This window comes from Phasianus colchicus, chromosome 1 (genome assembly GCF_987193195.1).
Source record: "Phasianus colchicus chromosome 1, bPhaCol1.hap1.1, whole genome shotgun sequence".
Taxonomy (NCBI): domain Eukaryota; kingdom Metazoa; phylum Chordata; class Aves; order Galliformes; family Phasianidae; genus Phasianus; species Phasianus colchicus.
Genome location: NC_143436.1, coordinates 42,401,570 through 42,524,113, shown reverse-complemented (window position 1 = coordinate 42,524,113; position 122,544 = coordinate 42,401,570). Strand labels below are relative to the sequence as shown.

The window sequence follows — 122,544 nt, the reverse complement described above, 5'->3', positions numbered from 1 at the left end:
CCCTTTTTTTCGCAGTAGATTAGCTCGGGACAAAGTTAAAGCAAAATGCAGCAAGAAATGCGCGTCCCCCTGCCCATTGTTAGGTCTCAGCAGTGTCTGTCCCTCCCCACGGGGCCGAAAGAAGGCGCAAAAGGTCCCTCCAGGGCTTCTCCCGAACCTCCCGAGTATCCCCTGGGAGCTGCAGCAACCACAAGTCGCAGATTCACAACCTCGGCTGAGTCCGAATTGTCCAGACATCCTGTTTGTGTGAAGGAACCACGTGAAGTATAATTTATTACCGTGAGCAAAAAAGGAGCAATATATTTCAGTGCATACTGATACAAGCTGGGTTTGGAGAGGTTTCTTTTGTTGTTGTTGTTGTTTTTTAAAGTGAACATCGTCATTCCGATGTTTAAAAGCAAAGATTGTCCTTCGTACCTCGGCAGCCAAGCTGCAAAAAGGGCCACATCCAGGTCCCGCTTAACGAACTTTCTTTCTAAAGGGCACTTTTTGTTCACCTAAGAAAACAAAATTCCGTTCTAGTCCAGTAGGGCGGTTTTACAGTTGTTGGTTTTTTTTTGTTTTGTTTTTTTGGTTTTTGGTTTTTTTTTTTTTTTTTTTTTTTTTTTTTTTTTTTCCGCTCGGAGGGGAAGTGTTTCATTGACTTTGTTTGGAGGGACGTTACCCAAAGCCTGGAGCTTCACACATCACTCAGAGCAAAGGAGCAAATGGGTTCCTCGTTTGTCGGGCAATCCGATGCCGATGCTGCGTGAGCAGAGGGGGACCACTCATGCCCGGCACTGCGCGGGCCGCTCCTCGTTCCGCCGGGCCCGAGCCCGGAGCATTTCCCAGGTTCGAGGTTCAGAAGCTCCCAGGTATTGCCCACAACCCAGCCCAAACGCGGTGACAGCGGACCTTTCATAGTTCTTGCAGTTCGGTGCTTTGACAATCCTTCAGCTCTTCGGGGTGTTCCTTGTAACACACCTGCACAGACAAAAATGAAGATTTCAGGGGAAACGGACGTAACTGGTGCACGGGAAGCTTCCGCCGTCCCGCTCCCCGCGTTAACAAGGCGGGGTTGCTGTCGGAGCTGCACCGACTTCGACACTTCTTGCAATACGTAGTGGCTCTCCTTAAGCCATCTAACATTTCTTTCAACACAAAATGGAACGAGATAATGCTGTGTGTGTGGGTTTAATCTCAGCGCCATAGGAAATTTCAGCAGAGATGCTCTGTAAACGCAGGTCAATCTCTTATCTTGATCTAGTTCAAATTATAATGAAGCCTACTTACATATGCGCTATGAAAACAAATTCGACAGCAGTTTTATCTATGTGCGGCAGCCGTTACAGCTCTTTATCAAGGTTAGAAAGAATTTGAACTTTGGGCCGTGGGACTCACTGCAGCTTGGCACTAAACAGAAGGAAGTTGTTCCTAAAGTTGCTCCTCGGATCTGACTCTTGCTCAACACTTTCCGTAAGGGGAGCACTCTGCTTCTCACTTGGGGCCACAGAAAAGAGCCGCGGTGTCTCCCTGTCCTCAGCACGGACGGGGCCGGGGGAGGCGGCTGTCACACTGCTTTCGCAGGGCAGCGCTGCCGGTTGCAGCTCGTGCTGCAGCACTGGTAGTGCTCCCCGAGACCCAGATCCCGTCCCTCCCCCCTCCATCTCCAGCACACAGAGATACGCGCGGTGTGAAATGCAAACTGCGTCCTTCACACGGCTTAGGAGCAAAATTCATACGTGGAAAAGAAACGCAGCAGTACGTTAAAGCAGAAAATTCCTGCTTTTAGCATCCTCCTCCTCCTGGGAACTGATTTCCTATGTGATTTATTCCATTTGCTTGTTTGTTTGCTTCTCCCAAATGAGCTCAGTGTAATTTTTAAGTGTAGGAGACATCTAAGGAACGACAGATGACTTTTTTCTTTCTTTTTCTATTTTTTTTTTCGTCCTACAACTCCTCTCGGTCTCCCACAGCGCACTCGCTCAGCTCCGACAGCAGAGCACTGAGCACTGCTGCACCTTTGCAAACGAGCAAAGCAGAAGCAGAGCTCTCCCCTGAGAGCAGCGCGGTGTTCCCTGCTGGATCCCGGTTGGCAGCTTGATTAATACTGGGACAGTTCCGAAAATATACGGGCCAGATTGCCGCAGAAACCCCGAGGCTCCGACTGTACCGAGGGGCCTGGAGAGTGCGTTCCCTGTCATCCCAGATGAATTGATTTCTTTTAGGGCATGAAATATGGGTCGACATTCTGGTTTCCAAGCACGAAGCTGAAGGAAGGTGTGAGACAGAAGGGACAGGGGTTAAGAAATAGATCCCTGTTCACGTCAGAGGCACCAACAAACGGATGCATTGAGCTGCTTTGACAAGGACTGCTGGTTTTTAAGACTAGTTCGCTTGAAAGAACCGTTACTATTTTTTTTTTTTCTTCAATGCGATGTGTGCTAGATCCGATTAAAGAACGTGTAATTCAGCGATGCTAAAAGCCGCAGAGCAATTTTGTTCCCGTCTTTCAGCTCTGGGCTCTGTACAGTCTCAGCCTTATTTTGTCCTTCGCTGAGAGCAGCCTGTATCTTTGGGAACGTTCGTCTGCATTAAGGAGCATCTATCCCCGAGCCTTCAGCCCTCCTCCCTTCTCACCAGAAACGTCCAGATGAATACAAAAAAGGACTTAGTGGTTAACCGATATGCTGCTAATATTTCATCCACGGGCCTCCCCCTCCTCCCCTCTTATAACTCCAGCTCTTGGAAAAACAACATATTTTAAGCTTTCCACATAAATATTGGTATTGGCAAATAAGGTCGGCCCCCAGTCTATGCTTAGAGACAGTCTTCTTTTTGTTTCTACTCGGGCAATCAAAATTAATCCACTGTATTACAAATTGCTGCGGTGTATTTCACTTTTCCTGACAAAACCTGTACCTGGGATATATCACCGCCAGGGACCTTTTCCACGTCTGTGCGGTGCTCGTTTCCAGGGGGGTACCAAGGAGCAACGGGCGTAGGGGGGTGCTCATCAAGTGATGAGGCGGCGTGAGCGCCGTGCCTCACTTCTCCTGCTCGCAGAGCCTCGGCTACCTGCCAGGATGAAGCCCAGCACCTCGCAGCGCCCCGCAGGCAGCGCATCCTCCCGCTCCGGCATGGCCACTCGCCTCGGCGCTCGGCCCAAGCACTCAGCGGCCCCCGAGGTGCTACCTGCAGATAAGAGCGAACGAAAAGGACACGAGCATGCAGAGCTTGCTGAAAAAGCAGCTCTCCGCTATTGGCTTTTGTTCAAGCAAAAGTCGCGTCGAAATCAATGGGACCGAGCTCGCAACGGAGAATGAACCCGCTGCTAGTAAAATGGAAAAAGATTTATTGAAGGAAGTCAGTGCACAAACACAGATTCCTCTGTGCACTCTCGGGCTGGTGCTTAGCGCTTAGGCTTCGGGCGACTGACACTGCAAGATGCACTCGGTCGCATAAAGGTAATTGTCACAGGAGTTGCAAATTAAGAATAAGCGGTGGTAGAAAGAAAAAGTCACCAGCAAATACCGCTTAGCTTAGACTGCACGGTCTAAGTATTCGCATTTCCCATCGCCAGAAAAAAACCTCATGCTTTCTGTGGCAAGCCTTCTTTTCTCACATGAAGGAGATGGCTGTTCAAAGGAGAACAGCTGGAAAACTGAATTAAATCGTGCGGATTACAAAGTATTGGCCAAATCAGAGTCAAATTTACGGCTTACTTGGGTTCTTGCAATGAATAACCTCTCGAATCCCTTACACATGGTGATGGTGGCAGAAAACATGAGATTTTGAATGGACAGCACTCACTTAATGACAGGAATTTAGCAGGAAAGTAAAGATTACTATTATTATTATTTTAAAAGTTATGCTTTTCAGAGAATGTCTCACAAGAACAGCAAATTTGAGCTGACTTGAAATGGAAGAATTTATTCTTTATTAGAAATTTACTATGGAAATTTACTATAGAAATAGCTATAGCAATCTCTCCTGGTTTTGTACAGACACCTCCAGATAAGAAGGTCGGGAACATTACCCATGGCATGGCTAATTGGAAGTGCTTGTTTGTGTTCAAGTTTGAAGTAATGTCACAGATAAATAACTAATTAATAACAGTCAACCAACCCTTCTAACCTCTGATTTATTTGTCTAAGAGTAATTTACCAAATAAATGAATTAGGAATAAAGAAAATACAACCTTCAGCCATTAACAGACATTTCTGATCATATCTTGACTTTGTCAAATCATCATTGGTAGTAAACTATATAAATACTTTTGGCTGTATCTTTTATTAAGGAGATATAGCAACTGCATTTCAGCCAGAGGTTGTTTCATATCTACCTGGGTATTTGGGCTTCTTCGGTATTTGGATTATAAAAGAAACAAGCTACATAAATAGCAATGAATAAGTTACAAAACTAAGAAAAGCTTCCTACTCAAAACAAGTCTATCAGTCATTCAAGTGAAGGGAAGGAGAGGAACAAAGCCTAGCAGGTAGGTACATCCTAACCCACTGCATCATCAGCAATGTCATTAGAATAATGGATACAGTTTATCAGAGCTCAAGAACAATCAATTTGTCCATCTACTCTCCAAATAACAATATAGTTCATAAAGTCACTCATTCCAACTTCCAGTCTTCAGAAGGATGATCAGTCTGAGGCAATTACACAATATTTCTTCTAAAATCTTTTCCAAAAGATTTTCCCAGTCTTTGCCCACTGGCCATGATGGAACTTTATAAACCAATCAACTTTCAGCTCAGCTTGGCATCTTGAACATGGATTCAAGCTGTTGTCAGCACTTTTCTGCCCATCATCTAACTCGAGAACAAGTTCTTCTCTAGAGATAATAGAATCACAGAATCATAGAATTGCTTAGGTTGGAAAAGACCTTAAAGATCAAGTCCAATAGCAACCTGATCATACTACCTTAAAGCTAGTACCCACTAGCTACTTTAAACTATTTAGACTATATTGTTACATTGTTATATGAAGGCCATACTTGTGTTTCTTTTCTCTGCACATTTTTCTGCCTCTCTGTAAGAAGAAAGTGGTCCCCTGCTCCTTCTTAACCATGGATACACGCATGAACAGGTATCTCACTTTCACACATCTCATACAAGGTCTTAGAAGGAATACAGATAAAAACGTGGACCAAGATTTGCTTTCCCTAATATCTCATACAGCAATGAAATCAGGAGTGATAGTAATTTGTCTTCTTCCAACAGACTAACAGCCAAAGCTACAAAGCTCCTATGATGGGGTAATATTTTCTACAAATCCTAAAAAAAAAAAAAAAATGAAATTAGATTTTTTTTTTTTTTTACTTATGACTGTAAGAAGAAATAAACCAAAACAAGAGAGCTTGTTTTCTTTTTTCTTTTTCTTTTTCTTTTTCTTTTTCTTTTTCTTTTTCTTTTTCTTTTTCTTTTTCTTTTTCTTTTTCTTTTTCTTTTTCTTTTTCTTTTTCTTTTTCTTTTTCTTTTTCTTTTTCTTTTTCCTTTTCCTTTTTCTTTCTTTTTCTTTTTCTTTTTCTTTTTCTTTTTCTTTTTCTTTTTCTTTTTCTTTTTCTTTTTCTTTTTCTTTTTCTTTTTCTTTTTCTTTTTCTTTTTCTTTTTCTTTTTCTTTTTTTTTCCTTTTCCTTTTTCTTTTTCTTTTTCTTTTTCTTTTCCTTTTTCTTTTCCTTTTTCTTTTTCTTTTTCTTTTTCTTTTTCTTTTTCTTTTTCTTTTTCTTTTTCTTTTTTCTTTCTTTCTTTCTTTTTTTTTTTTTTAATTTATTTCTTCATCCTCTCCCTCTCCCCAGTTACTACTGTTAAGTACAAACAGCTTTGATCTCAGGCATGAAATCAGGCTACTGAGTCTCTTACATGACTTTTTGGAGCCATTCGGTAATAACTGCTTTTCAAGTGTGTTTTTCTCACCTCATAGAATAGCATATTAAGGTGTCACAGTGTCCCAGAATATAGCTCGGTTTTCATTAATGCTAACAGGATTAACTTCACTGTATATTAGAGAAAGGCTGTGCCTACAGAAAAATAAATTTCTGTAATCTTTTTGACACTAAAATAATAAGGATATTAATCTTTCTGTGAATATAATTGTGGTAGGAAGTCAAGTCACCATTTTGCACCATGTCAGGTGAGAATTGGATGGCACCTGTGGCCCCTGTGGCCCCTGTGGCATGTTTTTGGAATGATGCAAACATTCTATACGCAGACCCACATTTAATGAATGCATGATTGAATGCATAGATTATTAGCACTTAATAATTATGATTTACTAAGTCAAAATTTAACATCAACTCATCCTGCACTGAAGCAATGTCTATCCTATGAGTATACTGGTTCCCTGCTTTTTAAAGATCTCTTAAAACCAGAAATCAATTTGACCAATAGTCATTTGAGTAAGGACGGCTATTTTAGAAAAGTCTCTGAAGATGCCATCGAGGAAATCATCCTATTATCCATTGAGAAACATTTCATCATGCTGTTTTCTCATTCAAATGTGGGCCATCTCTGAGTGCCATTAACACCCCATTCTGATTCATACTATACGTTTTGCGAACACTTTTTTTTATGTTGCACCCTTCAATCACTTAAGTATTTAAAGAAGATATGCTCTTGGTCAGAACTCCTGTACAGAAGTAAATGTAAATCGTATAGGGAAACCCACTTCAGTGATCAGTACTGAGCTTACAAAAAGCTTTTCGATTTGATGTGGTGAATTATACCCATTAGAGATTAAACGATTAAACACACTTTGGTTCTCTCAGTTCTTGATTTAAATGAATTCTACATTTCCAAAGTTTGATCTTCATTAACTCAAGGATGATATTTTTCTAAAGTGCTTTTGACATAAAGTCCCTGCCTTTCATATAAAGGATCTATGGTAAAAGAGAAAAAAAGTTCAGAGGAGATTACACTAGTGAACTGTGAAGAGGTCTGGGGCATCACAAAGGCAGTAGCACATATAGAAGCATGCAGTTATAGGAATTTGTGGTCCACATTTTGCTGAGCGTTTACAGGAATTTGCACCCAGCTTCAGTTCCAGCCCTCTGCTCACACACACAGTGACACATCAAGAATACCTTCTGGTCCTAAATGGGAATTTCTAAATTGCTGTATTTCAACAGAGGGGAAAAAAGGGGAAAAAAATTGCAAAAAACAAAACAACTAAAAAAAAAAAAAAAGAGAGAGAGAGAGAGGGCGCAACAAGAACAAAACCCGAAGAAGACAAAAGGAAGGCATAAAACAGCTCTCTGTGCAGGATAGAGCTTGAAATAGTCATGTCAGAAATAAGCCACAAGATGTAGCATTCATGTTATGTCTGACCTTTCATTCTGTAAAGTGTGACTAAGAGCATCAGATATTCACTCAGATTTAGAGGTGCCTCACCTTAGTCCTGGGAACAATAAACGCTTTTCAGCTAGTTTAAACTGAAATTATTCCTCATGTGCATGAGCAATATCAGCAAATCTTGTGTCTACAATTTGTAATTTAGTAAATTGTACGTTATAAAGCTACTACTTTTTCTTTACAAAACAATAATTAAAGAACCAATAATAATAATAACAATAAATAACCAAAATAAAATGCCTTAAAATTTGTTGACAAAACAGCTTAGGTGTGGAGGGATTTCTCACTCAGAAAGCAAAAGAGATCAGATATGACGACTTGTACAAAGCAGATTTTTATTGTAGTATCTAACATTTATGAAATGTGAATGAAAAACTCCTTTATTTACAGTTGCAGTAATATGCAGTATATTATGCACAGACTAGATAAATAGATGGAACAATCCACAAGAATGTTGAACTATGAATTGTTTCATTTTGCATTTTGATCTCCAGTTAGCATGTGTTATAGCAGTCAATTTACTTACCACACTAGCACATAAAATGGCAAACATTTCAAAGTAATGAAGTCTTTCCTTCAAAACTGATATCCCACTGACCTTTCAGTATTAAAGTGATACTAAAAACAGCACACTGAAGAATTTTAAGATGGAGGGCAACAAAAGACTAGAAGGTATGACTAATGAGGAGCCACTGATTCATGATTTGTTCAGCTTAGAGGAGATTGAGAGGTGACCTGATTGTGAAGGGGAGTGCAAAGTGCTGATCTCTTGTCTCAGATGACCAGTGATAGGATGCAAGGAAATGGCTTAAATATGCATTATGGGAAGTTTAGATTGGATATCAAGAAAAACTTCATTAATGAAAATGAGGAAGTTACTACTGGAACAGGAAAGTTGTCAGGGCACCAAGACTGCCAGAGTTCAAGAAGCATTTGGACAATGCTCTCAGAAATAAGGTTTAATTCTTTTTATATTGCCTGATGTAGAATCAGGAGTTGGATTCAATGGTCTTGATGGGCCAGATCAAGATATTCTATGAGTCTATGACTCAAACTGATTTAAATGAGCAAGGTTATTGAAAGATATTAACTGCAAACTGGAGGTTCTCCACTGTATCAGCCATTACTGAATGTGAAAATCATAGAATCATAGAATCACTCAGATTGGAAAAGACTTCCAAGATCATCCAGTCAAGCCACTCACATATCACCAATATTTCCCACTAAACCATGTCCCTCAGTACAACACCTAAACTGACCAACAAGATCTCTGACTCCGTCATCTCCTGGGCAGCTGATTCCAGCACCTGACCACTCCTTAGGTGAAGGCATTTTTCCTAACATACAATCTGAATCTCCCCTGGCACAATGAAGTCACTCTCTCTAGTCCAATCGCTAGTTATATGGGAGAAGAGGCTGATCCCCACCTCACCACAACCTCCCTTCAGATAGTTGTAGAGACTGATAATGTCTCTCCTGAGTCTCCTCCAGACTGAACAATCCCAGCTTCTTCAGCTGCTCCTCACAAGGTTTGCACTCCAGACCGTTCACCAGCTTCACTGCCCTTCTCTGAACACGCTCCAGGGCCTCAATGTCTTTCCTGTAGTGAGGGGCCCAAAACTGAACACAGTTAAGTACTCGAGGTGCAGCCTCACCAGTGCTGAGTACAGAGGGATGATCACTTCCCTGCTCCTGTTGGCATCACTATTTCTGATACAACCTAGGATGCCATTGGCCTTCTTGGCCACCTTGGCACACTGCTGGCTCATGTTCAGCCAAGTGTCAACCAATATCCCTGGGCCCATTTCCTTTACGCAGTCTTCCAGTCACTTTTCCTCAAGCCTGTAGTGTTGCTTGGGGTGGTTGTGGCCAAAATGCAGGGGTCAGCACTTGGTCATGTTAAACTTCATCCCATTGGCCTCAGACCAAGATCCTTGACAGGGATCTCTTGGAAAGAGTCCAGCAGAGGGCCACAAAGATGGTGAACAGCCTGGAGCATCTCCCCTATGAAGAAAGGCTAAGTGAACTGGGTCTGTTTAGCCTTGAGAAAAGAAGACTGAGAGGAGACCTGATCCAGGTCTATAAATATCTAAGATGTGGGGGGCAGAGTGACAAGGCCAGACTGTTTTCAGCAGTGTGTGGAGATAGGACAAGGGGAAATGGCCAGAAACTGGAGCATAGGAAGTTCCACACAAATGTGCGCAAGAACTTCTTTACGGTGAGGGTGACGGAGCTCTGGAACAGGCTGCCCAGGGAGGTTGTGGAGTCTCCTTCTCTGGAGATATTCAAGACCTGCCTGGACACCTACTTGTGTGACCTGGTGTAGGGAACCTGCTTTGGCAGGAAAGTTGGACTCAATGATCTCTGGAGGTCCCTTCGAAACCCCTACAATTCTGTGATTCTGTGACCAGCGATCCAGCCTACTCAGATCTTCCTGCAGGACCTTCCTTCCCCCATACAGATCAATACTTCCTGCCAACCATATGAGCATTCACAAAAATGGAGATAACTACTTTCAATCCACAGTCACATATGCATGTTAGCATATAAAAGCACCTCCCAAAATAATGCCATATGAAATTTAAGTACATTTTAAAAACAGATACAATATATGATTTTATCTTCTTTACTGACTGAATTTTCAAGCCCCATTACCCTCTCCACCTCTCTCACTCTGTAAGGGATTGAGGCTTTACAATACTGGAGAAAAACAGATGAAGAAATCCAAAAGCAGACTCCTCTAGATCCAATTAGCAATTTCAACCCCCAGAGTGGAAAACATTAAAATAATTTTAGGCTTTGAAACCGAAGAACCTCTTCTGCCTAGTTTGACAATGAGAAAAAAATTCAGGAGAAGTAATGAGTTACATATCCGCTTCAGGGTTTCTACTTTGCAGTAGTATGAATAGTTTAAATATAATATATTTTGTTTCTTTCTATAGATATCAGGCTTTTTTTACATGGGTTTGAAGGAATCTGGCTGCATGAAAAAACAGAGTTGGGTTAACAGCATATTGTAGATGTAGTAGTACACTAGACCAGCACAAAACAAGAGGTTAGTAAATGTACTTATTTATTTACATATTTATTTAATAATCTAGGAAATTTAGAATGTTAGAAATGTTAGAAATATTTTAAATTATGAAATTTTAATAGGTTGCTTTATCATATTATTACAATATGCTAGGGTAAAACTCAAGAGCATTTCTCATAATGCTGTATAAAAGAAAAAAAAAGATACATTCTCACTATTTGCACATTTCTAATATGCTGTGAATTTTTGCTGCTTTGGTAAAACATTTTCAACAGACATTTTAAAGAATGACGTTGGTTGTTACAGTCTAAAACATGGTTTATAAGCATGTACTTTATTTGTGAGAAAATGAGAATTTACAGTTTTTATATATGGCATGTATCATATGGGCATGAAATATTGATACATCTCCACATCCTGACCAGTTTTTGTAAGCAAGCCTTAACTTACTTGTTGAACAACAATTCTTCTTGAGCTAATTGATTCTGCACCCTACACCACATAAACATACAAGCAATTGAAATGACAAACTAAGATAATCTACTGACAGCTACAAAACAATTTGACCTGAAAAAAATCCAAACCACTGTAACCATGTATAATAAAATAAGTCATATTTAGTTAACTGAAACTGCTTATAAACTAAAATATAAACGTATATATATTCACAGTCTTAAAAGAAAACAGTTCTCCATATGTTTTGGGAACCAAAAATTTGATTGAATCATTTAGTTAAATAATCTTCAATATTCAGCTAATATTTTTAACCTTTTGCCTCTTTTTGCCTGTTCCCCATCCTCCACTGAACTGCAATGGATGGTCTCGAAATGATATCCGTTCTCTACAGGATGGACCCAAATGTGATCTTTCTGGAGAAGATATATTCTTTCCTAAGAAACAAACAGATACATGAAATTAAAACAAACAAGCAAATAAACATAAATTTCACTGTATCATGTTGTTTTTAGTACAATAAAATATATCCATATGTCCAATTTGATAGCACGCTTTTTATAATTATGTATTCTTTCCTGAATTAAAAGTCATACAGGTATTTTTCACAAGGCAGTAGTTTTTGAAAAACAAACAAGCAAACTCAAAGACCTTATGAAAGCAAACAGAAAAATTACTACACAAATTACCATATTTTTAGTGGGCTTGTTTACTCTCTCTATAAATGTAGTAAATTCATTTTTTTCTTTGGATATACTCAAGTATAAGTCTATTTGTAAAAGGATTTAAGTGCTAGAGTCATGCCTTTGCAGTATTCCTCATTTCCTTATCTTTAGATCCTTTTAACACCTCAAATAGTAGCAGATATCTCTAGTGCGGAAAGGCTTTTATTAAAAAACAAAGTAGCTGTTTAATCAAGCCGTATACATTCTATTAATTCTTTTGACCATAATACTTTAACTGAAAACTGAGATCTTCGAATTAGTAAATTAGCTGCTCAATGAAACTTGAAGAAAAAAATAATACTATTAAAAATATTGTGCCTCTTGCTTAAAGATTTTTTTTTCTGTAGTTGGAAAAGTTTTCAAACAACAAAAAGATTGTACAATAAACTGCTGTTGAACATCTCTCCCCATAAAAAAAAAAGCCTAAAAAAAAAAAAAAAAAAGGAGATAGAGAAAGAAAAAAAAAAGGAAAAGGAAAATAAAAGGAAGTATCTATTACATGTTTAGACTGAAAAAATGCTCTGGGCAAGTATATGATGAAGATAGACTCTCCTATATACTCATCTTTAAGATTCTATCAATGATAAAGATAAATGAGGCATACCAGTTACTTATGTATTTTGATGAAAGAAATATTTTTATTATTTAATTCTGAAAATTGAATAAACAGAAATGTCAGAACAAACCCAACAATAATAAATTTGAAAATTAGTTTAAAAGTGATACAGTCCAATGCAGCAAAACAGGAAGTTGACCACATTCTGCTTGCCTAACCTGAATTATTTCTGGACTAACAACTTCACTTGTTTATGAACCTATCTATACTGCTAAGTATTATTTTCATGATGGACTTTAGAAATCTGTATACGTAGATTTCTTGGGTTTCCACTTAATATTGTACACAATTCTTTGGAAGTGATATATAGCCTTACCATTACTATGAAAGGTATATTATTATTCCATTAAAAAATCCCTAAAGACTTGCTGTAGTTTGCTACAAGATACTTGTGAAAAGTCCTTATGAGTTAGTAATATATGCTTTTATTGTGGCATGAAGACAGCTGTATCTGTCATAGCATGAATTATGCTTGTCTAAACTACAGGGTCAATAGTTTACAAATTATTATTTTTTAAATTTTTAATTGCAAGTGATTGATACATTGCTTAGAGGGTATTGTTGCAAAATATTTTGTAAGTATAACATAACATCTTATTAATTTTGAGTGCATATAATCTGATAAAACAACTTTCTATGTGAGAATCATAGCTCAGAATTTGTTGACCTTGTGGTCTCAGTAATAGGGCAGGATAACTTCTCAGCCTGAAGGTATTTTTTCAAAATCTCAAATACTCTCTGTTTCCTTGAATCCAGGTTTAACAAACCACAGGATATCTCAAAGTCTGGTTGTCATGGCTCTCTTTTCCTTTATGCAGCCTGAAGCGCTGGTTAGATTTCCTAAGGTCTGCTTTAGTCGTTACCTACAGTAGTGATCTAGACAGTGTTTATCAAAGCATAGACTACTCTGTATCCTTTCCACCCTTCACATGGTGGAAGGATGGAAGGCACTTTCAGCCAAATAAAATAAAATAATTATAGGGAATGATCAACTAATTTAGAATGAAAATATTCCTTGAAAATAGAATGGAAAAGTACACACCCTGCAAATTATAGAACTATGGAATCATTTAGGTTGTAAAAGACCTTTTAGATCATCAAGTTCATCCATTCACCTAACAATACAAGTCTACTGCTAAATTATTTCCATAGGCACCACATCTACGTGGAGAGTGGAACTCAATCACAGGAAGTATGTTTCAGTGCCTAACCACCTCTTCTGAGAAGACATTCTTCCTGAGATTTGATCTAAGCTTCCCCTTGTGTAATGTGAGGCCACTGCCTTGCATTCTATCACTTGTCATCTGAGAAAAGAGACTAACAGCTTCCTCACTGCAAGCTCCTTTCAGTAGTTAATGAAAGCAATGAAGTCTCCCCTCAGCATCCTTTTCTACAGATTAAACAGCCCCAGTTCCCTCATTTGCTCCCTTTCTATGTTCCACCTTCCCATCTTTGAAGTGGATATAGTCATGCTTCTCTTCTGAGAATGTATTTGTGATATGAGCTCAATAATATTAAGAGATGGGTATTATTATCAGCATTGCTGTTCTAGTTGTTGGTCTAGCTGGAGTGATGAAAAACAGAACTGGCATGGGGAATGAACAAACAGTACCCTACAGAAGAATTCTCAGAAATATGAGTGAGACTGATACAGAAGCATAACAGTTTGCTTACTCCTATTCATGTTATAATTAATTCTCAGACATTATATTCACAGAATTGCTAGTGACTTAGATATTAATTATGATTGAAAGTTGTAGGCAAAGAAACAGTTCATTTATGTTGAAGGTATTAGCCAACTCTGAGAAAGAATTTTCTTGCATTTCCTTCTCATAGAGTTTAATGGAAGAAGGAACATTGAAAATATACAAATGGAATGCACTGCAAATATAGGACTAAAATGATGTACATGTACACGTACCCCTAAGGTTACATGCTTATTTTTAATTCATGTCCTTTGCAGTTTCATCAAGAATTCAGGCAGGGACACTTTTGTGACAAACCTTTGAGGAATACCTGTACGCAAATTTAAAGCAAGCACCTAAGTAGAGTCCTGTGAGAAATAAAAACATCTTGTTTAAATTAAAATTAACTTAGCTCAATTACTGTCAATGTTGACAAAAGGTCTTCTAATTCTACATTTTTAAAGCAGGCAATTTTTTCCTTCAGAAATATTTGATAAAAACTAGTTCACATCAGAAGGCTAGAAATTTGTCTAGATTGAGAGAATGAAGGAAAGAGACACCGACACCATTGACACCATTTTGAATTAAGAGATTTCATCTACAAGTGATTCTCACAAATATAGCTGAATTTATTTATTTATTTATTTATTTAGTAACATGTTTTAAGAAATCATATTTAAATTAATAATAGATAACTGAAATCTTTCATATTTTTTAATGTGTTTATATTTGTTGTGTTTATTTATACTTCTTGGGCTTTTTGATTTATCTCCTTGGAGATAAATGTGTTTATACCTGCTCAGGGGAAGTTTTCCCCTGATTTTATTGATTTATGAGATTTTTTTTTTTAATTTAAGAAAAGGTGAGAAAATAACAAAAAGTGGGGAGGATGCTTGGTTCAGTGTATGGAAGAATAAAGAAAGGATTCACTAAAAAACTATTGCAAATGAAAACATTTTGTTGTTCCACACATATGTCTAAAATGCTGCAAGGTCAGATATTCAGGCATAATTAAAATATCTAAAAATGGTGAGATACTTTACATGCTTTTTCAGAATGTACTCTATTTGAAAGTTTTACTTTACATCTCAGTACCATTTTTTTTCTCCAGGGAGCTTTTAACTTTGTCCTGTAGAGTTACTAAAAGCAATACAATGGACAGTTTTTACAGAAAAGTTATATTTACAATACCTCAGTTTTTCCCTAGTCTACAATGTGTGTCTTGCAAACAAGCACTTCAGGTGTTAGCATAAATGAGTGAATAAAATGAGTATTATCAGAAATTTTTGATTGGAAAAATAAAATGTACAGTTTGATTTTTCTGTATAGCAATTTATAAGGCATAGCTTTCGAGTGTGCACAGGTATGCACACCCAGGTTTCTGGCTTATGAATAATTTTAATCATGACAATAATATTTTTTTCCATGTTATCTTCCACGAGTGTATTTGTAAGAGGACTAAATAAAAGGCAACAGAAAGTTTCACATCCTTTCAAGCCCATAAATGTCTTTACTAAATAGAAACTAGAAGTAATATATTCGTTTTAGTCTGTAAAATATCAGTACTTTTGACATCCATAGTAATAATAATTATTATCAATATAATAATATAATAACAACAATGGCAGCAATACTTAACGTTTAGGGTTACTAGAGTTAAATAGGACCAGATAAGTGTATTAAGTGTAATTTAACATGATATATAGTTATTCTAATACCCCCTCATATGGGAACAAAATCATAGCCAAAAAAGCAATTTAATTTCTCCTATGCCAAAGTGGGCTTCAGGAGATTAAGGCTGTAACAGTAATGTACTATACTTTCAATTAATTGTAACTTTCAACTGTAGGAGTCTCCACTATATCCTGAGATACATTCAGATGCCTGTATATATCAAATAACCATTTCCTTTGACTACGTGCTGAAAGCTTGTCATGGGCCTGGTTAACATGCTTCTATTTCTAAGCAGTCACTTTTCTGTTGTTTAATCTGTTTTCTGCTATTGATTTGTTCTGGTCTTTTTTGGTTAAAGCCTGGGTCTTTTAACAAATGTCAAGGTTTACATATCCTCTGTTTTGATAAGTAATGCAATATGTAAAATGCTTTGAATAAAATACTTGGTGTTCAAGAAGAAAAGCTTGGTTAAACAGGTTATGATAGAAATTTTATGATGCATAGTAGACGTCATAGGATATTTATCGATCCACCTAACATTGTGTGTCTGGAGAGATAATTTCAAAGTCCTTACCATATTGTATTACTTAAGAGCAAATACAGCATAAGAATGCATGGAAGAAAAATTCAACATCTTAATGAAAGTGACCAGAACGAATCTTTAGCAGCAAAGCATTTACATCAATTTGAGCTCTGGAAAGAAGTTAGGTTCAGCAGGTCTATGACAAAGGTGAATGCTAAAATCTCAGATGAGTTGCTTTTTTAATATTGTTATTTATGGCTATATTGAAGTCAGATCACAAAATATTAGTTCCCCCTTTTATTTATTTTCTTTAGTTGACTTATTAACCTTAAAACAAAAATAAGCATGTATTTATTGCATTTTAAATTTACATAATGTATTTATATTTCAGACTTATATTTGAATAGTATCAAGAAGACTCAAGAGCATCTTACATGAAATCCCACATAATATGTAAAGATGTATGGCCCTTCTCTGTGGAGATTTGAATATAAAATGTAATCATTTTTGGATGAGGGTTTGGGGGGAAGGAGAGAGGTGAAAAGTATTAATTTTGTTTCTAGGTGTCTCTGACTTCAAGTTTGTAGGACTGGAGACTAATCTTAGTATTTTATAGAAATAATGAATTTAAACAGTTTTTTGTTAAATCATACATTGATGCTATTCTAATCAGATCATACTGGAAATTACATACTTGAATAATCTAAACTCTCAATGTGAAACTCACACACATAAAGGAATTCCTACAGAAACTATTTACAAAAATATTGACATAAGTTACAAATATTTATTAATCATTTTCTACACATGAAAACAAAATAACACAAAAACTATAAGAACCTAAACATATTCCTGCAAAATACAACATAATCCTAACTACACAGGTTGCTCCAGAATTAATGTCTCCTGTTTATTTCCATGGAAATCACAACAGATACAGAGCTCACTAACACTACTTGATAGAGTAAATTACAGCTATAAAATTCTATTTTTCAACACAGTCACCACCACCAGCTATGCATCTTTCCCAGCAATGACAAAGAGCCTACATGCTGTACTTGCAACAATCTGCACCACTGGAGGTGACCTATTGTCTCTGTCAGCACTGCTGAAATGAAAACCAACATCCCACTGCACTCAGATCCACTGTTTGGTCTCCATAAACATTCAGCAAGTGTCGATGAACATCAGTGGGTGCCATTTCTTCCACCAGGAGCATTTCAGTGACACACCTTTGATTTCAATGACATGCCTTTGCTCCGTAAGCATTTCCATGTCAGATGCCATTTTGACAGACCCTGCTGCTGTCATCTGTCACACAGCATCAAAATGTAATGGAATTTTGATGAAGATTCAACCTTTACTGCTATCCACCAACATCTGCCTCTGATGTCATGGGCCAAGATAATAAAATAGGAGGCACTAGTTTCAGAGTGGCCTTCACATAAACAGGACTTCTAGCATCACTGGCTATTAAAGTTCAATAACTCCTTTCTACTCCAGTTCCTTACCTATTTCCAAAGTTTGGTAATTTAGGACAAAAACTGCAGATTGAGTAACTGCCTTTGGCTGAAGTTTTCTGAAAGGCTGGTCACTTCTAAGCAAAAAACGTGAGATATTTATGTTGTCCTCTGTAGAAATGAGTTGAAATCTGCCAACTTGCAGATCTTTGCTTTTAGAATCTGTCCAAATTTGATCAAGTATATACAAATTAAAGTTTCTCTGCAATTGGAGGGAATGTTCTTGATTTTTTTTGGCTATCTTCCCTAAAACATCAGTCAACAAGGAAATATGCTTTACTGTGATGTTACATGGAGCTAATCAAGACTATTCCTAAAAATAGTGTTGAAAGTCATGTTAGGTCAGGGAACTAAACAGCCTGCTTGTTATATGCCCTCTATTATATGCTCTCAGATTCTAGCTACAGTAACTGCAAAGATGAGGATAAGAAGCTCTTATAGGAAAAAAAAAATGGAAGAATGAGCAGAGAGTTGGGGTAAAAATCTGAGAAAGAAATGAAATAAAGGCTAGAAGTGCGCTGAAACAATTCCCTGATATAGGTGGCAGAAGACACAGACTGACCTTGGGAGAAGAGAGAAACTGTGGGGAAGAAAGGCACTGTGAACTGGCAAGGGCAGATTAAGAAAGAATGAAGAAGGCACTACAGGCACTAAATTGGCCCTAACTCCCTTAAATTATCCAGAGTAGTGGATATATATAGGTAGTGATAATAAAAGATGTTGAGAATAAGTAGATTAAGAGTCTGCTATTTAGTGCCTAAATAGTACACTAAGACACGGCAAATAAACTTGGAGATTTAAAGTAGGAGATACTAAATTTTAGGAATATTAGCTAGCTAGGTAGTATAGAGATTAGAGAGAGGGGAAAGCAAGTAATCAGACAAGGATCTGTGGAAACAGACTTAATTCACTGATGGAAAAGAAAGCTAAGAACGGATCGGAGAGAAAGCTTATGCTAGAACAAGGCAGAAATAAGAACTGATCATATTTGAAGGAGTTACAGTTAGAGAGCAAAGGTAAAGTTAGCAATGAAAAAGAGAATAAGGAAAGAAAATAAAGATTGCATTGGGGAAAAAAAAATGCTGCCATCTACTGCAACAACCTTATAGAACTGTACGTCTTCCTGTGCACTGATTTGCGAAATATTTTTGAAGCTATATGTCAAATCTTTCACATCAAAGAGAACCTAAAACTGCTACTATTTACTCTTACATGGCAGAAATCCTTGCGGTAGGACTAATAGTCCCAAGATTTCAAGTGAGTATCTAAACTACATGGATGTCAGTGTCACTGTATGGATTTTATCTCTTTTTTAATTTCCATTATACTGAAACTATGTTCAAAACAATAAGCAACAAAACCTAGTAAATTTTAACTACTTCAGAACTGTGCAACTCTTTTTCATCCATTTTATTTATTCATTGTCTGAGCAGAAAAATATTCAGAATACTGAATTGTCTCATCATCTTGTACTGGACAAAATGCATGTCCTAACATTTATGTGATCATACTACCAGATGTGGCTTACAGAAGAGATGGCTTTATTCCTAATATAGTTGTGGTTTTGGTAGACTGAGTGCAGAATTTTACTGTGGAAAAGTAATAAGTACTATAAATATCTTCATATGTTTACAGCATTTCTACGTATTTCTAAGGAGAAAGCAAAAACTTCACTATTATCTTCAAGGAATTGTACTAAATAGGTAAATGGCAAAAAAATTGAAAGGACTGCTAAATAAGTATCTCTATATTTGATCCCATGATTTGAAAACGTTTCTTAGTTTCTGTAACTTCTATGACAAACTTCTAATTTGCAATGGAGACTAAGAACAAAACAAAACAGACAAACAAAAAAAGACATCTCACAACCTTCTTGAATAAAGGAATAAAGAGAAAATTTAAAAATGACATGTTTTCTGCAGACAAAGAGTTTACAAATCCTAAATGAAAGACAGTATTTATGGAACTGGGATATACAGACAATACTAATAGGAGAGGAGTAGAAAAGCAGAATTTTTTTAAGAAGTAAAGCTGCATCATGCACAGCTTACGACAAAGGTGAACATTTTCTCAGGGATTCTGGTTCATCAAAAGAAAGGAAGGCAATAAAAAAAATCAGGGGTTCTTTCAAAAGGAAGAATAATAATTGGAATATGTAAAAAGGAATGTCAAATAAAAAATACTGCAGAAGTTTGTCAGTTTTTGTTTTCCATTCAGTTGAAAGAACAGTAAGTACATTATTAATAAATTTCATTAATTTAATTTAATTTTGCAGACTAAGAAAGTGGTAGAGTTAGAATTTATCTAAGAAATGATAAACGTTTTGCAGTGGACACTATATTTAAAGTCTATCTTTAGCATAGGGGTGATTAAGGAATGAAAAAAATGGGCCCCAAATTTTGTTTCTTCTTCTCTTTCTGGTTTTGTTTTGTTTCCTGAAAAACATTGTTTTACTGAAATCAGAAAGACAAAAATTCAGGGGAGAGAAGAATTAAGAATACCAGGTAGTATTTTAAATAACAATTAGAAGCCCCCACCACGTTCTGCTTACAAATTCTAGTTATTTCGTAAATTCCAGGCAAAAGATTGAATCTCACAAGATAAGATGGAAAAGAAAATTAAGACTATTTTAGAGCAAAGAAAATAATGAGGTGGACAATGCAGATATATAGGAGAGTAAATGTGCAACACTGGTTGCATAGACGTAGAATGGACTGATAGAATAGAACTGATGATTGTCAAAACCCACTCAAGAACTGTTTATTAGTATAAAAATTACTATCTAGCTAGTTATCAAAAAATAATTACTTAATTTCTATGTCTATCTTATAACTTAGTGTCAACTACATTACCAGTGTTCAGGAAAGTACTCACAAACAGATTTTATAACCACAAATTCATGACAATATTCATGGAGTTAAGAAAACTACTGACAAGTGTAGGGCTAAGATTCGATTCTTACATAACTGTGTAAGCTACTAATCATTACAGCTCATGTGTATGTATTACAGAGAAGGTACCCATCAGGAAAGTCTTTCTTTTCTGCTTTTCTTCTTGCTTTTACAAAAGCAAGGTGAGTTTATGTAAAATTGAAACGTAGAAAATGAAGTCATCAAAAGGTCATTTTAACATACTGCCTTTTGTAACTCACTGGCACAAGGTATCATGGAGATCAAGATCAGTGGAGAGACAAGTATGGACAAAAAATAACAAACAAAAGAAATCAAAACAAAACAATCTCCCCTAAAATCTCAAGAAACAGAAAAAAAAAAAAAATCCATTATCAGTGAGCAGAAAGAAAGAAATAACTATAATTTCTAGAACTAAGGACCATGCAGGGTCCTCAAATAGATAGATAACTAATTAGCCTCACTGGACACTTTCTACTCTTTCTTGAGTTTATCTTTCTACTCTTCCTTTATTTATTTGTTTGTTTGTTTGTTTGTTTACCTTTTTCCCCATTCTTTTTAATAATATAAATTTAACACATAAAAGTGGATTTTTCCTTTGAAGATATTGCACAGAAGCACATGCTATACATAGATGCTTTTCTTGAACTGGGATACATAATGTCCACAGAATTATTTAACTCTTCAATTATTTCTGTGTTAAGGAAGAGAATAAAGATAGTTTAGAATTAATTTATTCCATCCAATTCTTTCAGAAACACCTATTAATTTTGGATGTAACAATGTTAAAATTCCTTTCCGGATTTAACTTTAGAAATGATGTGAACTCACCCCCAAATAAGTCTGCAAAAAGTACGTTGAAGTTGAGTAGTTTTCCAGAAACTCCAAATTAAAACATGCAAGTAATGCATGTTGTATCTTTATAAAAACATGATCAGTCATGTTGTATTATATAAAATGCATTTTTTTTTTCAGTACTGCACATATTTGAGGTTCTTTTTTATTTGAGTAAATGTAAGTCAAAATAACTTCTCATTTTTAGATGTCCCTTTAGAGCCTGAAGGATCTGAAAAATTTATTGATGCAGTTACTGAATTAATTTATATTAATTAAATTATATTTATGAAACATACATAATATCCCTCCCTAACATGTCTGATATACACGAACATCTCTGCCATATGGCATTTACTTCTGAGGACATCCTATCAATAATTAAAAAGAACTCTGAATACCAACAAGCATTATGGTTGTTGTAAGATAAATTTAGGACCATTTTATTGATTATGACTTGCCAGATCTCTGAGGTCAAATTATCCTGAAAAAGAAAACTGTGTGAAGACTTGATTTAACAATTAATTCAAATGCAAGAACCTCCATGGACACAGGATTTTTAAAAATCTCTTTGGCAATATTAATTCAGTGCTAGTTGAAAAGGAATACATTTAATAAACCACTAGAATACTTTCCAGGCTTCTTAATTACATATTTCAGAATGACAAATTAAGATGATTGAGAATACACAAGAAAATATGTTATAATGAATATGTTTCTCATATAAAAAAGATTGGCAAACATCTAGTGTTTTCATATGAAGGTTACTACAGAGCTAATAATTAATTGTAAGTTACTGAAGAGCAACAGTCTTTTGCAAATTGAACTAATATAATAAATGTTTATTCACGGCAGATGAATTGTATAAAGATAGAAGTATTGTCTGGTTTAATAAATAGTATGCATTTCAATGTAATGTATCATCACTGTTTAGTTTTCTCAAATCCATGATGACAAAAATTATAGATGCAGAAACATAAATAGAAAAAATTAAGACCTGGGCTGTTTTTTCCTTAATTCCTTGACTATGGAAAGGAGAATGAATATGGGAAAGAGAATGAACATGCTAAAGTATCTGTGTTTTTTGTGAAAATATAAATATATTACCAGACACAGTAAACCGTTTCTCTCCCTCTCACACTTTTGACTCTGCCAGTTGGATTGTTTTTCCCTGCTCCTCTACCAGTCTCTTCAAAAGGAATAGCATTTTTTTCTTTACCAAAGTTCCTGACTTCTACATGGCAGTTCTGTGTTGATTCTTACTTTTTTTTTCTAGATGGCAATATAGCGTAGGTTACAATCTAGACAGCAGTTATACATTAATATGAATATAGAGCATAATACTTAATTATTCCCGAAAAGTGAGCATTCTATTCTGAACATATGAATGAAAATTATGATAATTTTACCACTGACATTTGCAGCACAGCCAATAAATTCAGGGTTATAGTAGTGAGGAATCTCATCTAATTTAAATGGTGGTGCTTCACCAGCAGCCAATGTAAGAAACAGGAAAATTCAGAATGCAATTAGAACTTTTTGAATATGGCAGACAGACAAAGAACTTTTTTCTTTCTCAATGGCTGCACTTAATCGAGCCTAGGATGCTAATTTAAATCAAATCCAATTTTAGGAATGTAAATCTAGGAAATAAGCACAGACAAATTGTACTCTTATTTTTTGCCTTTGGTGCATTAATACAATGTAAATAGATCTTTAATCCAAATCCTTTTCAAAAAAATAGACAGAAAATATTTCACATGCTTTTCTTGAATTTTCTTTTAATTTTCCTTTAAAGTGAAAAGTCAGCTTAAATTAATAATAATAATAATAATAATAATTAGAAAATTGACAATTATATACAATTTATGAAGCAATCTAATTTATACTTATGACAAAACTTATCAAGGAACTTCATTATTTAGATAGTTTTAGAAATGTCAATAATTTTGCTACAGTTATTTAATATTGCTTATATTTTCTACAACATTTTTGTGGCTTTTAAGTTTTATTTATTTTGAAATGTCACATTGTACACAAATGATAAAACATAGTATTTCACATTAGAAATTTTCTTCTGCTGCATTATACAAAATAAAACATGAATCTGAAAATTCTAGCATTTTACAATTTTTTTTTAACTTTCAAATTCAGATTCTTCTGGTAATTTGTACAATATTGAAGATTGATTAAAAAATACAGGGATTCTCTGTCAATGATCTACAGTAAGTTCTGTAGGATGTATATATTACAGCACAGTTGGTAATCAACACGAAAGAAATCTGTGGCTTGATTATGATCAGTGTTATGATGAAGCTGTATTTTCCATTTTGGAAGAAAAAGAAAAAGAAAAGAAAAAGAAAAAGAAAAAGAAAAAGAAAAAGAAAAAGAAAAAGAAAAAGAAAAAGAAAAAGAAAAAGAAAAAGAAAAAGAAAAAGAAAAAGAAAAAGAAAAAGAAAAAGAAAAAGAAAAAGAAAAAGAAAAAGAAAAAGAAAAAGAAAAGAAAAAGAAAAAGAAAAAGAAAAAGAAAAAGAAAAAGAAAAGAAAAAGAAAAAGAAAAAGAAAAAGAAAAAGAAAAAGAAAAAGAAAAAGAAAAAGAAAAAGAAAAAGAAAAAAAAGAAAAAGAAAAAGAAAAAGAAAAAGAAAAAGAAAAAGAAAAAGAAAAAGAAAAAGAAAAAGAAAAAAAGAAAGAGAAAGAAAGAGAAAGAAAGAAACAAAGAAACAAAGAAAGAAAGAAACAAAGAAAGAAAGACAAAGAAAGAAAGAAAGAAAGAAAGAAAGAAAGAAAGAAAGAAAGAAAGAAAGAAAGAAAGAAAAGGAAAATATAGAAAAATATTACTTTTAGGATAAAATATTTTTCTGCTCTGTAATATAAATAAAAAATAACAACTTGGTCATCAGTAGACCTAGCATACGTCACAGGTGACTGTGGGTTAAAATTACAAGAAAGGCCATTGATACTAATGATGCAGCTTTTAAACAGAACTGTAGAAAATATATGAGAATATTTCAGGTAAGAAAGTAACAGAAAGATAATTACCATGCAATATTAATGTTTCTAAGCATGCTCAGTTCCCCCAAAGCCTTTTAAAGTGATATTTAAAACTGATAATGAAAAAATCTATAACTTACTTGAAGATCTTGAGTGCCTGTGTGGCTGCTTGTTTTTTTCTCTCTTCACAGTCAAAGCACTTCCACTGGCCAGAGAAACAAGGTCTAACTCTGTGTCTTCTCTGCTTACAGGGCTTGCCTGGAAGCAGTGGGAGAGAATGTACACAATCATGAAATAAAATGTAACATTTTCTGAATGCAGCTCACATTACCCCAAATAAACAAACAGGGTCTGTCAAACAACCTTCTTCAAAATGATACCACAATCCTTTATTGTTGCCTAGGCTGAACAAATGCACTATGTCAAAGCATTTTTGTAAATAGGAGCCGATTTTAAAATTGTGGTTTTGATCTGAGTCAGTGCGGCAACGAAAGAAAACATTTTAGTACAGTAATTTTGAAGAAAATCAATCTTGCAGATGGCTGATGAAACCTTAAACAGCTTAAGATCATTTACTGACCAGTCTATAATTTAAGTTATAGCTGAATGTCAGGGATGTCATATTGGATTATTTTCTGCAATATTTATGTTTTATCCAGGACATGTATCACTTCAGTCAATCAAAGACCCAGTAAGTAATCTAATCTTGTAGTTTTTTGCTAAGAAATCATATCCATCAGTCAGCATTTAAATCATACTTTAGGTAACAGTGTTTTATTAATTATCAACTTCTACTTTTTGAAATGAGGCATGTTACTTGCACCTCAGTATGGCAAAATAGAAATGAAAATAATCTTTCAGCTTAGTCAGAGGTCCTTGTTATGGCAACACGTAGGATAAAGGTTAAAAATACTGACCTGAAAGATAACACACACTGAAAATGGTAGATAGTAACGTTTTTTTCCCTAGAAATTAATTCATATTTATTCAACAATAAGGATCTTTCCTTGAAATAAAAAGCTATTCAACGTCAAAAGCAGTTAGCTAACAATACTAGTAACCAGATATTGAGGGCCAGCAGCACTGACATGGAAAAGACATTGGAGAAGAGTGAGCTACAAAATTCCCAGTGCAGAACTAGTTGGCTGGAATTACTGACCATAGGGTACATTTAAATTTTCTAGTTTCTAGCACTTCAGAAGTGGAGCCCAGGATGCAAATTAAGTCCTTCTCTATCTAGGCTGAAAAGATCCAATTCCTTTCAGAATCCTTTCGGAAAGAAAGTGCTGGTGGTAATGTTACCAAAGTTTTGCACAATACACTAGTATCTTCCAGACTGCTGGATCAGGCCTTGAGAGATTGAGTCTCAGTTTCTTCCTGAGGTGGTTGAGTCCTGCAGATCCTTGCTCTGAGGAAAAAATGCCATGACTGTAAACGTAGGTTATTCTGGAGGAGACAATCTCCAGACTTCCTGTTCAAACCAGCTCACTGTACCAAAAGAAGCATTTCTCCAATGCAGACAAACTTTGTAGTCCAGTCTAACTCAGTCGAAATAGAGACCTGTTTTATTTCTTTGTCTTTATCCAGGCACTGTTTAATGTAAAATTCATTAAAAAACTTCATGTAATTTTCAAACCAGCAACTCCAAAGATACAGATATTTTTTTGCTCTTCCTTAGTGACTGCATACCCTTGATACCACAGAAAGTTTATTCCTTGCTTCCTGATGTCTGTCTGTTATATGTTTAATGATCATGACTTTACAAAGCTTTATTTTGTGCAGGTAGCAGGCTGCATTATTGTTGCTAACGTCACACTTTTATTTTCAAGAACAGTATTAAGAATCTTTCAAAAGAATCCTGGCAACTCTCTACATTTTTGGCCTTCCTACTTACAGTCCTCATAAGTTTGTAATCTCCGTGTGTTCAAAATCTTTAGAAAACTTTTACTTCCTCTTAAAATGAAATAATGCAATTAACATGATTAACATGATTTAAAACAATGCAATTGATCATTCTTATTTCCATTTAACCTGTTTCAACCCACAGCAGAAATTTTCTCATTTCCCTGTTTCCAAAAACCCCGAAGGCTGTAGTATTCTAAGCAACTAATCTTTCCATGGAATTATTATCCAGTTTATACCAACATAAAGGCTGAGGTGTCATAATCTTGTAGACAACATTATTCAGGGTTATATGCGAGATTTTAATAGGGCTGTCTCTCATGCAAAATTTATGCTACATTCTTTCAAACAAAGACAAGTGTTTTTACACAAGTACAATCAAAGTAATTTTTAAAGCTGCATTAATCTCTGAAGCAAACTTAATTTCAGGTTTGTAAAGAATCTCATTAAAAGTCCTCTGAAGATAATTAAAACCTTGCCATTTACTTCTATAGCTTAAAGCCAAAATTTAGTAGAAATTTAAGATACTGGTACACTTTTTCACAAAGTACTGTGTTGGACTTCAGACTATACTGGTCACTGCATTTAATTTTAACTTTTTCCAATTAGTTAGAAATTAATTTTTGTCAGGAGGAATATTTGCCTTTAGAACAGTTCTACACCTGAATATTTCCCTATTCCTATGTTAAATTATTTATTTATTCTTTAATCTTCTGAGATAAAAAGTACTGTTTAAATTCAAGCTATATCTTAATCATTTTGGATGTTGAACAATAGTTTAACCATGTGGGTAACTTAAATATGTAACAAAAATTACTGGAAAAGTCTATTCTACTGCAATCCAGGAAAACTGTTTAATTTAAAGTGCCTAGTATAAAGTGTAAGTCAGTATGCCTTTCTATGCACATACATGGTTGTATTATGTAAAATTATCAGTTTGAACTTTAAAAGATTGACAAAATGTACATATACTTTTAAAGCAAAATTCTACAGACATCTAAGCAAACAAACCATATAATTATTTCAATGCCTAAACAATGCTGTTTTCTATATTAGATATAGATATAGATTAGATATACATTTTAGTCCTTTTTCTATTTTTCGACCTGTTGCATTCTTCTCAACATTTCATTCACGTGGAATAGATGTATAATATGGCTCAGGATGTGACAATCCCATAACATTTCTAGTTATGTGGGTACAACACATAATATTGTTGTGGGATTGCTGTAGACTTTTGTGGACAGACATGTTTACTGCAAACAGGAAATATTCTACCTATATGTACGTATGTTTACTGATAATTATCTAATGTGCAATTTAGATAACGTTATTAGATTAAGATTTCTTCAAATTAATGACTGCTTTAGACATTACCTAGAAAATAACTATTAGTGCTACTGCAGCTAAAACTCATCACACATTATCCAGATCATGATTTAAGCCACTGAACTTTCAAAAAACCTAAGAATTGCATTTTTTCAACCTTGAATTTTATAAAAGTTTATAGAAGCATTTCTAAAACACAGCACGGCATAGGTGCTGAAATTGGACCACAGATGTTGGAAAAGGCCAAAATTGTCCCAAGTACAGAATGAGGTATGTAATCTTAGCAGCATACCACACATAATGTAACTAGTGGAAACTTTTTTTATGTAACATCTTCCATTTTACATGAGGTCTGCTCTGAAAATAATACCTCCCATTTTATTACTTTGGCCCATGATGTCAGAGTCAGATGTTGGTGGTATGGCAGTGGAGGCTGAAACTTCCCGCCAACGTTCTGTTATATTTTGCTGCCATGTGGCAGATGGCAGCAGAAGGGCAGTCTGACAGAATGGCATCTGGCATGGAGGTGTGTATGAAGCACATGGAAAACATTGCACTCATTGACATTCATTGATGCTTACTGAATGTTTATGGAGACCAAATGGTGAAGTGGTGGGTGGTGCATTTCGGCAGCAATACCAACACAGCAGCTTTGAACCAGTGGGTCACTTCTGCTTGTGTAAATTTTTAAAAATACAGTGTGCAGGCTCTTGTTTACTGCTGATGAAAATGCATAAATAATGTTGGTAAGTTGAAAAATAATGTTTTGTAACTGAGAACTTGCTCCATCAAATGATGTTATCGCATTCTTTGTATCTGCTGAAGTTTTCAAGAAAAAAAAATGTGAGGCATTACTTTTTGGAGTGACCTATGTATGTGAATATGACATAGTTCTTGTAAATTTAACACTGAATCAATTTGGAAACAGCTCTGTACTTAATAGTAAATCATATATGATATTAGACTGACTTAGATGCTTGACTTACAGAATTTAAGAACATCTAAGCTTGTCTGATTTACAAAAATACATGTTTTCAGTCAACAGTTGGTGCTGAACCATATTTATTTTTTAAAGCATTTTGAAGGTTGATTTAGAAACTTTAAATCATAGAATAAAGAATCACATAATGGCTTAGTTGGAAGGGACCTTAAAGACCCATGGGCAGAGTTGCCACCCATTAGGTCAGGCTGCTCCAGGTCCCATTCAACCTCATCTCTAACACCTTGGGGGATGGGGCATACATTACTTCTCTAGACAGTCTGTTCCAGTGTCTCACCAGAAACCAGAATTCTATGTACACATACTTGTTTCCATGTCTGAAGCTGGTCTCCATCAATGGTTAACTTGATTGTGAAACAGAGACAACATTAAAGAATCATACTCAATCAAAAAAAACCCTCCTGTTTGTTTTTATACCAAATACACATTTGAAAATGCCATCAAAGGCCTAGCTGAATTCAGCAAAATTTCACATGGAAACAAGTTCTTACCACAAGTTGTACTTGTCCACTGTTGCAGATCACATGATTCAACTCAGGCAAAAAAAAACAGCTAGGAAAAATGTAGAATGGAAATTTTAATAAATATCACCGTAATGGGTTCATTAAAATACCTATGTAGAATCTTTTCAAAGAAACATTCCAGTTCAAATCTAGCAAATTAGCAATTATGGCATTTAAAACAATTTCAAGGTTAAAATACATGTTAAAATATCAGAGAAAATAATATTATAATTAATAGTGCCTAGTATTAAAATTAAGAATTTGCTGTTTATTCGATCATAAAACACTAATTTCAAATTGTAGACATCAATAAATACAACATATGACTGCATGTACATGCACTGACATAAATGGTAACTATATTAGTTTTCATCTTCTATAAGAATAAAATAGTTTTCAGTTGCATAAATGTATCAGCTGTTCTAAACGGTTTATCAGTGATGTTCCGCTGAAGTTTTGCTACATTCAGAAAAGGTATACTAAATACCATAATATTTAAAATGACAGTACAAAGATTAGTGTATAGCGTCCACTTGCAGAGGTAAAACAATAACATTAGCAACCAACCAATCAACCAAAAACCTTTTTAACTTTCTACATCTCATTTCAAACATCATTACATGTTCTGCTCCGTGTTTTCAGGACAGCTATTTTAAACAAGTTCTTGGATTCTCACTACTATGGAATACGACTGACATTTTCTGAAGAATATCTGCTACATGTATTTCCTTGACTCTTCAACAGTTTAGAAATGTGGAATATTTTTCCATATAAAACATAATAATATGTAGTCAATTTCATTAATAATCAAATAACTTTTTAAATGAAAATTGAGTTAAAATTCTTGCCTACTTACGATCTTGTTTAGTTCTATTAGAGATGCCTGACAGTGTGTCCATTAATGACTTCACAGAGATATCAATGGTTTATATTGTATTTATATACTTACATATGTCTTAATGATAATTTAGGGGAAAAAATTAATCTTTTCTTTAACGGTATCGATATTATACATGTTTAATAACAAAAATTAAGTAGAGAGTATGTTTATAATATGTTATTAATATACAGCATAAATATGTAAAAGAAGGTTTGATGTTTGGTGACAAAATATTAATACACAGTATTTGGTTAAAAAGTGGGTGTTTTACTTCCTTAATTAAATCAGTCAAGATAGGTAATGTTACATTTGATCTAATTACATAAAAACATAATACATACCATTAAAGTTGTATGGTATATGAAGTTCTCCTTCCTATACTACTTACAATACAAAACCAACTGCACTGCTGAAGTAAACCTACAATTATAGTTTATCATAAGGTTCTGTGTATCATTTCATCATCACTGTGGAAGAAGTATCTACTCAATGACTAAAACATTCCTAAAAAGTACCAGGTTTGGAAACTAGAAACACGGTGTAGGATCTGCTAACTACATAGTTACGTTTGTTTCATTACTATTAACCCAGGTTACAGTTTACAAAATAAATTTACAATTATAAAAAATTTAATTTAAAGGCAATGATCTCACTTCTCCACATTTTTTGAACTTGCTGTTTCATAATCCGAATGCTGTGCATGAAGCCATTGGTATGTAAAGTCTTTTTTCCTTTGTAGTTTCTCATCTAAAGTAGTATCCAGCTGAGTAAATTCTTCTTTTTCACCTAGGGAGGAAAGAAGATATCCTTGTCTTTCACTATTATTTTAAAATATGAGCTTGTAAAAGATTCTCCAGAAAAACCATGAGCATACTGCACTTCACTAAAGAAAAAAGGCATGTTACATACTGCAGAATTCAACTAGATTTTGTTTTTAGATATATACAATAAATATTTTTAAATTTGTCTTGAATGAAATGATTTATTTTCTCCTTTAGAATTAAATAAAAACCTTCTGAATAAATTTGTTTTCATTGGGAAATAAAATTTTCCTTTACTCTAAAAGGTATATAGAAAAATACATTACAGATAAATTCCTTGTCAAAGCATCTGTGTACACTGCTTATTGTGCTATCTCTATGTTTAAAAATACACATTCATTTATATTTACAATTCTATTTTACCAATTCATAAGGTTAAATCTCACAATTAAATTTAAGAGTGGAGCCATGACAACACTTTGTCTCTGATCTTTCAGTAGTACTTTAATGAAATCTTCTGATATTTGATTTCAAAGCAAATTGCATACCTTATTAATACATATACTTTGACGCAAGAAAGAGAATAAGGTAGCAACATTACAACCAAAAATTGTATGACCCTTCCATTTCGGGGAACATTCTGATAGATAGCAGACATGTTTTGAAGCATAATGAAAAGGAAGAGGGTGCCATAGTTGGAAGAACCTGCAGACAGAGATCAGTATTGCCTCTGAGGTGAATGGTTTCCTCATACTCTTTATTTTAAGCCTCAAATGGCATTCATGTTTTGACAATATAATCTGCAGTTACAGACTGTTCACAAGTACAGCTTTGTGAGAGAGTTGTTACATTATCTGTAGTATTTTTTACCCTTTTCCTGGAATAAAAATTATAATTTTCTTTGCATGAGCAGAAAATTGTAGTTTCTCAATTCCATTTTATCTGGCACTGCAGTGGGGCCACTGCTTTCATCCTTTAGCTCTAAGGAAATATTGTCAAAGTACTGTAACCTATATCATAGCTTGAAATAAAATTTATAAATTTATAAAATTTATAAAATATAATTTTTTTGGTTGTATTCTCCATTTATATCAGTATAGGGAATGTTTATTCAAACAAATCCACTCCTGAGGCTGAACCTGTTGAACTGCCTTATCCATAATATGAAGTCATATATGTCTTGATAGTGATCATCAGCCTAGTAATTAGGTGAAAAAAATTACCCTTAGCTGTTATAAAGAATGTACGTCCTTGCTATTGCATGCATTCTCAGGAAGACAAAATTAAAATCTTGGATGAAGTGTCACAGGATCTACCAAAATGAAGATATGACATCATTCTAAAAAGATCAAGCACTGTCACTTCCAAATATTAAAATAGAAAAAAGTTATAATAACAGACTTCTTCATCTTCCTTGAATAAAGCAAAAGCCACTTCTTTCCTAGGTTTATAATATTCATTTTTGGTGTTCCTAGTTCTGGAGTAAAGCTTTCTGACATTTTGAACATTTGTACATTCCAAGTTTGCTCTTACACTGTTATGCTTATATCTCTTCAGACGAAAAAAAATCTGATTTTAACAGGAGTAAGAAACATTTTACGTGACTTCATAAGAGCAGTCTTGGAGATAGTCTCCTGTTATATTGGCACACATTCTCCAGTGAGGAATAATAAGCTTAAACAGTAATTAATTCTAGGTTCCTTGTTATCTGCATTTACAGAAAAGTTTGGCTCAGTATTACCTATCGTTCTCAGGAGCATTACTTCTTCCTAGTAAAATAACCAGTATTAACTATGCATTTACTAACGCCCTTGTATCCTTTTCCTCCTTTACAAGGGAAATCTATATAGGGATTTAAAACCAGCATTACAAATTTGTGCCTGAGTCTGAGAGTTAGTGATAAAAGACAATATACATACAATAAGCTATGACAAAACCTATAAAAAGTGTATTTTTGAGTTAGCAAGTTTCTTTTTCCTCCCGAAATGATTGTTAATAATGCACCTTATTTTCAGTTTGAATTTCTGACTTAATTCTGTTTGAAACACAGTCTTATTTACTAAAATTGCATCATATACACATTCATACTAGAATTATTGAAATATTATTGAAATGAGAAAGTGATCAAAATAAAAGTCCCCAAAAGTGCAGACATTAATTTATATTTTATTTTGAAACATATCCAGTCAAATTCAAATATCCACCTCTCTCTCTATAATTCTTATGAAAATACTATACTATGAATTAAAACACAGCATTATCACTTTCCTATTCCACTTATGAACACCATGTGTTTCAGAATCTCATGTATCATTATCATTAACATGCATTTGCCTGATAGCTCTCTTAAATTAGGGCTCTGGCTTTTTTAAAACCTGGACCTGATTTCATAGAAGTACTAACACTCACAAATTCCACAGAAGTTCATAAGACCTTCGTAAGCATTCTGCAACTTTGAAATGGATCAGATCTATAATCTTTAATTGTTAAAGCCAGACAACTCTTAGAATATCAAAGAAGAAAGGAACACATCAAAGACGGTAAAACTCTGTCAAGAAACAAATTCATCTCAGAAGTATTTAAAGTACTGTACACTCATTAGATTATCATTTCTAAGCTTTCAATCTTTTGGATATTTTTTTTACAACACACATGGTAATAATTTACCATTGGAATAGACTTACAGTTGACATTAGTACAGTAATGATTTTTAGGTGTTACAAATTAATAATCTCTACACATTCTACACACTCAGGCCTGAATCAGGGGCGCCTTTTGCCATTTTTCTGAAGAATTTGAGCATCTAACTAGAGAGCGCTTACTCAGGAGAATCTGGGCAACTGCAATGTCCGTAGAACTGAACATTATTGGAAAAGAAGAGATTGTTTTCTAGGTCTTCAAATCAACATGCTAATCCATAAAAACCTTAATTTTAGGATAAATTTAGGATTTCTGTTTGCGGAGTGTGCTCTGAGACAGCATAACTATTGTCCAGTTTAAAATATGGTGCTTTTTATATATTTAACATTAGACTATATCTGGATAATCTCTTGTTAGTTATAGGAGAAGGCCTAAGAATCTATGAACTATTGGTGAAGTACCCTAAGTTCTAGATAATATTTTTTTCTCCCAGGTCTTTCTTCAAGATTGAGGCACCTTGTGCTGTAGCATTCAGCTTTAAAAAGGAGACTGAAACATACCCCAGAATTACAGCTTAGGATGTAGAATCCTGAGACAAATCAAGCTAAGGAGTACTACAACTGCATGTTTTCCACAGCCTCAGAAGTATCTCATACGCAAGATCCTCATTGCAGGCACATGTGTTAAGAGAAAGCCAGTACACAAAAGAAGAAAGATGATTACACAATATCTACATTCAGAGCAATCTTTCAGATTTGCATTTTTATTTTTAGATTTTATGCCCAGAGAACACAGTCTGACTGATCTGAAATCATGTTAGCAACTGAACTCTTTGCCAAATTTTATGCAAAGTGGTGCTGAGGAATCTGACTCAGTGCAGTTTGTTTAAATCTATTTTGGTTGATTATGGGAAGACAGAAGTTTTAGCTTTAATGTGATAAACATTTATTGAAACAGAACTGTGTGAAGTCTGCACTGTGTTCAAACATATATGGTTAAATTTTGAGTTTAGAGGGCTATTTAATTCACTTCAAAACTCACTTCATACTGAGTACAATACAAATAAAGTTACAGACTAAGAAAACTGAGATCTACAGAAGGGCTCCGAATTTATTCAACATTCTGAATTTTCCTCCCTTAATATAAAAAATCTGTGACCAGAGTTAATTTTCTCAATATGTAATCTGGAAATGGTTCTTTTAATAAGGGAATTAAGTAGCTGAGTTGGGTATAACATTCATGTCAGTGCTATTAAGACATTGACATTTTTCTTATCTGTCAGTATTCTGGTACAGATTACCATTCAGCAATATGTATCCTGAGAGCGCATATGTATGAGTTTGTGTGAAAGTGTATCAAATCTATAAAAAGATAAATATGAATAAAAATTAAAATTATATATATCCCCCCCAGTTTCAAAGGATTTTCATAATATTTCAGGCCTTCCATAAAGTTATGTTATAATAAACACCAGTAAAAGAATCTAAAAATACTGAACTTAAAATCTAACATTTTATTTCATCTTCTCCATACTTAAAGGCAACCGAAAAGGACATTACTTCATTGTTACAATCTGTATAATAGCTTCAGAACAGAAAGCAAGAACAACGTAAGTAATAACATTGATATCAAGGTAAAAACCTGTTAACAAACCAGAAAATAATTAAAAGGCCAAATAACAAAACTTAATGCTAAAGCATAGGAGAAATGAGGATTTCTTCTCCTGTAGCAAGTTTGACACATTTGTTGCAAGTCCACTTTGTCAAAAGTTACTAGATTCTCTTAAGTATTAAAGAGCAATCACTACATGACTATAATTTTGGTTTTTCAAAAAAGAATGATATTTGGAGTGGTCTTTAGCCTATTCACAGGTATTCAGTGTATACGTTACCAATATTCCTAAAATTTCGAGACAGTTGGTAGCACCGTGTGTCAGTAACTGATGCAAAGTTTTCTTCACTTAAAATTATAATATCCCCAGATCATCTTTCTTCATCTACAACTCAGAATTTTCAGATAATGAAACACATTTCTACCTTAAAATATATATAAACTTGTTTGTGACACAGAAAGACTGGATAGTTATACTTTTTCATTTGAGTAACTTTGAAGAAATAAATTTGCATATCGGGGGCCAGAATGAATGAAATATAGAGATATTTTTATAGCAGCATTGGAGTGCACAGATGAATAAAAGATGCAACAGATGTTTTTTAAAAGAATACATCAAGTAATGGTCTGCAAAATTTTTTGATGCTTTCACACGTATTATAAATTACATCACAAGAAGTTGTGAATATAGGAATGCTGACTAACCCACAGGAGGACGTGCTTCAAAAATTATAAGAACAAAGAAAAGAAAAAAATACAATTATTTCTCAGTGTTTGTATTCCTGAAACTTTTGCTATTTTTCTCTTTTTAAACAGATATTTCAGATTCATTTCAATAAAAAATAAAGTCTACTACATCATTCTTCCTCCTGTGAACATTCTTCTCTCTACATTCTTCATCTGCTATTGCAATTATCTCCTTTTCACCATGTAACTGTTCTTGACCTCAACCTCAAATTCATTCTTCCTTCCTGGAATTCAGGTATTTACCACTCTTAGTCATGAGTAAAATGCCTTAAGACTATAGTTTTTTTTTTTTTTTTTTTTTTTTGGCTTCCCTTCTCCCTATTTTCTTCCCTACTTTTTGTCTTCTACATTATGATCTATTTCAGGGTAATTCACATCACTAATAAAACTTCACCTTAGTTTGTTCTGTGTCAATAGTTGACATATTTCAACCTCTCCCATATGTGTTATCTTTCTGAACTCTTATTATTAGATTATGCAAAAGCTGAATCTTTTCACCGAGTTTCCTAAACCACTGAAATTGTACACATTTCAGCTTCTGAATTCAAGGAAAACAAAATTTTGTATTTGGTGCTTCACAAATATTCTTTTCTCTTTCACTGCATGTTCCTGCCTCTGTAGCACCACGACTGTTGGTCAGTAGCAATCAGTACTGATACATAGTCTATTGGTTATTCTTGATTTGTTCGGTACCCCACCTTGAAACAAATTCAGGTCTTACTTTATATTCAATGACACACTTTTAAGACACTTTATTGAAAGCTAATTCTCTCTATTTATATTGCAATATTCCCAATTAATTCTTCATTCAGCATTTTCTGATTATTTAATATATTTCACTACAACTGTCTGATAATACAGATATACTGCAAATTACAAAATTTTATTCTACATAAAATTGCTTAGATCTTTTACTCTTTCTGTGGACATAGTACATTCCCCCCCTTTTTTTTTTTTTTTTCATAAGCTTTACTTTCCTGGCACTGACTTCAAGATAGCTTTAAACTGTTCCTCATGGTCCATCCAACTTGCATGATTTTATGGGCAGTTAGTACTTTGCCCACTCCATTATTTATGTTAAATGCAATTTCTCATTTGTCTTCCATAATTTCATTGTTAACAATATCAGCTTCATTTCATGCCATTTTTTAAGACCTGCACCATCTTTCTGATGAAATGTTTAATATGGGGCATGTATCAGAAGCTCTCCTACTTATTATTACTGATTTTATTATTACTGATTTTTTTTCTGATTTTTGACTATTCTGAACTGATTCAGGCAGTGACTCTTGTGAAAGGACTTGAAGATCTAATTGGGAAAAAGATTGAGATTAAATCGTTGAAGACTGTAATAACTATAATAATATAAGAATAGCTTACTTGGGTCAATTAAAAGCTAGTGATAGAGGAAGAAATTAATAAAAAGGTAGTGCAGTGGTTTAATGGTGGCAATCTGCTACTCATGGACAGACTTTTAATATATTAATAGCTTCATGTTTCCCAAACTAAGTTGGTTCCTGCTTAAGAATATAAAACAGTTCTAAAAAAAAAAACAAACTACTGGGGTGATATCCTAGCCATATATACATAAGGAGGCAAATTCCTGATACAAACTGCTGCCTCCTGCAAGCAGCACTCTTCAAGATCCACTCAGGTTTTTACAAGTCTTTTACAGGAAGTATATACTAAGCCTTACAGCACTACATTGTCCTTTCACATTATTCCCATGCGTAGAAGAGGATGTTCTGTAGACTATGTACTAACCACTTCAGCAACTCAGCATAAGCAAATTTCATCAACAGGGCTGCCAAAAGAGTAAACTGAGAGTAAAGCTAAGAGATACTCAAAAATCGTTGGATAGTCAAGGCCCTTGATGAATTAAAGAAAATAAAAAGTAAAAAATTACTATAAAATGGTTTGTTCAGTGTTTCCATGTTTAGTTATCTAGGAGAAAAGGAGTAAGGAGTAAAGTAAGTGGAATCAGACTGATCCTATTATGTTTATCCTTACTGCCTACATTCACATTCTTTATCATTCCCAAAATCTGCCTAGTACAGACTCCATCTCCCGTTTTTCTCATATTCCATGGCAATTATTAAACTCCCTAAGGATGGAAGCTCCCTACAAAAAATGGAAACAGAGTTCATACTGCTCAAGAGAAAATGAATAATTCTATAACTTTTTTTAGTAGATCTTTAGATATACATCATTTTATACATTCCCAGTTCTTAAGATTAGTATATACAATCAAGAAGTAGTCAAGAACATGCTTAGTTACTCATTAATGAGGCAGCACTTTCAAGTGATAAAAAATAACCACTTTGTATTGAGGCCTAGTAAGATAAATATCTTTCTTTACATTTAGTAAAGCAATCAAAATGAATTAAGACACCAGATCTTCCACAGAAATTCTTTAAAAAGAAAAAAAATTCCACAACATACTGTAAGACTGCAGGTAGTTGTAACTACTATGTTGCTCACTATGAAGTAAGAAAAAATACAAAGAAAGAGTAAATTTTATTGAGTGTGATAACCATCAAGGTAAGTTTTGCTTATACTGAAGGGCTTAAAAGTAAAAGACAGGGACAGAAAAGTCCAAACATGACCAAAAAATAATTTGAGACTGCTTTGTCTTAAGAAGGCATCTTTGCCAAAAATTAATAAATAAATAAACCATTAAGTAGGAGCAATATGAAGTTAGTAAAGCTGACTTATTCCATATTACCTCATAAGCAGGAAATTAAAATATGTAATGTTGTATCACAGCTGGGGAATGTACATTTAAAAAAGTCTTAATTATGTTTATTCCTGATAATAAATATATTCTCTAGATAGTTATCTGAATAATATATGAACTTATTTTTAAGAACTTACATTCTTCAACACTTCTGATATTCACAAGGATCATACATGATTGATACTTACCAATGCAGAATAACATTGAAAATAAAACAATGAAATTTTTGTATTAATGTGAATATGTAGTTCAATTATGAATACTTATAAATTGCTCATCTACTCTATTTACTATGTATACATATTTTCAGTTTAAAGCTATTTATTCCATGTGGGTGAAACTACTTCTGGCTTACATTCTGATGCTCTTGGCGTCTGATGAAGCTACCAGGACAACAATTCCTAGTTTTGTCAGTGCAGTAATGCATAACAGTAGAACAACTTCACATTCTCAAATACGTACAAAAAATCTATGCAGATTAAGTCCAAGGCTGCTGTTTAATCTACTTTTTAGTAAGACCCAGAGGTACCACTGAAGATCAGGTCTGCCATTATGTCAAACACTGTATAAACAAGGCTTGATTTAATGCTTATTGAACTGAATGGAAAAAAAGTCTCAGATAGACTCTACATTTAAAGAGGGGCAAAGCCCAACTGGGTAAATTTCTTATATATTTATCTTCATCTTAAAAATAACTATAAATACAAGAGACTTAAAAGGAAAAAAATAAATAAATACAGACATCAAATACCAATTCTTAATAAGTTACATTTAATTGGTTGATACATCGTGGAAGAAAATAAATAATCTGAAATTCCACTGTTTCATGGATTTATTCATAAAAGGGAATTTCAATTGTAAAAAAGGACAGGTAGAGGGAAAAAAAGTAAAACAAACAAACAAACAAAAAACAAACCATGATTTGCTAGAATCTTGCCCCAGGTTAATTCTTAATTGATGTGGCTCAAAGAGCTTACCAGTTTTACAGAGTTCTTTACTAACTGGATTGAAATTTTCAGCTTGTAAACACATGAAAAGTGCAATAACTTAAACACAATATATATAATTTTAGTTAAATAACATACACTCAAGAGTATTTGGCCCTATAGGAATGTAACTTGATTATATTGATTTTGAAGCAGTTATTGTTACAATGGCATCATTATCTATGCAAGGAGGTTTCAATAATTCACCTCACTGAATGAAGAAAAAGGAATAAATTCCTTTTCTGTTCCATTAGTGACTTTTATTTTGATCTTCATTTAAATCATTTTTAATGAGAAAACAAACAAGCAACCACTCCAGTTTTACTACTGAACATAATTTCATTATCCCTAAGCTTGATTGGTAATATTTCACTCCTAAAGTAGGTGTTTATATTAGTCTCTTTCTTTCTAAATTTCCAAGCTAAATTGCTCACCAAACTCTACCTCACTGACATATAAATAAGTTCAATAGCATGATGATTCTGAATGACTAAATTTCCCTCATGTTTGTACTTGATAAAACTGTTAAGACAGCCATAATTAATAAACCTGAAAGTATCATTTGTTTTGTCAGTTGTTCAATTTTGCTTACTTGCAGCTATTTACCTAAGCACTTGAAATTAGCACAGGGTCCAAAAAAGAGTGAAAGCCCATGAAGTCCAATTAAGTAGTGAACTTATACTTGATATATTAAAGAACTTCAGTAGTTAACCTTATAAAATTTACTATAGAATAAGGCAACAGATAATCAAAGGTTTCACAATTTTGTAAACTAAACAAGATGATTACAATTATATTAACTTACACAAGAATTCTTACAAAAGATACATAAATCAAAGCAAAACAAAATACAAAGCAAAATGAAACAATTAAAAAAGATTTACTTGACCAAAGTAGGTAGGATTCGTAATGTCCACTGTTACAAAGAATGAAAAGCATTTCATTAGGAAGTCTGAATGTAAAAAGACAATGCCTTATATTGGAAAACATATTTTGTAAGAAAGATTCTAATATAGTTTCCATTCTTCATACATGACATATCAATTGTAAAACAAAAGAATCTGAGTAGAAAGGTAAATAGAATTTTTTAAAACAATTGAAATGGAGAAATATAAAAAAGTATTTACAGAAATTCCCTTAATGTAACCATAAAAGTGGGCAAGTATTCTATTGCCGTAGCAAGACTTTTCTGCTTCTCTTGTGTGGAAACCTAAATACTGTACATTAGAGATACTGATATAGAGGCTTGAAAAAAGTACACGAAATAGGAATGAGAATACAAAAAATATACTTTAGTAAACAGATAAACTTCTGCCACTTGTAACACAGTTCTTAAACTTTCTTTCAAATCTTTGAACTTCTCCATAGTCTGCTTCAGTGAATGCATCAAGGTATACTAAAACTGAAGCAACGTCTGAACAGCATCACCATCCTCAAGGCAGCTGGGTCTCTGAACAGAGTCTCCTTCACGATTCTGGTTAGAAGAGAAGGAAAACAGGAGAAAGGAATACAATGAGGTAGCAAAATAGTCACAAAAACTAGCAATTTTCAATGATACTTAGGAAGTTTTGATTTTACTTACCTTCATCCAAATTCAATCAGATTCTTCAGTTTTCACCTGACTTGTCCTGAATAATTACATCAAATAATGCTCAACGTGCTTGTCTGTACTGTCTCATTGTGCAACTGTATTAATTATGCAACAAAAAAAGGGAATTCACCTCAAACACTTCTACAATGAACAAATGCATTACTGATTGGAAGTCATAGAAACATATAATGTTCTCACAGGGGAAATAAATTTCAAAGAAAGAAATTAGCATGACACATACATAACATGCATGCTTAGTAAAACAGTGAAATAGTAGTAACTATTTGCAAAGGAATATATATATAAAATACAGAGCAGTTTTAATGATACATAAATAAATTATTAAAATTTATTCCAAATATTTTTTATAAATATTTCCATTCGCAATAAATGAAATATCTTTGAAAGAGAATGTTGAATACAGTGCACACAACTCACACAGTATGATGACAGCCTATGCAATGTTTTAGCATATGCTTGTACTCTGGTCTACAGAGTCTGACAAAACCTAAGAAGGCAGACCTGGCTAAGAGTCAGGAGTCACGCTTATTAAATTGAACTCTCAGGGGTATCATGCAATCAGAGGTCACAATCGAGGCAACAGAAGCAATGTCACGATATCAGAGAAAGGGCCAATTCAGACCTGCTCCCTTACAGGCAATGAGGTCAGGGCTCGCGGCAAATAACTGTATTAAAGGGGAATATTCTCTGCACACTTTTAGAACTGTCATCTGAACAAACAAAGCAAGGTCATTGGTAGGTTAAATCAGAACTTTATGCCTTAGTAGCACATAGCTTCTTTTCTTTTTAATATTCTCTACTAATTTCTCAGTTACAAAATATACACCATCAGATACTGAAGCAAATTCTCAGTGAATTTAACTTTCAAATTTTTAAAAATTAAATTCTATTTTTTACAAAGAGATCTCTGTTATTTTCATAATTTGAAAAATTACTGAGCTTGCTTCATATGAAAAAATAAAAAGCATGAAAGTGCTTTAGGGAAATGACTTTCCACAGTCAATTTTAGTGAGCTTGATAATCAATTTGCTCTTAGAAACCATTTATAAAACTTAAGGTAAATCATATTCTCCTTCCTTAATGACAGTTGTGAAATACAATATTTGAATTACTTACAAGCACTCCTATGATTCCTTGAAAAATCATCTAACCTACATACCGTCTATTTTTATAGATTACATGAAACATGTAATCTGTAGGTGTAGGAATTTGCTCTTAGAGTTAGACTTGAATGGCATAATTTTTTTTAATAACTGGATTTCAATTTTAAAATAATTTTAATGTTTTGCTTGAAAAATGTTGCGTATTACCAAAATAAATTATCTGTCTGATTCACAACATCATTAGTTATAAAAAAAAGAAAATATTAAGATGTGTGTCAATATTAAATGCATTGTTGTATGAAAAGTAGCCTTATTGGAATACTGTAGATCTCTGACCTTACAAATACTACCAGTTCTCCTTAGCACTCCTATAAAATAAGAATTTCTACATAAGAAAACTGAAAAAATATATTCTCAAATTGATGAAATATTCCAGAATAAAGGCTGCCTAAGTACACTTCTGAAAAGTTTACAGAGACATTGCTATTAAACATAGCATCATACTGTGCAACTGAAACAAAATTTGTACCTATAACTGACTCTAATATATTATATTCTTTGTTCATAGCTCCACATAAAATGCAAGTTCTTTTGCAAGATGAACTTTTGTTTGACGCAACAGCCGTGATATTTCTATGGACACAGAGCATACACTTTTTGTGGTCTATGTTAAAATATAATTCACTTACCAAGATCAATTTAATGCTTGAAATATTTACGCCAGAAAATGCTTGGGATATACCTGAAAATACCTTCAAATGATATCTTCATTAGCAATTTTTTTTTTTTTCGGTGTAAAAAGAATTGCTTGCATTTGGATATTTTTTAATAAAAGCAAAACAAACAAACAAACAAAAAATTTCAATATTGATCGCTGTCTCCAGACATCCAAACAAATGGCAATAAATTCAATAATTGTTTTCAATGAGGCTTACTAAATCCAAGTGCTTTAACACTTTATTTTAGAGGAATTTAGCCAAATTTTCTCTCCCTTACCCCCTCCAACCAAATCCATTTGGATTTAACTTGTTTCTAAAATTATCTGTCTTTTGCACTATAAGACCTGGGTCACAACCTTACTCAGGGACAGGAAATAGTTATCAGGTCACTGAATGGTCAAATGGAAAAGGATTTGAAATGCTTCAGTACTCAGGGGTCTTTTCATCCAAAATGATTGCCTTGTGTAGAATAAAATGCTGTGGATCTGAATATGGAGTCAACTTATTTATGTATATACTGTCTGAGCAGATAGCTATATTACCTAGCTTTTGCACACACAGTTCAAGGAAGATAGAAAAAGAAGTGCAAAAAACTCAGAAGATAAAAATAAAACTATCCAAACTATTGAGCTACCTTATTCAACAGTGACATAAAGCAGTTATCAACCTCTGATGACATTTTGAGTGAAATCTCATTCCTTCTGAACTCTTCACTGGGTAGTCATTAGCAAAATAGAGGTAGTACTTTTTCTTCCCCTTAATGTGAAGTTCCTTTTAGTTAAAGGTTGGTAAACTACTATGGTGGGAAAGCAAAGGTGACAGAGCTTATATATTGTAAAAAAATCTAAATAAGTTTGTTGGAACAAATAATCTCTCCAGGTCAGAGAATATACACCACTACAAATCACAAGTCTGCAAAACAGTAGAAACAGGAACAAAGAGCTAACACACATGCAGGTGAAATATGTGGTCAAAATCAGAAACCCATAATATTAGAACAGTGGAACACTAAAGATTAGAAACACAGTGAGAGTTTATAATAGTAAGTATCTATGGTCAAAACTTTCTATTGAAGAATTTCAGGCAAAGATAAAATCTTATTATCTCTCTTAAAAAAAAAAAAAAGTTAAAAAAATCATTGAATGTTAAAAGTAAAAATATTAATTAAAATATCATATGTTTATATAATTTATAAGTATTCAGATGCTGAACTTTACTGACTGAATGTACATAAATGACATTTTATGCATTCATTTTTAAACCTACACTATAATTTCAGGATTGCTTCATTCCATGAATAGTGAAAAAAATGTACATTATTATTGATGGACAGGAGTCTGGAAAATTAGGCCCAGATTTTATTTTTTTATTTTTGTTTTATAATAAGAAACTGGACCACTGAAACTATGTAACTGAAGCTTGAGTGCGTGCACTGTAAGGCCCCTGCAGTCCTTTACAACTTTTCAGCGTACCGCTGTTGTGAACTAGGTTTGCACTCTGCCAGCAGAGCAGCTCTGACCCATGGAGAGCACTCCTTCAGATCAACACTGCCTCAGGCTTTACTGCTTTCTCCAAGAAGTCTTACATTTCAGGCATCAAGTTGAATTTCTTCTGGAGATGATTAACCCAAACCCATGACAGATTTTTTCCAAGATATCCAACTCCTTATGTTTATTTTATCCTGGCTCTTTTTGGATGTACTGGACATAAGTAACCTACTCATTTTACATGTTAAAGGGTTGGTGGAGAGCCATTAATTCCTTAAAATGAGAAAATATTTCAATGTGAGAGTTCTGTTGTGTGAGCTCACACTAAATAATAAGAAACAAAGCCAGAGAATTCTGATTTTAAAAGATAGATTCTCTTCCACACTACTTGTTTCTGTAACGTATTTTCATCACATTTCATCACACAGACCTTAGATTCTTTAGAAATGTGTAATTCTGTCAATTTTGTCAGTGCCACATGGTTTAAGAAACTGCTTCCCTAATCTGGCATACAAATTTGAAACCCAGGAGATATGTAATATATGTATCTTACTGTAAACAGGGAAATTCAGATAGTAGGACTGCAGAACATCAGATTTAGAATGTAGTTAATAATCCCTTTCAGACCACAGATAAATTAATGATGATTTCATTTAGAAATGGATGTTTACAAAAAACATAAAATTTACAAACTGCCTTCTGGGTGCTGATGCTATTTTATTTTTTTTTTCCAATGAAAATAACTAAATTATAAAAGATGAAAACAGCCAACAAAGAACTATTAGCTACAGTTCAGTGTACTTTTAATTGCCTTTAAATAACTTTACTTAACTCTAGTTACTTAACTTACTTAAGTATACCTAAAGTTTAATATTAGCATTCTACTCTCAGTGCTTCCTCTTAACTTTCACACAGATATTTAAAAGCACCACTGATCCAAATCAGTTTAAATTCTATTTAAAACATACATTTTTTTCTTCAATGCTGCTAATATAGAGTATCTAAGAAATTGTTTATCATTTCTCTCGTGTAACTGGTGATAGGACTAGAGGGAATGGTTTCAAGCTGCGCCAGGGAAGATTCAGGCTGGATATTAGGAAATACTACTTCTCTGAAAGGGTGGTCAGGCACTGGAATGGGCTGCCCAGGGAGGTGGTGGAGTCCCCTTCCCTGGAGGTGTTCAAGGAACGTTTGGATGTTGTGTTGAGGGATATGGTTTAGCAAGAACCATTGATGACAGGTGGATGGTTGGACTGGATGAACTTACAGGTCTTTTCCAACCTTAGTGATTCTTTGATTCTGTGATTATGTTGAAATATTTTAATAAACCCCTATAATTAACTCAAAGGAGATCTTACAATTACCACGTTCCAAAGTCTCAAGTTCTATTTTCCAATTAGCATGAGTAATAACAAACTATAAGAATGCTCTGCTACATATTTTCACTTGGAATGACAATGAGTTTCATAATTGTGAAATATGAGAAAGATGAAAGCTAGAAAATATTAAATAGGTTTCTGATATTTAGATTTCAGTAATAAGACATAACTACAAGACCATGTCTTACTCTTGTTCAGGTACTAAGTATTTTTTCTACTTGCAATTTGAAGGGAAATGGATAAATATTTCCATAATAAAAAACAACCTGTCAAAGGATGTTTTAATAATATACCTACTTTTTACTTTTTACTGATTAGCCTCCAATGAGCATAAAATGAAAGGAAATATAGTACTAGCAATTGGAAGTACAAGTTCCCAAGTTGCAGTATCCTGACAACACATTCCAATGCCTTTTTAATATAACTAAACTTCCTGGCAATGGTCATCGTATGCATTCCAGGGTGAAGCCAAGTTATATTCTTTCCACTTATTTGAACTGTATGGTACACATATCAGTGATGGCTATGACAAAATATGACAAAAACAAAACAAAACAAACAAACAAAAAAAACCAAACCAAAAACCATACGCTTTAATAAATTACTTAATCTAATAAATCAATGAGAAAATAATATAAGAAATTCTGAGAAACACAGCACTCATTTAGATGAATCATATGCAAACAATAAACACTTAGATAATTTGACTGGACTGTCCTATGTGATCTGCATTCTCTCAACTTGCTCTACAAACTGGAATCCAGGTTTTCATTCATCTGAATTGAACAGAAACTATTTGGATAATCCAGCAAAACTGTTGAGGTACCCAGATTAAAGAGGACTCCAAAATATGTATACTGTTTCCAAAGACTGTAGCAAAACAATGTGCTAGGCAAGGAGCCTCCTCTGTATTTTTGTACTACTGCACCAGGACAAAGCAGTCACACTGGTGGCTGGTAAAAGTAGACATCCTTCCTTTGTACAAATGGAATTACACACCCTGTAATTATCAACCCATGGCTGGTAGAAATGCTCTATTACACATTCAGTCAAGACTAATTGCCCAAGAAAAGAATAGTCAAAGACAGATTCTTCCTTCAATTTCTGATCTATTTTGTCCAAAATCATTTAGGGTATTTTATAGTATATTAATGACTGAAACAGCTTTCAGATAACAAGAGAAGCCAGCAGTAAAACTTCCTAAAAACACACTTTGCCACAAAATAGGACATGATGGACTTTTTTTTTCATGTTCTTTATAACTTTTTCAAGATTTTGAAACCATTCAAATCATTCGTATCACTGTCTACAAAACATATCACACATGTTTTATCAGCTAGCTTGTGCTAAATGAAACTCAACAACTTGTCTGGAAGCATAACCCAATGACACCAGAAGAAGCAGTATTCCATAATATTCCACACATAATTCCAGGAAATGTCCACTCAAACAAAAGATGTGAGGCTTTCCAGATAACAAGTCAGAGTTGTAGATAAAACCAGTCTCTTAAGAGAAGCAGTAGAGCACACTAGCATTCTCTGTGGCCTAGAAGCTAATATCACAGTATATGACCACAGCCCAAAAATACTACTACTATGTTTCAACAAACCTATATGACTGCAAGCATTAAACTAATTTCAAAGAAACTAAAACAGATTGACAGGCAGCATTCATACTATAAAATGCACAAACTACAAATGACTCTAAAGAGTAAATGTTCATAATTTATTTCAAAGCAAATGGGAAAGCATAGAAAGACTATGCTATTTAACTCATATCAATTTATAGTCAGAGTATATGCATAAATGTGTGTATGCACACATGTATATACGTGCATACACACACATATACATATACAATACTAACACACATTTAATTGCATTCCCATGCCTTTATACGTTGCTTGTATTTTTAAATGGTATGCTCTTGTCTGTAGGAATAATGCTTCTTTATGTGTTAATGAAGCATGTAATACAAGGGAATTTGCTTATGACTACCTTGTGTGCTATCATGATAAGATGTGAAAAAAAAGGTTCTCTTCAGAGATTATTATAACATTGCTGAACAAAAGATGATGACTCATATTAACAAAAACATGTCACTCAAATTTTAACAGGTATTTTCACATATATCTCCTCAATCTCATTATTTTTCTATAATGTGTATATAAAATTAGAAATGCATCAATTGTTTTATAGGATCAAAGATTTCCACAAGTTTTAAAAATTGGATATTAACATTTATTTTCCCTATCACTTCCTCCTGTTTGGAAACAAGATAATCTTAAAATTCATTCCTTTTATAATACTTTAAACAAATAAGTCTCATAGCCTGCCTATATTTCCATTGTCTAGTAACTGTATACCATTCAATAATCTCTGAAACAATAAACAGTGGAAAATCATGTCTGTACAAATAAAACAATATTTTTATTTAGAGCTGACATTTTAATTACTTACATACTCAAAACAAACTATACAAAAAAAATATATATTAAGGCATAAAGATGCTTTATGTGAGAGATACTAAGCTCATTCCTTTCCACACTTTATTTTATAGCTCTTATTTTTAATTCTTTTTTTCTATTTGTATTGTTAAACACAAGCTAAAGACACAGTGAAGACAAAAGACATTCATCCCACCCTTTAACTAGATTACCTCCTAAATATTCATTACCATGATGTGTTCCAGTTTGAAAATCTAAAACTGGTCTAATTGTTTCACTTCCGAAGGCATCTCCTTTCAAAAGTAGTGATTCTGTTATTTAACAGATAACATATGTGTACTTACTATTGATGCTAAAGTTTCTTCCCTCATTTCCCACTTTAAAGAAATAAAGTGGGAATGTATAGAACACAGTTTTTTTCCTTTTCTTTGAGATATATTTACTAATTTATGCAGGAGATTGACTGGAGCTCACATTCTCTGCCAAAGCATTGACTACCAGTCTGTGAAGGTAAAAGGGATTAAACAGTTACATCTAGGAAGTTTATTTTCACCGCAAAATGAATTGGACTGTATTCTCTCTTGATTTAGAACATAGTGTCCACAAGTTTTATGGATAAAGAATGAAGTAATTCCAACTTCTTGTTACAGAAATAATTTGTATTGCAGAACAGACCCAAATAAATTTATTCCAGGAAAAAGAGGAAGGAATGGTTAAAAAGTAAGAGAGGTGAAATAGGAATCAAATTTTTCTGTGAGTGAGGGCAGAAATGACTGGATACATAACTCTGAAATCATCAAGCAAGTGCTTTGATTTGAAGTAGATAATATGTAAGATGTTATCCAAATTCTAACTTTAAAAGATCTGAATTCTGACTGAGAGGTATATGCCAGTTAATGCTCTGTACTGCACTTTAGATTCAGATAAATATCCTAGTGTTTTCTGACCATGCTATCTGTAGTAGTAACGTCTCAGGTAAAAGGACAATTTCATATTTTGGTCAAACAGAACAGCTTGTCTTCTTGAAGCTCACCAGATAGCATGTAAACATCTGATATAAAGTTGATGAAAGAAGTCATGCTTATTAGCTGTCCAAAGAAGTATAATCATTCTTGAAATGAAAGACAAAGTTCAAGATTACCAGTGCAGCACTTGCCTTTTGATATCTAATCTGCCACAGTGCCTTTTCTCCATGTATTTAAAAAATAATTTCTATAATATTTAGTGTATATATATATATATATTTATATATATTGGCTTTCCACAATGAAGAAAAGGTTTACAGGCAGGAATAAATAAACCAGAGGCAGGAAAGCTAGGCTAAAGACAGGTTCTTAGCCTGTGATCAAATTTCTCTCTTTGGTACAGCTTTGAACAGTCATGCTACTGGTTGAAAGGACACAAAAGCAGTTTGCATGTCCATGGTCAGCATACGATGATTTCAGTAAGTGGTGGCATATAAACATATGCCACTGGAACAGATGAAACACAGTGGAAATTGGTCAGCTGGTTCTAGTAGGTGGCAGAGGAGTTGAACTATATAATCTCTTAGCATCCTTCCAACCCAGCCCTTCTGTGATTCTGACTTAGTCTATGAAATGGTAAATTAGGCCTCTCATACACAGACTCCATATTTTATGTAAATTCATGCCTGAATGCAAGGAAAACAGAATGCAAACACATTTTTCCTTTCAGAATTTCACAAGAATTGTTTCCAGCTAAATCTGAGCGTGGACTCATGAATGTGAGACAAATTTGGCCCTTCATATGACTAATTTCATTGACAGAATTCATTTAAGATATACCCAGCTCGGTTGCATACCTGTCTCAGGTTTAACTTCTACTAATCAGTAAATGTGAATTATCTTCTTTTTCTTTTGCTTTATAGAATTGGGAATAAGTAAGGTATTGTATGGTTATGTAAAAAAAAAAAAAAAAAAAAAAGGCAAAGGTGACAGTTTTCTGAATACAGAATTGAGTTGCACAAGGAATGAAAATAGCAAAAAAAAAGAGCTCTACAAATGTTCATATTCTCAACAGAAGGGTATTTTAAATTTTCACCTCTATTAAAACCAAGGAGAGCTTTATCAGTAATCTCATAAGTTAATGAACTAAATTAGCATTTATGGATTTTTGAAAAGCAAATTATTTTTGTTTGTTGAGATAAACACATTTGCATGTTCAAGCTTTTTTTTTTTTTTTTTTTTTTTTTGTCTTCTGTCAAATGTTGGATTTTTAGAGAACATTTGTCAAAGTAACTGCTTTTAAAAAATGTTATCAATCATCAGGAATTAATGGCTAGCTTGAGAAAAGATGACTATGAAATGAAAAATTTGAGGTGATATTTCATTTACAAAATTAGCTACTTTATTCCTTTGTGGCATGCTTTTATGTCCTTGAAAGTAAATTAGTACTAATAATAAATAAATAAAAAGTATACCAGTTCATTACAAATTAATATCTCAGAACACACTCCCTCAAATGAATTGAAATTGAAATTATTCGCTTCTGTAACTTGAAACATTGAGGAATCAATAAGGACCTTAAAATCCTGCCTTCTTCAATTTCTTCATACTGTTGTATATTTCAAGTAGACTTGTTTAAAAGACATTAGGGAACATATATGCTTATATGCATACAGACAAAGTGAAATTCTTGCTCATACCTTCAAAGTAACCAGCATTTACAGACTGTATCTTTGGTGGTTTCACACGGAGATGTTTATTTTCATTTTTTTTGAACAACGCCAGGCGCACAGCTGGGTCTAGACGAAAAGAACAGGTTAAAATCAAAGGTCAGTCTTGGCTCATTCATTCCTTCAAGCAGTTTTTCACCTTTTAGACACTTAATAATTGAAAAGACCTTTAAGTGTTGGTTTTATATTCACAGAAGGTTACATTTTCTAAAAAAAAGCTACGTAAATACATGTGTAACTGAGAATCAAGCTCACTATTCTACCAGAATTTAACACCATTGATCCCTACTTAGCTAGCTTATCTCAGAATTGAAAATAAATTCTAAAGTGTAAATCTGCACAAAATATTTCAAAATTCTGTTTTTAAAGCTTGAAACTCAATTGGAAATATTAACAATATATGACAAGTACTATTTCAAAAATCTTTGGTCCATAAGTATTCAGTGGTCTAAATCAAGTTATTTGCACCTAAAGAATGTTAACAGGGGACAGTTTATTAGTTATTTTTTGAGGCTAAACATGCAGACAATAAGATAATCATCTTCCAATCCTTACAGAATTAAAGACATCGAAAGTCTATAGGCAATTCCAAATACTACCATATAACATCTTAATTTCAAACCTTTCAATTAGAAAACTTCACAAAGTAGCAAAGATGAGTACAATTCTGTACATAAATCTACATAAATACAATCTTAAACTGTAAAAACTTTAAAGCTGAACTAATGCAAAATAGCACATATCAGGGAAGGCAATTTTCATGGATTTCTTATCAGAAGGAAGAATTGTTTGCTTGACATCAGAAGAAAGTAGGAGTTTAAAGGAAACTGTGGGCTAGCAAGAACAAGTAAATTCTCTGGGCAGAATAGATTAGTCAGTTTCAATTAAAAAAGTAAAAAAAGGAAAGAGAAGAAAAGCAGATACATAATGAGGAGAAAAAGTATGTAAGGTTCTGTAAGTATGACATTGAGCATGAAGACATGAGAGACAAAAAAGTCAAAGGAAACAAAACCAAAATGTTTCAAACAGTTAAAAGATCATAGCATAAGCAGTCAAATACACTCTATAATAACTGAGAAAAAATATGGCAGAAGAGGTTTGGCTAAAAGTGACAGCAAAGAAATTAATAGCAAAGAGAGAACAGTTTAGCAATAGAATAAAGAAAGAAATTAGGCATGGAATGGATTTAAATGTTCACAACCAACGCAAGCATCGCAAAAGTGAATATGTGAGACTGCCAGAAGACAGCAAGAAAGCAAAGAAGATAGACTGAAAAAGCATTCAGAAAGAATAAATTTGCATAAGTAATTATGTCTGATGCTTCATTTTGAGGCTATTACTTGGGTGACCTTGTAGCAGGTCATACATATTTACTGAGAGAGGTTACAAGAGCCTTAGATATATAGATAGATATATATGGAACAAACTGTAACACTGCAGCCAAGTAAATAGCCTCTTGTTGTTGTCATTTCCCTATTTATGAAAACAAGTATCGTGATGGTCTGTTAAGTAAGAGTAACTAAGGCAATTAATTGGCAGCAACATAGAAAGTTGGTTTTGAACAGATATTTATATGTGCAGTAGACATTTAAGTTACAAAGTAATGCAACATAAAGAGATACTAAGAATACCACTTTCTTCCTCAGAGAATTGTTCTCTTGACACAAAATAACAAAGATGCAGACTCCCGACAGATTTACCTTGTAACTCTCCTACAGACTTCTAATGGCTTATGGACTCTGTAAGTGATAAGGCATTGAAAAAACACATTTAAAAAAAAAAAAAAAAGATAATTCTCAGTCCATAAGTCCACAGCGCAGCAGTTTTTGTTTAACTGTGTGTTCTCAAGGTGCTAACTTCTCACAAAGCAGCAAAGCAGACTAACTAGAGCATCGTGGAAAATATCGATGAAAGTAATTTAGTCCATGCCTACTTCCCAAGGCAGAATCAGTGACATCTTAGACTTTTTTTTTTTTTAATCTCCAGTTGTCTAGGTGAAAGTTTATCTTCTTGTTGGGTGATGTTTATAGCTCCCAAATTAATTCAGAAGATGTCAGATTTGGAGTCATTTTACCCCACTTATACAAACCACATCAGGTAGACTCAATGAAATGACTGAAAGAGTACAGTAAATAAGGTTAAGCTCGATTAATTTTAAGGTGAGAATATTAAGATCATTTATAACTGGTTTAGTAGCTTTGTAGATATATTCATTTTGCACATAAGGACTAATTACATCTGTTTTGTCATTCATCTCAAATAAAAAAATAAATCTGTAGTAAGTTTGTGATCTTCAGAGTAGCAAATGTTTGGGACAATAGATCAAAGTAAGATTTTGAAAAAAAAGTATTAAAATAATAATATGCTATATTTTAAAAGTTCTGTCTGATCTTTTAAATGACAGAAGCTATGAAAATATTGTAAGTGAATTATAAATTAATATTTTCATACATGTAATATAGATGGCCATATGAGTACTACACATGGATTAAAGAGTACAAAATGTTTGGAAGCACTGTTGATAAGATACAGAGTTGACAAAAGGACTTCTAAGTTACAAAGCTAGTTGCACTAAAATGAAAGGCAGTGTCTTACTTCCACAGGCAATCAAATACAAAGTGTCAAAATTGACTAAAATATCTTAAGACATAATCAATAATTGAGCATTGCCAAACCATTTTCAAGTAAAAAAGCAATTTCTACAATAGCATACTGTTTTCCTATGATGGTCTACTGAAGTTGCTCCAATACATTTTTAAAATGTCATTTTCCCTTAATCTAGCTTACCATTCAATTCTGAAAAATCCAACCAGTACAAAATTAGCCTATACCAAGGACTTCCAAATGAAGTCACGTGAAGTTGTTAGAATTATTCTAGTTTTCTCAAATATTTACTTGTGCACAAAGACATCAGCAATACATGAACTGAGAACAGAGGGGAATGATGGAAATTGTTTTGCTAGGGGATTTCTATCAGAAGATTTATCTCTGAGTCTTTGTGAAATAATCTTTAGGGATTTAACTCAGTGCCAGACTACTGAATTTGTACCTACCTGGATCATCTCATCCATTGCCTACAGCTCTTTTGTTATTAAAAATGAGCCTTTTTCTTTATCTAGTCCCAAATGTAGGCAATATTACAAAGATTAGTTTATAATACTAGTGCTTTTCAGCCTCTGAGAGAGATGGGGAAATGAACTGTATGTATGCTTTGATGACAAGCAATCAAATGTTTTAGATTTTACACAGAGAACTGTTAAAGTGTACAATAGTTCAAAATCATATAAACATATTCCTGGATTCTCGCATAGTCATTTAAATGTGGCTTATTAGACAATGATCTGTGTGGGCAAGCTAAAAACCAAGGACATAATTTAACACACATTGCCTGGCAGATTCCAAATATAGAAGATTAGTTGGACAAATCCAAGAAATATTATAGAAACAGTATGGAAAGAATAGTTACTGCCTGATCTGTCACATTTACTAAACAACATCATGATAATATGTGAAACTGAAAAAATTCAAAGCTTGCCATAAAACATAGACAAACATTAGCATTTATCTTTACCAACTTTAAAGAGCTGACAAAGCAGAGTAGCATTGTGACAGATGAGCAACTAACAGAAAATTCAATTTGTAAATTCATATGTAAGAAAGTCAGCATTTTGTTCTATAATTGAACAGCAATTAGAACCATGGGATTCTCATCCATGGTTTGAATTCCCAGATTATACTGCTACATGGAATTCATAGCAACAATACCAGTAGCTTCTCATTTCTGCTACTAGAGAAATATAGATTAATGGTCATTTACTTAATGTGTAATAAGAAATAATATAGTCCCCCAGGTTTTTATTTTGACTGTTGTTAATTTAACAAATGATATTGTATAGTGAGATCATCTGTTCTGGGGTTCTGGGTTTTATGTTTCTGTGGTTGTTGGTCTTATTTGTTGTTTTGTGTGCTTCTTTTGTATTGCTCTGTTGTCTTAAATTCTAAACTCAAAGTAAAAATTATTTGCTGACCCCTATGAAATATCTTAATCATTTTCCTTTAGTTCTAGGAGTCAAGGTCCACTCCAGCTGATTTGTGCCTTTTTTAATACTCTTATGGTAGCAATAATTACCATCTCATGCTGTCAGTCACTGGTAAGAGAGTTTTCCTTTGGAGAGGAAGAGCATAAACACGAAGTAATACAGTAGTGTAGTAGAGACCAGCTGAAAGCCAGACAAGGCTTCCAGATATCTTAAAAGGAAAAAAAGTTCACTTTCAGAGTCTAATATAAAATCCACATAACCTAAGAAATTCAAAGTTAAGTAAGAAGTTCTGTATTGCTGTGCTAACGCATCTTCAGGAAACTAGAATTGTTACAAATTATAGACAGTTTTTAAGCACAGCAAGGTGTAGTAATGCTTGCTCTGTTTAGAATTTTAATTAGAATTTCTAAACAATATTATGCACCCATGATAAGCAGAAATATTTCCAACATTATATCAGTTATACCTGGCTATTTTTTTGGCCAGAAGTTCTTGCACAATCAAACAAGCTTGTTATGGAGATATGAATAATACTACACAAATTTTATTCTAAGGACAACATTTTAATCATAGGAAATAAATCCAAAATTAACCTGAGTAAGTAAATAATTTTAACTTGATTCTATCAAAAGAAAAAAATATAAGAACTACAAATTCTAGAAGATACATATATATAAAGAAAAGAGAAGAAAGACAAAGTCTGTTTAATACAGCTGTAAAATACTCATTTTTATCATAATTTATTAAAAAAAAAAAAGAGTAATTTATCCTTGAAAGAAAATGATGTCTTTATGGACATTTAAAGTGTGACCTGTCTTCATTAAGCCACATTCCCCTTTATTCAAGTTAATGTTTAAAGTTGCGCAAACAACCTTTTTAAAAGAGATGCTCTATTTTGAGATTTAAGAATAGAAATATCTAATTACTACAATCGCTATTTACATTGACTTACCCACATTTTTATTACTGTATTTTCTGGGCTTCATTTTATGGGCCCTCTTCAGCATTAGTTGTGCAGTACAAATATCTTTAAAACCCCTATGGGAAGGAAATAACATACTATACACTTCACATATATTACATTAGATCATCTGCACAGCACTTCATAATGCACTTTTCAAAAAGAGTGTAAGTTTTTAGTAATTCTTATGCATTGTAAGAAATATGATGAATTATACAGACTCCTGCAATGCTTATCTTAAAATTATAATGTATAAAACTGGTTTCTCAGACACTTTTAAAAGAAACAATAACTTTTACTTTGGTAGAAAATGGATTCTTCAAAACCGGAACATAAAATAAGCAAGGTATAACAGCCAAATATACTGCACCTATTTCCTACCAGATCTCTTACCAGAAGGAAATAACAACAACAACAACAAAAAGATACAGAAGTTTAACATACCATTCTTCTGAAATTTTCTCTTCTTTATCAGACCTGAATGAAAACTTTTTTTCTTTTAAGTCAGAGTTCTGTGACATTGTTCCCTTCTCTGAACTGAAAGCAAATTATAGGAGCAATATTTAAAGGTTGACATATAAGAAAGGGTCTTGTGTGACTATTTTGCAGCTTTTATTATTCTGTATGTTGTTTGTGCCTTTGGAAGCTTAAAAATAATACAAAATATATGTATTTTAATACTCTAGGAAAGCTTTATCTCAGAGACTAATAAAAGTCTGCTGTTAATTTGAAATGTTTACATTTCAATTAATCAAAGCATATTTCAGTCCTTTCTCTCCAAAAGAATACAGCTGCATAAGAAATCTCTTTTAATCTTAATCTAGTCTTAGAAATATCTATTTCAACATCTACATATTATTATATGAAACTCTTTTTTTGGGGAATTATAGTCAAACACATACATAAAATGTATGTGTATAGCCACATATGCTTAATTAATGAAAAATTATAATTACACTTAAGATACCTAGTTTTTAAGGTAACATTAAAAAACAAAGCATCAGAAAACAGTCTCAATTTCTCTTCCCTTATGATGTCTGAAAAATAAAAATCAACTAAGCAGAATGGGATTAAAAAAAAAAACCTTCCCCCTTCCCCCACCTTCAATTACTTTACTTACCTTCTATGATAGTGGGTATTTTCTGTTGAGTATGAATGTGGTCTGTCAATACACTGCCAAGCTGCCTGTGGTGACAACTGCCAATTATCTGAATGTTCACTGGAATCTGAAGGCCTAGCATGCTTCTCAGTAAGAAAAATAAAAAAAAAAACCTGCAGTTGGTAACTCCTGCAATTTGTCACAAGTCACGAAAATAATTATTCAAAAAACAAAAGTTATCCATGTGAACAGACTTCTGAGCATGACTGAGACACACATCTAGGATGTAAAGGTAAATCTGAAAGAGTTTGCAATCTATTGCTGCAATCTATTCTGCAATCCCTACTGCAGAAGGGATTCTTAGTAGTGCAATGACCACTGGAAACTTTACCTTCAACTAAATAAACAGGGCAAAAAGGTGACTTCAGTTATATTTAAAGCCCTAAAATATAATGAATTATACATTTATAAGACTTCTTTATTTTAACTGTAGGAGATAAAACATTAGTAATAGTATGCTTGAACAAGGAAAAAAAAAGCCCTAAGAAAACAAAAAGTTAAAACTGCAAAATTTATCAACTAGTAGACATTACAGCTCAATGACCTTTAGCTGCTCTGAAAACATTCAGCTGTTGTCATATAATGCATATGTTAGTATTTTTAAAGTACTGTGTCAACTAGCAATTTTTAATCTACTGCCAAATGTACAGATGAAGAATATAATCTTTTTTTTTTTTTCCTGCTACCGTGAAGTAAAGTCTTGAAATAAATCCAAAATAAAGAAAAACTTAAACAGATGAAAGAAAATTTGAAAGAAAAATCACATTTGGGGATGAGGAGGAAGTCTGAGACTTCTAAAAGTAATTGTGTCTTTTTCATGTCAATAGATTTTCATATTAATCAACGCAGAATAGCATACCCTTAGGAATGAATAAAGACTGAAGACCATATTCCTAAGAAATGAATAAAGGCTGACAAGTAAGAAGTTTAGTGACGTTACCTTTGTCCAGTGCAGCTGGTTTGAGATCAGAAGTGTTTTTGAAGGGAAACGGGTAGAATCTGGAGTTAGCCATTCATTCCCTATTGCAGCCTGTACAAATGAGTAAAGTCAAATAGTGCACTGATAAGATCAGTTTAGTTTTGATAACTTTTACAAAGTCTCTTTTCAACTGTCTTGTGTACTGTTTCAAGTGTTTTCACGTCATATATCAGAATTGCCACCTTCAGAGCAATCACGCTCAAAACACTCTTGAAGATTCTATGCTGTACTCTTTGATTTAAAACAAATCAGATTTTTATTTTATTTTTTGTTGTTGTTAAAATGCATCTCCTATATCTCAAATTCTTGAAATTTAATCTCAACATTGTTAGTAAACATGATTTATTAAAAATGACTGCCAAACTCTGAAAAAATATAGACATGAGATACGTAAAGGCCTAAATACTACAAGTCAATTGCTCATTTTTGAGCAGCTGGGTATTTTATACCTAGATACAGGTGCCTGATCCTGCCAAACTTATTTTGCCTGATTAAATGGAACTCCTGAATAGTGTTCATTGAAATCTAGGGTTAAAAAAGTAAAGTCTGGTGAATAATAAGGCCTTCCAAGCCCCTTGAAATTGTAAGAGAAAGAAGGATGATATTTCAGTTATTTTGAAAAATTTAATTCAGGCAGTGGTCATATATAATTTGGGGATTCTAAAAGCAATGCTCTTATTTACAAGGTCAGTGAGTACTGGTGAACCAGTATTCTTCTTCCATTCTGACCTAGGTTCATTGGATACATTTTCAATTTGCCAATTTAGATTTTAATTTAAAATTTTTAAATTTGAATAAAAATTTGAATTTTTATTTTCAAGCACTAAAAATGATTCATTCTTGCATGTTTGATTCCTTGGTTCTGGAATTCACTGTTCCTTGATTACAGTATTTGGATTTTTATCATTTTATTTACAAAATCCAGACTGATTCTATGTTGTCATCAGAAATTGCCTTCTTTGAATTTACTCTTTAATTGCATTAAGTCATACTTCTAGCTTTTCAGGTAATAGTTTCAGATTTATTTTTTAAGCATAGGCATGCAATCCAATTGCAAGTAAACTCAAGGTCTGCGAGGCCATAGAATCACAGAATATTCTGAGTTGGATGGGACTCTTAATGATCTTTGAGTCCAACTTCTGGTTCCACACAGGACAACCTAAAAATCAGACCATGTGTCTCAACTGGATGGTCCACAGGCTTCTTGAACTCCAGCAAGCTCTCCAAGGAACCTGTTCTGGTGCCCAACCACCCTCTCAATGAAGAACATTTTCCCAATACTCAGCCTGAACCTTTTCTGTCACAGATTCATGCAATTTCCTCAAATTATATTTCTGCCACCAAAGAGTCAGCATCTGCCTCTCTGCTCCCCTTCATGAGGATGCTATTGGCCACAGTCCCCCCTCAGTCTCCTCCTCCCTAGGCTAAATGAAGTAAGGGACTTCAGCTGCCTCATACGTTTTCTCCTCTAGATCCTTCACCAAATTCGCAGCCCTTTTCTAGACACTCTCTGATAGTTTTACATCCTTTTTGTACTTTGGCAAACAAAAATGCATGCAGTACTCAAGGTGAAACTGCACCAGTGCAGTGTAAAGCAGGATAATCATTTCTCTCACCCAGCTAGTAGTGCTGAGTCTGATGCACCCTAAGGCATGGGTGGCCTTCCAGACTGCCTGCAAAACTGTTGACTCGTTCAAATTACTGTTGACCATGAGCCTCAGATCCCTTTCAAAAGGACTGCTCACAAATTTCTCATCCTCCTAGTAGTCTGTATGCATAGCCGAGTGTCCCTTTGACCCAACTGCCAATTGCTTATCCATCACATTATGTTTATGTGCTCTGCTGGACATTTTGTCCAGAAGGATACTGTGAGAAACAGAATTGTGTTTGTGATCATAATTTGTGATTGTGACCTTCCCCTCATGAACCTATGTTGGCTGTGACCAAAGACCACATTGCCCTTCAGGTGTTTTTCAGTAACTCCCAGCATAATATTTTCCATAACTTTACCAGGCACTGAAGTGAGACTGACAGGCCTGTAATTACCAGGGTCTTCGTTCTTGTCCTGCTTGAAAATTGGAACAATGTTTGCCAGCTTCCAATCAGCTGGGACTTTTCCAGATAACCAAGATTGTTGAAAAATAATTGACAGATATCTCTGTGACATCAGCAAGCTCTCTGAGCACTCAGGGATAGATCCCATGGAGCCCCATGGACTTCTATGTACTCAGGTGAAGCAGCAAATCCCACACAAGTTTGGGGTTGATTGGGACTTGATTGTTACCACAGTCACTGTGACTTCATCTATATTGAGGTACACGAAAATGGCAATTTTCTTAAATATTTTTCTCCTCCTCTCTTTGTACAAGAACCAATGGAGCTGCAAAGAGGCAGATTCCTACTTCGTGTAAATATCAATCAAATTAATTTTGTTGTAAAATGATGTGTCCAAGAATGACTTAGGTATTTGTATGTCTTACATTAAAAGTGAATATGATTCAAGACTGACTGTCAGATTTCAGGTCAAGCTCAAACCCTAGCTATCTGAATTTCTGTCACTCCAATTTGTTTCAATGCATTTGTTACTGATAGAAATCAATAAAGTCATGAAACATGAGAAGTAATATTCTGCAGTTCTAGTCAATTTCAGGGAAAAGAAATCACTTAAGTAGCGCACAGATCAAATATTTTTGTTTTATACGCTTGCACCATAATTCAGTTAAAATTCTTTTCAAATTCAGGTTAAAACTTTTCTCACAAATACTTTCTTAGCTCAGTGTTTGACAGTTAATAATTTAATATTCTCCACTGTGTTTCTGTTTCTTACATTGTCTATAAAATGTCTTTCAGTGTTCTAAGCGCTGAAAAGAAATATCAATGAAAATAGAAAAACAAGATGCAAGAGTAGAAATATGCTAGACCAAAACAAAACAAAAAAACCCAAACTGATTTATCACTAAGATTATATCAACTGATAAGAAGCATCTTTGGCACTAGAATAAGCATGTAGCATATTATAAAAATATAGCACACTGTCATCTGCTCTGGCCAACAAAAATAAACACATAATTGATTTTTAAACGTATTATCTTTCACTGTGTTTATGCCCAGAGAGATAGCACTAAGTTCAAGAAACTCCTGTCCATATCTTTCCCATAAACACTGTCCTAAATTATAACTAATGCAAAGTTTATTTGCCAAAAACTAAGGCTAAAAATTAGATCAATTTCTACTGAGATAGACAAAGAAAAAAATGCAGCCTGAGATGAATTACAAAACAAATAAAATGATATTGTTTGATTGCATGTTCTATGTAAGCAGGCGTTTACTACTATATTCATGTTTATTTCTGAAGTCAAAGAAGTAGTTTAACTCTGAAAAGTCTATATGGGTCTGAAACTACCCCATGTTTCCAAACATGGTAGGCCTCAAAATCACAAGATAATGATCCGACAAAACTGTGAAACTACTTTTTAGAATTAGGGAGAATTTGATCTTTATGCCTCTTTACTTTCATTTTCATGTTATCTCATTCTCTGCTTTCAAGATAGTAATAGTTTAGCCAGAGTAATTGTCCAATTTATATTTACCTAGGGATTTTATTCATATGGTATTTTAAAATAAAATTGAAAATGTAGTCAATGGAATATTTTTGCAAAGAGAGGAGATTAATACACAAAACTCACTCTGAACTGAGTCATGACTGGTCCCAGAAAATGACAATAAATATTGAGAATGGGAGGGATAAAGAAAACAGTTTTATTTTCAAAAATGTTTCTACATTACTATTCCACATAGATAGGGTATAGAATTCTTTCAATTTACAAAATATTCACCCTGCACATCATCTGCCTGGTTTTGCCTAATTCGTTTCTCTGGATTTTTGCTTCGCTTGGTGAGGAAGGCCATTTGTAATATTCTTGGTCTTTAACATCAAATAATAGCTTTATTCCAACCAGATTTTGCAAAGTATCTGCCTTCTCTGCATTCCAAATAGTTTTGAAGAACAAAACAATAGGCAATAAGAGTTAATAAATACATAAAAAACTCAGAATGAATCTTTCCACTAGTTTTCTTTATAGAATACAAGCATAAAGTTTTTCATAGTCGAAATGTCTTTGCTTTCTACTTTGTTATCTTCTGATGAATATATTTGATATATAAATCAACCTGTTGAAACAGAAAGACAAATGAAAAGCTACTTTAACCCAAGGTAGAATTTTAAACAGCATTCTATGACTATTTGAAAAAAGATTACAAAATCCATTTTTGAGCAACGCACATGACATGAAGAAATACTTTTCCCAGTATTAGAAATACTATAAGTTAAATGAATGCTCTGGGATTTGGGGCAGCAAGTGTGAGTGGTGAGGAAGAAGGCATCATATACTGAATGTTAACCCTGTGGATATTCACAGTAGAAAAGGGCAAACTAGAACAAGCCATACTGGACTGTCTCTCATCTTGCAGAAAGCTGTTAACTTTTTCTTTTGATTCCTGGCAAACATATTTTGTGGTGCATTTCAGTCAAACTCAGTGCTAATCAAGCACAAAATATTTCACTTAATATTCACTGGACTTCATTTCTGCCAAAGCCTAAGTATTCCTTGCTAAAAATGTATTCTCTAAAATATAATACATTTTTGAAAACTTGCTAGGAAATCACAAATTTTTAGCTCTTATAGAAGCTGCAGAAGGACCAAACAAGTTTTCTATGCTTATTTAAAAGTGTTGACAGATTGTGATCAAGAACTGCCTGAAGTTTGAATTTAGCCTTTTCTAGTTTTTCTAAGAAACTTGAGTTCATAAGTAAAGCTCAGTTCAACATTCAGAAGTTGATTGTTAGTTCAGAGCATGACTTTCTAAAAAAATTTCCAAAGCTAAGAGAGTATCAAAGATCATCCTCTACTTTGTTAAACTATTTTTCCATTTCCAGTATGCCACAAATGCAGCTAAACTTCTGCCATTCCAAAACTGTGTGTAAGTGCATTGATCTGACCAACTATATATATAAAAAAAAAAACACAACTGTATAGATTTTTTTTTTTTTTTTTTTTTTTTTTAGCGGGACACATAGGTCATTTTATAGAGAACAAATCTCTGAACTGTGAGCAATAGCAAAAGTAGCCTTTTTCTCTGCAGTTCTTTCATGCATTTTCATGTATGTTGTATTTGGTGAAGATAAAATAAAGTAGCACTCTAATAAGGGTTATTTTAACTCCTGGAATGCTTTTTCAAATCTGCCTCTACGTAGGTAGGCAATGCTGGGCATGCTTTCATTCTCATGATTGCTAAAACCAGTGCTGTAAGCCAAAAAAGTAACACGTCATACATATCCCTAAGAAACATCACAATAATGAACTGAGCCCAAAAGCTTTTTAAAATTTCAGAGAACTTGTTAATAGAGTAAATTCTTGCAGGAAATTTAGAACAGCTTAGTGGTGTAGTTGCCTAATTTTAAGAATGATGTATTAGGATTTACTCAAAAAAAAAAAAAAATCACTCTTCAAAGAAAAACATTTCAGAATATATTATTAGGGAATATCTTCTCCAAAGCTATTTTTTTTCCAAAATTATTAGTAAAGTCAAAAAATTGACTGTTCTTTCGAAATCATTTAATATATGTACAGATGTGATTTTTCTAAATACCTATGACTAAAACAACAAAAATAATTTTGGCAACTAACAAAATAAGTGAATAATGAAAATTTCAGGGACCCACAAATCCTTCTTTCACAAAAAATGTTGATTGAGTACATACATACTTAACTCTCCACAAGTCTGAAACCCACTGTAATTTATCAAAGTCTTTCATTACCTACATGACCCACATGTTTTTCAGAAAAGCAGTTCTGCTTTAAGCCTGACAGTTTTCAAAGGATTCACAGAATCACAGAATTGCCAGGGTTGGAAGGGACCTCAAGGATCATGGATCTCCAACCCCCCTGCCACTTGCAGGGCCACCAACCTTCCCACCTAATGCTATACCAGGCTGCCCAGGGCCCCATCCAATCTGGCCTTGAACACCTCCAGGGATGAGGCATGTACCACCTCTCTGGGCAGCCTGTTCCAGTACCTCACCACTCTCTCTGTAAAGAATTTCCCCCTGACGTCCAACCTAAATCTCCCCTCCCTCAACTTAAAACCATTTCCCTTCGTCCTGCAGTTATCTACCCTTTCAAAGAGTTGATTCCCCTCCTGTTTATAGGCTCCCTTTAGGTACTGAAAGGCTGTAATGAGGTCACCCCGCAGCCTTCTTTTCTCCAGGATGAACAAGCCCTGCTCCTTCAGCCTGTCCTCATAGGGGAGGTGCTCCAGTCCCCTGATCATCTTCGTGGCCCTCCTCTGGACCCTCTCCAACAGTTCCCTGTCTTTTTTGTACTGGGGGCTCCAGACTTGGACGCAGTACTCCAGATGGGGCCTCACAAGAGCAGAGTAGAGGGGAACAATCACCTCCCTGTCCAACCTCACTAAGCTCCTGTCTCATTTAGCCCGCCCCTGAAACTACTCTAAGATCTCAAATGCACTCTTCCCTGAAAAGGGAGAACTGGCCTCCTCATACATAGAGAAAGCTGAGGCACTTAAAGAGTTATTTGCCTTGGTCTTCAAGGCTAGTCAGGCTTCTCACACTTCTTGTGTCCCAGAACATCCAAGCAGGGATTGAGGGTGCAAAATCCCCCCCGATGTTAAGAGCAGAGCAAGTCTGAGACCACCTCATGAGGCTGAACATGTACAAGCCTATGGAGCCAGATGACATGCACTCCAGGGTTCTGAAGGAACTGGCTGATGTGGTTGTCCAGCCATGTATTTTGCCTATGAACTTTCCTAGAGAGTCCAAAACTTGGGCTGAGTAATGAGTCTAAAACTACACAGAATTGAGGACTTTTTTTTTTTACTTTTCTACATTTTTTTTCCTGGTTTTGGCCTGTTTATTCAATTGTGACACTTAACCATTTTTAGAGAAACAAGAAAGAGAAGCATAATTAATTATATAATTGTACTTTTCTATGTTATACTATATATATTAGAAGCGTTTCAGTGGCATTATAGAACTGAGACCACATGATGCAAAGCCAGAAAGCAATCAGAGTGCATTCTGCATAAGCTGTGAAGGTCACAACTTCTAGTGCCTGTGTTTCTGTTTATCAGATATTGACTCTGCAAAAACCTACCTCTAGGGCTAGGATATCTACTTACTAGATAACAAGATTTCAGCATTTTAGATAAGAATAACTGATAAAAAAATAGAAAAGAAAATCTACCTACCTGACCATAGACTAACATACCATATGAAGAATCATATGAAGATATTACTCATACACATTTATTTAAAAGACTGAGCTCCCAGTAGGTTACCTGAACCTTTTTCTTTTTTCAAAGAAAAGGATGAATCTGAGGAAATTTTCATCAGAGACTCTTTTGCTTTTCCATTTACACTGTAACTTCATAACAAATTTGATTTAAAAAAGGAATTGTGTTCTTTGCAGCACAAAACATACAAAAGTTTGATTCTGATCTGACATTTACAGGCGTGCTGTTGTAATTGCTTAAGTGTCAAGATCGGTCAAGTTATGGAGACCCTCTAACCTATAGGATATTTTCCTGGCATAAGCTAGAAATCAAGAATCACTGTCACAAGCTCACAATCTGGGACAAACCACATCATGCAGTGTTATCTCAAAAAGAAACAAAACACTGTGTGTGTCTAGTGTTGACAAGTGGTAAGTCTGCAAAAGGTGAGAGATATTAAGAAAAAAATGTATTCCATGTGTTTACTTTTCAAGAGTTAAAATATGCTCTAGCTTTTATTCCTCCTCCACTTTAAAAACAAAAAGGAAGCAAAACAAAACAAACAAACAAACAAACAACAACAACAACAAAAAAAAAACAAAGAAAAAAACAACAAAAGAAAAGAAGAATGATCTCCCAAGGACAAGTCAGAGCTAGACTAAGTTCTAAGTCAAAAATACAGTACTCGTGTATACTGTACTTCAGAGGCTGATTTCATAGACTAGAATTTGTTATTATTTACCTGAAAAATGATAGAAATTCACCTCAGCTCATCTCAAACTTAGGTGACTAAGTTGTTTAGAAGCTCTCCAAGCAGTCAGACAGCCTGAACAAGAATTTGCAATGTTGCAGTGCAACAGGTCATTGCCTTATACAAATGCCTTACAAAGGTATCTATATGCTCCTATATACTCTAGGAACATGGGTAATTGTTACCCAGCTGCTCTGGAGAGGGGAAAAAAAAGAAAAAAAAAAGTTTGTCTGTCTGATTGTGATTACGTAAAAAATGTGAAAAAAACTAGTCAAGAACTTTAAAAGCTATCAAACAGTGTGGTTTAAAAATTCAATTCAAGTAAGATCAGAAGCAGAACACTTTGTCTCAGAACTTCCTTTTGATGAAGGAAGTTGTAATGATTTTTTTTTTTTTTTAATTTGGCTGAAACTTAGAAAACGTTATTTTCTTTTTGAAAAAGTATGACTAGATATCCATAATTTAAACAAAACTCAAACCTAGTTTTGCAAAAATACAGTACTCTCTGTGCCATATTACCATCAATATTGGTAGTTGATAGAAGTAAGATATTTGACTGTATGTTGACCTAGTGTAGAACAACAGTAGTTGGCTCAATGACCACAGTTCTCAGAAGATGATTGTCATAAAAAGAGATTGTAGTCAATTAGTTCAACTTACTGACAGTGACATTTTGCATTTGACTCACACCATATTTTCATAATGAAAATAACAATGCTTATAGTTGCATGATACAGAAAGTAAGAGCTATGTCAAGCAAATGTATTGCCGGCTATCATCCATCAGAGATAAAGAACTCTGCCTTGTAGAGCTCAACATTTGCTACATGGATGGACTGCTGATGAAAGATTTTCCTAAGATCAACCTTCTGGAGCATATTGGCTGGAATTCTCCAAAGTCCACATGAAAGACATGAAAATATCACCAAATACCAGCCTCATACTTTCAGAGACATCTGCTGGCCAGATCTTTCATCTCATCTGGGATAGCCTGTTTGACACTGCACAACAAACGGACATAAAACAGTAATGCCATCAATTGCCTCTGAATGCCTTTGGCAATTTATTGGAGCAGAGATGAATACAAGAAGTTAGCAGTAATTGTAAAGGTGAAATGATTACTATTCATGTTATTGTGAGCAAGATGAAGATCTTTCCTCCAGTTCAATAACATGCAATCAATTTCTCACATGATATGGAGCCAGAGATTTGTACTAATAATATATCTCTGCTCAACATGCATAAGTGGATAAAATAGATCTTTGGAAAAGACTGCAGTTTTAAGACTTCTGTTAAGACTTCAGCAGTCTTAAGACTGCTGTTTTAAGACTTCAACTTCCACAAAGCATTAGACGCACTGAGTTTACAATTAAGATATTAAAAAGTTATTCAATGAAGACTGGTACCTAATGAGTGACTTACTGCACCATTATGTTTGCAACTTATTTAAATAGAAGCTTGCACACTAGTGACTTTGTGAATTGCTAGATAATACAGAATGAAATCACTGTAACTGAAATCTTACATAATATGGATATAAAAATAATGATCATACCACAAAACGGTGAACTATGATTTAGTAGACATGATTTGACATTTTTGTATTAGGTTGTAATTAGGAAAGGTTATTGTCTCACTGCATTCACTCTAACCAACAGTAAAATCCGCAGTACAAAACGGCATCCAGATCTTTTTTTGTTCTTCCTTCACACTCCAGCATATGGGATCTCTTAGCCCAGCAATACATACTCCTCCCTATACACTTTTTTGAGACCCAACAGATAGCCACTAATGTAATGTGTCATTATTTGGCTCTGCTTCAGCACTTTGCTATAAAAACACCGAGGCCAGAAAGAAGGGATATAGAAGCAAAGACTTCTCCAGACTTCTTGTTTCAGCTAAAGTAAAAAGTCCATGTGATTTCTTTATATTGCACACAGTTAATAATATGACACAACTGTATCAATCATCACTATTTCACACAAACTTTTCAGTAGGTCAGTCATAACACTACTACATATTTTGTACAATCTAGTGAACACAATATGCTTGAAACAAACAGAAGAAAAAATATGATAAACATCACAGGGTATGAGAAATTTCTGAATTCCACTTACAGTCAATCTTGAACTCTGAAATATTTAATCACTGATATCCTTTCTAAGCTTAAACATTTTAAATTTACCACATTCAGAACTTGGAAGAAAATAGGTATTATATTTTTCATCACAACAAGCTAAGGGATTGAATAATTTATTCAACATTAATTTCCAGTTCAGCCTTTGAGTGATGCACAAATTAAAATGTTAGTTTGGTGATTTTGGAAAAAAGAAAATGATGTATGGCAACATCAGAAAGTGATACAGTGCAAGACTCACTGAAATCATCTGGCGTTTATTTTCCTAACTCCTCCACTCCTTTCTTTTCTCGTTGGCTTCAGGAGCACCTGTACAGATGTGATTACCTTGCTGACAGATGGAACAAAATTGCCCACGTAATTTTCAGTTAAGCAAACACAAACAAACCAAACAAGATTATTTGGGCAGGAGAGTGAAGCAAGCCTGGCTCAATCAACTTAAAGTATATGAGATTCTGAACTACAGGCTGAATAATTCAAAACAGGGCATTTTCCTTGTTTTCTACAGATGAACACATGCTTTCTTCTGGTGAAAAAAAGTAAATCTTTTCACTTTCTGCTTTTTATTACTCTAGAAAGAAGGCAGGGGTCAGAGAATGTCAGTTAATGAGACTGTTCTTTTTTTATATATATTTTAAAACAAATATTAAAAAAAAAACAAAACCCTAAAATTTAAGCTAGATCTCTGTTTAAACACACACATTTCCTGTCTACCAAATGATTCTTGGTAATACTACCTCAAACTTTTTACATGTTCTAATATAGCAATTCTGAAAATCTTTAGATAGATGCTGAAAGAGGGAAGAAAAAAATTGCCCCAGTCATCAAGTCACCAGAAATTATTTATAAAGTCTGACTACTTTCTAATGGGATATAAGATGGATGACACTCAGATGATCAAAGACTGATGAACTGCACACTTAACGATACATCTACTTTTCTATGACCCCCACAAGCATGTGAGAGAACATTGCTTCAGACAAGTAAATATGTGAATAGGTAATTAACAACTGCCTCATCATGCATACTGAGACTAGAACCAATGCAGAATATGTCTTTTGAGGCACAAAATTTATATTGCTTACTCGATGACAATGTTGATCCTGTGGAAATTTCTTTTTTTCTTTAATTTAATTACTGATAGAATTTTGACAGCAATATTCCATAATTTGAAGCTTGCTTTTCACGGAATCACAAAATCATAGAATCACTAAGGTTGGAAAATACCTCCAAGATCATCCAGTCCAATAGTCCACCTTTTATTCTTTTTTTCTTTTGTTGCCTTTATTTTGTGAAAGCAAAACTTCTGGCCCAATTTCAACATTATGAAACTTGAAGGCCATTATTAACTCTACATAATTTGCAAAAGAACAACCAAAAGAAAACAAAATCTGTACTAGCAAACATTTCTGGATTTATTTATTTTCCTACAGAAGAAGTATAGAATATTATTTTTTTCCTGATTTATCTGTATTTTGTTCATTATCTTTAGCACTTTACCTATGGGATAAATGTAGAGCTAATAAGCCTGCTTCACCTCTGTTACTGGTGAGGTGTTTCCTTTTACTGGATTCCTGTAACACTGAATTAATATATTTTCTATATTTTCAGATGTATTATTGTTGTCAGCCTCTCATGAAAATGAATAAAATGTACATTTTTATACACCTTATAATCAGTTACTAGGATACTAAAAAACTAAGGACTTTTAAAGAAAAATAGTTGTTTCCTTATTCTCATGTGTTCTTTAACTACAGAAATATATGGGGATCTATGGTGTGTTTGAAATTAATAGCAGAATAACTACCAGAAAATCTCAAAGAGAAGAAAGCAATTAATCCATGACCGATACATTTAAATGAGTTATACATATCAAAGACTTCTTCATTTCTGGACATTGAACATTCTAGCCCTGATAGTCCTTTCAATTTCTTTTAATTTCAACACTTACACGATCATTTTAGAATAAGCATACCTTATACTTGACATGAAATTTTTATGCTAATGGATATGCTTACTTCACGAGATACAAAATCATCCACATTTATTTCTTCATAGTTATCATCCACTTCATCACTTTTAACAGCTGCTAGTGCACTGGCCAATTTTCTTCGCAAAAGAAAGCCCTTCCAAGATGCCTAAACAAAAAATTTAAAGCATGTTATACAAAGTCATAGATCAAACCCAAATCCAGATTCTCTATGTTATCCCATTAGGAAGATAAAACATCTTGGGTCCTGGTTTAATAGCTCAATGATCTGTTTTTTGAACTTTATGTGACATTTAAAACTACAAGACAAATTAAATGCCAGCATATGTCTAAAGCTAAGAGTACTCAAGAGGCTCTCCACAAGTAAGCAGAAAGGAATCCTGCAACTCCCTCAACTATAAACATGAGTCAACTAATTAATTATTTGACAATTCCTTGAGGGACTACTATAAACTGAAAGGAAAGACTACATAAGAAAAAGCTGCGTGTTAACTTCCAAATCACTGAGAATAAAAATACACTTGTACTAAATGCCTTTTAGTTTATAAGTAGCTATTCTTGGAGACTTCTCATGCAATTGACCTAGGTCAGATATTCTCTCTTAACTGTCTAAGATCTTTATTTAAAAATAATACCAGTAGGAATATTACAACAAAGAAGCACTTCAGAAATTAGATGCTAGAAATAGTAGCAAAATATTATGAACACATATCAACCTACAGAATCAGATCCAGAGATCATAATGAAATAGATGGAAATAGCAAAACTAATTTCAAGACAGCAACTCTCTCCCAAATCACTGACATAATGAGAGTCGAAGATACCCTAAACATTTAAAATGCTATGCAAAAAAACCATCTCTCTTGAAAAGCGAAGTGTTGTCAGCATTTAACAGCTTTACAATGAAGGCACTAAAACATGAAGGATAAATCTTATATTCTGGTTTAGCAATTAGCTTGGTAATTTTTCTTAAATGATTGTCATTTCAATAGCTTCATAAAATGCTTAAAATATTACTGGTTTAAGAGACACAGTTCCTCACTGTTATAAAAATGATTAAATATATTAGATCTGCTTTCTTATCATTTCATTGGTGATTTTTTTTTTTCCTACTGATCTTCATAAACAGCCAGATAGAACAATACTGAGGGATCAAGCGAAAAATATATTTCATTCAAAGAAAACATTAGTTTTTATAAATGCAATGGAGGAAAAAAAGAAAACATTCTTAATAGTCTTACAGTTTATCCTTCTGTATGTACATCTGTTAACACAGATCTATGAATGCAGATCAGCACTCAATTGAGATCAAAAAGACAAATTATATTATAGCAGTTTTAAAGAAATGAGACAGTAAACTGCCTTACCGTATAAATTCGTGATGTACTTACCTTTGGAATGCAGTTCTAGTTACTCCTTTAAAAAAAGGATACATCAGAATAAAGGTTCATAGAGAGAGAAAAAGATAAGTACAGTGTAGTGTGAAGAGACCAAGTAGACTGAACTCATTAAGGAAAGAGTGAATATAAGGATGGATATGAAAGACATACAGATACTTAAAATACAGAGAAAAGTCTACATACTTCCACGTTAACTTTGAAACTCATCAAGTTTGGGACAAAGAAAAATGGATTAAATAAATTTGTGCAGATAACTCTTAGCATACTAGCTACACACTATACTCAAGAAACAAATTGAGCAATAGTGGAAAACTTGGCCTAAATATGTAGAAAAATCCATGGACCCTGGCAACATGGCATATAGATTCAGTATCTCTTTAGAAAACTAAAGAGAGCCAAGGCATGGACTTGAATTCATGCACATAGTTAACTTCTAGCCCAGTATCTAGCATAGAACAGCTTAAGCCTTGGTGAGCTGCCAATGGCAGTATGAATGAGGGAATACCTTATTTTGGGAGATGAGGAAACAATGTAAGGCATGAATAAGTAGAATGGAAGATATGGATTGAATGCTTAATTGTATAGATATGAGACATGTTCTATCACTTATACAGCATTTGCCAGTTAAATAGCATAGACATACACATCAGTAAGAGCTTGAGCACAATATGTCTTAAACTTAATGCTAGAACTAAAAAAAAATAATAATAGTTAATTCAGGGAAACAGTGAATAAAGTGAAAGTATTTTTATGCTTTTACAAAACATTTTGTAAAGAAGGCTGTCTATTAGAAATATTAAGCTTACAATTTTGAATAATAAAAAAAAACTTTAACAACAAATCTATTGATAAGATCACAAATAAAAATATATGAGATATAAAGTACACAAAATAAGTAAGATATTTTTCTTACTAAATCTGAAAATTGGCAAACAGAATGTAAACAAACCTGGATTACTGTGGCAGCTGCATGTTTCTGTCTTGACACCTGTCCCAAATGATCATTCCTTGTTTTGGTGCAGTCGGCCTTCCTTCTGGTATGGTACTTCCTCCAGTGAGACTGGATCACTGATGCTGCCACACGTAACCTAGTAATGAAAATAAATACCTTCATGAATGATATAACCTCATCAGCAAACTTGGGTTATCATAGTTGCCCAGCCATAAAACCACTGAAAGAACAGCACTATGTATTGGAAGGCTCTGACATTAAACTATAAATTACCACCTGGATGCAGTATAAATGTTCAGAAACACAGTTGCATATTCACTCCATATAGCTTTGGAAAGATTTCTATTCACAACGTTAATTAGATTCTACATTCACTGGAGAGAAAGTGTCCTCAAAGCAAAGATTAGGAGCAGAAATAGTTTAATAATAACTAAGTAATCTGTCAGAGGAGGGGGGGGGGGGAAGAAGAGAGGCATTTATCTTCCATACTGAAAAATATTAGAGGTGGCTAAGTTGCATACTGAAAACTGCATGATATAAATATCTCCAGTGGAGCAGAAACAAAAAACTGACAAAGCGCCATTTAACCTTTTGCCTCCGGTTTAACACTACTGGCCACTAATTATGTGTGTACATTTTCTAAGTTGGCTATTGCTTAAAAAGCACCGATTGGAGGCTACTTAGGCTTGTTCAGTGTCTGAGCTTTCTAAATATGTAGTCAATTTTTTGAGGGAGAAGAAGTTTAATGCGTTCTGCATTAGCATGTTACTAACTTGGAATCCTCCACAAAATTCACATTACAGTTCACCAGTGAGTTTAAGAAAATATAACTAAATTTCTCCCAGTATTTACATATCTTCTTTCTTTGTATAGTGCATTTATTTAAATAATGAAGTACTTTTAGCAAAAAAGATGTTCCACCACAAGTCACAGCATACTTCAGAGGCTAAGCAAGAAGAAAGAAGTGCACAAAGTATTTCTTCTTAAAATATGTTTATTAAGTTTACCCATCAATGTGTATTTTTGAAAACAAATTATAATGAATTCATAACTGAATTTTTGGGTCCTTAGAGAAAAAAACTTCAGCTTTTGTTTTCTCTGACTGCAAAACCAGAACCATACACCAGCAGCAAATACATTCCCAAGAGGTAATAAACAATTTATTTTATGCAAGAGAATATTTGGGGGGCACAGAACAAGTTGAACCAGCCCTTCATAGAAGTAGAGGCAGAGGTGAAGTGAGTTGAGGCATGTTGTAGGAGTATCAAGGGCAGGGCAGATTAGCTCCTCAGTCATCATAACAGCAGGAGACTGGCCTAAGGTCAAGGGAGTAGGATGGTAGGTAGATTTAAGCAACTTTTACATCTTGCCTTCTAAATGATACTGGCTGTAAACTCTACATAGATGAACCTTGAATGTCTTGTGAACAATACAATAGAAAACTTTACACTAGTTCGTAGTTTAAATTCCCCCCAGATTTCCACAAACAACCTAGTATTTTCACCTCTAATGTTGAATGTTACTTGTGTATTGATTGGGTGGTGTCATAAATGCATTGCAAATAAGAAGGAAAAGTTAGGAGATCAAGAGAAAGTTTTAAAATTCTTTTATTAGACAGTATTTTAAAATTAAGTGCATACTTACCTATAATATATTACCTGATAAAATATCATATGGAATTGTTAAGATGGAGATCCAGCATGTATCACTTTTAAGAAATTCCTTACTTTCTAATCAACTTCAAAATATTATTTTCATACTATCTGCTCAGTGTATATGTTTTAAACAGGGAATCCTCACTCTTTATGCCTATCCATATAATCTATTTGAAAGCAAACCAAAATCTGTCTTACCTTTCTGTATCATTCTCAAAATCTCTTCCCATATTACTTTCTATAACTGACTGTTGCAATGTGAACTGAGCAGATATGTTCTTGTTGCCATTGCTCTCCCCATTGTAATTAATACAAGACTCAGTGCTTTTCTGCTTCATTCTGTGATCTTCTTTATTTTCCTTTTGGTGCACAGATATGGAGGAGTTAATGACTGTGGCCTGAAAATGGCCAGTAGTAATCCATCTTTCAGAAGGATCCAACAAGACCTGTTTACTTTCTGTCACACCCATGATAAAGAGGTTATTTTCCTGTAGGCAGTCAGTGGATGCTTGCTTTAAATGATTTTGCAGTGCTTCTGGTCTGTCTCTGTCAGTAGTGCTTAGTTCACCATACTCATGCGCACATCGATGTTCAATGCTAAGTTTCATCAACTGATTAAAATACCAGCATTGTCTCTGCACAGCATCAATGGAAGAGATAATTCTGAAGGAAGATAAAAATGTTATTACATATATTTCAGACTATGAACAATTTAAAAAATACATTCTCTTTATAAACTACTCTATATTCTGAAGTATCCCTGTTTCCATACACTTACAATGAATAGTCATTACTCTGAAAATCAGTTTCAATATTTACAAACCTTAAATACATTTTCATCTTTTTAGTAATATCTAAAATATAATAATATTATTTTATGTTTTTGTAACATTTTTAATGGTTTCAGTCTGAAATGGGCAGTATGGCATATATTTCATTGTTCATTTTCTGTGTGGTTAGAGTCATACAAAGCCAAAAATATTAGAAGACTTGATGTAATCTTGTTACAAAATCTATAACAGTATTCTTAATTCATTTTTTATTTAGGACCTCCGAAAGCTAATATAAAAATAACACTATTTTAAAAATTTGATTAGAACTACAGCAAGAAAAGTCAAACTTAGATTCTAACCAACAAACCACAACACTAGAGAGAATAAAGGAAAATAGAAACTTATAAATGTAAATACTTTTATAATATAGGGGATGGTGCTAGTCTAAAGTTCATGAAATATTACATTTCTTTGCTTTTTTTTTTTTTTTTTTTTTTTTTTACTGGTTAAACATTAGCTGAGTTCCTGTTTATCTTTGCTCACTTTTGACTTGGGGTTTTATATTAAGCTGTGAGTATTAGCCTGGTATAGCAATAAAATTGAGTAAAAGAATCATACAAAGCATCTGACTTCCCATCTGATTGGTAGAAAGAATCCAGGAACACTAACCTATGAAGTCTGGCTCTGATTAGTTGTACCACACCATCTAGGACTAGGGCAAGTAAGAGCAAATATGAACTAATTGTTACAGATACAGAAGGCTGTCTGTATTTAGACAGTGTTTATCTGTTATAATAGGTAGCAGGTACTTTTGGAACCAGCAAAACATTTTCCTTTGATAGAAGAGATAGATGCAGAGATCTGTAATCTGGAGCTATTTTCAGAGGAGCAAAAAGTCAATTCTAGGTCAGCAATGCAAGATAAAAAGTTGAAATAAAATCAGTTTTCTCAGGGGTCTGGAAAAAGTAAGTTCTAAGACAACAATTTGAGTAACAGAATTTCCTGTTTATCACTCTTGAAAGGCAAAGGTTTTTTTAACACTTTATTTTGAAAAGACTTGTTACCTTAATAACAACTTCCTCTAGTGAAGTTTAACTAAGAAATTGTTCAATTGTTAAGATCAGATCTTATTAGAGGAAAAAAGACACACTTTCTCTACTAGTACAAATTCAGTGCAGTCATCCAAAATATGAATGGCTAAATCTGAAGCCAAATTCACACATTATAATTAGACAACTATTATGCATTAGCTTTGATTGCCCAATACACATTACTTTTTTTCTTGTTAATTTAACAAATATGGTAGCAATTCCTAAAAAGATTTAAATCAACATATGCATTTGCTGGAGAATCTAACAAGTTCTAACTGCCTCCTCCTACGCAGTAAGAAAAGCAATTTCTTCATCATGAAATACTGGTAAGTATTTAGGAAGACCTATTTAGTAGAAAGTCTTCTCAAAGTTCTACAAAACACATTGAGAAGACGAGGGTGTGGGGTAGGGGTGTGGTGGAAAACAGATTCTTCCCCATCCTTTTGTTTTTTCTAACTTAGTTTTACATTGTTTTGTTTGTTAGATTGCTTGTTTATTTTTGCTGAGGCTTAGGAGTAAAACTTTGGAGAAAAGAAGAGACTTTTACATACTGGGCAAAATAAGCTTTTGTATGAAAAACATACTCTTAAAACGATCATTCTGAGTATTCTTCATTCTTAACAAATGGAAACAAGCAAAGAAAAAAAACCCAAATCTGTGACCGGAGTAGGATGCTGGTGCATCCTCTCCTTTGTCAGTTCCAGTGGCATCTCGAACAGCTGTTTCACTTTTTCAGAGGTTATACATGTGGCAAATAGAAACAGCAAAGACTGAAGGCAATTGAAAATTTAGATGAAAAATAATTATGCGGTACCAGAGGCCTTATGCTACTTTTTTTTTTTTTTTTTTTTTTTTTTAACAGAAGCAACTTCTTGGGGAGTTGCTAGCTAACTATAAATGTACTTGGGATTCTCTTGCAAAAGCGAAGTTCAGAAGAACGGACAATAGCTATTAAAATGGGTGACAATCAGGACAGTGTCTCCTTTGAGCCAAAAGGGATTTTAGGCACCTGTGGAGAGGAAGAAAAATAGTATAGGCTTGGGATATGTCCATCCTGTCAAAGCTGCTTCTTTCTCAGTGCCTCAATGCCTGCATTCCTGATAACAGAAACTTGGTACTGAAGATCAGTTACTCAAACCACAGAAAGGAAGCAGCAATCACAGAAAACACGCTGGACTGATTTACCTTGTTATTGGGAACAAAATTAAAAAACAAACAAACAAAAAACAACCACAAAACATATTATGGAAGAGAGAAGACAAAAAAAAGGACATTAAGACTTTTGACACCTATATATCTCCTTTTCAGTTAATGTAAATTCATTTTTTGTCTTTAAGAACTTTTTTGGTGTTATAGGTAAAGGGATCTGTTCATACTAACTTGTTTGTTTTGCTTCTTCGTTAAGATATATAACTTTGCTAGATATAACATTCTACGATTCTGTGATAAGCAAGGTTTTAAGTTGGCATCTAGAAAAAACAAGAAATGCAATTACCCTGATGGACACACCAAAATTCATACTGTCTGGCTGCTTAGTATGTCATATGAAATTGAATACAGCAGTCTCACTACAGCAAAAGTTTTATGGCTTCCGGTTTTGATGAGCACGTGCTCTCATGTTTAATCACCACCTTGATTTGACCTTAACAACTGAAAGCATGTCATACTCCATGTGAATTTTAGCACAGTCAGAAAGGATGCACTGGTTTTATGCAAAGAGAAAGAGAGAACAAACCAGAAGAGGAAAAGGTCAATCTTCAATCACAAGGTTTGACTGTGCTTTTATAGCAGCCTTGCTAGTATCTAAGCATCAAGATGCTACTTTCACAAGCAAATGCTAGAACAGAAAGATTTCTTAACAAAAGATGCGTGCTGGGTTTCTTCCAGGGGCTTCAAGAAAGGATAAAAGCACTAGAAACAAATTATTAACCATGGGGAAATTCAGGTCATTCATCCACTACTGACTATCACAGTTCCAGTCATAACATCAGTCCACCAAGAGTATTCATCAATGTCTTCATAAAATTAGACCAAACTCGTCTCAGTTTAACATGCAGTGTCTGGAGGGGCAAACCTCCACTGACACCTAGGAAGTGTAGTAACCCATGCACTAACTTAAAATTCAGCATAAAAAAATCTCACAGAGGCCAAAAAGGTAACAAAAAAGTCAGATGCGCCCAGCAAAGGTAGTTTTCTCGTAGCCACTGCAACTAAAGCATAGATATAATTCTACTCCTAAGTGTGTGCTAGCTTAATGTCATATTTTTAATATTGCAGCTCTATTTTGATTTTCTTAAGTTAAGTAGTGGTTGTTAACTTTTTTTTTTTCAAATAGAAATTATTCTTTCCTGTTTATAAGAGGAATGTACATATTTTGATATACAACATGTTCAAATAGTACACTCTAATTTTAACAGAGCTTTTTTTTTTGTAATATTGTCGAGCATTATTTCTGATGTTCAGCTGCAGGTTATAAAGTTATCTTACAAACACATGACGGAGGCCATGATTTATATGTTTTTATATGTTCTGTTCTGCAACCCTGCTTAAGAAATTCTTGTGATTTTCACTATATTATACAAACAGTATTTAAAAAGTTTCACTAGCCAGACATCTGCATATCTGACTACTGAAAACAAATTAACGCAGACAAGGTGATTTATGTAAGTTACTCTGAAGTAATGCTGCCTACTTATTTCCATGGAAACTGCAACAGATACAAAGAACACAATAACACAGTTTGGTAGAGGGGATTCTTAACTACAAAACACTGTTTTTCAACATAGTCGCCACCATTAGCTGATTCACATGAGTGAGCTGATCAAGATGCTCTTCATTTTGCAGTGCACAGCTGCCCAGAATGTGGCTTGTCTTTCACATCACTGTTGCGACTGTTTAAAATGTACCACTCAGCACCTCACTGCATTCACATCCACTGTCTCGTCTCCACAAACTCTCAGCAAGCATCAAGGAACATCAGTGGGTGCCATTTTTGCCACATGAGAGAATGCAATGACACACCTTTGCTTCATACGCACTTCCATGTTAGATGCCATTGTTTCAGACTGCCCCTCTGCTGCCATCTGTCACACAGCAACAAAATGTAACGGAATACTGGTGGGAAGGTTCAACCTCTACTGCCATACCACCAACACGTGTGCCAATATGATAAAAAAACAGACAGTACTTTTGATGCAGTCTTCATATTAGTTTTGATACCATTACTCACTACAAAACATATAAAAGTTATGGGATGTAAAACATTTATTAGAGAAATTTAGCTTAAAAATAAATGCAATTTTAAGCATGGTAAGAGCAGTGAACTTGCAGGCAGAAACAGCACAGACAATTGAACTAGGCAGCAGTAGTTTGTGAAACATGGATTAGGGAAGTGAGCAGTGATTAGATTTGGCAGTTTACATACTAGAGGTCGCACCTACAGGGGCTCATAACTTAGCAAGATGGGAAACAGAGAGAAGTTTGCTCAATTTTTGGCCTGTTCTTTAGCAATGTCATATTAATTCAATTAGTTTAGGGAAAGTATTCCAGTGTGTACATAGAACAGCTATGTTATTAAGGCTTATACATAAGCAAGTTGTTTAGAGTTTCCTTCACAGTCTCCAGTTTTCACTGTTTTTCAAGTGATCCAGAAAATACATTTTTAGTAAAAAAACAAACAAACAAAAACAACAACAAAAAAACCATAAGGGGTTTTCATGTACAAGAAATTCATTTTAAGACTAAATATGATAAGACATTCTTCAAATATCTCAGCAACTTCAAAATTTTGGTGGATGAATTCTCAAAATGTTAAGAAAATCAAAACCCAAAAACAACAACAAAAAGATACAAGACAAAAAAAAAAAAAAAAAAAAGCACTCAGGAAAGAAGAAAGAAGAGAAAGAAGAGACATTTATAAACTCTTCCTCTTCCCAAATATCTGCAAGTTCTTTCCACTAAAATTCAGAAAACCATAGAAAAATTCTCATTGGAAGAAACCTCAGGAGGTCTCTAATCCTATCTCCTGCCCCAAAGCAGGGTTAGCTCTGAGATCACACCAGGTTGCTTGGAGTTTTTTCCAATGACCTCCTGAAAGCCTTCAAGAATGGATACTGAAAACCTCTCTGGACAACATGTTGCAATGCATCACTATCCTAATGATGAAAGGGTTTTTCCTTATGTTCAGTTATATGGAATCTGGCTGGGATAGAATTAATTCTATTTATAGCAGCTTATATAGTAGACTGGTTCATATTTGTGACTAAAAGTGTCAATAGCACACCAACAGTAGATGTTGCTTGATTCTGTGTGCTTGCACAGAATCAAGGCTTTCTTTGTTTTTCATTCTGTCATTCTCAGTGGTTAGGCTGGAGGTAAGCAAAAGGATGGGAGGGGAAACAGTGAAGACAGTCCAACTGAACTGATGAAATGATATTGCATCCAATGTGATATCAGGCTCAGCAACAAAACTAGGGGGTAGTCTTTCTAACATGCCATTACTCAAAAAATGGCTAGACATTGGTCTGCTAGTGGAGATACTCAATGATTCATTTTTCATCCCTTGGTTCCTTTCTTTTTGTTTTACTATCCCCTTGCTCCCCTTTCCTTCACTTAATAAGCTATTTCTATCTCATTTGATGGAGTTTTCTCACTTCTGCTCTTTTGATTATCCCCTATCTACTTGTGGTGGCTGGAGAGGAGTGAATAAACAGCTTGTGGATTCTTAGTTACTGGCTAGGCTGAACCCATCAAATCAGTCTGAACTTCTCAGATATAGTCTGTCACTCTGTCTTAGTCAGCCACTCCTGCTGTGCAAAGAACCTTGTTTTTTTCAGGCCTGTGCTCAAAACGCTTGACCATCTCACTGGCACTGCACTGGATTTGTTCCAGTTTATAAATATGTTTTACTTGTACAGAGCTGAATACTGGCTTAAATATGGAAATTATGGTATCAGTGTTGGAATATCATGAAGTTTGCACCAGGAGGGTCCCAGAAATGCTCACACAAAAACAGAAAGAACATCAAACGCAAGTCTGAATCAATGCAGGTTGGTGGTAACAGTCTCCAGGATCGTATAATTATTGGTGATGAGGTGTCACAGCTACGAGCTGGAGTCAAAATAGAAGTCCATGGAGTGGTGACAAATTCCTCATCAAAAGAGTTCAAGTCACAGCCCTCAGCAGCTAAAGTGATGCACACTTCTTTTGGGACAGGAAAGGGGTGATCCTTCTGGTCTTCCTGGACAGACCAGCCATCAACTCTGACTGCTACATCACAGGGTGGACTAAGCTGAAGACTTGAAATTCCATCGTCTGGCCAGATAAAAAAACAACATTTTTCTTGCAACACAATAACACCAGACCCGTACCAGTTTGAAGACTGTGGAAAACAATGACAGTCTTAGTTGGATCATCCTTTCACATCTATGTAGCCTGACTTCCACCTGTTCAGGCCTGTGAAAGATTGACTGATATTCTCCTAGCAAGGACACCACCACAGCAGCTGTGAAAGAACGGGTTCTTCTGCTGGTACAGATTTTTACAAGACTGGCATTCAGGCTCTTGTTCATTGCTGGCAAAAGTGCATATCTAATGGTGGTGACTACATTGCAAAATAGTATTTTGGATCTGATTATTTGTTCTATCAAATAGTGTTATTGTGCTCTTTGTATCTGTCGTAGTTTCCATGAAAATAAATAGGAGGCAGTATTTTCAGAGAAACCTACTCTCTCTATTCTCTACTATTTATTAGTGATCCAAAATACTGGACACAGTATTCTAGATGTAAGGGCTAAAAGAAATGGGGATACCCACTTCTCACAATCTTCCTGCAGCTGCAGCCCAGGATATTGTTAAAATTCTTTGGTAACAGGGCACATAGCTGACTCATATTCAGTTTCTTATTCATTCACACTCAAAAGGTCTTTTTCAGCAGAGATGCTCCCAGTATCAGTGGCTAGTCTGAACCTTTCTTGATGGCAGGAGTCATCTCTTAGGTAAAGAGCTTTGTACTTGTTCTTGCTGAATTCACAAGATTCCTGTTTATCTGCATCTCCAACATGCTTAGGTCCATGTATGGCAGCTCTGTACTCAGGAATATAAACCATTTCCCCCAGATTTGGGGTCATCTGGGAGCATGGTAAGTGCGCACTTCATCTTTTGCTCTGAGTTATTAATAAACGCATTTGAAGGATAAGTCTCAGTCTCAAGAGAATAGCATGAACCATTTACCACAATAATAGATGATCTCATTCCTACTATCTAACATTTTTTTTTTACCTGTTAAGCTGTCCATTCTTGCAGACCTAGGTTAAATAAACAATTCAATTTTGTGAATATTACCTTTCCTTCACACATTTTATAATCTTGCAGAAATGTATGTAGAAGTAAGAGATTCTACTCCAGATAAATCACCTTCATGTTCTAATTATAGTATGGCATTTTTTTCTGCAAAGAGTACCAGTGAAACAGGTATGAATGCTGAATATAAGAATTTTTTTCTCTACAATAAAGGAATAGAAACACTTTTTCTCCTCTCCTGTTTCACTTTCAAAAAGGAGTACCATTTCAAATGCTAAATGGATTAGGAAACTTCCTATTTACAAACCAGAAACAAAAAATTACAGTAGAGAAGTGTTCTTGAGGGGTCTCAAGGGGAAATATATGAGTTCCAAGAGCCATCTAAACACTTCATCTGTCAAAGAAAACTTCATAATTTCTCCCAGACCAATTTTAATCTAATTCTTAATATGAGTATCTTTTCAAAGAATTCTCAGTTCTGTGAACACTGAAGATTTTACTGCACTTTAAAAACATCCAATGATAAATCAAAATAATATACCTTTAAATATTAGTAAGACACAATAGGTAATAACTAGATGCTGAGAAAGTGTGGGTAATTTTCCTGGCCTAACAAATCACACAAGCAGAAATTTAGACTAAAGTACTGTCAAATGTCACAAGCTCCGCTTGTTCTGGTTCAGTACCAGGCACGATCAAGAAAATTATATTTCCAAACATCAGAGAAGTCAGATATTAAAAGAACTACAAGGATATTGTAAAATCTGATAGAAAATGTAAAAGAACTAAGAAATAAGAAAATGGGCAATATACCCAAGTGTGAAAATATGAGTGGTTTGCGATATCTATATAGGGTGAAGCAATGAAAAGATAAGAGGTATGAATAACTTTTACTACAGGATAACTAATCGTGATAATAAAGTAGCAAGTTTGATAAAATCAAAGACCTATAAACAAAGACATATGACCCAAGCAAGCAGAATGCAACTTTTTCAGCTTTCTAATCATTTGGAATACAAATAATATTCTAAAAAGTAGGAAAAAAAAAAAGAGCACTTATATCCAAACTAGGTTTGGTTAAGCTGAAACTGGTAGTCATGCTAATATGATTATATCAATTTCTTGATTTAAGATACTATATTAACCTTCCACTGTACTACATTGGGTGTAAGAACTCATCCAGCTGCTATTACCTCAAGATTCTCTTGAGTTGAATAATCTGTTCTCTCATACTTAAAACAACAAAAGTCAAGACCGACAAATACATTAATGTTTAAAATATTCCTTGCATTGCAGTTAATGATCTTAATCTCTTTCTTAACATAAATATAAATTTCCAGGCAAAAAAGGTAAGTAAAATTCATAATAAGAACACAGAGAACTGTACTAAGAGTATGTTAAAACATATTTCTTCAAGCAATTAATGTCCATATAAATACATACCCCTCTTCAACAACCTTTTTTTTCAGTAAAATGTTTTCTTCAATTTGAACTTGACAAAGTTCCAGAAAAGTTCTTGATTCTGATGCTTTGATTCTTTCAGTCACGGGTAAAGTATTATAATGCAAGTTTTCATCATCAAGAAACTGTAACCTAGGAAGGACCTTACATAAGGAAGGCCTTAAAAAAGAAAAAAAAGTCATAAAAAGTTTCATTTTTAAAAGAAGTTAAAAATTCCACTTTAGTGATAAAAACATATAACAAGGTGGAACATAATAATTAACAAAGTATTTTTATGTATTCTTAGTTCATATATTAAAAATCATCACTTTTGAAGTGATATGAAGAACCACCTTCTTAGCAATACATTGTTGGTATACACTGCTGAAGTACTGAACACAGGAAGGTAAAAAATATGTTCAGTTCATTATGTCTAGTACTTCACCTGCCTGATCAACAGGAAAATCTGACACTCCTGTGTTTAAGTACCTGCAACGTATTTGATTAGTAGGCAATACTATGTCACAGGATTGTACAGTACTGATTTTGCTGACACATTTAGAGGCTTAGATTTAAAAACAGCATTGAATACAAAACATTGACAGTCTTCATACCACAGTCATTTGCATAATAATTTACATAGAGCAATATGATATTCAGCATGACCGACATGAAAAAAATCCACTTTTGAACTTGGTCAGTGAAAGGGATGACAAATGAGATAACATTTTCATTTTATGACAGTAGGAGCCACTTATGTAAGAATGAAATTCATGTGCTATTTAAAAAAATTACTTAACAATTCTCTCACTTTTAGGTTACTGTAGTCTCTGATCTTGTTTTACATATTTCTCATACTATTTTGTTTAAAATTTTAATACTGCTGAAGTATTCAAAGCAACACATCAACACCCAATATTAAGTTATTGATACAGAGGAAAAAGTAACTATTGTAGGTTTTAAGTTTCTTTGCTATAAAAAGACATAACAGCTTTCAAAATGTTAGAACTCCCTGACTATTCTCTGTGAAGGTGAAGGACTATTACTTTGCTCAGATAGCACACACTACATTTAAAATTAGCAAAAGTTTCTATGACAGAGTTAGAAAACTCCAAAATGTGATTCAATAGATTATTAGGTTTTTGCAAATATAAAAGTTTCCTTTTCCAGTGTTTATTAACTTAAGAACAATACTGCCAGAAATAATTTGAAATAAACGGATAACTTTAGACAGACAATCCTTGAACATATAGGGAGGAATTACCAAAGCAGATACTGAATAGTGAGACTTTAAAAAAGTGCCGTATCAAAGGTGATTGATGCTGGAAGTATTGTCTCTTAGAGCTATGGGATCTCAATGCTAGTTTTTCCAGCTGGGCTTTTCTTGGTGAAGGGCTGAGCCAATATTTCACTTAGTGAAAACTTCCTGGTGAATATTCTGTCACTTAAGAGTCTCTATTAATCATGGCAGCATTGAAACACATTCCCATAGGAGTGATCAGACTGATCCAAGGGTTTAATTTTTAAAAAGTAATTTCTTACTACTTCAGTTTTGTTGGTGTTATCACTGGCTGGACATGAAAGTACTGAACCGAATGGGAAATTTTACAACTAATTCCTTTGTTGGTACCAAGAGGTTACATAAAGTTCAGTGGAACATACTGCCTGAAGTTATGGTCAATGCTGTATTCAGCAAGTCCATATTTTCCATATCTCATACTTTAAGTCCTTGAGACAAATGATACTCTTGTTTAATCACAAAAGTTGTATTGGGTCAAGTAAGCTGAAGTGTCTGTTCATATAGTTAAATGAGAATTCAGAAAGCTTTTCCCCCTCAAGATTACATGGGAAATAACAGCTAGTTCTCTCAAAAAGTAAGAATTAAAGCAATGCAAATGAGAATTTAATGTACTGTCACAGTCAGTCTGTTCATTAAAGGGGGAAAAAAAAAACCCAACAACTAAAAACCCACAGGAATTTATTTATACAGCCAACAAACAAATATCCTAAACACTAACACTATACTTAGGTAATCTAAAGTATCAAATACATACACAATTTAAACACATCCTTATGTAATACTGCAGTGTAAAATCTCATGTTTAACTGTCCTGCAACTACAGGAGGACTAGTTTTAATTATAAAAAATTATTACCTACATAAACAGCAAAGTAAATGTTTGTGGAAGTGATCTTATATACTAAATGGAGATCAAATATATTTAGCACTACCAGGAGCATACTTCTGTCATTTGAGAAGAAATTGTTCTAAGTTGACAATTTTTTTTAAAAAAAGGATCTACTACTGTACTTTAACTGAACAGTTCTCAAACTTTTAAGTGTTCATGGATAGGCTTATATATTGGGTTTCAGATAAAAAAAAATTATCAACAAACCAGGAGACCTCCACTAAAACAAAATATATATATATATTTTTATAAATCAAACCTAAATCTATCCCAATAATATTCTTAAAAGCTATTTGAACTCATGAGAAACTAATCAAACAGATGACAGTAAACAGCTTTAGGAGAATAATATCAGTTTGCAATTGAAGACACAGTCTTAATTCCTTTGCTACTGACATTATGCCCTATGATCTCTTTTCTACTACACAATGGAACTTACCATTATTAGTCCCACAGTGGGCATATTTTTCCAGAGTTCCAGAAGAATCTCTGGTCACTAATCAGAGACAGGTTAAGTAACTACCAACATCCTTTTAAATTAACTACCAGTATAGGAGAATTAATAGTTGAAAATATATGTATTTCTCCAAGATGGCATGCCATATGACATCTCAGTATCCTCTTGGCCACATATTTATGTAGGTTTTTCTGTTTTTAAGGAGACTGATGAAAAGATGCATATTTACATTCACAGAAGTCCTACCTGAACAAAAATCTCTAAAAGGCTAACACTGCCCTAATATATTTTTTTCCACATGAAAAATCATTACATCTTTAAATCAAAATTATATTTACAGTAACAGAAATGTTAGTCAAATTTAATTTATTTTGACTAAAAACATTTATTTACAGTTTTTTGTTGATTTTTTTTTAATTTAGTAATTTTGTTTATTTACTTACCTCCAATTCCTTTCTTGAAGAAGAGGATTTCCACTGAGTGACAACTCCCTTAGATGACTGCATCCACTTAAGCATGTAATGACATTTTTAAGGTCTGTGATCAAGTAGGTAAAAAATGATTTATCAATTTGAACGTGAAACAGAACTATTTCTAGTGAAAATCACAAGCAACACCAAAACCAAGAAGCACTGCTTTTGTTACCAATACAGTGCAGTTATTAGCAATATCTAGAACACCTATGTTTGAAAAATGTATAAATATTTTCTTATAAATGTCTCAAATAATATTTGAACTATATATATTTAGAACAATCAATATTCTAATAATTTTATAATATAACGTAGAACTTCTTGTTTGCAGGGCTTTTTAAAATGCTTTTATACAACTCTTAATGTTTCTTATACAACATTGGAGTAGGTCCAGAGAAGGGTTAAGAAGATGATCAGAGTGTTGGAACACCTCCCTGTGGGGACAGGCTGGAAGAGTTGGGTCTTTTCAGCCTGGAGAAGAGAAGGCTTGGGGTGACCTCATAGCAGCCTTTCAGTACCTGAAAGTGAGCTACAAGACAGCTGGGGAGGTACTTTTTATAAAGGTAACTGGATGAGGGGAATGGCTTTAAACTGGAAGACAGCAGATTTAGACAAGATATTAGGAGGAAATTCTTTACTGTGAGATGCTGGAACAGGTTGCAAGAGAGACTGTGGATGTCCACTCCCCAGAGATGCATTCAAGACCAGGCTGGATGGGGCTCTGAGCAACCTGGTCTAGAGGGAAGTGCTTTTGTTTATAGCAGGGAGGCTAGAACTAGATGATCTTAAAGGTCCCTTCCAACCCAAAGCATTCTATGATTCTACGAACTCACCTGATAAGCAGTTATTTTTGATATCCAGTTTTTCCAACGATACAAATGAATTTAAAGGTACAAGCTCAGTTAAGCTAAGAACAAAAGAGAATTTTTTTTTTTTATTAAAGAAAATAGCAGTTTATAAATACACACACAGGAACCAGAATATTTTACGTTTATTAAATCTAACTCATTCAGCTATCCAAGTACTAGAATTAATTACCAAAATTCCTCCCTTAACTTAAAAACACTACTTAGCCTTCACAGCTGGTCAAGTTTTGCTATTTAAATGCTACTATTTTTTTTTTTTAATCCAATAAATAATTCATTCCATTTTTTTTTTTTTAATAGGATCTGAAGACTTGTAAAATTTAAAAAGTTCAATTGGCTTTTCTTTAAGCATGATAGCTAGAATAACAAGGAAGACCTGGATGTGGGAGAGAAAATAAAATCTGCTTTTCCCCAGCCCATTTCATTCATTTATCATTAGCTTGCTTATCCTTTTCACTCATTGTTTCTTAGATCCTAAAACTAATGTAATCTTTTTCAAAGTTGTATTTCCTAAATAGTCAAGTTTACCCTTTCTTGTAGTAGATTTTTAGTGCTCCCTCTCTTAGGGTACTTCTGTAAGACAGTGTCAGTAAAGTGCCAGTTACACAGCTACAAAACAGTACTTCTTGCAGTTGGAGATTTTCTTGCATAACAATGCAGCATCAAGACCATGACAAAATTCCTATTTGTAATGCTGAAGAATAAACACAAGGAAACTGAGCTGATGCTCATCTCTACAAAGGATCTGGGACATAAAAAGTTACTTTTGATTTAAATATATACGGAGAAGGAAAAAATAAAAATCAGGACGTTAAAAATCTTCAACTAAAACTTGAATGTTTACGTATAAACACATACAAAATCATCTATACTTTCTAAAAACATACTTTCAGGCAACTTATTCAATTCCTGCAAGGACAACTTCTAAGCATAGCAGGAGAATGGTATTACAAGTGGCATTGGGTGTGGTCACTAACAGTTAACCTTCATGGGAAGCAGTATTTTTTCATAGCAGTACTATTTGTCTTTGAAAGCTCTAAAGCACAATTCCTATGGTCAGAAATATGACCATTCAAAATCTGTACTTACTTACTATACAAATTTACAGTTGTTCAGAACGAAAAATGTATGTTTGTTGCTGAAATATGTGACTATATCTTGCTCTCCAGAAGACACAAAAGTAAAAATGCCAGTACAGGCATTAGAACCAAAATACAGTGCTGGACTTAATTCTGGGTAAATTCTTGACAAAGCACTGGTTGCTGTTTCTTTATTCTTATTGATAATTGCTATATACGCAAACAAAGCAAAACAAAGCTTCCTCATTCAGTTGGCAAAAACATATTTACATATGTCAATATATTAATAGTAAATACAGAGAAACAGAAATAAAACTGAGTATGTGTCACAATCAATTCTTTTCTCAAACCATATGTTAAAGTTGGCCTGGTTCTAGCTCTGTTTAATTCTATCACCTCCCTACTGCTTTTCCACAGAATCATATTTTATTTGAAGAAGCATTAATTAAAAAGTCATTGAGCCTCAAAAGAAGTCTTGTGCTCAGTATAAGAAATATCAGTATTTTTGGTTCTCATGACCATTCAATTACACAATACGTACAGTATTAAATACTTGTACCAAATATAATTACAGTATGGTTGAAAGACTGAAAATCCATGACAAGGATTATACTTGTAGATTCAGAAATTCAAGAATATCTAGGAAAATAAATGCCATACTTGATATGAGCAACTGAAACACTGCTTTTACAATACTCTTCTTTCTACAAATGACACTTCAATATTTTATTTATGGTGAGTCGGTCTTGTGGATCTCTCTAAGTATATGCTGTGGTGAATGAGGAATTCTATTTGACTGCTGGACTATCCTTGCCTGCTGTTGGCATTATGAGAGTTAAAACATTTTCCTGTCATTCTCTAGCTTTCCCTTTACTGACATTCTTTGTTAATTTTTTTTCCCCCTAAGAAAATTCAAACCAGAAAGACAAAGGACATTACCGAAAACTTAATACTACTTGACCTTGTCACATTAGCCCAGGGCATATGAGAGATATAAATTACAAAGAAGACACAAAAGTAAAAAACATTTGAAAAAAAGCAAGCAATAGTTTCCTCTTTCTGCTCCCATTTAGGGTTGTAGCAGGACAGGACATAGATAGTCACACACACACACAAAAGTCAGAAAAAAAGATTTAAGAGATTAGAATAGTAGCAAGTATACAACAGAAAACAAAACTGCTTTCTTAACACAGATAGCAGTAACTTTAGGATGGTGCAAATCTTGCTGTCAATCAGCTTTTCCACAGGAAAAAATATCACTGATGTTCACAGGAAGGGAAAGATAAAAAAAAAAACTTGCATTAATCCAGCTAGTTATGTAATATTTATTTCTTTTCCTTAGTTTAAGAGAAAGAACACTTTAATTAGCAATATTCATCATATTTTTAATTAATAATTAAATACAACGTAGGCAATCTAGCAGTTATTTACTTTTTTCGTGAATAGCTTAGAAAAAGTACCCTTCATCAGTATTGTACATAGTGCTACACCCTTAGAGATAAACATAGGATCAGCAAAAAAAATACTGAAAATGATAAAAAGTCTAGATTAGGAAGAGGAAGAGTGGGGAAGTATAGGACTCAACACTATAAGTAAGTATAATTTTTTCAGGATTGGTTGGATTCAATATCCCATGACACTTACACATATTATGTTGACTCTGGAAAACTTGTTAAATTCTCAAAATAGAATGCCTTACAATGACAATGAGAAAATAGGTGAAAAAAGACATACCATGTATATTTAAGATGGGACAACAATATGCACAAAGAAAAAATTAATCTGATTTGTTTTTTAGCATTTCTATAAAAAAATCTATTAAGTAGAATGTTTAGTTACAATAACACATGAGCAACAAATTCAGAAAGAATTTTATCCTTCTCAAATCAGTTTCCCAGATGTCACAGTATTTTCGCAGCTGACTGCACTATTAATTCTTTATATATCACACCTAAGTTATCATAATAAAAACAACACAAAGCAAAAGAAATTTAGGCATAAAACAAAAATTAAAGAGGGATGTTTGTCTATTGTGAGGTTACACAAAAAATGTAAAGACTGATTGAAGAGCAGATTTATTTTTCATTTAAAAAAAGTTCTACAAAGTGACACTGAATCAATTAACCAGTAAGCTACAGAATTAAGTGACATTACTTGTAAATAGAAATATCACATGAAATCTTACTGTGTATTAAATATGTAATTTTTTTCTCATGCATACATGAATCTTTATCTACAGTATAAGAAAAGAAAATGATCCTTTTTAAAACTAACTGAATGTGCTTTCCAGTTGGTCTAGACTAAAGTGCAGATATTCATAGCCACAGTTCTACAGTAACTAACCCAAGTAGGTATTCACCACTGACTTCAGTCAACTGTGTTCAATCAAATACATGCCCTCCGTGCAAAAGCCACAGCAAAATACTCAATAAAAGCAGAGGTGGAAAAATTGTTGATACTCTTATATATGATGCACATGCAGTTCATCACTACATGCTGTAAATTCTTGTTGCTACACTGTAGGGTTAAAAAAATACATATTTTTAGAGTTATCTGTAGCAATTTTTGGTTTACAATACAACATCTCAGAAATAACAACAACAAAAGACCTGTAAATTTTTTCTTTCAGCAGTACATCATTTTTTTTTTAAATTCAGATTTTCAGCATTACAACTATACAGGCTTCCTGCATCCAGTAAAAATAAAATGACACTCAATGCATTCTTAAAAAACAAAAAATAATAATTAAAAAAAAATCACAAAATGGCACTAGCAGCAGGATGAAAGTAAAGAAACAGCTTTTCTTTCAACAGATTACTCCATTACATTCACTGTTGCTGTACAGAACACTGAGTTACTTATGCTATAGCACACACACATGGAGCTGCTTATAAGCATACGTAAAGCAGGTATAAAAGATCGGGCTACTGAAATGTCAGGAATCTGGAGGCCTTTAATGTGCATTTAAGGCCATCTTGTCTTGTTCGTCTCAAAGATTTGATACATAGTACAAATACACTAAGAAAATAAAGAACTGTGTTTTTTTTTTGTTGTTTGTTTTGCTAATTTGCAACTTGCTCATCCATTTATATGTGCTTTCTCTCAGTTCAGCAGAAGAATTTTAGTAGACCAGACAGTGTGGCCACTGAACAAAGCAGTGCAATAGATAGTAAATAAAAAGTGTAACATCATGTGATGTAAGGTAGATCTACATGGCTAGACCAATACAACCTATTGTGTTGTTCTTAAGATTTTGTCTTCCTAGTAGGCACATCAGGTTTTCATGCAGTTTTAAAAGTTTTTCATTACAGACATAGCCATAACTAAATGTCAAAAACAAAACAACCCCCCAAAAACCTCATTAGTTCAGAGAACATATTCTTTATGTTGTGTGTAACAGTATGGTCTATGTGTTTAGGTGAGACAAATCCTATTCAAAATAAACATATCAAATAAGAAAATAAATTTTCTACAAATTTACTTTAAAAATTTGTTTTATTACTAAGACATAGTGAATTGTTATTATTCCTTTTTTTTTTTTTTCTCCTTAAATGGAAAAGGAAGACAATTATGTAATACTTCAAGGCATCATCTAGTTTTATGATGCTTGTTTTGGTCCCTCCTTACTAATCTATGCCTTCAAACTGAACTGTTACACTAAAGAATGAAAGAGGGTATGCAGTACTAAAACTTGGTTTTGTAAGCATTCATACATCATATGAATACAAAAAAAACCCAGCCTAATGAACATTCAAACTTGGATATTTTAGCTCTAGTAGTTATATTCAAAATAGCATTTAAAGTCTGTTTTGAATAAACTAGCTTAGAAATATGAAGTTTGACAGACATACTCTAGAAACAATTGCTAAAGAAAGAAAAAAAAGAAATGCTATGGTTTTAATAAAGTTGCAATGCTCAAAAACTGTAATATAACATCTAATAGAAAAAAAATACTTTTCATAGTTACTGCTGCTCTGAATTTTCATAATTAAAGGTAGCCACTGCCATTACTTCTCAACAACACACTTTTGTCCAAGAGTATCTGAAAAAGCTGGTGATATTTTAAGCATACTGAGAATTACACTTATTAGTTAAGTGTTATGTTAGTAAATTACTCTGTATCAACTGCATAAACGAAAGAATCTTTTTTACCTATTATGAGACAGCAAAAGAATTTGCAACAGGGGCAACCAATACAAAGAAAGCATTCTCACAGCAGAAATGCTATTGTCATCCAAGTATAGTTCTCTTAGCAGAACGTGATTTTCCAGCCTTGGAAGCTAAGTAGAGAAAAGAATATTATTTAAAATTAATGTAAGTTAGAGAAACAACAGATTTTTTAGCACATGCTTTTCATCAATCATTATTAAATACTAGCAAAAAACACATTTTGAATATATATATAAGTTTCTTATGTACTCAGTAATTGTCCAACAATTGCTACAAATCAGGTGGTAAATATTTTTCAATGTTTTCCACGTAGTTTGAAAAGTCAAGAAAAATTTTCAAAAAAGGGAGTCAAGAGCCATACTCTTAATATTTTATTTCTGCTGCTTATTGACAATAGTTTTCTGCTCCCAGATGTGTAAGAGAATCATCAGCAGTAAAGATGATTAATTGTCCACTTAGCAAACTACCTTTCTATTCAGCAATTCCTGAAAGTAACCTAAACTGGCATAATATCTGGAATGACAATAGTATTTTGTGACATTTTATGATTTCATGATACAAACTGAAGACTAGATGTGATAAACCAAGGAAGGAAGTATAATTATTGAGGGATATAAAATATAATTATTGAGCATCCAATTTTCCAAGGACTTAGGAGCAAGAAAACACTTAGCTACCACTGACGGTAATTTTTACCTTTGAAAAATCTCTAAAGGGAGAACAAGAACAACCAACAAACAACTCATATCTCAGGCAAGCAGTGCGCACATGATCAACAGACTGAACCACGTTACTGTTAAGAAAGATGTAGGTACAACAAACAACCACTTAATTCAAGGATTTTACCTCCTGGAGGTTATTGCCTTGTAACTTCAGAATTTGAAGTAGTCCACAACTCTCAATACCTTCAACTTGTGTGAGATGATTGAAAGAACAGTCTAGATGTATGAGAGTAGGTACTTCACAAAGACCTTTTGTACTAATTAACTGATTATGATCCACAGTTAATTGCTGAAGGTTTTTCAGTGATTCCAAACCACCTGAAAATTAAAAAGGTACAACCCAAATTAAGCCATCCTAAAATAAAAAAAGCTAGTTTCTACTTACCAAGAAAAGAGGTCTCAATATACTTGTATTATATATAGTAACAATCAGTCTTAGTTGTATACAAGTTTTAAAAAATTATCTGCATTTGACTCTATCAAAAATACTATGTGTATAGTTCATAATTTTCTGGTCCTATGAACTAACTAATAGACCAGTACAAAAACACTTTGGAACAGAACATTTTTTTAACTGATAAACTGCACTTACTACGCTTGAACAATTAATAACTTTAATTTTAATGTACTTTTCTTTCAAGTAATCTTCACAGGTTTGATGTAATACTTCGTTTCATTTTTACATTACACAAAACTTTCATAAGCAAGCTGAACAAGCTCTGCAGAAGTGAATAAACTTCTGGGAATAAACTAGATTACAAGACTGAAGATTATCAATTATTTAGAATGTGGAAAGGAAAAAATAAGGAAAAAAAAAGAAGTGAAAGATTAAATTCCAAGGCTAGCAGTACAGTTAAAAGCAACAAGAAATACAGGCCTTCAAATTACAGCAATTTTAAAAAGGGGAAGCATTCAGTCAAAATAAAATGATCACATAACACATTGGATATTAACAAGACAACATCCTGTCTATGAAACCAATGTTATGTACTATAACTTAAAAACAGTGTTTAGGTAATAAATATACAGATTTTTAATTATTCTAAAAGAAATTAAAGCATACCTATGACATACTATCCTGACTGCAAGATCCAGTTCTATATTTTCTTTTTTTCCATGCTCAGGTAAGAATAAAAAGGGAATTAGCACCATCTAGTGGCCTCAAAACAATTCCCTTTCAGAGAACATTAAAAATTAATGTCTTCCAAGACTTCCTCACAAGAGCAGTATTTCAATTTTCACAGCATAGCAGTATTGGTAAATTTAAAAGCACTGAATTAGCATAGCATAGAACGAGGATAGACTAGACAGAGTTAAAAAAAAAAAGCAAGGAGTTAGTACAGGATCTAGAAATTTCCTATTTGGTGTACTGCACAAATTTTGTGTTTTTTTTTTTAACATTTCATCCTCATCACCTGTCATAGAGTGAAGATTACTCAGAACAGACACGCCAACACTATAATACAAGTGGGACCACAGTCTATTCTGAACTATCAAATACAGTCCAAGAAAAAAAAATACAAAAGAGAATATTATAATACAAATGCCTGGTATTTTAATATTTCTTCCATACACATGCGAAACTCAAAATAAAATAAGCATGAAAATTTTATGCACATTTCCAGAAAATATTTTCTGTTTTTCACATGATGCAATCAACAACAGGAATGGGAAAAGCCATTCTGTTAAAGAATGCACATGGTTTCAGGAAAATTTGTAGAGAACTCTCACTTAAGTAACATGGCAGTTGGCTAAGTAGAGCTCCAATCTCCAATAGGGACTCTGTCTTAGCAATCAGTGCAGTTCCAAAGTAATTTGTAAGCATGACAAAGATGAATGATGCAGGAGGACTAAAAGGTGACTATGAACATGAAGATGAAAAACATATGCACAAACAAAAATAAATAAAATTGAAAGATATTTGATAAAAATCCTTGATGCGCTTTCTTAAAAACAATAGATCCAAAGAAACATTTAAGAGTTGCTAGTTATGTATTTTTATTCTTAGCATTGTGGGGATTTTAGCCAATGTACTCAATTTAGGCAGATTAAGAAAGCATATTTTTGTAAATCAAGTCAAAATGTTACTTTTTCCTCTAACTTCTTGTGTAAGTCATCTTTCAAACACATAAGCACCCAACTTCAATATACTACTGATTCAATGACTTTGTTTGTGAGCATACATCCGTAAGTGAAAAAGCATAACAGATCTATTTCTTGTATTTTTATTGTTAAAGGATTTTCTGGTAACTCTCATTTTTTTCCCTATTGAAAGGAAAAAAATTATTTTTTTTCTTGTATATTTTAATGAGAGGAAAGAAAAAGAGAAAAAAAATGTGTCCAACAATAAGTTATTAAAATGCAAGTATTATAAATATAAACAACAAAAACAAAAAGCAACACCATATGCCCTTTGTTAAAGATGGATACATTGTATTGCAGCTGTGGAGTATTAATTCCAAACCAATTTTTGTGAATGTTTACCCAGTCAAATTCATCAGAAACTTAGTAAATGTAATGCCACATTGAATAAAACAGAAAGTACAATACAATTTTACTTCACATTTTCCATACAAAGATACAGTTCCACACAGTTGCTCCCATCCTAAAGATCATTCTTAAATAATCTTTCAGACATTTTGATCAAATAAAGTACGCCTGAAAGAATGATCACAAAGACAGACAAGCATTTAATTATAACTTTTTCTTATCATTTTCCATTAGCATACTGATGTGATTTTATAGCAAACATTGATACTCCAGTATCTTTATTTGTATGTAATATAAATTCTTCATAAATATGATTATTTTAATTTTGCATATAGTAGGGAAAAAACCCACAACAAAATATCAGTATGAACCCTAAATTTATAGACTGTTTGTACATATCAACATTTTTTTCTTAGATTTCCTATTTCTATTTGCAATACACTTGCTACTACAGTATTTCACTATCCATCTTCACATTGCTGCAATTTTGTGTTTTATGGCTGTTTTTTACACAATAGAAACCGTTTTTAATAAAAATCTTTAAGTGACTGTTTCATTCAGCAGCTTAAAATAGTTTTGTTTTCCAGCTGTACACCTAGCTCTCCACTACACATACTTGAAAAAGAATTAATAATATAAAATGAGGGCAAATGAAATTAAAAAAAATCAAAATCTTCTTAATTTTTTTTTTTTACTCCTGTTCAGATGTCTTTCCAAATACTGTTTCAGATTCAGTGTGGAACAAGAATGCAGCTAGAAATCTGTCTTTTTAGTCCTCCCTCAAATATTTTGCAATTTATACACAAAACTTACTACTTGCCACATGAAATTTCTTCTTGATAATAAGAAAATATTATTTTGACAAATTTCTGAAGATTAATTTGTGTTAGTCTTGTAACCCTCAAGTGATACAGTGATTTCTATTTTAGTGGCCTTTACAAATACCACAGTATACCATGTACCAAAACCCAAGCCACTAGAGCCATAGAGAAGCTGTTAAATCTAGGTCTGTCCAACCTGCTACAACACTTACCTGGGGAAAATTTGTTCCTTTGTTACATGAAAAGCAGGTCTCCAGGAACAATCTGGCAATTCTCTACTGTTTTTCAACTGTTAATGCTGCTTTTGAGGGACCACTAATGGTCTTCTCTCTGTGTATGATCTAAAACCAAAAAAACTAGCTTCTCCATTTAACTACAGCAAGGATGACAGTGCTACTTTTTCCAATTTTTTTTTTTTTGTCAGTTGCAAAAGCTCTGGATCCTGATTACATACAAAATCTATACAATACAAGGCTCACAATACAACTTCTTATGGCTTGCCAGAAGCTGAGACACAGTACCTGCCCCTTAGGCACTTCACAGTCAGATAGGCAGTGCAACAGGGAGAGAAGCAAGTCCTTGTTCACTACATGAAAAATTCCCGGCTGGCCAACCGATATCTCTTAGACAAAGTTTTTATGTATTGATGCATCTGTTGTCTGTGGGTATGTGAATGCTACCTGTTTGACTGCATGCTAAGTGGTCCACAATCTGCCAGACCTAACAAATACTATTTACAAATGCAATTTATTATAAGAGCTGTTAGCATACTAGATGCACCTATACAGGTTGCATGACTGCATGTTAAACTTTTTTTTTTTCCCAGCTTTGGGGCAATCAGCAGCAATGAAGAGCAAGAGAGAGAAGTAAGTATGGAAAAATAGTTTGGAACCAGAATGGGCAGCATGTTAGTGGAATGAAAGGTTGTGGTCCACTGTTAGTGTGGTTAGCACACTCAGGGATAATGACTTATACATAGAAATACTGTTGCTAAGCCATACTACAAATAAATGTGAAGTTGAGTACAGTATAAAATACAGGTGTCTTAAATCTTTTGCTTCATTCTCTTTGGGCTTAGCTGTTGCTGGCTCTGAATCTAAGGGAAATATAACCTTGCATATGAGCAGTACAAATATTCAGTTATTCAAACTGAAATAACTTTTCATTAATTTTCTTACCAATTCGAGTGATTCTGTTGTAGGAAAGTTCAAGATTCTGGAGATTTATGCAACCATTCAAGCCACAAACTGATGAAAGTTGGTTCTTATTCAGAATCAGAATACAGAGATTTTCCAGATTTTCACAGTCTATTACCTGAATGTTGTTTTCCTGTAACAAAGGAAAACTGGAATATTAAACAGCATCTGCAGTGAACCAGCAGAATTAAATGTAAAAATATAGTAGATTGTCACCATCACTTACTTTTACCTTACACTTCTAGCTAGGAGTAAGGGCATCTCTATTTTTTTCCATTAAGAAAATATGTTAATGAATCAGAACCTGCATTTCTGTGTTCAACTAGTATACAACAAAGATGTAACTCACATTGCTTTCTGGCTCTGAAAACACCCAGAAGCTGAAACAAAAAGTGTAAGGAGAATCTGAGGATACAGAGATATTTTCCAAATACACTTTGCTAGCTTCTCAAAGCCTAGGAAACTGAGCTGAAAAATTCATAGCAAACACTGTATTTTCTAGATATTAATGAAGACAGTATTAACTTCGATGGAATTTTATTTACTAAAAATGAAAATTTGCATTTAGAAGTCTTTTGGTTACTAACATTAACCGTTCTTAACTAATACTCTTTCTCCAAAAGTTCTTGCTCTTTTAACATCTCTCTCCTCTGGCTGTTTTAATAATGCTTTGTCTGATTTTCATTTCACTATTTGCTGCCCTTGATGCTCATTTTTGCTTTTCCACCAGCAGATACCCAAAAAAAAACAAAACAAAAATTAAATTCCTTGCCTTAGCAACCAACAGATTAAGCCAAAAAGTCTAATTCCTACTCCCACCAAGATTTAGGTGCTAGCTTCAGCTGCAGGCAAAGATGCACTAATGCTCCTTTAGAAGCCATAACACTGATTACTCACAAAAGAGGCTGTTTCTGCATTAAGACTGCATGGAAGACAACAACCTAATCAGTCAGTACAGTCAAAGTATTATTATTATCAGTGTGTATTATTAAGGTATGAGTAAAGCATAAATAGAAGTGAATCTTCTAAAAGTTTCCTCCTTCAAAGTATTCTGATGTATCCCAGTGAGACAATCCTGTATATTAGAGTATAAAATTTCATAATAAAATAAAAATGAAACAAAACAAAATGCAACAGCAACAAAAAAACTGAAACAGTTCCATACACAACATTATTTGACCTAGAATTTTTTGCATAAAAATATCAGACTTAGAAAGACTATCAGCTTAGATATGTATATTATGCTCATATTGCTATTGTGCTTTCATAGATCAATGTACCAAAAATTAATGAATCACAGAAATTACATTTTGAATTGATGTCAACTGAGAAAAGTAAAGAAAAAAATACACTGGAAAGAACAGATGTTGCTTACTCACAAGTCTACTATGAATAATGAGGGCACACTAACTTTCTTATGAGTGAGTGTTGTTAAACAACATGAAAAAAAATTGAAGAGTTGTTTCATGTAAATTAAATTCCAGAAATAAGATTCACCATACAGAAAAATGTTTTGTATCATAATTAAAAGTTAAATTTAGAAGATCTTGTTAGATAATGTGCAGTAACAAGTACCCAGAGATCATGTCTCACATGTAACATATAATTCCTAAAGCATTTATGTGAGTAATTTTCACTAATGTCCAGGGTTTGCATTTCAAAGGACCTACTCCTGCCTAAGCTGAACACCTGCTATGGTGAACAGTACCTACCTATTCATTTGTGATCTCAGGTAGACTGAAGTAATGAATATCTTACCAATCTAGTGATAGTAATACTAATTACTATATATACTAATATATAATACTAGGCTGATACTATCACTTTTCTTAGCATTGTTTGATTCATTTGTGTGATGCTGTTTTAGTGCAATGCAAATTGCTATGTACAATGCAAATCTGCTTCTGTAATTCAGTTTATTTTGGGGAGTATTTTATTGATACTCCTATGCTTTTTTCAAAGCACTAAAATCTACATGCTGTCCAGGGTGGCAGTAGGAGCAAACCACAAGCTCTGACCCTCTCAAAAATCTTTTCCAATCTAGATGGTACTATGTTTTTATGACTCTACATTCATTTGGATGCAATTGCACAACCACCTGAACAGCAACACTGACAGTTTTCACCCAGTTATGATAAAGAATCAAATATGCTTAGTACCTCCATGTTGATATACTTCAGGTCTTTGCAGCTACTTAGCCCTTCCAATGCAACTAATCCACAGCGTCTCAGAGTCAAAACTTGTAGATTTGAACACTCTGACAGTGTTGAGAGGCTACAAGCTTGCAAATCTTCAAGTGTAAGTGTTGTGATCTACATGATAATTAACGTAACAGTTAATCTTGTTTATCACTATATTGAACATTTATTATAGAACATCACATTCTGGTTATTTTCTCTATATAGAGACAAAGCTACATTCTATTGACACTTTAAAGAATGTAAACAACAAATATGTTAATCTTTTCACATTGATAGGTCTAATCTATTAAAGGGGAAAAAATATAAAAAGACAGTTTGATTTCAACATTCACTTTAAAACAAATAAAACTGATGTTGTACTAATGATACTGAATTTGAATGTAAGATTAAAACTAAAAAAAAAAAAATACATTAATAGCATCAATTATTTCCCATCATGCTACCATGAGTGCATGTGAACAGATGGAAATATTTCATATTGAAGGAGCTTGTAGTCCAGTATGTCACATCAGAGTGGATACAAAGATGAGAGCATAGAGAAAGCACACAGTGATACTCCATAACTGCTGGAACCAAGGTGTTCTTTATGGCAAAAGAACACCTATATGTTGACCATCAATTATGTCTTGATTCTGGAAGAAATTGGTCTTTCTCAGAATTTTGAAGAAGACAGATATGGAAGAAGCTTAAGTGCAGAGCTATATACAAAAGCAAAGCGATTTTAATTTAGTTGAAAATAGAAGCTAAGACCTCCTACCTTCTATAATTTCAAGATACTATATCTGAAGAAACATCACTCTGCTCCAAAATGATCAACAGGAATTCAAACATCATTCTCATTGGCCTTATTTACCATTTGTGCAGAGGAACAATTCCCACTGAAATCTATATCCTTCCCAATGATAATTTTCTCCCCCCCAAATAGCACTTTTCCAAAATAACATTCTGCTTTAAAAAACAAAAAAACCACAGCTAACGAAGTAAAAACAACAACAACAAAAAACCCAAATCAACCAGCTAACCAACCAAAAAAGAAAGAAAAAAACACCGAAAAAGAAAAAAAACAGTGATGGTTCAGCTTCCAATTTCATTCTAAATCTGCCAAGTTACCTGCTGCAGAGTACTCCAAGGACCACTATGAATTATCTTCTGTGTACTTAATGGAGGCATCCTGTTTACTGAAGTTTTCCTTAATCGTTTTTTAATATTTGGTATCTTTCTTTGGTTTTCTTCATATATTTTAGACCAAGATTTACATGTGCGCATCCAATTCATTCTCTTTTTTTCAATATCACTGGGAAGAATTAATCTATTGGAACACTTAGATACCTCTTGAACTGTGTCCCAGTTCTTTATGACTTCCTCATTAGCATCCTCCATTAGAAATACAGTTTTCTTTATTGTTTCAGACAGAGAAAATTGATCTTGGTCATCTGTACTAGTAGCATTTAACTGGACATTTGATTGACTGCTGCATGTATCATTTGAATTATTTTCTACGATGTAATTTGCTCCAAAATCAACAGATTCATCCTTCAAAGTGTGGAAATGTGAAGATTCTTTATTAAGTTCTTTTGTTTGTGAGTAATTTTCTTCTACATATGTTACCAAATTAATACATATGTTTTCATTATTCACTCGAGAAGAGTCCCCCTTCTCAGAGATTAGCAGTGTTGGTGTCAATTTTCTTTCCATTGAAATCATCCCACTGTTTGTTCCACCCATCATTTCAGTCTGCTCTTCCTTTTGTTCCTCTACTTGTTTATTTAGTTCCTTTTTCTCATCTCTTAATACATCCATATTTTTTGTCAATTTATCCTCTTTTATGTTTTCTTTGTTATTTTCTCCATTTTCAGTTATCATACCTTTAGCTATTTTTTCTCTTATTTTTTTTTGTTTTTCTCTTATTTGCAGCTGTTTTTCTCTTTCCAGTCTCAGACTTGCTTTCTTTTTCTCATATTCCTTACATCTCCCTACCTGTTCCAAATACTTCTGTCTTTCTAGCTCTTCTTGTCTCTTTTTCTCTTCTTTTTTATTTTGCATTCTTTCTTCCATTCGCCTCCTCATTTTTTCCTCTCTTACTTTCATTTCTCTCTCAATTTCTTCTTGTATTTTCTTTTTCTTTTTTATTTCATCTTTCCACTGTTTTAAGATGGGAGCATACTCTTTATGGACTAAATAGGCTCTAAATCTAGCTTGGATTTTCACAGCTGCTGTATTCCGTTGTTCTGTCAGGTGTTTATTTTCTTCTGCTTTCTGCTCTTCAAATGCCCTTTTCTCCTGTTCCATTTGCAGCTGTAGCTTCACGATTAATTCCTAGGCCAAAATAACAATTATGACAGACTTCAACAATTACGATAGACTTCAACCACTTTTAAAATATGGCAGGTTTTGGCAGAAGTTTACTATTAATAGACAGCAATTATATAATAAGATATATTCTCTAATATGACAGCAACCTCATAGTCTTTCAAGAAAAACTTATTGTATAACTGTACCTCGTGTTGCATCATTTTGTCTCTCCAAGCTTTCTTTTCCTTCTGTAATTCATCTTCCATCACAGTTTGTTGTTTCTGCACAATAAATCAACTTAAATGATTATTGTACAAAACCTACTGTACAAAATAACCTCTCCTTCAACTCCTCCATCTTGACTTTAAAATTACCAACTTTGGTGAATGAATGCCTGCACTCAAATGAGAAACTCAGCTGTGTAAGTACCAAAATAAACAATTTGGCATTCAAATTAATGCAGATTTGGTCAAGTACTGAAAGATGTGTACCTTCAGAGAGTTACCATCTCAGTATTTGGTCCAAACAACTGCCACTCTCCTCTGCACTACTGTACTACTTCAAATTCTGTACAATCAAAAATGAAAGCTACGCATATGAAAACACTATTCAAAGAAGAGGTACATTATAGCAGCAACATATCATAAATGAAAGTTCTGAAAGTAGCATAAACATCAGCTTTGTGCTGGTATGTTTCTGATAATCCTATAATCTTTCAAACAGGAATTTTTTTTCAGTGAAGCTGAAGGAAAGTTTTTAACTGAACTTGTTTGCCATGGGAAGAAAAAAGGAAAGTCTGTGTCTAGAATTACACCCGATTGACAATCAACAGAGAATAACTGTAAAAACCAGAGGCTGATTGAGAGCTACCTGATTCCTAGTGGAAACAAGATAAATCAGTATCAGCCAAATTAAATATACAGCAGTATATGAAAGAACCAGTATAAATAAGCCAGCACTTCTTTCATCCTAGAGTCAGGAAGATAAACATTGCTTTTCATGCATGTTTAGAAACATGGAAGTGTCAATTCTTCTCTAATAGAGAAGGTTAGTCTACATCTTTCATCTCTGTAAAGTGAGTTCACCTCTGCTAACCATAGAGTTACCAAATTATCACAAGAGGAACATGACAATTCATTTTGTCTAGAGAAAGAAAGCTATTCTCCATTCAAAAACGATTCAAGAAATCAAAGAAGAGAAAAAACAGCTCTGTTTTCAGCAGGCCACAGAATTATCTCAGACACTTCATGGGCTTTTAGAGATCAATAGTCTTTTCACTTACTAAGCCCTTTCTTAAATTTGGTGACTTAAATTACCTTGCTGCAACCAAAATGCTCAGCTATTAACAAATCACTTATCTGAATATGAAGTATTAACATGTCTCCTGCTACAGAAATAGTTAGACTAAATAAGAAAATGTTGGCTTCACAAATACAATGTCTGAAGATTAAATTATTTAATTTCCTTATTCTCTTTTGCAGAAAATTACCAAATTTTATCCTTTTGTTATGGACTCTACACAACGGTAACACATGACTATATTCTCTAATAATGCAACCAAAGTGTGAAGCCATATTCCATCATGATGGAACTCAAATGAATCCTGACTCAGTCTCTCAGACACAGACAAGAACAAGGAGTATTGTGACTTCCACCCAGATGAAGCCCAACATGAGCATTTATGAACAGAATGATTTTGGTTCAGATTACTTTAACTACGATTTCTCATCTAAATGTGTATTTGGAGCGGGTGATCCAAAGTATTAACACACAGTGGCCACTTTTAGTTTGTGAGTAACAACAACTCACAACTCTGATTTCCAGTACTGTTGTAGTATTGTAAAAATTCTGTACAGGCAAAGTCAAACAAATAACTTGTCATTTAATGTAGATTCACTGTCAATCAACACAATAAAAAAGATCTCAATAGATAGTTCTTAAATATGTCTTATGTGTCCGTTTAGTATCAGGAAGGTAGGTAGAGTTCAGGATGATCATAAAATCTGGGACAGCACTCTCTTTTTCACATTTGATCTTGAGTTCAATTAATCTAGGTGGCAAAACCATTAAGCATCATTAATCACCTTGTGCAGAAGCTCTAATTCCATTCTTTCAGCCTCAAATTTCTCCAAATGCTGCACCCTTCTGGCATGGTCTTCTTCATTCCGTTTTTCCTGTGCTTCTCTCTCAGCTTTCCACTTTTTCCTCTTGTCATCTTCAATCTCACTTTGTCTTTTTTCCCACTGCTCAAATTCTTGCCTACATTTTTCTTCTACTTCATGATAAGTAAGGCTTATATTCATTTCAACACCAGCTACAAATTTGTAATCAAGCAAACAAACCTTTTATTCAATTTAATAAGCTTTGGAGGACATGGTCTTTATGCATTGATAAAGAAATACAACCCAAAGGATTCTGTGCTGATATAGCCAGCAATATATATCCCCAACGAAATCAGAGCTACAATTAGCACTTTCTTTGAATGATTTATACTATACCATGTGAACTATGATGAACACTTATTATTGCATCCTCTGGTGCTGCCACAGCAATATCTATTCTACCAGTGTGTGTGCCAGGATTACACTGTGTTCAAGATAAATGCCTTCTCTGGCTATTAGCAGGGGTTTTTATATCTGATGTATTCCACTTGAAAACATGCAAAGGCTGGGGCAAATGGACACAATCCAAACCAATGTGAGTATAAAAAAATAAAACAAGTTGTGGCTAAAGAATAAGCATCATTTTACTGACTCCAATCTGGCTTCCACTTGTGGGCTACTTAGGTGTTTCTAGGGTAATATTTTCTGAAATAAATTTCTATTGAGACATTGAAGACAACGATCAGTCTGCGATTCCAAAATTAGATAAACCACAAGCAGTCCATGAAGGCTACTGCAGGTTGTAATGTGTATTTTTTTATTTTTATTTTTATTATTATTATTATTATTTTTTACACAGAGTATTATGATTCTTATGAAAACAGAAAAGTAGGAAGTAGTAACCAACACAAGCAAATGAATAATGCACTTGCTTACCTGTGAGAAAGAGGTCATCAGTGACTACTTCACTGACAGACTGATTATTATAACTAGGAGTCGTAAGAACTTTCAGGTCTTCGTTTTCAATTTCAAATAGTACCTAACATAGTTTAGATTGTCATTAAGAAACAAAAATTAAAAGCAGAACATTATACAAATCTCCCAGAACAAGCATAATGTTTTTCATCTTACAATGAAACTCACTGCTGTCTGCTATCCTTAGAACACTGAATAATGAAAATGGGACAGTCAAAAGATATTTTCTAGAGTAAGAAATATTACCATAATTCCCCTTGAAAAAACAGTACTTCTCTGTTATTTATTTACTTAAGTGTATTTTGCATTTTTAGCTTGGAAAAATAAACTTTGTATTGGGGGTTGTTTTTGTTCTACTTTCTATAGAAGCACTATAATTATGCATCCAATCTGTTAAGGACATAGTCAAAGAATGAGTCGCTCATACACTTTTAAGCAGTCTATTTGAAAACAATGCTATGGACACCAAGATTTGCTGTATTTCATTCATTTTTTTCAGTGTCAAGAATTAATCTATTCCTCCTTCATCACATGCTTGGGATACACATTAAGTTCTAAATTCACAGAAAATAATTTTGCTATTTTAAACAATGCTCTTCAGAGAATAAAAATTCATGTTTGCAAGAGTGCTCACTAATAAAAAAGAGGTGACAAACAAAGTGATTAAATTCAACACAGTTGAATTTAAGGTTTGTGTTTTTATAAAATTTTCAGTAAAGTATTCTCTCAAATCTCATTAAGATATAAAAGAACTGAGGTTCATAACTCTTGATTTGTCCTTGAGAGCTACAGGCATTAACATCCTTCTAATCATCATAAAAAGAGTAAGATTAAAGTGTCAGAAGTGTTACAATACTATTGAAATATTATTCTTGGAACAAAGAAGAAATCATTATTCAGTTTTTTGTTAATTGCAGTGCTGAACATCTCAAGGACTGATAAAGAGAACTGAATCCAAATTTTAACTTATAAATGTGGTGCATTGCATTGAGTCCCATTTCCAAAGAACAGCATCAACAAATGCAACTTAATACCATATGAATAGTCTAACACAAATAAAACTGAATATATCTATATGTCTCATTAGGAAGCTATCTAAACAAGCATAAATTATTTACTATACTGAATAGAATTTTGTTCACTACATACATCATTTAAATAGCAAATACCCTTTTTTTAAATTGTTCTCGATCTTCATTATACTCAGAAGCCAATTCTGCCAAGTTATCTGAAGCATAGCAAGGAATTACTTCATGACTATTACCTAAAGAAGAAAGAAATATATAATTTAGTACACAGAGAGAAAATCCACTGGCAGTACCCAGTTTTGCTCTATACTACCTAACTACTATACTTCTTTATATTTAAAAAAGTAAAGCATTTTTTTCCTTTAAATTCTTTTCTCCAAAAATAATTAAAACAACACAAAAAAGCAACAACCAAAACAGAACACACGCTATGATGCTGTAAAAGCCCAGTGAGAGCAAACTGCATTTGTGAAAAAATTCCACAGTATAAAATAGTTGAACATGTGTGGCATAGAAACAGTTAGTAGAACTCGTGACAAGCAGGTCACAAGAACTACAAAAATAACAACAGACAGCTTATTATAAATAGGAAGATGTAAAGTAACCTTTCCCTATATCAAAATGTAAAGATAATATTGAACTTTTGTTCCCAAAAAACTACATCAAATGTATTTGAAGACCACAATTCTGTGAATAATTAAAATGCAACAGAGAATTCCAGAACTATGAGCCTGACTTTAGACACACAGCTGGCACAGAAAAGCTGCTCCCAATGGCAAGACCATTTCATTTAATGCTAGCTTGGATAACTGCAGACAACCTATGGGTCTCCATTGTATCTACACTCTTAACTTTAGCTGGTAGTGACCTCATATCATATCATATCCTCATGAAGATTCTGTCCTAGGTTCTGTTTCAGAAAACGATTCTGTAACTTGTGTTGTTCTATAGTTTAGCATGAAATGAACTTTTAGGAAAGAAAAAATTAATTCAAACACGAAACTTAATCTGAGAATACAGCATTACATAATTTATTCCTAGAGACTCAGTGTGCTTTCAGAAGCTGATGCAATAGGTTTTACTGCTTGCTGTACTTAAAAGTTTGCATTTTACTGATGATTGTTAGTGACAATACGAATTGCACAAATATGCTGTGATGCCTGCTTACTTGTAGTTTCTTCATCCTCTAAGTCTTGCAGTATAACCTTCTCAGCATCTTGATTTCTGCTCTTTATGAAATTTAAATAGGAAAGAACTGAATCTGGCAGATCATCTGAAATCTAGAAAAATAAGACAGTTCATGTAAATTCTTCATTTTCATCTCACTGCTACAGCAAAAGGTAAATACTTAATATGCAAGAATACTGATTCAGTTAGGATTCACCTGTAAAACACCAAAGAAAGTTTAGTAGCACTTGCTACCAAAATTATTCACAGTGTTGGTGCTGGGAATTCTCACTGTTCCCACTGTCTCATCCACTGAACAATTAATAATTATCATTCTTACACTCTAATAAAATTTTCATTAGAACACATAAGCTAATTAGTAGCTTATCTTCTGAAAACTTCAGAAATATGTTTCAATTAATATTTCCTTGGTAACTGTCACAGATAAAGAAATTAAGAGTTAAGACAAAAGTTAAAAAATTAAAACTAAAAAAAAAAAATTAAAAACTAAAACATACAATGCATGGAATCTTTTCCATAGGGATGTTACAACCCCTTCAGAAGGGAAACTAATTTTAATTTTGGTGCAATAAACATTTAAGATATGTACCTACATCTGATGTTTCAACTTTCTCTCCCATGTAGACATTTCCTACTCAAAATATCACCTTCCCAAAGATTACGGAATGCCTTCTCTAGATGTATAAATTGTTGTAAAGACTGCTGGCATTTTAACATGTGAGCGCATAAACAACAGCATTGATGCCTTGGTCAACCACCATGTGTATCAAATTTATATGATTAATGGTCTCATATGACTAAGTACACTAATATCCTATAGATATTAGATCATCTACTTGAATATCCTATAGATCCTGTACAACTTTTAATCACAAGTAAAAGCAGTATGAGCCGTCTGAACACTTACTGACTCGGTGTCACTCACAGATTCCTCTGATACCACTGTGTCAGGTTCATCTGCTTCAAAGGAAGAAACACTGATTCTACTTAGTTCACTTTCTATTTCTTTTTCAATTCCTTCAATATCTTCTGACATTCTACTTTCCGTAGAGTCGTATCTGCTTTCAAAGCTACACAAAGAAAATATTACCTATCACTACCACATCAGCCAAAATAAAGAGTGTACTCACTTAGTGCGAGCTAAATATATAAATACTGAATAGCTGGCTTCAAATTTCAGAAGGAGCAGCAGAAGTTTGCTCTAAACACTTCAGACCACAGAAGAAGCAAGCAACAGGTAAGAAAAGCGTTTATCCCTCTCCTCACCCAATCTGGGGACAGGGAAGCAGCTCACAGCCGCTCCTTCGCAGGGAGAGAGCACCTTCGCTCCCTCCCGGCTCTCCCCTCAGAGCAAGGCATGGGATACGTTGATAAAAACCACTCCTTCCAGAGGGCACCGCGGAAGGGCATCTCCCTGCGGCTGCACTCTGCGCGCTGGGAGCTGCAGCCCACCCCCTCCGGGCAGTTGCTCCAAGCTCTAAGTAGCCACTCACCTCTTCTACTACCCGCAGAGAAGAACGGACAGCCCCTCCGCCTTTAAACCCCCCAGCCACTAACCGCCGTCGGGCAGACCCCGGAAACGGAGGGCGAGAGTCCACCGCGCCGAGCGCGTCACCATGGCAACGGGACGCTCAGGCGGCGGGCGGGAGGGCGCGCCGCGCGTTGGCGATTCGCGCCCGGGCTGGGGGGTGGTGCCCATTGGAAGGGTAATGGGAAGGGCTGGAAATTAGCCAGGGCTGGAAATTAGCCTGTCCTAATATGGAAGGAGTCCGCGTCATTCAGTCAGGCAGAAGTAATGAGGGGGGCAGGGAGAGTGCAGATGGTATAGGTTTAACGTGAGGTGGTCCCGGAAGGCCTGACGAGGAGTGCAGGGATGCCTATAGCCTGACAGCGAGAGCTGGCAGGCGGAGACAGGCAGGATTCACATGGAAAATGTGGGTACTGGGGAGGGTCTGCCATTCACAGGAGGCACAGAGGAGTGTTTTGGGTTGTTTTTTTTTTTTTCTTTCTTTCTTTTTTTTTTTTTTTTTCCCCAGCATCTTTAAAATAGACTGTAAGACATATGCTGGTTAAGCTTGAGATACTGGACTCAAGGACAGCTGCTTCATGTTTTCTTGCAGATGTTACCAATCAGTAAGATACTCAAATCTTAGTAGTATGAAAACGTGTCCATTTGAAATCCACAATCTAACTTTTTGCAGGGTCATGCAACCAGTAAACATCTCAGTATGGTTGTGTTAAGAAAATATGTTCGAGCACTGAGCTGAATTCAGGCTTTGGTACTCATTTTTTAATGTGAAATAAACTGTCGTCATGGTAATGGAATCACAAGACACTGTGTCCTGCATTCAGCAAACAGCTTTGCCAGGAAAAAAGAAGTATCTGTCCGCCTGCCTTCTGTAACCAGGAAGTAAGGGGTGGTCAACAGAAGTGTAAATGTGTGCGTAGGATGCACATAAGGAAGTAACATCACTATAAGATTGTATTCTCTCAGGTAAGACAGAAATATTCAAAGCTGCTAAAGATTTTCTTTTAGCCGTTAAATGTAAAATGAATACTTTTGTAAAGACAATATTTTCCAGATAAGTGATTAAAGAGAAATTGAATCACTGTTAAAATGGTTCAAAATAAAGCATTGCAACTATATAATTATTAGAGTAATCTGTTCTATAGGTGTCCCTATAGTAGAGGGGTTGGGACTAGATGATGACCCAAACCATTTTATAACTCTGTGATTACAAAAGAACCATTTTTGATGCCAGAATTCAAGTGAAATTTGCAACCATTTAAAGCTTTTTTTTTTTTTTTCTTTCTTTTAAATGAAAACAATACATAAAATCAATGGTTTAATACATTCCAGCTTTGAAAATTCTGATGAAATTCAATTGCTCTTAAAAGCAGTGGATCTTCTCCAGGGAAAGTGCAAAAGCATTTATCTAATTTATCTGGTAAGAGTTTTGAAGTTTACATGATGCATAATAGACCCAAATCCATTTCAGAGCTAGTTTGAGAAGGATTTAGTTTTCTTCATTCTGCAATTTAGCAATTATATTTTTATAATTCACATGACAATATGAGAATATAAGAAATAAAAAACTGGTGTTTGCTGAATCTTTTCATCAGTAAATTTGATACATATGTAACATGCATTTTGTATGTAAAATAAGTTCTTATTATTGCAAGATAATTTTGATCATAAATGCTTCATCTTTATCATTTTCTTCTGTTTTACAAATGGTGGAGGATGTAATTAATCTGTAGTAATTCTGACAAAAGATGAGAACCACATACAATTCCTTTTAAAAACATTCCTTTGGGTTTAAAAAATACTTTCTGAAGAGTATGCACATGCTGGCTATGTTCATGAGTCTGTACACGTTTGTGTGCTTGTCTGCCTTACAAGGGAAAGGTACTGGACAATTGCAATAGGCTGCTCTTGCAGAAGCCACCATCTTCTAACTCTGCTCTTGGACTCTCTCCAGCTTATATCACCAATCCAGGCAGACCGGAATGCTGGAGTATGTTTACAGAAGATACAAGACAGGTGAAAGGGAACCAGTGGGAGGGCAAACATATGAGTTTCTCTCAATGGAAGAATCTTGATAGACCCATAGAGTATAAAAAATGATAATAGTAATGCTGATACATAAAAGCAAAGCCCCACATGAGATATTTTACAGTGCTAAGAGACTTACCTGCTGAAATATGCTAAAGCATGCTCAAAACATCAATGCTAATGTTACTTCATTAATGTTTTGTCTATGTTTGCAAGTGCTATAACCTACTAATCTAATTGGTAGAGTGATACTGTTGGTTCTCAGGTCCTGATGCACACCACATCTGTTCAAGGGTAGTTGATTTGCTTAGCATCTGGGCTTGTCCTTCCACTGAGAGCCCGTATACTATTGTTGACAGAGTGCATCTCTTGGCTTTGTTTACTTTGAAATGAGTTAAGCTCTTCACATCCTATTACATTCTACAACAACAAAAAAGCTCACAAAGATAAGAACTAAGTGGGCGTGACTGGGAGATTAACTTCAAAAGTGGACTAAATATATTATTATATTTTCAGCTGCAATTCAAAACAGAAAACAGAAGAATGAAAATAAGAGATAAAATATTAACATGGAAAATAACCTTAACTGTCTTCAATGGAATTTTCTTGGTAAAAAAAAAAAAAAAAAGTGTTTTATTCTTCTTTCCTGTTTATCAACTTAAAATTAATTATTAAAAATAATTTAAGTGAAAACAATAATCCTTTTCTTTTCCAGGCGCTGGGTGTTCTGCTTTTGACATTTGGTTTGTGGCTTTTATTTGACAGAAATAATTTATTTGGTGTATTATGTGAGTATAAATAGATTTTCACTTGTTTGATTGAAATGTTTGTAAGGTAAACGAACAAATGCAGCTGTTTTTTCTTTTTCACAAGGTGGCAGTGTTGAATTGAAATGCATAGGTTCTTTTTCTTTTGGGTACGTTTTCCATCAGTATGATTTTCAAAAGAGGATAGAATACAGCATATATCAGTACACGTAAAATTTATTTATGATTACAATTTATACAATTTATTTATTTAACTTGGTGTATAGCCTGTAGAAGAATTATTGAAATATAAACCAGATCTATCAATATTTTAAAATATAATTTATCACAACACATTTGGCCCACATTTGGCAATATTATAGATCATTTAACTGGGTATTTGGGCAGAATAAATGCCAGCTAGCACTTGTCCTTTGTTTGAGTCACATGACAACAGCCGTGCTCTTAAGGAATAGTTTTTCTCAGCTCTGCCTGAGGAGCACCAGTTCACCCATCCAGTAAGGAACTTCTGAGATAGAGCATTGGAGATAGAAATAATGACAACCTCCTGCTAGATTCCATGTCTGTGCAAAAATGATTAAAAGGGAAAGAGGACAGTTGCCAGTCACAAGGAGGGAGGACTGCACTGAATTTGCATCTGGAAGAACTCTATTCATATCCACACAGGATTTGCACATGCATTACTAACTTTTTCTGAACAAACAATTGTTCACCTTGTTTAGCTATGTTCTGCTCATGTCTCCTATGTTGCCATCATCTGAATTTATGAAATACACCTTTTGGCTTCCATGACTAATTGCAGTAAGGATGTCCTTTCATCATTCCACTGTTTCCATCTTTTCAATAATGGCATTGAAAGGCTTTAGTGGTTTGTTGGTTTGATTTGTTTTTGATATTTTTTTTCCTTGATTATGTTTTGTAAGTGGAAGTCCTGAATAAAAAGAAGTAACACAATGTATATGCAGTTTCTTCAGGTGAGAACCAAATGGTGGTACATGTTTCTTTTATGTTACTTGGAGTTGGATCTCTTATTATTTTTACATCAGTCGTGGGATTCCTTGGAAATGTTAAGAAAATCAGATGCCTACTAGTTACAGTAAGTGTGAATCAGACTCCAAATGTTATTAACCTATTTGAAAACGTGGGTGAAACCAGAGTGATCCTGTCTGATGTATTTAAATAGCAGGCTAATAGAAAGATCTTTGTAGATAAAGTCCTAGTTTTAGTGAAATCTGAACAAAACTGAAGATTTCTGTATGAATGTATCAGTAGGCAGAGAGATGTGAGGAGTCCAGGAATCTTCTTTCTACTTCTTTCTGGCTATTACCCTACTTATTTAGTGTTTGCTTGATGGCTTATTAAATGATGATAATGAAATGTCTCATTTCTAGCTTTCATGAAGTTGTATGAAAATTAGGCAATGTGGATGAAAATTTAGTCTCAGTGCAAATGAACAAAATTCATGAACTATCTTTGTTTTCTTCTTTCTGCATCTTCTAGTCAAAGGAGTTCTTACCTAAGTGTGAGACTTCCAGGTCTCACAGTAAGAACTGAAAAAGGAAATAACGAAACAAGAGTTTTCTTCAATGGAGCACAGCTGCTTGTGGTCAGCTTTTATTTTACACTTCCCTGAAGGTTGTGGCTTTCACACTGGCTCTGAACTATGAGTTGTGCATTGCTTGAAGCCTGATCTAATGTTAAAAGCCTACCTAATGTTAAAAGTCTCACTCCCTTCAAAACTCCTTCTGCATGATGTCATATGGTGCAGAATATCCCTTTGGCCAGTTCCAGTCATCTCTCCTAATTCTGTTCCCTCCCAGCTTGTTGTGCCTTCCACTGAAAATAGCCTTACCTCTGTACAACACTGCTTAGCATCAACTGTAAGCATCAGCTATAAACACATAGAAATGTGTTATCAACATTTTTTTTTCTACTAGAACCAAAACACAGCATCACATCAAGTGGTGAAGATAACAATTCCATCCCAGCTAAAATTAAGACACTTGCTTATTCAATATTATGTTTATTAATAATGTGTAATTTTTTTTCAGTATGTGTGTTTTCAAGTCCTGGTGTTTTTCACCCAGATTGCCATATTAGCACTGATATTTTTGAAGAAAGAGGTGGTAAGTAAATAAATTATTACATGAGTCTGCTATTAATTACAAAATACTTTCTTGTAGTCAATTAAAAAAAAAATAATCTAATAGCTCTCACTGCAGATGTATCTCTATTTGTTTGGACTTCAGTATTCTATATGTTGACCAGGCACAACAGAGGATTTGAATATAAAGACTTCAGCGTGGTTAAATGATTGTTAAAAGAAATTTTCAATTTGTCTTTTTCTGGATTTCAGCAAAACATTCTCTTTCTGCTCAGGCATGTAGAATCAACAGTGACACAGGGACAGCTTATTTTTATTATATTCTTTTTATTATTTTGAAAGATGACCTGAAAAGTCCCCTTTTCCCGGACTTCAGAAGATGTAGGAGAAAACATTAGATGACAGTCTTTTCTTGTGGGTAATAATAGCAATCGAGTGTGCCATTGATAGTAGGAGTCATTTGCATCAGGGCATTTAATGTATACTCATGAATTACCAGTTTTATTATTTGAGCCTGTATTTTAGATCCAAGTAGAGATCAATTGTATGGAATATCCTTGATTTAAAAACAAGATTCTATGATTCTATGATAAATACAAACATAGTTGTTATTGCTAGTAATTGTAGTGCCTTAAAACTTTATGTAATAACTGTCCAATGTTAATTTCTCTACAAATAGCAATTCCAATAGCTTGAGCACCCCTCGAAGTACTGTGCAGAAGACACTCTGTACCAAATGCATAAAGATCCTGCTTCTTCCCTGTTCTGCAATTCCAAAATTTGTTGTTTGAGAATACTCCCATGACACTTGCCTCATAAACATTATAAGGTTCTTCAAAGCCTGCTGCTGTTCAGCACAGCACAAATAAATTAGTTTTATGCCATCAAAGTCAATTTGTATCATCAAGATTTATTTAAAAAATGTTAATTTATAATGATAGAGTACTCCCTATTTTATATTATGGTTCTATATATTGCAAGATTTGAACTGAATGATGCATTCTGGAGTTGATTATTTGTTCAGAAAAAATGGTTGAAATACTGCAATTAAATTTCACTTGTAATTTCACTTGATCTCAACCTTAATTAAAGTGCTGCTGAAGTATATTAAATTGTAGTTATTTGTCATTCACTGTGCAAGGTTTTGAACTTCGTTATTCGAACAGCAATAGCAACTGAATGAAGTTGAAGAAGGCTTTTTTTTGTTGTTTTGTTTTGCATCTAAACTATGTTCTCTGGCTCATCTGACAACATCTAGGCTAAGCAACTTCTGCCTGCCAATGCTACGTTTGTGCTTTATCTTTTCCTTCTGCTTTTTGCTTTACTGTGAGTCCAATAGCTATGACGTGGTTCAGATCATATTTGGCAAACTGATTGCTTGCAAGTGACTCTTGTCAAAATCTGAATATCAATAAAAGGTCAAGGATTATACAATACATTCACACTGTTATCTATATAAGCACGTACCAAATGCTCTAAACATTTATTTATTGACAGGTTTACCATCAGTGGAACAACAGAATTGATGAAGTTATTTCTGACTATGGGAATAAGAGTCTGGCTGAGAAGGAACCCGTGTGGAATATTCTGAATGCTGTGCAGCAGAATGTAAGGAAAACACAAATCAGAACTTAATTAAGTACAAAATAACTCCCTTTAATAAATGATTACCTTTTTAGGATCTGCCACTAATATCTATTGGGGTGAGTGTGTGTGTGTGCAGATTCCTTAATTTACACAGGCATGGTTGAGATTAGCTGTTTGGCACACTTGTCTATGTATTTAGGAATGGATGCTGTTCCTTTTACAGAAATTTATTGCAGCTGAAGAAAATATGAGTTCCCTAATGTATTCAACAGTGTTTGATATCACAAGATACTTGGTCTGCATGTGTCTGAATGCTAACAATTGGCAAGTAGCAAGGGTATCAGGTCAAATCAGAACTCCTACTGTGAAGGCATTTGAATAAATACTGCAGCAAGCCTTTCTCAGAAATAATGCTTAAAGTCTCAAATTAATTTGTTAATCATTTTTGTGGTCTGCAAATGTGTAATTTGTTTCCTTTTTGGAGAAGTCCTTTAAAGAATGTATATGAGATTAATTGTTTTGGAAGTTGTTACCAAAGTTTCTGACCGAACCATGAATATTCTGTGCTAACTCTTCAAAATGCTAACATTAGATATTTTTGTTTAGCAATCTCTAAGACAAAATATGACAATTCCACAACAAACAAACAAAATCAACAGTGAAAGCATAGGCATTTTTGAAATTTCAACATAATTCAGAATGACAAATTTCTGGAATTTTCTAAATGTCTAGATCAATTCCATGAAATCACAGGTTGAAACAGGGAGATGTTCTAAAGATCTCTTGTTAAGAACAAGAAGTTTTGCAGATATGACTCTAGAATTGGCAAAGGAAAAAAAAAAGCTTATCAAAATCTGTCTTTTTTTTAAGTTCCTAGGTTGGAGGAAAGCAATGTTTGTGTATTTTTTTTTTTTAATATGTTTTATAAAATATGTCTGCATTTACTACATTCATTAGAGAAAGCATTCATAATGTTTTCCTTTGTTGAAATTCATGTTGAGCACATCCTTACTAATGGCTTACGCACAATTTCTATACTGAATTAGTCACTAGTGTCATAAATTGCAGTTAATGATAATTGTTTAATATTCACAATATTTTTTCTATTTGCTTTTGTTCTGGAATCATTTCAAATTTAAAAGAGTGCTCCTTCCAAAACTATAAAGAACACATCCCTTTTAAGCCTCCAAATATCCTGTGCATGTCCTTCTAAATTATAACTACATGAGGTTGAATTATCCTCTGCAGAAACTTCTCTTTTATGAATATAGGGGAAAACTATCTAATTTAATTGTCTAAATCAAATCACTGACATTGATTGAGGTAAAATTCATCTGCAAGACAGACTTTTTAAGTATTGGAGTTACAAGTTATAGCACTTTTATTTTAGATGGAATGCTGTGGAAGATACAATGTCACACAGTGGGAAAACAATAAAAACAAGGAAAACAATGCTCAGATCCCATGTTCATGCACAAAATCTAACCTGAAGAAATGGTTTTGTGATATCCCAAGGAATTCAACATATACTATGGTAAGAAATTTTAAAAGTACCTTGCAGGATATAAATTTTGCTACTAAATGGACTTTGGAAAAAATATTCAAAGCATGTTTTCCATCAAGACTTGCCTTGCAAATATGAAAATATTAATAATAATCATTAGTTTGTCACTTGTCACTCTGAAACCTTGTTTTCTTTACTCTTTAGCTGTCAGTCATGTAGGCAGATACTTGAAAACAAGAGTGCAAATATCAGAGAATCAACATCGCATGGATATTTAATAATGATTTATGATGTAGTAAGCATCTTGGCATTCAATAAACTATGCTGTGTAAATCAGTAATGATAATGGGAAGTGTCAGTATATGAAAAGTATTGAACTGTTTGTAATTACTATTCCTTATTTATAGAATGACAGCAATTACTTCATCTGTTCAAGTTACTGATTTCCAAAGTATCTTCAGCACAGAATAAGAGCAAGATGTTGGAATGTGAGATGTGTTGTTTAAGGGCAGTTCATGTTAACGTCTCCATATCTTAATACAAAGGGACCAACTCATCACCTGATAAAATATATCTGAAGCAAATAGATACATAATATTTTCTTCTGAAAATTATCCTGTGTTAAGAGGACTGCCTAATGCAAATAATAATAATAATAATTCAGTAGGCAATTCAAGACTGAAAATAGAAAGGATGTTGTCAAATGACATCTGGTGTTCTCTTCCTTTTTTCCGATTGGAATTTTAATCTGTTTCTTGTCATCAAATCATCACTTCAAAGTATAGAAAGCATTTATTTGTACGTTTTTTTATGTTTGTAGCTATTTTAAGCTTTATAATGATTAACATATTCTTAAAATCAGCAATATAATAATCATAGACTGTAATTTGAAAAATATACATCAGGATATAAACAAGTGAGAATCACTGAAAACTTGAAAATATTCTTTCCTTTACTGGTAAAGTGATCTCTCAGTTATACAAAAGGCAGTATCATTTTGATTAAGTTACAGAATCTGGTACATTTCCATACAAAAATATCAGATTTACAGTCTGCTTGGTGTAGATCATTAGATGTGCAGTACACATCACTATTTGATTTCTGGTGAGTAAATATCCTATCTTGGAATGCAGAATGTTGTATTCCATATTTTCTAACAGCATGCTATAAATATGCAATGTGAATTGAATAGTCGAAATGATTTTTCTTGAAATATATTCATCTGTACTTTTTTAGGGTTGTGAAGAATACTTAGATACATGGTTTGAAAATAATGTTTTGATCTTAAATGGAATTAGTATCAGTCTGCTAATTACACAGGTAAGAGCACTTTTAAGTGAAAAAAAAAAAAAAAAAAGATATTCTGCAGCGGGTAAAAATCAATTCAGTACCATTTGGCTTTGGCATGCTCTCAGAAATTTTGTAAAGCTTTCCATCAATTTTTATTAGAAATAAAATCTAGGCCTGTTTATTAACTGCCCTCCACATAGTGACACATCATCACAGATGTTTGTGCCTGAAGTTTGTTGAAGGAAACGTTTGATATGGTTTGCGAAAACAAACTGCTTTACAAGGGCAGGAAACTGTTATGAAAATGTAAATTCTGAAGAGCAAGAGACCTCCTTTGCTCTGAATTTGTACAGAAACTAATCTATGAAAATGCTAAAACAAACATTACAAAACATATAAACCCTCTCCTCATGTATCTGTAAGAAAATTTTATTGGGTAAAAGAGAATAATGACAAGAAGAATTCATTCATTCCACTGACACCTTGAAACTCAATATATCAAGCAGGTGGAAGCACGTTTTGGTAGTATCTAAATCATGAAGCTGAAAATGGAATTAGTTTATTTTTACCAAAAGAATTAAAATTATACCTAATTTGTCTCTTCTACATGTAATACCATGCCTCAAAAGTAGATAATAAAAACACTCGATGGACTACATAACTCACTAGCACAGGATATGAGTATTTCATTATCTTCAATGTAGTATAGCTTACAACACTTTCTTGTCAGGTAGGAAAGAACTGTTACACCCATTCTAAAGGACACCACCAAGATTCACGGGGCACTGAAATTCTTAACTAAGTTATTGCCACTTGAAATAGATTTCAAGATTCTTCTGCAATCTGGTTCTAACTGACTTGCCCAAGGTCACATAGCAAGTCTAAGCTTGAGCAGCTTGTGTCTTCAGAAATATTTCTCAGTCATTCTCCCTTATATCTTTCTGCACTGTCATTCATATATCAGCAGTCAGATTGACTAAGTCATGAGCAAATATCAATGTTTTCTGTGTTATTTTTTGCTTGTCCTTTCTCCTTCCTCAGGTATTTGTGATCACATTTTCCATGAAGATATTTATGAACATCAGAAGGAATAGCATTTGGCCAAATGAATGATGAATTCATTTGGGCATTGCCATTGTGCAAGAAGATCTGTTCCCTTCCTGTGTCAATAAACAAAAGTTCACATTGCACTTATGTATTGTAATCACCAGGATATTAACATTTGGGCTTTAATGTATTTGATTATTGATCATAGTTACAGGTATAGCAGTATGCTACAAAACTCAGTGTTTTAAAGTGTTAAATACTATACCTTTTACTATATGGTTAATAAAACTTCAGCTGTGTTAGTATGCCCTCTAATCCTTTCTTGTATACTCTTGATTGGTAAAACTTTGTGTGTTCTTCCCAAGATATCAAGTCAAGTTGGCAAGGGGATGCAGCCTTCCCTCCAAGAATTACATTTTCAGAAATAAAGAATACTTTGGCAAACATGAAGTGACTTCTGCAGATATACAAGTACTCATATTCAGTTAACTTGGGATGTTCCTTCATTAGTGCAGTAAGTTATATCCAAATCAAATAAACACCTATTCTTGCTTCACTGGTTGGTTATATATAAAAAATTTACCCGTGGAAACCTCCTCTCAGCCCCTCCTTTTAAAAAAATAAAAAGAACAGGATTATCTGGGTAAGTGCAGCGAAGTAATGGCTGGACAAATATGTGGAAAGTAAGGTACTCCCATAGAGTTCATTCATCCTACCTTTTCTGGGTAGGTATTTTATTATGGTGTCCTCTAGAAGGATTTCATATACTTGTATTTTTCTGGTTTGAGTGTAAGACTGGTTTCATTTGTCTGTAGTTTCTACAACTTGAAATGATTTAAACTTGATTAATTGATCCCACTGTAATATTATGTAGTCGAGAATTCAGAAAACAAAGTCAGCTATGGAATCTAAAATTGTTTCTAATGTATCTTTGTTACAGAATAGTTGTTAATTATGTGATCTCATATTGTCTTTCCACCACAGGCTACAATCCAAATTCTTTAATCGTTGTCCTTATGCAAATATTATTTAAGCATGAATAGAAGCAGCTCTTATTGTCCTCAGTGACAAGTTGGCTTGCCCAAGTGAGAGGAGAATGTGCTTCAGTGTGTATATTTTCTTAAACAATACATATCAAGACCTCTCATGAACATTCACCATAAATGTTGCTGAATCAAGCATATAGGCATATAGGTAGTAGACATATGTATGAAAATAATATGTAAGACTGGCCATGCTGCCATACATGCTGCTGCTGATAACAGGAGTAATTATAGAAACATCATTATTAGTACAGATTTTACTAAGAAGTCTTGGAAAGAAAAGAGAATAAAATCTACTGTATAAAAAGGTGTTTTAAGCTTCATTTTTGAGATAAGAAAATGGAGATAAGTATTTGTTTACTGCTAATTTGTGCAGTGCTGATAGGTAGACATTAGAGGACACAGAGAGCTAAAGACATAGAAAAATAAACACAAGATTCACAGAAAGCCATGATGTACTTGCCTTATATGTATACCATGCTTTAGAACATATTGTCAGAAGATTTGAACCACATAACACTGCGCTGTCAGAGAAAAGAGTTTTCAGAGACAGTGGGCTTCAGCGGTCTGTGCCACAGCAAAAAATTCACTGCAGCTGTCACTGTATTAAAGCTCAGATAGGTAATGAGTGATTACAGTTCCGCTAATTTAGAAGTTGTATGGCCAAAATTAGGAGATGTCCCTGAAGGGATATATGATGTGAGAGTGCAGAGGGAAATAATAACTGCATAAATTCCAAATATGCGTGAGTAAAGGAAGGAAATGCAGACTGTGGTCTTTCATGTGGCTTAAAAGCACCCTGCTGCTAAAGAGACTGTCCTCGTTGTCTTCATGTTCTGCCTGAGCATTGGCACTTGTACACACACAGCTTTGTTGGAAACTAATTCAAAGCCCTGTCTGATCTAAAAATATCACAAAAGAAAGGAAAAGAAAAGAAAAAAGGGAAGAGGAGAGGAGAGGAGAGGAGAGGAGAGGAGAGGAGAGGAGAGGAGAGGAGAGGAGAGGAGAGGAGAGGAGAGGAGAGGAGAGGAGAGGAGAGGAGAGGAGAGGAGAGGAGAGGAGAGGAGAGGAGAGAGGAGAGGAGAGGAGAGGAGAGGAGAGGAGAGGAGAGGAGAGGAGAGGAGAGGAGAGGAGAGGAGAGGAGAGGAGAGGAGAGGAGAGGAGAGGAGAGGAGAGGAGAGGAGAGGAGAGGAGAGGAGAGGAGAGGAGAGGAGAGGAGAGGAGAGGAGAGGAGAGGAGAGGAGAGGAGAGGAGAAGCAGTCTATATCATTTCTGGTGCAGTATTGTTTATGTAGCTATCAGCCAGTGCTAGTCAAGAATGAAATACATATACATCTCAGGGCTTCAAATTTTAGTTTGTACATAAAGTTTTCTAACTCCTATGCGAAAATGAATGTCCCTCTTACCTTCTCGGCATCCACTCCACCATGTTATGTGCCTGGATGAAAGCTATTTCAGCTTCAGTGACTGGTCTGGGACATTGACTGCTTTCATTCAGCAACTCGTGATCTCAGATCTAGGATGCTGTTTTGAGATTTGTGGGCTTAGTCTCTGGAAGAGAGCAATACTGAAAACTTGTTTTTTCCAACCCGTATAATGGATGCTCCACTTGTTACAACTCTATACATATTCTATATAT

At 33.9% G+C, this 122,544-nt stretch overlaps 2 protein-coding genes and 1 long non-coding RNA gene across 17 annotated transcripts; 2 read left to right on the top strand and 1 right to left on the bottom strand.

Moving 5' to 3' along the window:
• Positions 1 to 10,505: 10,505 nt before the first annotated feature.
• Positions 10,506 to 109,639, bottom strand: LRRIQ1 (leucine rich repeats and IQ motif containing 1). Of its 8 annotated transcripts, XM_090139438.1 has the most exons (28): positions 108,915 to 109,073; positions 107,988 to 108,099; positions 106,961 to 107,055; positions 105,753 to 105,855; positions 104,799 to 105,028; positions 102,921 to 102,995; positions 101,533 to 102,738; positions 100,381 to 100,533; positions 98,204 to 98,354; positions 93,839 to 94,032; positions 92,975 to 93,102; positions 87,711 to 87,784; positions 86,848 to 86,941; positions 83,763 to 83,939; positions 74,354 to 74,818; positions 72,498 to 72,636; positions 70,177 to 70,296; positions 57,943 to 58,032; positions 56,964 to 57,085; positions 56,288 to 56,380; positions 55,835 to 55,920; positions 50,813 to 50,911; positions 45,904 to 45,915; positions 40,803 to 40,865; positions 30,573 to 30,705; positions 29,028 to 29,088; positions 24,446 to 24,563; positions 10,506 to 11,264 (listed from the first exon to the last, which is right to left on the bottom strand). In XM_090139438.1, the coding sequence occupies exons 1-28, from the start codon at positions 109,041 to 109,043 to the stop codon at positions 11,125 to 11,127; spliced, it is 4,662 nt and encodes a 1,553-aa protein (XP_089995564.1). In that variant the 5' UTR covers positions 109,044 to 109,073; the 3' UTR covers positions 10,506 to 11,124. The 8 variants fall into 8 exon arrangements, 7 of the variants coding, with proteins under 7 accessions (XP_089995564.1, XP_089995534.1, XP_089995544.1 ...); XM_090139408.1 differs by lacking the exons at positions 40,803 to 40,865; positions 45,904 to 45,915 and adding an exon at positions 109,501 to 109,639 and having other exon boundaries at positions 108,915 to 109,077; XM_090139418.1 differs by lacking the exons at positions 40,803 to 40,865; positions 45,904 to 45,915; positions 100,381 to 100,533 and adding an exon at positions 109,501 to 109,639 and having other exon boundaries at positions 108,915 to 109,077.
• On the top strand, positions 86,430 to 88,150 carry LOC149919530 (uncharacterized). The gene is made up of 3 exons (XR_016466180.1): positions 86,430 to 86,457; positions 86,868 to 86,939; positions 88,044 to 88,150. It is a non-coding gene; the product is annotated as an uncharacterized LOC149919530 (long non-coding RNA).
• On the top strand, positions 109,625 to 120,418 carry TSPAN19 (tetraspanin 19). 8 transcript variants are annotated; one of them, XM_031589639.2, is made up of 12 exons: positions 109,625 to 109,713; positions 110,209 to 110,501; positions 110,868 to 110,955; positions 111,490 to 111,551; positions 112,080 to 112,172; positions 112,279 to 112,351; positions 113,296 to 113,426; positions 114,382 to 114,456; positions 115,932 to 116,042; positions 117,412 to 117,555; positions 118,762 to 118,845; positions 119,857 to 120,418. In XM_031589639.2, exons 4-12 carry the CDS (start codon positions 111,528 to 111,530, stop codon positions 119,926 to 119,928), a joined length of 807 nt encoding a protein of 268 aa, XP_031445499.2. In that variant the 5' UTR covers positions 109,625 to 109,713; positions 110,209 to 110,501; positions 110,868 to 110,955; positions 111,490 to 111,527; the 3' UTR covers positions 119,929 to 120,418. The 8 variants fall into 8 exon arrangements, with proteins under 8 accessions (XP_031445499.2, XP_031445500.2, XP_089995583.1 ...); XM_031589640.2 differs by having other exon boundaries at positions 109,631 to 109,713; positions 110,360 to 110,501; XM_090139457.1 differs by having other exon boundaries at positions 109,633 to 109,941; positions 110,360 to 110,501.
• Positions 120,419 to 122,544: the final 2,126 nt, after the last annotated feature.

What these genes read in the sequence shown, in the direction of transcription:
- TSPAN19 (XM_031589639.2), top strand. Translation starts at nt 111,528, where the DNA reads ATGTTTACAGAAGATACAAGACAG. An exon ending in TTACAGAAGATACAAGACAG is followed by an intron (nt 111,552 to 112,079) that starts GTGAAAGGGAAC and finishes TTATATTTTCAG; the next exon opens with CTGCAATTCAAAACAGAAAA. An exon ending in TCAGTCTGCTAATTACACAG is followed by an intron (nt 118,846 to 119,856) that starts GTAAGAGCACTT and finishes CTCCTTCCTCAG; the next exon opens with GTATTTGTGATCACATTTTC.
- LRRIQ1 (XM_090139438.1), bottom strand. Translation starts at nt 109,043, where the DNA reads ATGTCAGAAGATATTGAAGGAATTGAAAAAGAAATAGAAAGTGAACTA. An exon ending in GAGAACAATTTAAAAAAAGG is followed by an intron (nt 105,856 to 106,960) that starts GTATTTGCTATT and finishes AAACTATGTTAG; the next exon opens with GTACTATTTGAAATTGAAAA. An exon ending in CAGGCACTCAAGATCTTCAA is followed by an intron (nt 11,265 to 24,445) that starts GTAAGTTATAGA and finishes TTTGTTTCTTAG; the next exon opens with GAAAGAATATATCTTCTCCA.